Source organism: Bos indicus x Bos taurus, chromosome 21, assembly GCF_003369695.1.
Source record: "Bos indicus x Bos taurus breed Angus x Brahman F1 hybrid chromosome 21, Bos_hybrid_MaternalHap_v2.0, whole genome shotgun sequence".
Lineage (NCBI taxonomy): Eukaryota > Metazoa > Chordata > Mammalia > Artiodactyla > Bovidae > Bos > Bos indicus x Bos taurus.
Genome location: NC_040096.1, coordinates 34,467,557 through 34,607,118, shown reverse-complemented (window position 1 = coordinate 34,607,118; position 139,562 = coordinate 34,467,557). Strand labels below are relative to the sequence as shown.

The 139,562-nt window shown below is 50.8% G+C and overlaps 4 protein-coding genes and 3 long non-coding RNA genes across 17 annotated transcripts; 3 read left to right on the top strand and 4 right to left on the bottom strand.

Moving 5' to 3' along the window:
- Positions 1 to 363: 363 nt before the first annotated feature.
- LOXL1 (lysyl oxidase like 1) lies at positions 364 to 24,856 on the top strand. The gene is made up of 7 exons (XM_027521145.1): positions 364 to 1,881; positions 15,977 to 16,085; positions 19,186 to 19,323; positions 19,752 to 19,908; positions 20,504 to 20,599; positions 22,340 to 22,455; positions 24,515 to 24,856. Exons 1-7 carry the CDS (start codon positions 726 to 728, stop codon positions 24,519 to 24,521), a joined length of 1,779 nt encoding a protein of 592 aa, XP_027376946.1. The 5' UTR covers positions 364 to 725; the 3' UTR covers positions 24,522 to 24,856.
- A 14,511-nt stretch (positions 24,857 to 39,367) lies between these two features.
- Positions 39,368 to 40,652, bottom strand: LOC113879714. The gene is made up of 2 exons (XR_003507436.1): positions 40,319 to 40,652; positions 39,368 to 39,591 (listed from the first exon to the last, which is right to left on the bottom strand). It is a non-coding gene; the product is annotated as an uncharacterized LOC113879714 (long non-coding RNA).
- A 439-nt stretch (positions 40,653 to 41,091) lies between these two features.
- Positions 41,092 to 54,870, bottom strand: STOML1 (stomatin like 1). Of its 2 annotated transcripts, none has more exons than XM_027521184.1 (7): positions 54,646 to 54,870; positions 52,956 to 53,062; positions 51,555 to 51,704; positions 51,053 to 51,256; positions 47,906 to 48,101; positions 47,237 to 47,449; positions 41,092 to 46,715 (listed from the first exon to the last, which is right to left on the bottom strand). In XM_027521184.1, exons 1-7 carry the CDS (start codon positions 54,776 to 54,778, stop codon positions 46,522 to 46,524), a joined length of 1,197 nt encoding a protein of 398 aa, XP_027376985.1. In that variant the 5' UTR covers positions 54,779 to 54,870; the 3' UTR covers positions 41,092 to 46,521. The 2 variants fall into 2 exon arrangements, with proteins under 2 accessions (XP_027376985.1, XP_027376986.1); XM_027521185.1 differs by having other exon boundaries at positions 47,237 to 47,446.
- Positions 54,871 to 57,448: 2,578 nt separating this feature from the next.
- PML (promyelocytic leukemia) lies at positions 57,449 to 114,621 on the top strand. Of its 5 annotated transcripts, none has more exons than XM_027520797.1 (9): positions 57,449 to 57,710; positions 59,934 to 60,400; positions 90,529 to 91,109; positions 92,728 to 92,798; positions 97,804 to 97,923; positions 98,334 to 98,592; positions 100,195 to 100,247; positions 110,991 to 111,141; positions 112,124 to 114,621. In XM_027520797.1, exons 1-9 carry the CDS (start codon positions 57,576 to 57,578, stop codon positions 112,900 to 112,902), a joined length of 2,616 nt encoding a protein of 871 aa, XP_027376598.1. In that variant the 5' UTR covers positions 57,449 to 57,575; the 3' UTR covers positions 112,903 to 114,621. The 5 variants fall into 5 exon arrangements, with proteins under 5 accessions (XP_027376598.1, XP_027376602.1, XP_027376600.1 ...); XM_027520800.1 differs by having other exon boundaries at positions 57,463 to 57,710; positions 112,129 to 114,621; XM_027520799.1 differs by lacking the exons at positions 110,991 to 111,141; positions 112,124 to 114,621 and adding an exon at positions 101,011 to 101,995 and having other exon boundaries at positions 57,462 to 57,710.
- Positions 114,622 to 124,139: 9,518 nt separating this feature from the next.
- LOC113879678 lies at positions 124,140 to 126,536 on the bottom strand. 2 transcript variants are annotated; one of them, XR_003507421.1, is made up of 4 exons: positions 125,885 to 126,536; positions 125,705 to 125,786; positions 124,315 to 124,458; positions 124,140 to 124,232 (listed from the first exon to the last, which is right to left on the bottom strand). It is a non-coding gene; the product is annotated as an uncharacterized LOC113879678 (long non-coding RNA). The 2 variants fall into 2 exon arrangements; XR_003507420.1 differs by having other exon boundaries at positions 125,705 to 126,536.
- A 145-nt stretch (positions 126,537 to 126,681) lies between these two features.
- On the top strand, positions 126,682 to 134,996 carry ISLR2 (immunoglobulin superfamily containing leucine rich repeat 2). Of its 5 annotated transcripts, none has more exons than XM_027521329.1 (4): positions 126,682 to 126,797; positions 129,688 to 129,801; positions 130,252 to 130,481; positions 131,286 to 134,996. In XM_027521329.1, the coding sequence occupies exon 4, from the start codon at positions 131,294 to 131,296 to the stop codon at positions 133,544 to 133,546; it is 2,253 nt and encodes a 750-aa protein (XP_027377130.1). In that variant the 5' UTR covers positions 126,682 to 126,797; positions 129,688 to 129,801; positions 130,252 to 130,481; positions 131,286 to 131,293; the 3' UTR covers positions 133,547 to 134,996. The 5 variants fall into 5 exon arrangements, with proteins under 5 accessions (XP_027377130.1, XP_027377133.1, XP_027377132.1 ...); XM_027521330.1 differs by lacking the exon at positions 126,682 to 126,797 and adding an exon at positions 131,105 to 131,153 and having other exon boundaries at positions 129,713 to 129,801; XM_027521332.1 differs by lacking the exon at positions 130,252 to 130,481 and having other exon boundaries at positions 126,704 to 126,797.
- LOC113879677 lies at positions 126,797 to 129,738 on the bottom strand. The gene is made up of 3 exons (XR_003507419.1): positions 129,649 to 129,738; positions 127,589 to 128,071; positions 126,797 to 127,072 (listed from the first exon to the last, which is right to left on the bottom strand). It is a non-coding gene; the product is annotated as an uncharacterized LOC113879677 (long non-coding RNA).
- Positions 134,997 to 139,562: the final 4,566 nt, after the last annotated feature.

Sequence of the window (139,562 nt, the reverse complement as noted above, 5' to 3'; positions counted from 1 at the left end):
CTTTGGAGACTAGCAGCCCAGGTGTCCTGGGCAGAGGCTGGAGTGGACAAGAGTCAGGGGCTCATTAAAGCCTAGATAAGAAACCAGGATGCTGGGACCAAAGCAAAAAGAAACGGCCAGAGTGGTGCTGACACCTCTGCCCTGTTATGCCTGCCAGGACCCCACTCACCAGACCTGAGTCCCCAGAGGCCTCCTTCCTACTCCCTATTTCATTCCCTTGCTCAGAGGCAGGTCTGCGGCTTGGCTGGGAGCTCCAGGGACTGAGGGAGCGAGCGCAGCAGCTGTGGGACAGACCACATAGCTAAAACCCGGCGGGCCATAGGGCCCCGCGGAGGAGGCCCCAGCAGGCGGACCAGGCTGCCCGAAAAGCCTCCCGAAGCTCCCAGCCTGTTGCTTATTCATTCAGAGTGGGAAAGCGCCAGCCCAGCGCGGCCAGCCACAGCCGGGCTGGCCATGTAAGGCCCCCAGGCGGCCCTGCCTGCCCGGTGCCCTACAGAGAGCCTCGTGCAGCCCTGGGCACCGCCCCTGCCCTGCCCTGACCCCCTTGGCCTCGAAATGCTGTCATCGGAGGAGCCGTCCCGCTCGGGACAAGGCCAGGATGGACAAAGCTAGAGCTGGGGCGGGAAAGGAGCCGTCCTGTCCTCGAGGCCGTGGGAAGAGAAGCACGCACGGGGGGCCACTCCTGAGAGCCTCTCGGTCCACCAGGCCTCAGCAGAGGGGCCACCATGGCTCTGGCCCTAACTGGCTGGCAGCTGGTGTGGGGCGCCTGCGTCTGCGTCCTGGTGCACGGGCAGCAGGCGCCGCCAGGGCAGGGCTCGGACCCGGGCCGTTGGCGGCAGCTGATCCAGTGGGAGAACAACGGGCAGGTGTACAGCCTGCTCAACTCGGGCGCGGAGTACGTGCCGCCGGGGCCTCAGGGCTCCGAGGCTAATTCCCGGGTGCTGCTGGCGGGCGCGCCCCAGGCCCCTCCGCGGCGCAGCCAGGGGGGCCTCCGGCGTCGGCAGGCCCCGTCCCTGCCCCTGCCCGGGCGCGTCGGCTCGGACACCGTGCGCGGCCAGGCGCGGCACCCCTTCGGCTTCGGCCAGGTGCCCGACAACTGGCGCGAGGTGGCCGTCGGGGACAGCACGGGCATGGCCCGGGCCCGCACCTCCGTCTCCCAGCAACGGCACGGGGGCTCCGCCTCCTCGGTCTCGGCCTCTGCCTCTGCCTTCGCCAGCACCTACCGCCAGCCGTCCTCCTTCCCGCAGCAGCAGTTCCCCTACCCGCAGGCGCCCTTCGTCAGCCAGTACGAGACGTACGACCCCTCGACGCGGACCTACGACCAGGGCTACGTGTACTACCGCAGCGCGAGCGGCGGCCTGGGCGCGGCGGCCGTGGCCTCGGCTGGGGTCGTCTACCCCTTCCAGCCGCGGGCGCGCTACGAGGAGTACGGAGGTGGCGGCGGCGAGGAGCAGCCCGAGTACCCGCCGCAGGGCTTCTATCCGGCCGCCCCGGAGAGGCCATACGCGCCGCAGCCCGCCGACGGCCTGGACCGGCGCTACTCGCACAGCCTGTACCACGAGGGCACCGCGGGCCTCGAGCCGGCCTACCCCGACCCGGGCCCCGACGCTGCGCAGCCCAACGGCGGCGGGGGCGGCGGCACGTACGGCGGCGGCGGGGGCGACCCCCGCCTCGGCTGGTACCCACCCTATGGCAACATGCCGCCCGAGGCCTACAGCCCGCCGCGGGTCGTGGAGCCGCAGCCCCCCTTCCGCGTGCTGGAGCCTCCCTACCTGCCGGTGCGCAGCTCCGACGCGCCCCCGCCGGGCTCCGAGCGCAACGGCGCGCAGCAGGGCCGCCTGAGCGTGGGCAGCGTGTACCGGCCCAACCAGAACGGTCGAGGTGAGTCCGTCCAGGCGCCCGGGGCTTCGTCCATCCTTTACAGAATGCCTCCCCCGCCTGCTAAGTCAAGACCCCCACCCTGGCCCCCATCGGCAGCCCAAGTGCTTCCCAGGCCTTCGCCACCGTCCACACATCCCCATGGCGCCAGGATTTGGCCAGGCAGGCCAAGGCTCTGACCTGGGGGGTAGGGGACGGAGGGGCTGGATAGGCTTTGGAAAGAGACGCTTGGGTCATCTGAGGACACATAAAGGAGCCCCTCTCCCCGCCTCTCCCTTGTTCCCACTGGGGCACGTCCTCCCCTCTTGGAGGTGCCCCTCTGCCAGCCTCACAGGGTGAAACACGGAGCATCCGGGTTAGAAAGGCCTCGGGAACACCTCCGGAGGTGTGACAAGTTCCCGGTCACTGGGCATAGGTGGGCTTGGCGTGAACGAACAAGAGGTTAGAAGAGACGGTCTGGCCTGACAGGAGAGCAGATTGGACCTCCCGGGGTTCCTTCGCGGGACACTGCCAGGCCCGGACTAGAGAGGCACTGGCCTGGGCACCAGAAAACTTAGTAATCTACTTAAGTAATATTTCAGTGCATTTTTAGATCAAAAGTCATGCCAAAAAAAGATGAACAAAATATCAAATTTTGAAATAGAATCAGTAATGGTGCCATGCCAAACTGTATTCAAGCCAGGGAAAAACTGAAAATTAGCAATAGCAATCTGTCTTTATATGAAATTTTGATATTTTCTTCATCAGATTTCTTTTTTTTGCAGTACTGCTGATTTTTTTAAAATATTGCCTCAAATATTACTTCCCTTAGTTACTGAGATCTTAGATGCCCTCTTAAGTTTTGCACCCCAGGCTGGGATGCAAAAGTCCCTGGAGGCAGTTGTGGACAGGGATGGGGGGGAGGTTGAAGATATGACCTAGTCTCGGGAAAGCTGTCTGCACACTGGAAGAGGCGGCCTTCCTTCTTCAGATGAGCAGCTCCACACATGCTCTTCTAAGGCAGGCTACCTTGGCTAGGGCCCATGAGTGGTCTGGCCAGGGCTGAACGGCCATTGACCTAACCTCTGCCCTCCTAGAACTCCCTTTCCTGCTTCTGTCTCTGCAAGTCTGCAGTCAGCTCTGGTCAAGGTTTTCCATTCAAACTCCAATGTGTGTGCATTCCACGTCAGCCTTGCCTCTTTCAGGTTGCAATTAATATTCCTGATTCTTTACTTCTGCTTCTCTGCTCCACACCAGGGTGGCTGTGCCAGGCCCACCAGGTGAGGGCTAAGCCCTGAGGGGCTTAGGGACACAGATACTGCATCTCCAGCCTTTGTTCCTCTGCCTCTGTCCACATGGGGATGCATCCTTGTCTCCAGCCATACTGACCTTGGGTGAGAGGCTGCTGCTGGGTTGCAGGGGTGGGGACTCTTGTCTCTCTGTGGGCTGCTGGAGCCCAAGGCTAGGGGAGGGACGTGTCCCCAATGGTAGTACTCGCTCCCTCACATTCAGGGGCTTCCCGGGTGGTAGTAGTGGTAAAGAACCTGCCTGCCAATGCAGTAGACGTAAGAGATGCGGGTTCAGTCCTTGGGTCGGGAAGGTCCCCTGGAGGAGGGCATGGCAACCCACTCCAGTATTCTTGCCTGGAGAATCCCATGGACACAGAGCCTGGTGGGCTACAGTCCATAGCGTTGCAGAGTCAGACACGACTAAATCGACTTAGCTTCAGCTCTCCCTCACATTCAAAGCATAGCCTTCAACTTGGGATGCTGAATCCCACTTTGAGAACCTTCAGGTGCTCCAGACAGGAGCTAGAGGGAGGGCCCTTCTATGATGTGATGAAGGATTTCTCGGCCTCACCTGCATCTGATTCTCAGCAGGACTCGCAGCAGGCCTGCAGTGGTGTGTGGTACCACCCTGCATCAGCCCCTGCTAGAGCTCCGTGGAGGAGAGCACGTTTTATCTATAGGCTAAACTGTTGTGGTGAATTTTCTTCGAATGCAAGACCGCGGAGTGGGGCTCAGCCAGAAGCGCTCCACCTCTGGGCGGAGGAGAAAACCCAGGCCTCAAATAGCAGTACTGGCAGAGCCAGGCCTTGGACTCATCGTCTGTGCCCCGAGCCAGTGGCTTTTTCTAAGGCCCTTCTGTGGCTTGTTAGATCTTAAGGTTCAGAGGGAGACTGACCAGGGCAAGGCTGTGTCTGGAGTGGAGGTGCTTGGTGCTCAGGAGGGCCTCTGGCCATTGCCCCTGATCCCCAGTGTTCATTTGAGATTAAAGACAATTCTGCCCTGAAGGAGATGCCAAGCTGAATCCAGGCCCTGCCCTGAGGGAGGCATAGAGGAGGGGGCATCTCAGGGCTGTGATCAGGCAGGCATTGGGCGGGTGGGGAGAGGGTGGTGGTGTAGGGGAGCCAGAGGAGGGGCCTCCCCAGTCAGGGACTAGGAACCAGGGAGGACTTCTAGGAGGAGTAGGTACCCAAGTATTGCTGCAAGTTGTCAGCACCCTCCAGGTGCCCCTTCCCTAATCCTGGAGGGGATGGTGTGTGGGTGGGGGATACAGGCAAAATCCGGGCTCACAGAGAGGCCAGAGAGGGAGCAGTACCTTCTCCCCCATCATTTGTTCCCCTTCCCACCCTGCTAGGCTGGGACCATGGAAAATCCCGGCTCGGGGAAGGCCAAGCTTTGTGCTTGAGATCAGACCCCCAGGCCTGGTGTGGGAGTCCAGGGCGGATTCTCCGAGGCTGACCTCATTCCTCCTGGCCGCACACCCAGGGGTCTGAGGCTGGGCGCTGGCAGCCCGCGCGTGTACGGGCGTGGACATGTCCTCACAATACCAAACACATGTGCGCACCGCCCACGGCCTCCACGTTTGGGCGGTTTCCAAGCGCCTGTCCGGAGCCTGGTTTCTTCCTTGGGTGCCTGTACCCGCTTCCCTCCCACCCTGGAGGGGGGACCCAAGGGTTCCTGCAATACCATTGTCTCTGAAACATGTAGCTGGACGGAAGGCAAGGAAACAGGGGCCCAGGTCACATACCTGGCCTGACTGTCCCAGCAAATCCAGGCAGAGGCCTGGGGATGGGCTGCCTGCTTCCCAGGCCCTGCTGAGACCCCTGAGCTGTGCCCCTCCCTCTCCCACGGCCAGGCTGTCTCCTCCTAGCCTCCTTGTCCCTGTTCCTGCCTCCCCACAGCCTCAGCTCCTCTGATCTGCTGATATTTGTGCGGACTAAGATGACTCCAGGCCCTGGAAAACCATGCCTCTTCTCCCAGGGCTCCCCCTTACACCCCTGGCCTGTTTCACTGGTTCTGGCCACCCTGTGAAAATAAGGTGGAGCAGCTGCCCTGGGAGGATGGCCAGTTGGAGGGCATCCTCCCAGGGCACCTCTGATGGCTGTGCCAGCCCTGCCTGGCACGGTTCCTCCAGCTCTATCCTCACACAGCCAGTTGGAGCTGTGACTGCCCCCTCCCTGGTTTCTTCCAGTCCGTCCTACATGTGAGGTAGATACACCCTTGCATTGCTGACCACATTACTCTCCTGCTCAATGAGGTTCTGGGGCTCCCAAGGCCTTCAGGACAGAATCACAAATGCCTTAGCCTATCGCTCCAGAACCTGAGGCACCTCCTCCCGTCCCCTCCTTCTCCATCTCTCAGGCCTCCACAGCCCCCAGGGATGGTCTGGGCCTAGATATTTCTAGGGTCCGCTCCTCTCCATCCAGCCTCCTGCGCCCAACAGTCCAGATGGGACCCCTTAGTCCCTGAGAGCAGCCTAGGCTCCCTGCTGCCTGCCCTTCTCCCCACCAGGACCTGCCTGCCTGACTCAGGTCACGCACCCACCTCCACAAGGCTTGAAGGAGATGCAAGGGCAGACAGAGCAGGCCTCCACCCAGCAAGCATCCGGAGTCAGAGCCCCCCGGCAGGAATGATGATCACAACTCCAACCATTTGCAGAGGAGCACCTGCTGAGCTTAGTGGCCTCGATGTGCAATTTCATTCACCCCACAGCCTCCTAGAGAGGTGGGGATTACAGGCCAGTGGTGCAGATGAGAAAATTGAGACCCGGGAAGGTCTCACAGCTGGATGCGGCAGAGCCAAGACTTCACACTGAGCCTGTCATGTCTTCATGACTCTGAGAGGACCCCACCCTCAAGCCACCTGTGAGCCAGGCCCCAGTTCTCCCAGCCACGTCCAGGGGGAATAATTCTGCTAGCATATGTTGGACACTTTATATTTATACATCACCTCTCTTTATTCCCATAGCAACCCCACCAGCCAGATGCTGATAATCCATCCCATTTCATAGATAAGGTGGTGGGTTCACTTGCTGATTATCATATGACCTGTTAGTAGTGAAACCAGAATTTGGGTCTGTATGACTCCCCATCCTGGGTTCTTAACCCCCACGCATTATTTTTTTCCTAAATCTTCATGTATGGAGGCTTACCTCTCACATCCATTTGGTCATTTAGCAGATACTTGACTCCTACTGTGTTCTGGGCAGTGAGCACTGGTTGTGACAAAGTGAGATGAAACAGAATGTGCACAGATTTAGAAGCAAAGAACACCTTCCCAGTGTGGTGTTAGCATGAAGCCCTATCATTTCCACTCCAGACTCCAGAATATTTAACAAGCACATGGACAGCACCTGACACTGTTCTTGGAAATTTACAGTTAGAGTCGTTTAATCCTCCTAACAGGCTTCCCAGGTGGCACTAGTAGTAAAGAATCCACCTGCCAATGCAGGAGACGTAAGAGACGTGGGTTCGATCCCTGGGTCAGGAAGATCCCCTGGCGTAGGAAATGGCAACTCACTCCAGTGTTCTCACCTGGAGAATTCCATGGACAGAGGAGGCTGGCGGGCTACAGTCCACGGGGTTGCAAAGAGTAGGACACGACTAAGCACACATACCATCCTCATAACAACCTTTGTTGTTACTATTACTCCCATTTTGCAGATGAGGAAACTGAGGCCCTCGGAGGTTAAGCAACTTGCCCATGACTGCTTCAACTGGTGACTGGTGGAGGCAGAATCGCAGCTCAGCACTCCTTCTTCCTTCCCTGAAGTTGTCCCAAGTTGCTCCTTTAGAAAGAAATGGAGTCTCAGGCCTAGGAAGTTGGAGTAAAGGGTCAGACAGCTATGGAGACAGAGGGGCCTGGGTCCTCTCGCTGCTCCCCTGTTTGGCAATCGGAGGTCACTGGTGTCAGAACAAACAAGTTGTGTCGGGGACAGCCTCCTTGCAGGCAGACTTCCTGTCTCCTCTCATATCTGCCAGTTGAGGGCCACAACCTCTCCCCCTGCTCTCAAACTGGACTGTCCCTGCAGGAAGAGACAGCTCCTGTTTTAAATAATTATAATTGCAACTGATATTACTGAACCCTTAATGTGTATCAAGGACTTCCCTGGTGGCTAGGACAATAAAGAATCCTCCTGCAATGCAAGAGACCCAGGTTCGATCCCTGGGTGGGGAAGATCCCCTGGAAGAGGGCATGGCAACCCACTCCAGTATTCTTGCCTGGAGAATCCCATGCACAGAGGAGCCTGGCGGGCTACAGTCCATGGGGTCACAAAAAAGTCAGACACGAATGAAGCGACTGAGCACCCACAGTATGCCCCAGACACTATGCCAAGCATTTTATTTTTGTTTCTTCCTTTAGTCCTCCCGGCAAGCTTGTGAGGTATTATCACCCCCATTTTACAAAGGAGGCAGCTGAGGCTAGAGAAGTTCGGTAACTCATCCAGGGTCCCAGAATTCATCAGCAGCCAAGCTCAGATCCAGGCTGACTCCCCTCACCAAACCTCATCCTCCCCTTCTGCTCCTGCCCCTCAAGGAAGGGTATGTCTCCACCTTCATTGTTTCTCTCAGATCTAAACCCCATTAAGACACACAAAGTTGGATTTTTTTGCCTTGAGTTCACAGGCCCCACAGAGCTTGTTGGGGTGGTGGCCCAGCAGGGCGCTTCAGGCCCTATAAGTGCCAGTCTGCTGCCACACTTGGCTGGGGCAGGGGGGTTGGTGTTCTGGCCTTTGGCCCCCTCTCCTCCTCTCTTCCACTCTAGGTGCTCCCATCTCAATGCCCTCTCACCTCCGAAGGGGCATTTCACCTCCAAAGGGGCACTTCTCCCCAGTAGTCCCAGCCCAAGTCCACGCGACTCCTGTCCAAGCCAAGAACACATGGAAAACTCCCCAGGGCAGTGGCTGGAAAGGCAGGAGAGGAAGGGCGGGGGAGGAGCCGGTGGCCGGCCCCAGCAGCCCACACCTGCTTCCAATTCTGTGCCCGGCATTCCTGCGGAGCAGCAGCCCGCTCGGGAGGGAGGGAGGCCGGAAGGAGAGGCTGCTCCCATCCCTCCCCTTCCCCAACCTAACAGCCTCCTCCCCACAGGCGGCTGGAGCCAGAGGGCCTTGCTGTCTGGGTTCTGGAGTGCAGGGCCAGGCTGCACCTGGGTCCCTCTCCCCCTTACTGATGGGCACCCAGAAACCGGGCATCTCAGCATCACCTGAAAATGGAGCAAGGGCATCAGGACACCAGAGCAGGAAGGTGCCCAGAGGGGGAAGTCGAGGCCTGAGGAGCGTCAGCCACCCGAGTCTCAGGAGACAAGCCGCCCTTCCTCCCTGTCGTGGGCTGATGGGAACCATGGTTTTCCAGCCCCAAAGCTAATCCTTTCTGAAAAGAAAGGGCTTTTGGAGTCAGTCCTAGCCTCTACGTGATAACGAAGGCTGTGCTCCCGTAGGTAGTGCCAGCAGACCCTTTGTGGGATACCAGTGTTTGTCCTCAGGCTCGCTGAGGGCATGCAGGTGCCAGGCCCCGAGCTGGGGTACAGGGAACTCAGGGGCACCCTGAACCCATCCCTGTTCTCGCCGGGGCCTTAACCCCGGCAGGCAGGATGCCATGGTCCAGGTCCACTTCCTTCTCTTGCCAACTCGCCAGCTCTCAGAACACTCCGTGCACAGACCTGGGCCACAGCGGGGTGGCAGCAGACAGGTGGTGGAAGAGGGAAGAGGGAGGGGCACCGGGCGGTGGCAGAGGAGGGCTAACAAGGTAGGCCTTGGGACCTCAAGACTGTACCCCGATGAAGGGGGGGTGTGCGTGTGCCTGCACAGCAAGGAATTCCAGGGCAAGGGCACTATGGGATCAGAGATCAGTGGCAGAAAAGGTCAGTTGTGCTAGGAGCTGCCTCCTGCTCCTTGGGGTTAAGAAATCTGGAAGGCCAGGTTAAGGCCAGACCACAGAAGGCTGGCTGAGGAGAGCAGATACCATCTCGAGGAAATGCAGCCATTCCACAAATATTCATGGAGTGCCTTTCTCTGTGCTGGTCTAGCGCTGGGTATTCATGAGTTTAAGAAAAGAGACAAAGTCCCTGTCCTTGTAGATCTTGTATCTTCATGGGTGAACATGATAAGTAAATAATAGAAGGTGGTAAGTACTGTGGAGAAAGCAGAGAGAAATCAGGGAGCTCTGAAGTGTTGGGAGAGCTTGCAAAGGCGTCAGGGTGGGCTTCATGAAGGTGACTTTTGAGCAAAGAGTCAAGTAAGTGAGCCAAGCAGCTATCTGCCAGTAGAGCATTCCAGACAGAAGAGCCAGCCAGTGCAAAGGCCCTGAGGCAGGAATTCCCTGAGCTTTCAGGTGTGTTCCAGCGTGGTGGGAACAGCACAGCATGGGTGTGGGGGCCTTATAGGAGACAGGTAAGAGAGGTAACGGGGTCCAGACCATGGAGGTCCTGTAGGCTACTGTGAGGACTTTGACTCTCCACTCATGGGGGAGCCACTGCTGCTGCTGCTGCTAAGTCGCTTCAGTCGTGTCCGACTCTGTGCGACCCCATAGACCGAAGCCCACTAGGCTTCTCTGTCCCTGGGATTCTCCAGGCAAGAACACTGGAGTGGGTTGCCATTTCCCTCTTCAATGCATGAAAGTGAAAAGTGAAAGTGAAGTCGCTTAGTCGTGCCCGACTCTTAGCGACCCCATGGACCCTACCAGGCTTCTCCGTCCGTGGGATTTTCCAGGCAAGAGTACTGGAGTGGGGTGCCATTGCCTTCTCCGGGGGGAGCCACTACAGTGACATTTAAGCCGGGTCTCTTTCTGCTATGCTGGGAGTGGACTGTGTGGAGGCAGACAGCAGGAGTTTGAGAGGAGGCTGGTACAGAGATCGAAGCTGAGGTATCAGCAGCCGAGCCAGGGGGATAACAACGAGGTGGGGGGCAGTCAGTTTCAGCATATATTTTGGAGATAGAGCCAATGAGCTTTTCCTGATGAATTGGATGTGGGGTGTAAGAGAAAGAGAGGGGTCGGGCATGATAGAAAAGGGCTATGTCCTGTGCAGCTGAAAGGGTGAAGTCACCATAAGCTGAGATGGGCAGTTTTGTAAGAAAGATAAAAAGTTCAGGTCACTGAGAAGGGTCTGAGGGGCAGCAAGGGAACCTAGGAGACCACGGGATCTGTAGAGCCTTCTAGAGGTGGGGGCAGGGCACTAGGCAGGGCCTGCAAGAGGGGAACCGTGGGTGGGAGGGTGGGCATGCTCACACTGGGAAGAGTGTGAGTGATGGAGGGGTGTGAGGAGGCAGCAGGAGGCAGAGGTAGCTCACCTCCCTGGCGGCCTCCTCCAGCTCTGCCCCGGCTATTTCTGGGTGGTTTGCTCAATTGAACAAACACTTACCCTCCTCTGGGTCTGCAGCTGTCACCCAGAGTAGCGAGGCCATCGCTGCCCTTGGACTGCCTCTCCCCGTCTGGTGGGGGCAGCAGTCTGTAGGTGATGGGGAGCCACCAAAGGTTCTGGGCTAGGCTCAGTGACCATCCTAGCTCCTTTGCCTGGACTGTATTGCCCTTCACGGTGGGCCACAGTGGATCCTGCAGAACCTTGCCTGCCTTCTGGTCACCCAGGTGTGGCACCGACAGTTTAATGTCCTGATTATTAGACGATCATTTCCTAGGACCCAGAGCTGCCAGCTCCCGCCCCCGAGGCCCTCCCGGCCCATCCTTATTCCAGGCCATGCTCTCTGAGCTTCCTGCTCTCCCCACCGAGGGGCTGCTCTGGAGTCAGGCCACTCGGGCCAAAACATCCCTCTCTCTACATATTTCACAACCCACTGACCGGTTCCTGCCGGACATTGTTTATCCTCCAGCTCCAGGCTCGAGAGATTAGGGCTCTTTGGCATTCCATTTGCCTTCAGCTGCTTCGTGTGAGCAGGAGGCTGGGGAGAAGGATTTCAAAGGAGACGAGGTTTATGGAACTCACAGGAAAGAGGAAGCCAAGAGGAAAACAGGTGAGGTGTAGGCACGCGGAGGGAATGTAACCTCAGACCCTCCGCTCTGGGCGGCCGCCAGGAACCGCTGAGCAGGAGGGAACAGATTCCTTCTAAAGCAGGAAGGATTTAGGTCAGACGGTGGGAGAATTTCCTGGCAGCTAGAGTATTGTCTGCAGAGGTTGTGAGAGGTCCTGGGCTCTTGCCCAAAGCTGGGGAATGGCCTGAATAGCTCCTGAAAAATATTTTAATCTCCAAGTGTTTATGGAGCCATCAAACCTGCTCTCACGGGACGGTTACTCTAATCTCCCCGTCATCCACATGGGGAAACTGAGCCTAAAGAAGGGCCGGGACCTGGAACATGAGGCGCAGGGCGAGATGGCAGATATCGCCTGCTGGACTCTCTCCCACCAGAAGGCCCCAGCTGTGTCCTGCCAGGGAGCAGGAAGACAGTCCTCAGCCTTCCACAGGCTGGTGTGGGGGCCAGCCGGCAGCTCCAGGCCCAGCCCAGGTGAGGCGGGAGGACATCAGACCCCCAAGAGGCAGTGTGCAGGGGCCCTGGGTCCCACTGAGAGGAAGCCCCAGAGGCAGAGCAGGAATGCTGAGTGGTGGCGCTTGGCCCCCACTCTGTGTCCTCCCAGCCCTGGAGGGTTTAATGGGGCCCCCGAGGCTGAGGGACTTCCTCCAGACCAGAGGCTGCCTGCAGAGTGGCCTTGGGACTGGTTCACTCACACCCAGCCCCTCCCCAGCCGAGCAGCCTAGCTTCAGTCATCCCCAGGGCCCTTGCCCTCTGACTCAGTGTCCTCCCAACCCTAGTCCAAAGTGTGCAGCCTGACCCCGTGTGGCCAGCACACTGTCTCTGGGGAAGAGTGTTCACCGGGGGTCAGCCCCAGGCTCCCAGCCCTCAGTCCGTGTTAATGGAAGCAGTGAGGCATAGACAGGGGCCAGACCCACCCAGGGCCTCACAAAAGGCCTGTGACAGAAGGGTAAGAAGCCAGGCTCCTGCCTACCCCCTGGGCAAGGACGGCAGGCCGCTGAAGGTGACCAGGCCTCCCTGGGTAGCCTGAGCATGCCCATCGCCCAGCCTTTGAGGGGGCAACCCCATCCCCAGGAGACTGGCTAGATCGGGCATGGAGGGTATAAACTGTGGAATCGTACTCACAATGACAAGCAATGAACGACATATCTTAAAAGTTAATATTGACCGGAAGTCAAGAAATGGAATGAGACCCATAAGACAATATCATTCATATACCTCACGGATACATAGCCACTTCCAATTTTATACAGAGACACAGACGTTCAAAGACATGTCTAAGGGTCAGGGTAAGGATGAAAAGTTAAAAAAACGTAATTATGAGAATGGCCTTGCACAAACCAGTGATAATGGTTGCTCTGAAATGATAATTCATTTCTCTGCATTTATAAAAGTTCTCTGCGTTTATAAAAACAAGTGTCTCCAGAAAAACTTCCCACTACACTACTTTATAATGTCTCCAGTGTGAGGTCCACAAGCTGGCTGACTACATACATTCTGCATAAGACATCCCAGCCCCGGCCCCCCCACAAAATTACATCCCATGACTGATGGTTCTCCCTGCCTTCTGATGACCTGATGACCAGGATCTTCCTTTTAAAATGCACATTTCTTGGGATGGTAGGGAAGAGAGGTGAGCACAGGTCTTGTTGGAACTGAACTTTAACCAACATTGGCCACTCTGTCTGGAGGGCCTGGATGTGCCTCCACAAGCCAGAGGTAACAAACCGGCACCCCTACCCCTACATCCACAAGTGCCCACTCAAGCTTTCCCTCAGCCCCCTTCCAACACCACACAGCCCACCCACACACCCAGGCCCCTGTGGAGAGGCTGAAGCCCAAGCCTGCAGGCCTGGCTGCTGATGGAATGCCTCCTGGGAGAGCAGCAGAGAAGGAGGCATTGTTCTCCCTGGGAAAACATACCAGCTGAGGGAGGGGGCCTGCTGTTCCCAGAGACCTCAGTGGGGGATTTTAAGGGGGGTTGAGGGGACCCAGCCTAGACTCTGTCATTTCCAGTAGCTTACCCCATGGCAGTGAAGGTGGGGAGTCACAGGACCCCCGCGCTGGTCAGAGATGCAGAACAAAGAACATAAAATAATGATCAGGGTGATTCCATTTAAGTTCTAGAAAAGGCGTAACCAATCTAAAGTGATTAAAAAGCAGATCAGTGGTTACCTGGGGAGGAGGGAGGGAGGATTTACCGAGAAGGGCCAGGGAGGAGCTTTGAGGAATGATGGGAACAGACCACAGCAGGACTGTGGTGGCTCTAACACCCTGTGTCCATTTGTCAAAGCTTATCAAACTGTATGCCTAAAATCTGTGCATTTGACTGTGTAAATTGTAACTTTAAAAAAATCGTCTTTATACAAAGAAGAAATAACACGTAAGGTCCTAGAAGGAGAGGTTGGGACCTGGAAGCTCTTCCTGGGGCTTCCTTGACTTGCTGTGTGACTGTGGGCAAATTCATTGCCGTCTCTGAGCCTGCTTCCCTCCAGCACCACTGTGTGCCGTGGTTTCCTAAGGGAGACAGGCTGAGGAGCACGCTTGTGGATGAGTGGAACAGTAAAGTGTGAAGCCACAGATCAGTAAAGAAGCTTGCCTGACAGAGACTGAGAGCGTAACAGTCAGCCCTGAAGCATGCTGAGGGGGTGAGTGGGGCGTGAGCCCTGCCCTCAGGGAGTACAGACTGGAGGGGAGCAGACACAGGTGACTATGATGAAATCTAGTAGTGAGGCAGAAGTGTGAGCAGCTTGGAATGTCACTGCCAATCAGAGAAGCCTTCCTGGAGCAGGAGGCACCTGCCTGAACCTGAGGTTCCTCAACAGTAAGAGGAAAAGGGTCATCTTTGGCTCAGCCTAGGACCAGGAGCAAGCTTCAGTGTGTGGCCAGGATCAGAATCCAGTATGTGATCAGAGTCAAGGCGCAGTCAGAGGCCGGGAGCACACCCGCCCCGAGTACCCGCAGCCTCTTAGCTGGCTCTTTCAGCTTCTCTGGACTGAGAGGAAGGGTCGGGCCAGAAAGCTTTGTAGAGTCATCTGTACAGTGTTTATTGAAACCGAGCCTGGAGTGGGGGTGGCAGGCTGCCTCGTGCCAAATGTGGGTCTCATGCAGCTTCAGGCCCAGCTGACCCACCACCACATGTTGCTGAGGGAAAGGCTCTTTGATAATGGGAAGGGAGCCATTCCTGGCCATTCACCCCCTTCTCCCCCACCCACAAGCTTCTATGGACCAGAGAGTGAGAAACAGCTTGATTCGGAGGTGGCCCTTGCTTTCAGGGCCTGACGCTCCCTGGGGAAATGACTGCAAGCATTCCTAGGGGCTTGAGTAACGGGGCCGAGGCTGGCCAAGACAGCCCCCATCAGCCAGGAGCCACCTCATCCTCACCCACCCTTGTGCTCCGTGCTTCCTCTTCATTCCTAGCAGGTGAGATCACACTGGCTGCTCCCGCCTGAGGCCTGGGCCCCAGGCAGGCAGGGGTGAGGTCTGGGAGCCCCAGAGATGAATTTGTGAGGGGTGACAGGCAGGCAGAAACCTCTGGGAAAAGCTCAGAAGCCAGTGTCCCCCTCTTCTGACTCGTCTTCTGGACCTGCAAGCTGACAAGAGGATTTTGGCAGCAAGAAGAAGGGGCTAGAAGCCTGTCCGTATGACTCAAGCCCCCTCACTGTGCCTGCCCCCCAAAAAACAGAGGGCTTGAAAGAAGCTAAGAAGAGCTTACAGCTTCATTTTATCATTTATCTGCCAGAAGCCCGGCAGCATGAGAGAGGAGGGGACATGGAGACCCAAGCCCATTCCCCTTTAAGCTGGTGGCTGAGCTGGGATGGAACCCAGGGCTCTGGAGGCCCCCCAGCCACCTCCAACCCTACCCCTTCCACATACCCAACATCAAGATCTTTCCTTCTTTATTCCGGGTGGCTAGGGTCTGGACACCTGAGTTCAGCTTCTGCTTAGTCCTAATAACTTACTGGGATGAAGTTATGTACGGGATGGGGAGCAGAGTGGACAGACCCTTGGCTGCAGCCTGACCGGAGGAACAAGTGATCCAGGGACTGGACCAGGCTCCAGACTTCCCCTGGGCACTGGGCCCCAGGCCCTCCTCAGACTGGAGGCCAGAGGCTGCAGACGGGAAGGTGTGGTCCACTCTGGGGGCCAATGACAGGATGAAAGGAATCCTGAGCGAGGCGGGCTGGGCGCCCAAGCCGAGAATCCTGCCCTGTCAGCAGCCTGCTCCGGGGACGTGTTTTCTTGTGAGCCCCTCCCTTCCTGGCCACCCTCACTTTCGCCAACCGCCACTCACCTGGCTCTGCCCAGGAGCCTCTGGTACCCGCTGAGGGCTGGAAGCCTAGGGTTCGCTCTTGGCAGTTCACGAAGAATGCCAGCTGCAGGGGAGAGACGAGCAGAGAGTGTCTGGGGGCTGGTGCCCTGGGAAATAAGGATACCAATGGGAGTGTCTGAGTCAGGAAATTGCTTGGTTCATTCGATCCTGCCCACAGGCCCTTGTTCATGCTATGCCCCCTGCCGAGAGCACTCTTTTGTCTTCTCCAGTTCTCCAAATCCACCCCCCAAGTCTCCCAGGAGGCTCAGTGATCCCCACAGCATGGAGTTCCAGAGGTTAGCCCCTACTCCCTGACGTCCCTGACCCCACACCCGAGCCTAGAGAGAATGATTCATGTCACACACCTCGCTTACACACATACTGGGAGGCTTCCAAGAGGAAGTGACAGCCAGTGTAGAGAACTGAGAACGACCAAGGACATTTGGGGTTGGGGAGGTCTCTGAGCTGTAAATTTAACTCTGGTCCTCCTCAATGCCAAGCTATTGCTCCCTCCTCTCTCTCCTTCCCACTCCTCACTCCAGGTCTCCCTGACTTGGTCCCAGACCCCAACTACGTGCAAGCGTCCACTTACGTCCAGAGAGCCCACCTGTACTCCCTGCGCTGTGCTGCGGAGGAGAAGTGCCTGGCCAGGTAAGGAGATGACGTGTGGACAGTCACTGGGAGTCACCCAGAACCTGCCTGCAGGCTGCACCACCCTGGCCTTCTCATTGGTGAGCCTTGTCTGCCCCCAGGGTTTCAGGTGGGGAAGGGAATGGGGAGATCCAGCTTTTATGTATACATCACCCTGCAAGGAACTTAATGACATTTCATCTTCACACCCGCTAGTGATAAAGAACCTGCCTGCCAATGCAAGAGACATAAGAGATAAGGGTTCTATCCCTGGGTGGGGAAGATCCCCTGGAGAAGGAAATGGCAACTCACTCCAGTATTCTTGCCTGGAGAATCCCTTGGACAGAGGAGCCTGATGGGCTACAGTCCATGGGGTTGCAGAGTCAGACACGACTGAGCAATTTAGCACGCCACTTCACATCAGTAACTGAGGAGCAGTGAGAAGAACTGAAACCCTCAGATCTGAACTGCGTCATGAGAAGGTTCCAGGAAAGTCTTCTAGCTGCCGTCAGGACAGAGGGCAGGATTGTGGAGCCATCTCCACAGAGGACAGGTGGAGGCTGGCCAGAAGGGGCCAAGGGCACAGGCAGCAGTGAGGCCTCCATCGCGTGTTGCCCCCAAGAGCGGGGAAGGCCATCAGCACTGGAGCCCAGGAGGCCAGCACAGGGACTCTCCATTACACCTGGGTAATTCTGCCTCTCGCAGAGCTTGCTTCTCAGTTTGACGGCGAATGTTCTGGTCAAATATGTATGCGTTGAGGACATCTCCCCGCGCCAAAACAACTAGTTAAAGATTACATTGACTTACTTCTTTTGTTTACATCTCTCTATGTTGAAAGCACCTTAATTATTTGCTTTCTTAAAGCAGTTGAACTCTTGTTTCACTTTCGAGTATCTGGGAAGTGCTTGGGGATCTCACTGATCAGCATTTTCTCACTGATGGAAAATGTGAGAAATTTTCATTCTCTGCCTCTCATTCACTGCCATTCAGAGTAGCTGACCGCAGACCGTTATCTGTCTGTAGCAGGATGAGGGTGCTTGCAGTGAATGTCACTCAATTCACCACTTCCTTCATCGAGAAAGTCTTGCTTCAAAAAAAGAAGTATCAGCTGAACTAGTGTGATCAGTGATGTAGCTGATTTACATGTTGGTGGAAGTTCCTTATCTCCTTACAGACTGGCCACAGACAGTGTGAGAGCTGGCAGAGGTCCAGGGACCACATGTGAGTCCCCTCAGCGGGCCTGCCCACTCAGGTCTTGTACCTGGGAACAGAGCATCATAGTACTGCTCTTACTACAGTGGCTTCAGAGAATAGGAATTCAGTCTCCATGGCTGTCCGTTGAGGCTGAGTTTTGAAGAGTCTTGAGTCAAAAACCAAACTGTTACTCCATCTTCATGGAACATCCCGTGTGCTCACACCTGGGCCCCCAGGGGGGCTGGGGAGGAGGCGACCAGGGCTCTGTCCAAGGGCTCTTTTGATCTAGCTGGAGAACCTTGGTAGCCGCTCACCCAGATCCAAGCGACAGGGAGTGGAGGAGAGCTGGAAGGGGTGGTTGGCAGGCTGGAGCTGCGCGAGGCCAGAGGAGGGGGCGGTTGGCAGGGGCTGAGGCATCCGCGGAGGCTGGCTGTGGGATTCAGACCTAGAAAATGCAGCAGGACCAGCGCCCTGGAGCGGCAGGGCCTGCAGAGATGGCCGAAATCGCGGCCGCAGACCAGTGCCAGCCCACAGACGGCAGGCGGGCCTCAGACGAGGGAAGGGACTTGCGCCAAGCCTCACTGCGGGCTTGTGGCCAAGCTAGGCCTAGAACCCAGACCCTAATGGGTTCCCACGGTGTGCCGAGCCCAACAGAAGGGCAGGATTTAGCTGAACAGAGGGAAGGAGGATGTTCTGTTCCAGCGCAGACAGAGACAAATTCCAAGCCTCCCTCAGACAAGGCCAAGGGACTTACGTCCTGGCAGACAGAAGCCTGCAGCGCCTGGTGTCCAGACATCTTCTCACAGAGAGCTAATCCCCATGACTGGCCATCTCCTGCCTCTGGCCTCAGGGCCCAACCCTTAATGATTGCTAGGGAAGTGCCCCTGAGGCTGGCCAAGACAGCTGTCCGCAGTCAGCTGAAGGGGGGACGCCTGCAGTCAGCCCTTTTTCCTACCTACGGGGGGTGTGGACATGTCCCCTCACTGCCGCCCCCCCCAGCTTTCTCTCTTTTCCCTTCCCTCCTCACAAGGCCCATCTCAGTTGGCAACCGGGGGACAGCAAGTGAATTGTGAGCAGGCAGTTTGCAACCAGTGCTCCCTCAAACAGGTCAAGTAGCTGGCCCTGAAGCCACACAATCAGGGAGAGGTGGCCTACTCACACAGGCCCAGCTCGGGGTGTGTGTGGTATCAGGGTGTGTTGGAGGCAGTGCTGTTAGATCTCCCAGGCAGTTAATATCCCCGTAAGTGGGGCAATCCCAGCAGACTTCTTGGAGGAGGGGACCTGAGTTGGGGCTAAGAGGCTGGTTGGGTTCTGGGTCAAGTGAACAGAACAGACAAAAGTACAGTGAACGAGTTAAGTCTGTTTGGGAAACAGTATTTGAAGCTAGAACCCAGGGTGTAGGGGGAAGGGAGAAGTCAGAATCTTTTGGACAAGGCTGTTTTTAAAAAAGCCCTCCAAAGATTTTGATGTGCCCCCACGCTCAGTTGTGTCTTACTCTTTGCACCCCATAGACTGTAGCCCACCAGGCTCCTCTGTCCATGGGATTCTCCAGGCAAGAATACTGGAGTGGGTAGCCATTCCCTTCTCCAGGGCATCTTCCCAACCCAGGGATCAAACCCAGGTCTCCGGCATTACAGGCAGATTCTTTACCATCTGAGCCACCACACTCAGGGACTGTCCCCAACTGAGAGTCATAAGCAGGCATCAGGGATCCTCAGAGGGTCATTATCAGGCCCTGCTTTAGAGCATCCCCACCAGCAGCTTCCAGCCACATGGCAGAGGGGAGAGGGCGGCCAGCAGAGAGGAGCGGAGGCCTGAGCCTTGGCTGCAACGCAGGGGTCAGCTGTGAGAACCTTCAGGGACAAGACGGCCCGCGCGGGGTGTCTCTGGCTGGTACCTAAGCCCCGTCTCCCACCTGTCCCCACAGCACAGCCTACGCCCCTGAGGCCACCGACTACGACGTGCGCGTGCTGCTGCGTTTCCCCCAGCGTGTGAAGAACCAGGGCACAGCGGACTTCCTCCCGAACCGGCCACGGCATACCTGGGAGTGGCACAGCTGCCACCAGTGAGCAGCCGCCCTGCTTCTGGGCCCGGACCCTGAGCCCCACGAGCACTCTGGCAGGGGCGGTGCTGGGGGGGATGGGGGGCCCATGAGGTGTTTTCTGCCAAGAATCCATCACTGGGACAAGGACTTTTCAGCGGAGCCTTAGCAAAAGCTGGGCTGGAAGATGGGACATAGAAGGATCGTCCTGGATAGGAGATGGAAGCGTCTAGAATGCAGGGCATCGCCCAAGGGAGGAACCCAGGGAGGAGTGAGGGGTCCTGAGGAGGTGCCCTCCTGGGGTGCCTGGCTCGGTGGGGACACCAGAGATGCTGCCTGTGGGACACAGGGGCCCAGGCTGGTCAGGAGGCAGGGTCACCCAGGCCGTCTCGGGAGGGAGCGGGCTGGGCAGGGCCGACTAGGCCCTCTCTCCCGCTCCTCTCCCGCCCCAGGCACTACCACAGCATGGATGAGTTCAGCCACTACGACCTGCTGGACGCAGCCACGGGCAAGAAGGTGGCCGAGGGCCACAAGGCCAGCTTCTGCCTGGAGGACAGCACCTGCGACTTCGGCAACCTCAAGCGCTACGCCTGCACCTCGCACACCCAGGTCAGGTCAGGTCGGGCTGCAGAGGCGGGGCCGGGCTCCGGGGGCGGGGCAGAGCTGCCTGGAGACGGCAGGCTGGGTCACCCTGAAGACAGGCTGGTGCCGAGGCTCCTGGCCACTCGGCTCCTCCAGAGTGCGGGTCTTCTCGCCAGTCCTGAGGCCACCACAGGGCTCCTCGGGGCCTACCCTGCACCTCCATTTCCAGGGGTGTCCACTCATGGAAGGAAAAGGAACATTCCAAGGAGTCCGGATGGCTTAATGTTCCATTTGCCTAGCTGGGCCCCCAAATCCATCTTTATCGAGAGTGTCCATCTATCCTGCCTATCTCTCTCTGTCCATTCATCCATGCATCTCTCCCAGGCATTCCCCCACCTTCATTTCACCCCTCCTTCTGGCTATTACATCTCTCATTGCTCCGGTCCATCTGCCCAGTGAGCCTAGTACAAGGCAGAGCCATGCTGAGCAGCTACTCAGGGCAGGGAGGGCAGGGTCAGGACAAAGCACAGAGGAAGGAGGCCCCAGGCTGCTGAAGTGGGCATGGGGTGGCTCTCTGAGGAGTGCACAGCACCCCAACCTCTGCTCCTGTCCCCTCTCCTAGGGCCTGAGCCCAGGCTGCTATGACACATACAACGCAGACATCGATTGCCAGTGGATTGACATCACCGACGTACAGCCCGGGAACTACATCCTCAAGGTAGGGCCCCCTGGAGGCACTCCTCCAGCCTGATGTCCTCACCCCTGACATAAGCTGCACATTCTGGTGTACACCCTCTGGGTGTTAGATCTCACAGGCAGTCACGAGCACTCTAAATGGGGCAATCACGGTAGACTTCCTGCAGGAGGGGACCTGAGTTGGGTCTAGGAGGCTGGGTGGATTCTGGGTCAAGTGAACAGAATGAAAGAGTTAAGTCTGTGTGGGAAGCAGTATTTGAAGCTGGAACCCAGGGTGTAGGGGAAAGGGGAGGCCAGTATCTCCAGACTAAGGCTCCTCCTTCACACTCCTGTTGCTCTGCAACCAATGATGTCCCCTGAGGTCTGCACTTCGCATCTGAAGGTCTTAGTCTCAAGCAGACACAGCCTCTTCCCATAAAAAATGCCCAGGAAACTTCAGCCCAGGTGTGGTAATGCCGGAGGAGGGGGTGACTCTCCTCCCTAAGTGACAGAGGACTTGGAGAGCCTTCTGGGAGAGGACACTGCCTTTCCCTGAGACACAGACAGGACCCCCTGCAAAGCCAAGGGCTTTATCCCCTCTGGCCTGAACCCCTCCTCCACGTCCGATCATCCCAATGCCCCTTGGTTGGGGGCACAAGTAGAAAAGCACGTCAGGGACACAGAACCCAGCATGGTGCCTCCATGCAGGCTGGGCAGGTCATCACAGCCTCACCTGGGGAAGCCAAATCTTAGCCTCTTTCTTGCAGGTGCAAAGCCAGGGTGGGGCTCACGCTACTGGGCTCCTTGGGCTCTTCTCCACTCTGGAGTAAAATAAGAGCAGAGAAGGTGGGCCTGGAAAGCAGCTTTAACCTGCACAGAGATGGGCTGCTAGGCGGCTGCCTTCAGAACCCAGCAACCCAGAAGCTGTTGGTTGCAGCCCTGTCCCGAGCACCTCTCACTGGGCTTGGTGAGGCCTCTGCTCAGCCTCACCCAGGGGCCAGCATTGTTCAGGGTATCTTTTTTCTTCCCTCATTCATCCACTCAACAGACTCACACAAAAGCTCTTCTGAGTTCTAGGTTCCAACGATTCGTGACATGTAATGCCCAGTTCCTGCCTCTAAGAAATGTAACTTAAAGACAACATCACTGCATCTCTTCTTAAATGCTCTGCAGATAAGGCTGGGTGTGGCCTAACTCGATGAAGCCCTCCCCTGTCAGGCCAACATTTTAAAGACTTCCTCGTGTCCCAGCAGCTCCTCTTCAGCCAGGTTATGCTTGGCTCATCATCTCAGTTGAGTGTCAGGTGCCTTGGGCTCCAGGCCAGGAGATGCCACCTGGCATCAGGTAGGCCATCAGTGGATCATCTAGATGGGCACACGTGGTGAAAGGGTGCGGGCTTCGTAGTCAGGGAGACCAGGCCTGGGATCCCTGCCCAGCCCCTCACTCGCTGCTGGGTTCCCTGGGCGGTGGCTCTGGACGCCCTGTGCCGGGCCCCCTGTCCTGAGCTCTGACTGAGGAAGCCTCCTGTCTTCCAAGAAGGGTGATCTGATGGTGCTTTCTTTGACTGTGAGCTGTCTCTCCCTTCTCTGTCTGTGTCTCAGCCTCTTCTCCCGTCTCTGCATTGGTGCGTCTCTTGGTCTGGCGTGGTCTGTCTCCGTTGCCCTGTCTCCCTCTCTTCTGTCTCCTCTGTGTCTGCCTGTCTGCCTCTCCACCTTCCTTGGCGACCAGGTGAAGCACAGCCCCCTGATCAGACCCCTTTCCATCTGTTCCCTCCCTTCTTCAGGTGCATGTGAACCCAAAGTACATCGTTTTGGAGTCTGACTTCACCAACAATGTCGTGAGATGCAACATCCATTATACAGGTCGCTACGTTTCTACAACAAACTGCAAAATTGTCCAGTAAGTGTTCGGCCGCCCCACTCGAGGAGCAGGCAGGGCCACCTGAAACACGGAGGATACCTGCCCTGTGGGTCACCTTGATGGCCACACACGGCTGCAGCTGGACCAGCCCACAAGCTGGGCAGGAGGAGGCTCGTCTGTGCCCACCCCAAGCCCAGTGCTCAGGATGGGGGTGGCGCTCAGGCTGCAGGCGCTGATCTGGGGCGTGGCCCCCCATCTCTCAACTGGAGACTAGCAGGGGGCGTCGAGGAGGTGCAGGGCTCTGCAGGCCTTGCTCTGTGACTCCCTCACTCTGACCTCAGGCAGCTCACCTCACCTCTCTGATCTTTTCTCTTCAGCACTTCCCACGCAGGCTTGTGAGGCGGATTGAAAGGCCTGACAGATGTCTCTGCGTATTCCAGAACCCTTACACTGGTGCTCAGTGAATGGCAGCTATGTGAGCCTTAGGGTCCCTGTAAGGTGGATTGAATGAAGCAGTCCCAGATTAGAAGGGATTCTGGCTAGAGTCACTTCCAATCGGTCATCAGCCCCTGGGCCCCCTGGTGGAGGGAGCTGATGAACTCTGCACCCGGGCCTTTGGCACATGACTCCTCAGCTGCCCGGGCTGGCTGTCCTCAGCCTCTCTCCTGATTCCTCACGTGAAGTACTTTGCAGAGGGACTGCCTGCTTACAAACTCAATAAGAAATTCAGTTGCCTTCTGTGTGAATTTTAAATGCTTGATCAGGTCAAAGCAATTCCCTTCCATTTAAAAACTAAAGAAAAAAAGAGTAGTCTTCTAGAGCTGTAGTCCATCACCTAGGGGACAGCTGGCAGGGATTCTGAGGCCCAGAGAAGCACTTTTCCCCAAACATGCCTGCTTATTAATGGTTCACAGATATGAGAGGCTTAGCCTGTCACCAGCGTCAGGGCTTAGCGTGTGACCAGGATTGGGGCTCAGTGTGTGACCAGGATTAAGGCTCAGCATGTGACCAGGGTCAGGGCTTGGTATGTGGTGCTCCGTGTGTGTTTACAGATAGCCGCTTCACCCTTGGCTGCTACCACTAAGCTAACTGTTCACAGCCCCCCACCGCACTGTGAGAAAAGTAGCCTCTGGTTCAATTCAGAGATTCTGTTCCTCATTAGTGGAATTAGATCAGAATTATCCAGGTCACGGAGTGACCTGGGAACGACTGACTCCTGCTCCATCCCTAGCCCTTTGGCAGGCCTGGATTTCCAGCACCTTCTTGCTCCTCAGGGCTTGTCTCTTTCAGCCATTAAAATTCCAGGGATCACCTAAACAGTAGAGGTTTTCTGGGAAGCAGTTGAGGGAAGGAGTAGCAGGGGCGGGCGGGAGAGAGGCAGGAGCCATACAAGAGGAAAGAGGGCTGAGGGGGGAGCAAGGGAGGCAGGGAGCCCACACGCCCTCTTGTCGCTCCTGCTGCTGGGGAGGGAGCATCCAAACAGCCCCCTGTTTTCCGGAGGCACCCTGAGCTGGGCCCCTCAGCAGGGTGGACAGAGCAGCTGCCCACACCCTCTCCAGCTCCCCCGGGGCCCTGCGGGCACCGGGAATGCCGAGGCCCTTCCTTCCGAGCCCTTTACATAAGTGCTTGGAGAGGCTCAGGTCTCATTAGCGCGTCTCCGCAACCCTGACCGCAGGCAGGCGGCTGGGCCAGCGCACAGGAAGCTGGACGGAGCCTTCCCAGAAAGGCCACGGGACTGACGCCTGTGGGTTTCAATCATGTTTCTGAAGAGGAAAAAGGAGGCCTTTTTTTCTCCCCCCCAAAAGTACTGAGTTAGAAGAAGTAAGAAAGTATTTCCAGACAGTAGCTAATGGCCTAGAAAACAGTCTGGAGCTCAGGGCATGGGGCAGTGTGCTGCCATGACCATGCCCTGGGTGGGAGCCCATGAAACCCCTCTTCTTAGAGCTGGGGGTGCAAGGCCCCTTTCCCTGAGCCCCGATGACTGAGGGGAGTGGAGGGGAAGCGCTCAGCTGGGGAGGTGGTGGGGGCCTGGCTGACAGTCGAATGAGGTCTCCCTGCCCCTCAGCCTGCCACTGACCTGCTCTCTTTCTTTCCTTAGATCCTGATCCTGGGGAGGTGTATACAGCCGGCCCACCTCCCCACCTTCCAAAGCAGGCCCTGCTCCCCAGGCAGCCTCCCACCAGGACGAGCCCGGCCGGAGGGGCCCAGCCCCCACTCACAGGCAGGGGCAGCTGGACGCGCGGGAGCATCCTTCCCTGCCCGCCTCAGGGAGCGAACGGGGGCCGAAACCACAGGGACTCCGGATGCCAGGCCCCACTGTGTACTTAACTCTCCCCTACCACGTTATTTTGTTGGTTGTTGGTTTTTGTTTTTTATATTTTGGCCATACCACAGAGTAAGATTGCCCAGGCCTGGGCTGAATAAAACAAGGTTTTTCTACTCTGTGGTTTTCTGCATGTGGCCTGCCGGCCGGGATGACCAGAGCTAGGTTGGGCTCAGGGGACACGCTTGGGATCCATCCTTGGCAGCAGAATGTGGAAAGGGCAGCCACCACCTTGTCAGGACCACAGCTTGACCGAGAGGGCCTCGAGCCCCCGGTGGAAGCCCCATAGTGTCTCTCGGCACCAAGCCCTCTGCGTGGGGAGAGGCCCACGACACACTGGGGGAGGGGCCCCCGGCATCTCATCCTCCACCACCACCCACCCCCCCTTGCTCTCAAACAGTCACCCCCTCCACCAGCCACCTGCCCCCTTCTCGCATATTGAGCGCCTACTGAATGCCCAGCCTATGGTGGAACAGAGTGCACATTAGAGTCAGAGACAGTTCCTGCTCACAGGGGCTGGAGGGGGTGCACCCCCCAACATGAAAACATTCCCTACCTAGTGAGACAGCCTCTGGGGGCAGTGGTGGAGCCCAGGAAGGGAAGGGAGAAGAGCTTACTTGGCAGAGGCTGGTGGAGGCGGTGGCCCGTTCGCTCCTGTCCTGGCAGCAGTACCCTGAGCTTCTGGACCCCAGATCCGGGCCGGAAGGAGCAGAGGAAGGCACTTCCCCTGCTCGTCTCCTCCCACAAGCCCTTGGAACACCTTTGCACCCACACCTGCCAGCTCCCTTCCTTCCCAGGGCAGTGACAGTAATGACAAAGGGAAAGAAACTTGGCCCAAGAACCCGGGCTGGGAGTTTCAGGGCCAGTTCTCCTGCCCACCGGCTGTGTGACTTTGGGCAAGGCCTGCAACACCTCTGGGCCTCAGTTTCCCCGTCAGTAAAATGGGAATGCTCTCCTGCCTGGCCCACATGTGGCATGGAGAGCCCGTGAGCTACTCCTGCAGGTCAGCCGCAGGGTGTTAGGCCACGTCCAGGTCCTTGTGGTCTCTCCCACCTGCTGCACTCAGAGTCCTCCAAGGAGAAGGGGGTGCCCCCTTCTGGCTCTCACACTGGTCATGCCTCAGGACCCCCGGAGCAGGTAGGCGCTCCAACAGGGTGGAGAGGGCCGTCTTCCTGGAGCCATGCTGTGCTTCCAGAAGGCCCTGGCCCCAGCCCACTGGAGCCCTTGAGCCATTCACCAGCCCAGGCAGAGGACAAGTGGAACGTGGCTACAGCCCCTCTCGCCTTCCCTCACTAAGTCTTGCTAGGGTTCGACTCTTTCCCGACTCGGGGGGAGGGCTGTGGCCCTGCCGCTCTCCATCTGGAGCTGGATGGCAGGACTGAGAGGGGGTGCAGGCAGAAGCCTGCCTTCCAGGGGTCCCGTTCTGCCACAGCCTGTACCCCTGTGTGCCTCCAAGACTCTGTCCTGACTCCAGCCCCACCGCTCTCCTTCCTAGGTGCCCCCCAGGAGGGCAAGGAGAGTTCAGACAAGGTCACCAAATTCCAGACTGTCAGAAGGTCCCAAGAGGTAGAGTCAAGAGTCCCCAGTTGCCACGTCAGAAAGCTGAAGCCTAGAGGAGCCTGTCTGAGGCCACAGGCTTCAGCCGATGCTCAAGGGAGGCTCCTAGGGAGGCCCAGTGCTCCTGGGGAACGGGGACTGGGGGACTAGAGGGTGAGGATGAGCAAGACTGCGGCAGGAGGAGCAGAAGGGGAGGAGGCGCAAACCACCTTCAAGCCTGAACCAAAAAAAGGTTATTCCTTGGAAGCCGCCTTCCAAGAAAACAGTGTGGGGCTTGCTGGGTGGTAAGGGGCTGGGTGCCAAACAGGTTCCCTCTTGGTCCATGGCAATGCCTGTGTGCCAAGCCCCTCCTCTCTGCGTTGGGGGTCCCTTGGCATCTGCGCTGGCCGCACACCTGATGCCCGCCCCTGGGGCCAGCCTCCTGAGGAAGGTTCCTGCTTGCCTGCTGCTTCAGACTGAGTGAGGTTAACGACGCCTGCCCTTCCAGCTCGGGGCAGGGGCATCACTCCCCAGCTCCCACCAAGCATCTCCCCTTCATGGTCAAGATACCAAAGCCCCGTTGGCCACCCTCCAGACCTCTGAGCCCTGCTGGTCATGCCCAGGGATGGTCCCAACACAGCTACTCCTCACTGTGGCCAAGTTGGGTACACACCCAACTACAGCCTTTGTTGGGAAGCCCCACCTCCCCATAGACTCCTTGCTGCCCCCCAGACTGAGTCCTACAGGCAATGCCCGTGGGCAGGATGGGCACCAGTCAGCTAAGGAGAATGAAAGGCACTGCCCACATCCTAGAAACTTCACTGGGGAATCAAGGATTCAGGTCAAGAGAGCAGCCAGAACTCAGGACCCAAGGGCTCATCTGACACACATCACCCTGGAAATTGCAGCAGAACTTTCTAAGAATGAGAAAGTCCTAAAAAAGCTTCAGCAGAGAAACTCAAGGCATGGAAGACAGGGGAAGCAGGTATGGACTTTGGTTCCCATTTGCCCTAGCTAAGTGAAATCATTCTTTAAAAAAAAACAAATTAATGTAATCCACTTTGAGCCCCTGGTTACCAGGTGGGAAATTCAATGCTCTGAGCCATTTTACTCTCATCCTAGAAGCCTCAAAAGGCCCAGAACATCAGAGAGGGGCCTGTGGTCTTCAGTCCCCTCTAGTCATGGCATGCAGGCTTGATGAATGAACACTCGAGGGCAGGTATCTCTGCTTCCTGCAAAGCCTAGGCACAAGGACCCCACGCAGCATGTCCCTTGAGGTTCATACATCCTCAGGGCATCGCCAGTAGCAGGACATTGTCCTTGCTACTAACTCCTCCCTCCTTTCCTCTTCCCATTTGGGACAACCTTCCATCACCCCAGGACTTGCCTGGTAGCTCAGACAGTAAAGTGTCTGCCTACAATGCAGGAGACCCCGAGGTTCGATCCCTGGGTGGGGAAGATTTCCCTGGAGAAGGAAATGGCAACTGACTCCAGTAATCTTGCCTGGAAAATCCCATGGACCGAGGATCCTGGTAGGCTATAGTCCATGGGGTTGCGAATAGTCGGACACGACTGAGCGACTTCACTTTCTGTCTTTCCATCACCCCACGGTGTGCCTTGGCTCACAGAAGCCCCCACAGATCTGGACCTTGAGGTGGGGGAAGCACAAGGACCTTCGGGGGTGGAGAGAGAAAAGGGCCCGCAGGCGGAGACCACTAATGATGAGGGTGATGACGCTTAACTTCCTGAACTGTGAGCCACTGACAGCGGTGCCAGCCGAAGTGTGAGAGTACGAGTCGCTCTCGTACGAAGTACGAGAGTACGAGTGAGAGTACGAGAGTACGAGTGAGAGTACGAGAGTACGAGTGAGAGTACGAGAGTACGTGTCGAACTCTGCGGCCTCATGGACTGGAGCCCACAAGGCTCCTCTCTCCATGGAATTCTCCAGGCCAGAATACTGGAGTGGGTAGCCATTCCCTTCTCCAGCAGATCTTCCTGACCCAGGGATCAAATCCAGGTCTCCTGCATTGCAGGCAGATTCTTTACCATCTGAGCCACCAGGGAAGCCCTAGCCATGCGCCAGGCTCTCCCACAAATGCTATACAAAAGTTATGCTACTTAATCCTCACAATGACCCTATGAGGAAAGCACTGTTATTATTCCCATTTGGGAGATGGGGAAGCTGAGGCCTAGAGAATCATATGACTCACCCCAGTTCCCTCAGCTAGTAAATAGGACAGCCAAGATTCAATTGCAGGCAAATTTCTGGAGGCAGGGGTGTGGCTTCCATCAGATCCTCAAGGCATCTGAGACCAGACAGAAAACCATATGCCTGTGCTTTGAAGCAGAGCCAGGGCACCGTTCAAACCTTCATCGCCTTCCTCCACAGCTCTCTAGATTCATGACTCCTAGAAACAGCAGCTCAAAAAGTGGCTGGGCAAGAACAAGCATAATTCCTCTTAGAAGTAGTGGAATTCATGTCTAGATTGTTCTTTATGGGAAGGGGAAGGCATAGACAAAATAGACAACCCACCAACTGGTCTAGTCAAGAAAATAATACCAAATACGAGGTTAGAAAGGAAGTAATAACACAGCTATGAAGATGACTTTTGAAATTTAAGAGAATAGTACATGCATTTTTCATGCTTATTAATAAGTGTTTCACCATTAAAAACAATATTCTAGGAATATATTTGTAAATTGCCAAAATGGACTCAGTGAGTGAAAGACCTATAACTACAGAAGAAATTTTACAAATTTCTCTAAAAAAGATACAAGATGTAGAGAGTATTCTTATGAGTTCTTCCAAACTAGAAAAAACAGGTCATTTCTATTTCTCTAAACTTTTCCAGAGCGTATGGGGGAAATGATGGATGGGTTTTATGCATCCAAATGGATTTTATAAAGTTCATGTACTCCTGACACTCAAATCTGACAAAGACAAGTGTCCTCCCTACTGACCTTCATGATGATAACCACAGACAAGTTTTACTTCGGCAGTGTATACAAAACCCTGGATAAAAGGCCAGCAAATGAAATCCCGTTATAGTGTTGCCTAAAGAGGTTAGAGGCGCCCACAATTGTCCAACACCCAGTGTTTGGAATGCTTTCCTGGGCCCCAGACTTGTGGTGGGGCAAAACTGGGCCCGATATCTGGCTCCAGGCAGTTTGGACCCAACATTCCCTTTGTACAGTCCTAAGTGCTCCTCTCAGGAAGCAGAGAGAATAAAATGGAGCAGGTGTGCAAAGCTTGCAAAAATTTGGCTACAGTTTGAATAATTGCTGCTTGCTAGAACCTTGAAGTCAGCTGAAATACCACATTAAGTTGATAATTTGTCACTTCTTTTCCTTTTTGAGAAGTTCTCAAGTGTTTGTTTGTTTTTAAATAAGTTACTGTCTTCTTTTCTCCCTGCTGGGGTTGGCCACATCTGATTAAATAGTCAAGTCCTGGTTGGAATTCCTTCTTTTCTGTATCAACATGTATACCCCAAAAAAGCCTGGGGACAGTGCCTGTGGTGACCAGGGCAACAGAATCCTGGATTCAAGGTACTTGATCCAAGTGGCAGGATATCCACGGCAGACAAGAGAAGGGACACCTTGGCCTCTGTCTGGGGTTCCAGAAGGCTAGGAGCTTCTCAGCCAGCAAATAGGACTGTCACTGCCCTAGGAAGCCACTAGATGGCGCAGGACTCTATTTCCAGGATGTGATGTGCTAAGTTGCTTCAGTCATGTCCAACTCTGAGACCCCATGGACTGCAGCCTGCCAGGCTCCTCTGTTCATGGAATTCTCCAGGCAAGAATACTGGAGTGGGTAGCCATTCCCTTCTCCATGGGATCTTCCCGACCTAGGGATCAAATCTGGGTCTCCCACATTGCAGGCAGATTCTTTACCAGCTGAGCCATCAGGGAAGCCCCATTTCCAGGATATGTGACATCAAAGTCCATTTCTGACTCACAGCTATTACATCTTTCACTTTTAAAATATAATTCAGATATATTAAAGAATAATCAACCTACAGTAAAATTCACCCATTTTAGGCATACATTTTGATGAGTTTTGACAAGTATGTGTAGTTGTAGAAACCCCCCACCCCAATCAGGATGTAAAATATTTCCATGACCCTTAAGTTTTCTTATGCGTCTTTGCAGTCAATTTTCTACCTCCACCCACATCTCCCGGCAACTGTTACTCTGCTTTCTGTCCCTACAGTTTTGTCTTTCCCAGAATCTCATATGAATGGAGTGATTCAGTATGTGGCCTTTGGTATCTGTCTTCCTCCACTTGACATAATGCTTTTGAAACTCATCCATGTTGTATCAACAGCTTGTTCCTTTTTATTGCTGAGAAGTATTTCATTGTGTGGACCACAGTTTGTTTTTCCATTTATTTCAGAAATTATGTATTTGGGTTGTTTCTGGTTTGGGGCCATTACAAAAAACAAAAACAAAAAAACTGCTGTCAATATTCACATACAGGTCTTTGAGTGGGCATACTTTTTTTGGGGGGGGGGGGTGAATACCTAGGAATGAGGCTCTCAGTCATATAAGTGTATGTTTAACTGTACAAGAAACTGCCAAACTGTTTTCCAGAGTGGCTATTGCTCCACAAAGTAACTACTGCCAGCACTTCATACTGTGTGTGTGTGTCTGTTTTTAAACCATTCTAGGAAGTAAGTACTGTTATTTCATTGTGGTTTTAATTTTCATTTCCCAAATGACTAATAATGTTGAGCATCTGTTCACATACATATTTTCCATCGTATCTCATGTCTGATGAAGTTTCTGTTCAAATCCTTTGCCCATTTTTAATTGTCTGTCATTACAGAGTTGGAAGAATTATCTGTTCTGGATACAAATACTTTATCAGTTAAATGTTTTGCAAATATTTTTTCCCAATCTGTGGTTTGTATTTTTATTTTCTTACTAGTAATTTTGGAAGCACAGAAGTTTTTAATTTTGATGAAAGCAATATAATCAAGAGTTTTTTTCTTTTATGGATTGCACTATTTATTTTATCTAAGAAATCTCTACCTAAACAAAGTCATATTCTCCTCTATTTTCTAATATAAATACATAGTGCTATAACTTCCAAGTGCTGCTTTAAATTTTGATAAGTTGTGTTTTCACTTTCAATTAATTAAAATATTTCTAATTATTTTCATTTTATTCTTTGAATCAGTTATTTAAAAATGTATTCTTTAATTTCCATTTGGGGATTTTCCAGATATCTTTTGGTTATTGATTTATAGCTTAATTTTATTATGAAGAGAGAACATACTTGCATGAGTTTAATTATTTTTAATTTGTTGATTCTTGTTTTATGGCTTAGCATATGGTCTAACTTGGTACAGTTCCATATGCCTTTAAAAGAATATATATCCTGCTGTTGTTAGGTGGAGTCAACCCTATAAATGTCATTCAGATTAAACTGGTTAATAGTGTTATTCAAGTTATCCATATCCAAGTGGATTTTCTGTTTAGTCACTCGTTCTATCAAATATTAAGATTTGCCTATTTCTCCTTTCAAGTCTATCAGTTGTACTCGTATGTATCCTGATGGTCCATTCTACAGGTCATCACTTTGAGGCCCTTTTTATTCTTGATGAACTTGACCTCTTTTTCATTATGAATTGTCCCTCTATTCCTGGAAATATTCTGTTTCCTAATCTACTTTGTCTCATGTTAATAATGTTCAAACTACCACACAATTGCACTCATCTCACACACTAGCAAAGTAATGCTCAAAATTCTCCAAGCCAGGCTTCAACAGTATGTGAACCATAAACTTCCAGATGTTCAAGCTGGATTTGGACAAGGCAGAGGAACCAGAGATCAAATTGCCAACATCCACTGGATCATCGAAAAAGCGAGAGTTCCAGAAAAACATCTATTTCTGCTTTATTGACTATGCCAACACCTTTGACTGTGTGGATCACAGCAAACTGTGGAAAACTCTCCAAGAGATGGGAATACCAGACCACCTTACCTGCCTCTTGAGAAACCTATATGCAGGTCAAGAAGCAACAGTTAGACCTGGATGTGGAACAACAGACTGGTTCCAAATCAGGAAAGGAGTATGTCTGGCCTGTATATTGTCACCCTACTTATTTAACTTATATGCAGAGTACATCATGCAAAATGCCGGGCTGGATGAAGTACAAGCTGGAATCAAGATTGCGGGGAGAAATACCAGTAACCTCAGATATGCAGATGACACCACCCTTATGGCAGAAAGAGAATAAGAAGTAAGAGCCTCTTGATGAAAGTGAAAGAGGAGAGTGAAAAAGTTGGCTTAAAACTCAACATTCTGAAAACTAAGATCGTGGCATCTGGTCCCATCACTTCATGGCAAATAGATGGGGAAACAATGGAAACAGTGTCAGACTTTCCTTTTGGGGGCTCCGAAATTACTGCAGATGGTGAGTGCAGTCATGAAATTAAAAGATGCTTGCTCCTTGGAAGAAAAGCTATGACCAATCTAGACAGCATATTAAAAAGCAGAGACATTACTTCATCAACAAAGGTCTGTCTAGTCAAAGCTATGGTTTTTCCAGTAGTCATGTATGGATGTGAGAGTAGGACTACAGAGAAAGCTGAGTGCCAAAGAATTGATGCTTTTGTTGTGTAGGAGAAGACTCTTGAGAGTCCCTCAAATGGCAGGGAGATCCAACCAGTCAATCCTAAAGGAAATCAGTCCTCAATATTCATTGGAAGGACTGATGCTGAAGCTGAAACTCCAATACGTTGGCCACCTGATGCGAAGAACTGACTCGATGGAAAAGGCCCTAATGCTGAGAAAGATTGAAGGCAGGAGGAGAAGGAGACAACAGAGGGTGAGATGGTTGGATGGCATCACCGATGCGACGGACATGAGTTTGAGTAGGCTCCGGGAGTTGGTAATGGACAGGGAAGCCTGGCGTCCATGGGGTTGCAAAGAATCAGACACGACTGAGCGACTGAACTAAACTGAATATAGACACTTGAGCTTTGGATCAGAGCATGTCTTTTTTTTTTTTTTTTTTACTTTTACTTTTAACCTACCTAGGTCTTTATATTTAAAATGGAGTCCTTGTACTTCAGGTGTTCCACAGAATTTTCGTCCCACTGTTTGCTTTCAAAGGTCCCTGCCTGCCTCTTCCACGGAGTGGTTCCCTCTGCGTGCTCTTGCTCGCCCCCTAGTGGTACACTGCTGTTGCTGTTTCTCGGTCCTCCCGGGTCCAGCCTCACTCACTGAGCCTGTGTACCTGGGACCCACAGGGTGCCCCTTGGCAGTGTTCCTGACCCTCGCCTTCGTCTTGGGCAGGAGAATCTTTCCTGCACGCCCCACAGGGACGAGAGGGGGCGCTGACTTTTATCCTCCCAGAAGCAGTGGATCTTAGTTTCTGCCTCTCCTCCAGCAGTGTGCTGCGTCCCACCATCTCCCCCCCAACACCCCAGAGGCTTTTAAAATTATCTTTTATTGAAGGATAATTGCTTTACAGAATTTTGCTGTTTTCTGTCAAATCTCAACATGAATCAGCCATAGGTATTCATATATCTCCTCCCTTTTGAAGCTCCCTCCCATCTCCCTCCCCAAACCCAGAGGCTTTTAGAGAACTTCCTCTGGGAAGGTAAAGCCTGCCTTCCCGCAGCAGCCAGTCACTTGCACACGCGGGCCACCAGGGGGTTCTCTTCCCTCTCCCACTACTGCTCTGCTTCCAGTCGGGTTCTCTTCCCTCTCCCACTACTGCTCTGCTTCCAGTCTTCCTCCCGGGAAAGAGTTGAGCGTGGGGGTGGGGCAAACTCCCCCGCCCTCCAGCATGCTCTCCCCAAGGCAAAACCGTTTGCCTGTTTGGAATTCAGTTCTCTTGGTTGCCTATGATGATCTCAGTTCTCTCATGGGTTTAAAAAATTACAGTTTTGCAGATTCCTGGCTTCTTCTTGTCAGAATGGGAGTGACATTTTCTTGCAGCTTTCTTCATCCTAAGAAGAAGTGAAACCCCTCTTTCATTTTTACATGCAAATAATCCAAGGGGTTTCCGGACACTAAATGCCCTCTGACTCATTCCTAACCTTTTGTCAGGTACTTTTTGTGACTTGTGTCTCACAGGCTTTCTCATTTCCCCACAGCCGTGTTTGCTGTCACTTGAATGGCTGGCATTTACTGAGCCCCTACGATGTTTCAGTACCAAGTGCCTTGGCCCATTTCGAACCCTGATTCGTCTCCTTTACTCTCACACCCACGTCCAGTCTATCAGGAGATTCTTTGGCTCTATCTATAAAATATCAACTTCAGTTCAGTTCAGTTCAGTTGCCCAGTCGTGTCTGATTCTTTGCGACCCCATGGACTGCAGCACGCCAGGCCTCCCTGTCCATCACCAACTCCTGGAGTTTACCCAAACTCATGTCCATTGAGTCGGTGATGCCATCCAGCCATCTCATCCTCCGTCGTCCCCTTCTCTTCCTGCCCTCAATCTTTCCCAGCATCACGGTTTTTTCCATTGAGTCAGTTCTTCACATCAGGTGGCCCAAGTATTGGAGTTTCAGCTTCAACATCAGTCCTTCCAATGAATATTCAGGACTGATTTCCTTTAGGATTGACAGGTTGGATCTCCTTGCAGTCCAAGGGACTCTCAAGAGTCTTCTCCAACACAACAAAAGCATCATCAATTCTTTGGTGCTCAGCTTTCTTTATAGTCCAACTCTCACATCCATACATGACCACTGGAAAAACCATAGCTTTGACTAGACAGATCTACTTACTAGACAGAAGTAATGTCTCTGCTTTTTAATATGCTGTCTAGGTTGGTCATAGCTTTTCTTCCAGGGAGCAAGTGTCTTTTAATTTCATGACTGCACTCACCACCTGCAGCGATTTGGGAGCCCCCCAAAATAAGTCTGTCACTGTTTCCATTGTTTCCCCATCTATTTGCCATGAAGTGATAGGTGCCATGATCTTAGTTTTCAGAATGTTGAATATTAAGCCAAGTTTATCACTGTCCTCTTTCACTTTTATCAAGAGGCTCTTTAGTTCTTCTTTGCTTTCTGCCATAAGGGTGGTGTCATCTGCATATCTGAGGTTATTAATATTTCTCCTGGCAATCTTGATTCCAGCTTGTGCTTCATCCAGTAAGTGTCCAGGAGTCTCCGGTGGAGGCATGGGTGGGCAGTGGCCTGCTGCAGAGCTAGGGGCACTGAGTGTAGCAGTGCATGCAAGCGACCTTTTGAAGGAGGTCACCATTATCTTCATTACCTCCACCATAGTTTGGCCTCAGGTCAAATAACAGGAAAGGAACACAACCCAGCCCATCAACAGAAAACTGCTTAAAGTTTTACTGAACCCTGCCCATCAGAGCAAGACCCAATTTCCCCCTCAGTCAGTCAGTCTCTCCCATCAGGAAGCTTCCATAAGCCTCTTAACCCTTCTTCATCAGAGGGTAGACAGACTAAAAAATATCAACATACCAGTTAAAACTAAAAACAGACCTAACAAGGGCCCAGCCATTGCATTTATCCCAGAGAAACGAAGACTTACATTCACAGAAGAACTTGTATACAAAAGTTCATAGCAGCTTTACTTGTCATAGCCAAGCCTGCAAACTACTCAGATGTCCTTCAGAGGGGGAAGTGTGAAACCCACTGCGGTGCGTCCACACCACAATACAACACTCAGCAAGAAAGAGGGTGTTATACCACACCCTGTGGTATACTGTTGTACCACAGGACAACAGTCAGCAGGAAAGAGGGTCAACTGCGAACACATCAACACCTGGGGTGCATCTCTAGGGAGTTCAGCTGAGTGAAACAGCCAACCTCAAAAGGATACATACTGCAGGACTCCATTTATCTGGCAATCCTGAGGAACATAATCATGGAGATAAGACTACAGATTAGTGGCTGTCAGAGTGAGCAACAGGAAGGAGGGGTTTGACTATAAAGAGGTGATGCCAAGGACAGTACCATAGAGCATCTTGATTGCTGTGGTGGTTACTCATGTATAGCCTAGATGTGATTCAATTGTGTAGAGCTATACACACACACACACAAATAAGCACACATATAGCCAGTGAAATTTGAATAAATCTGATTGATTATCCCAATGTCAACTCCTTGGTTTTGATACAGTTTGGTGGTTATATGAGATGCTAGGGTGGCTCAGGGAGGCAGACATGGGACTTCTCTGTGCATTTCTTTGCAGCTGCCAATGAATCTATAATTTCAAAATAAAATAATAAAATACACGTAACTATAATCTAATTCCTTCTAATCGCCTGCTCTGCTATCAGCATGGTCCAAGCCACTATCATCTCTTGTCTGGATTATTACAATGGTCTCTTAATGGGTCTCCATACTTTTCCATACAGTTTATTCTCAACAGAGCAGCTTTTATACTGTTAGGCAGTTTTTGTCATTTGTGGAAATAAATGAAGACCAGCCAAATGGGGAAAAAAAAAGGTTATTTTTTCAGAGCTTGATATAGAGCAAGGGAGTCAGCCACCATCGCTTTGTCCTGGCAGAGACTCAAAGACAGGCAGAGGACTGGAAAGCTCTATAGTGAAAAATGGAAGGAAAGCTTCAGGTGTGTACTGATTAAGGCTACTGGCAGTCTCCAGCTTTCAAATTGTGCTGGAGCTGAAGAATTGATGCTTTCGAATTGCAGTGCTATGGAAGACTCTTGAGAGTCCCTTGGACTGTAAGGAGACCAAATAATTCAATCCCAAAAGAAATCAACCCTGAATATTCATAGGGAGGACTGGTGCTGACGCTGAAGCTCCAGTACTCTGGCCACCTGATGTGAAAAGCCAACTAACTGGAAAAGCCCCTGATGCTGGGAAAAAGATTGAAGGCAAAAGGAGAGCCACGGAGAATGAGATGGTTGGATGGCATCACCAACTCAATGGACATGAGTCTGAGCAAACTCCAGCAGATACTCAATGGACATGAATCTGAGCAAACTCCAGGAGACAGTGAAGGACAGGGGAGCCTGGTGTGCTGCAGTTCACAGCATCGCAAAGAGTGGGACGCAACTTAGCAACTACTCCGGCACCTAAGACATTGCTTGGTCTAATGTAAGGTGAGTGCCCAAAACAATTTTTTAGAATGAATATGGGATTATGTGTGTACGCAGGTATACTTAATGACATCTCTTGCTTATTGGGTGCTTGGAGTTTACTGGACATTGTGCTAAATGCTTTCATATATTGCTTTCATATATTTTTAATCTTCATAGCTCTCCAATAGGGTATTGGGTTGGCCAAAACGTTCATTTGGGTTTTTCCATGAGATCATATAGAAATACTTGAATGAACTTTTTCACCAAATCAATACTACCAGAGCCACTTACTGTTCAGGTAAGGTAATCCCAGGGGATATAGTGACCAGAGTCCCAGAACTTCTCAAGAACCTACATTAAATGTTTAAAACCTGAAAGTCTGGCTCTAAAATGCAAAAACTACAGAACAGCCCAAATTAATAAATGTTTTAATCAAATGTCTAAAAAATGTCATCAATTGTTAACTTTTATCATTAATTTGTGTCAACTTCTTTAATTATTAAATGTGTAGTATTCATAAGAATTTCATTCTATTTGTAAATAATTTGTAGATTTTTTTTTAACTCCACAAGTACTTCCAGAATGTAAATGAATGCCCACGGAGTGCGGAGAACCCCAAGGAGTGCTGAGAACATGCAGATAATTACACCGTGAGTGAATTACTCTTAGTCAAATAATTTCCAAGGCAAACTTACAAAAATCACTGTGTTATTTTATGGTAATATGTTATATTTGACAATTCTGTGCATTTCAATAATTGATTTGGGGGAGATACCTCATCCTAGAAAGGTCTTAAACTGCCCTTTGATATAATTGGCTCCATTTTGCAGATTTAGCTCCATGATCTGCAGTTTCCCTGTTCCTCTCTCTGGTCAATCTCCCCCAGTTCTCCTGGCCAAACCCTCCCATTATCTGGCCTCCCACATCCCTCCTGACCCCTCATCCCTGCTTCACCAACCCTGGGCCTGGGTGCACACAGGGGTGGGTATGTGAGTGTGTATGGGAGCAGTTGGGTAAGGTGGGCATCTCCCAGGCCTGCGCCCCAGGCTCTGGTTCTACTCTTCACTTTCTCTCCACAGCAGCAGCTCCTTTGCCCCCAAGATCCTTCCCAGCCTTTGAAAGCACTTCCAGGAGAAAACCAGCTATCCCCCAAACTGCCACAAGACGGTGCCACAAGCTCACGACTGGGCTTCTGCTAGCTCCTTCAAGGAGAAAAAACACAGAACAGGACAAAGTGTCCCAAGAGACAGCTGGGTGCCCCCACCGCAAGCATCTTCTGTTCCCCTCAGGTGTGACTCTGGCCCCTCCAGGGTGACCCTCAGGGCCCTGTTTTCGCCCCTGTGGCAGGTACCATGGTTTGGCTCCTACCTCCTTGCTGTCCGTCTCCCTGTTGCTTTGTCTCTCCTTGTTCATCTTCCAGCATCCCTCTCCATCTGTCTGTCTCTCCCTGTCTCCCTTGGTCTCTCCTTTCTTCCTAGCTTCACCTGTGCTCTGTCTGTCTTCATCTTTCTCAGCAAATCTAATGCTGCTTCATCTTACACAACAAGTCCATTAAAAAAAAATTAATGTGTGTTTATTTATTTGGCTGTGCTGGGTCTTAGCTGAAGCACGCTAACTCTTAGTTGTGGCATGCGGGATCTAGTTTCCTAACTAGGGATTGAACTCTCGCCCCCTGCATAGGGGGCTTGGAGTCTTAGCCACTGGACCACCAGGGAAGTCCTGCAACAAGTCCATTTTAAAAACCAGTTGCTGGTGCCTGTTATACGGTGGACACTGCCAATCTCTGGAAAGTCAGTGGAAGCACACTGGAGTCCCAGTCCAGGGGAAGAAGCTCCAGGCTGAGGACTGTGGTGGGCAAGTCCCTTTGATCCTCAGTCTCCTCCCTCTCCTTTTCTCCCCTCTTCACTCCTTTCCTCTCTCTCTCTCCAGCCTTTCTCCTGGCTGAGTGGCAGAGGATCTGGGGCAGCAGATGGGGAATATGCCCCCCTCTGCCCACCCCCACACAGTCCACACCCATCCCCACAGAGTGGAGCCAGGCTAAGTGGAGCAACACAAAGCCAGAATCTTAAGACCCTCTTTATTCCATGCCAATCCCACTGCCCCACAGTCCCCACTGATGGAAGAGGAAGTCATGGGCTGGAGCCATGAGACACAGGTTCTGGGCCCAGTCCTGCCACAAATCCCTCTGGGAAGTCCTTATGGGGACCTGCTGGTGCTCGGTCATCCCATCTGTGGACCAGTCATCTCTTGCTGTCCTGGTTGGGGGAGCTGGACTCCACTTGGCCTAGGATGGGAATCAAGAACCACTCACCAGGAGGAACCAGAAAATTTCTCCTCCCAGCTTCCACCCCTGCAATACACAAACCTCCCCAAGTCCCCACCACCTCATCACTCTCAATTTCATGATTTTTGGCTTGGAGGCCCCACCAAAGGGCTAACTCAGTGAGGCCTGTGTGAATGACACAGTGACCATGATTTACCACTGGCACTTCTCTTCCTTGCAAACTGTTCAGTTAATAAACACCCCGGAGCTGCCGCCTACCCCAGCCCGCCCCCATGCGCACAGGAGTGCCAGAATCCAGGTCCCAGCCTTACTTCTTCCTTTCTTTCTCCAGGGCGAGGTGTCAATCTTTGTCCAGAGCTAATCCCATCAGGGCTCAGGATCCCATTCCCTTCTCTTCCTCTACAGTCTCCCTCTGCCTCTCTCTCTACTGGATCTTTCCCCATAATATCCTCTCTCTTTCACCTTAAAAATACCCACCTCCACGCTAGCCAATGCAATTATAAAAGGGAAAGCACTTTAAAGCACTGATATGAGGTGAGTTGTCAACATCTGACTGTATATTGAAGATGAAGTACTTTGAAGTACTATGAATAAAAATACAGTTAGTAAGGTAAGAATTAAGTTAGTAAGGTACAGAGCCCCTACAGAGCAGTAAATTGCACAGTGACTGGATAATATAATGAAGGGAAAGCCCCCGTTTATAGTAGTATCAGAAAAGATATAGTACCTGGGAATAAACTTTAAAAAAATGTTCAAGACCGTATGAACACTGCAAAACTTCTGAAGAACACTAAGAGGAAAAAAAAAACACATAAAAACATGCCAGTTCATGGACAGGAAGACTCAGTACCATAAACACTGTAATTATTTAAGTTATTTCACACATTTAATACGGTCTCCATAAAGATATAAACAATTTTTTGACCACTCCACTGGCAGGCAGGATCTTAGTTCCCCAATCATAAATGGAACCCAAGTTCCCTGTGTTGGGAGCGAAGAGTCTTAACCACTGGACCACCAACAAAAGTCCCCTAAACAATTACTGCTGCTGCTGCTAAGTCGCTTCAGTCATGTCCGACTCTGTGCAACCCCATAGACGGCAGCCCATCAGGCTCCACCGTCCCTGGGATTCTCCAGGCAAGGCTAGGGTAATTCTAAAGCTTATTTTAAAACAGCAACAAGAATAGGCAGGAAGAATTTCTTTCTTTTTTTTTTTTTTTTTTTAATTTGGCTACGCTGGGTGGCGTCTAGGATCTTAGTTCTCAGACCAAGGAGTCAACCCACATCCTCGGCAGTGAAAGTGCTGAGTGGTTAAACACTGACTGCCAGGAAATTCCCAGGAAGACTGTCTTAAGAAGTATTAAAAAGAATTAATCTTATAGATATTCAACATTTTATGAAGCCTCAATAATTAAAACCACGTGGTCTTAGTGAACAGACAAATGGAACAGAACAGAAAACCCAGAGATAGATCCCAAGGCAAACAGAAATACACAGCACTGAAAAAAGTGTGGTTCTGTATATTTTATGCTCATTTAAATCCCAGGGGCTTTGTCAAACAATTACATGTAAAAAATAAAATAATGGAAGTACATGGAATTCCTTTATGATCTTAGAATGGAAGTTTTTCTTATGACTTAAAACCTAAAAGCCATAAAATAAAATATGTATTATTTCAAATACATCTGTCAAATTTCATGGGAAAATATCATAAGCAAAGTCAAACTACAAACAACAAATTGGGTTAAACATTTTTACAACTTATATCAAAAAGAACTAATCTCTCTAGTATAAAGAGTTCCAGATGTCAAAACAAAAATAGAAACAACCAACACTAAAAAAAATATACATGAAATAACATTTCACAGAAAAAGAAACACAAGAGCTCCTAAACATATTACAAAATTTCAACTTTACACAAAATAAGAGACATGAAAAATTTCAAGTTTTGAGGTAATTCAATGGGGAAAATATACCTTTTCAGCAAGAAGTGCTGGATACCCATATGGGGGGCGGGGGGGTGGGGGGGTGGGGAGGGGCACCGGGGGAAACATCTCAGCCTTTTATCTCATACCATATACAAAAAGTAACTCAAAGTGGATCAGGCCTAAAAGTACTAAAAAAAAAAAAAGTACTTCTAAAAGTTTATAGATTCAGCTAGTACTTTAAGGCACTGTGGCTAAAAGTACTAGAAAACACAGGGGGAAATCTTCAAGACCTTCAGCAAAGATGAGCAAAGACTTTCAGGAAAGGATACAAAACCTCTCACCATGAAAAAATTATAGGCATTTCCCTGGTGGTCCAGTGGTTAAGAATCCACCGTGTTATGCAGGTTTGATCCCGCACACGCTTTATGGAGCAACTAAGACCACGAGCAGCAGTTACTGAAGCTAGCCCACTCTGGAGCCTACACCCCACAACCACTGAGCCTGAGTGCCACGACTAAGGAGTCTGTGCCCTGCAAGGACCCCTCATGACAATGAGGACCCCATCCCTGTGTCCCAACTAAGAGCTGACACAAATACATATATAAATACTTAAAAAAGTATAGACTAACTTCATCAAAATTAAAATCTATTGCTTTAAAAAATAAATCATTAAGAAGTTAGAAAGCCGAGCTACAGTCTGGGAGAAAATATTTCAAATACCTGCTGAAAGACATGTATCCAGGATTTACTAAGAACTCTTAGAACTAGTATGAATATTATACCAATAAGATAAAGCCAGATTTTAAAGTGGGAAAAAAATTTGACAGATACTTCACAAAAAAAGACATATACCCAATGAGCACCCTAAAAGGGCTCAAAGTCATCAGGCAGACCCACTGGAAATGACTGACAACACCAAGTGTTGGCACAACCATCCTGGAATTGGTTTGGCAGTTTCTAGAGCCAGAAGTTTTACTCCTTAGTATTTACGCAAATGAAAACATATATCCATACAAAGACTCATACACAGATAGATGTCCAGAGAAGCTTTGATAATCAAAACTGAAAACTACTCAAATGTCCATCAACAGGTGAATATGCAAACTGTACCTCTATCCATACAACAGAGTATCACTAACAACAGAAAAAGAGCAAACCATGGGTACACATAATAACCCAGACGATTCAAAAGCTCTACAGAGAGAAGCTAGACACAGAAGGATATACATGGCATGTTTCACTTGTATGAAATTCTAGAAATGTGAAATTTAATCAGTAGTTATTAGAAAGCAGATGGATCAGTGGTGACTGGGCCTGGGGGTGGGGGTGGGGGTGGGGAGACTGAGATTGAATGGGAAGGGATACAGGGAACCACGTGAGTTGATGGAAACGTTCTATATCTTGATTCTGGTGGGTAGTGGTTACATGGTGTTCCATTTGTCAAAGTGCATTTAAAATGGGTGCATTTTATGCACCAACCAAAAGACACAGACTGGCTAGGTGGATGAAAACATATGTATGTATACCCCCCAAACTGTATGTAATTATTTTACATTCTTAGATTAATCATGTTTCCATATGGCTTGCAATATAATTATCATTTATCTGGCTACTTAGTGTGAAAAATGGTAAACATCTTTTACCAACAAAAAATGAATTCATTTTATCCTATTACCTGTTAAAAAGGTAAATTCTGTGCTTTTTATCTGGTACTGAAAAGAAACCCTGTGCTTTTGCTGGAATGGAAAATCCAAACCTTAAAAAGCAATAAACAATTGAACAACTTTTTAAAAAGTTGAACTTTTTTATTTACTTTTTCACTGAGATGAGCTTTTTCATTTACTGGACTGTCAAAAAATTCCAGAGTTTAATAACACATTGTGTTGGCGTGGCTGCGAGGAAAAACAGACTCTCACTTACTGATGATGGGAATGTAAATTAGAATAATCCCTAAAGAAGGCATTTGGGCAATATTAAACTATAAATGCTTTGACCTAGCAATTTCCTTTCTAGGACTTTATCCCACAGATGAACTTCAACCACAATAGCATATGTGAAAGGTGCATGATTGTTTGAAATAGCAAAACACAAAAAATAATCTGAATGTCTATCAATCCAAACCAGGTAAAATAAACTATGATACACCCATACAATTGAATCCTATGTAACTATTCATATAAAACTGAATGGGGAAAGTCTAGGTATGCAAATATGGAAAGATTCTCAAGCACAATGTTAAGTGAACAAATTAACATTGTATTTGCTATGCTGCCATTTCTGTAAAAAAAAAAAAAAAAATCCCAGAGAATAATATATGTGGATTTTCTTGTAAGTGTTATGTTTTTAAAACTCCAACTTCATTTTTTTTGGCTGTGTAGCACAGCATGTGGGATCTTAGTGCCCTGGCCAGGGGCTGAACCTGCACCCTCGGCAGTGGAAGCACAGAGTCTTAACCAGTGGGCCACCAGGGAAATCCCCAAAGCCTAGCTTCTGGAAGAAGAACTTGGAGACTAATACCAGAGGATATCTGTTTGAAACTACGTGGATGGAGTCAAGAGTATGAGGAACAATTTTCATAGCTTGCCTTTTTAAACTTTTCTCTTCAACATTAAATACTTATTTAAAAAATAATATCAGAATAATACATTATATATAGAAAAGCATCACGTAACTGTTTTAGTTATCATTCTTCTTCGGGTTACCTTGGGGAAACAAATACAGGAAGTGTCTAATGCAGTAGAGGGGCATAGCTGGCAGGCAGTATCAGTTACTACTACAAAATCCCTGCACACATCCCCGCCTCAGACTTTAGGTCCCAGTTCCCCAAATCGGAGGTGTCTGCTACCCTTCCTGTGGCCTCACAGGGACTCTCCCCTCTGCCAAGTGTCTCCCCCATTTCCTTTCTTCTCTCATCTCCATGTAAACTGTGAGTCTTGGGCATCAACTCCTCAGAAAGCTTTCTCTGATGGACACCCTTTCCTCCCCCGCCCCCTCACACCCTGGCCCCATTAGGTGCCCCTCGCTGCACCCCAACCCCCAGGGACTGCAGAGTCTGCTGGGTCCTCTGAAGCCCAGAGGCCTTGAGCCTGTGGGCTCCCTGTCCTGGAGCGCTGGCCTCGCCAAGGAATGAGTTCCCCTCGATGGGATGAGGGCATTAACAGCTGGCAGCAGATTCTGCTCTCCACCCACACAGACATCTATAAGTTTCAGTTTCCCCTGGTGATGCTGCTCCTCTGACACACACAAAGAAAATCTGAGTTTCGATTTCCCTTAAGCTCTCACGAGGAAGGCGCCTGGGGCTTCCCCTCTCATCCTGTGGGGTGCTGTGTGCAGCAGCAGCGGAAGAACAACGATGGATGGCTCAGGCACGAAGCTCGAGGTCCAGCAGGGAGGGCGGACACTCACACAAGAACAGTAACAGAAACAGTGGGGAACGGGCACGAAGACAGCCCCGAAGCAGTGGGGGAGCCCAGGCCCCCGGGGCTCATGGGCGGTGGGGATGGGAGGGAAGGCTTTTGAACGGGCGTCCCCAGCTGGGCGGCCTCCAGAGCGGTGGAGAGAGGGACAGGGAGGGGTCAGCAGCCTGGGCTCTGGCCCTTCAGGGAGGGGCCCTGGGGCTGAAACCTGAACCCAATGGCAGCTTGGTCTACTCCAGGAGGACCTACAAGAGGAGGGCCAAGGCGGGCACTGGCAGGAACCAAAGGGTAAACTGGATGGAGCCTGGTGCCAAGGCAGTTGGACAGGGCCCTGTCAGGGAAGGCTTGGTGCCAGAGGACAAGCCAGAGGCTGTTCCTCAAAGAGGAGGCTCGAATTTCTGTGGGTTTATTTTTCACAAGCCTCTCTAGGATGTGAGATTCATTCCTTAGAACTCAAGATGTCTAAGGCCCTCATTCTCTGGGGTCCCTGGGGTTTGAGCCGGACCAATGGGGAAACAGCGACCAGGCGTACAGCAGGAGGGGCAGGTGATGGCAGCTCCATCTCCCCTCGAGTGCGACAGGAGGCCCTGCCGTTCGCTGGATGAACAGTTTGCCCGACACCCACATCCTTCCTGCAAACCTCTCCCCAGACTATAAACAGGAACAGAGTGCCTGCTCCTGCCTGCTTTCAGGCCCTCGTCAGGAAGGGGAACTGTGGGTGATTCCAGAGCACTGTTGGGGCTCGGGTCACCCTTCAGGGCCTGGGTCCCAGGCTGGCAGCACGGACATCACCTCGGAGCCCTCTTCCCCACCCCCATGACCCCTATGTCTCTCCAGATACATTGTAAACAGCACATTTATTTGAGGTTTTCAAACCTCTGGTAAGAAGCACAGGAACAGCAGGGCTCTCTGTCATGCTGCCCTGGCCCCAGCCCATCGGGCATGCAAGACTGAGGCTGGGAGATGAGTCAAGACACCCTCAGGAGCAGGGCCAGGGAGACGCCGCCCTGCCCCCCTTCTCCCCCCACCCTCCCCCACCCCAGTCTGGGCCTGGACTGCAATCAGCAAGGCAGACCGAGCCCAATCTCAGATCCCTCCCAATGCAGGGACCTCTGCTTGGTCCCTTCTCTCTCCCTCCCCGAGCTGCTCTGATCCCCCTCTCTAACCCCCTCTTCTGGAACTTGGAGCCTGAGTCACATGCAGAGCTCCCTCAAACCAGGACCAAACCAGCTGCAGTTGGGTTGTTTCTGTCAGCCCCTCCTCTCCAGCCAGGTCGCCAGAGGAGCAGGGCAGGCCTGGCTCTCCTGTCACTGCCTGTGTACCCAGTTCAGGCAGGGCACTCGGCAGGGGACCAGGATAGCAAACACTTGCTGAGAGAACCGCTGTGGATGAGAAGGGCAGGGCTGCCTGACTCAGCCTCTCCTAGCTCCAGTGTCTCCCAGCCTCCACTCACTGTCTCCCACTGGGTCTGACACTCCTCAGGGCTTCAACAATCCAAGGTGCAGTGCCAGGGCCTCCGCCTCCAAGATGTCTCCCTGGCTTGGTGCCCGGCTCGGGGCCAGGCTACTGACAGGCAGCCAAACCTGCTACTTCAAGGCCTTGAGGACAGCCTCCAGCTTCATGGCCACGGCCAGGTCGCCCTTCACCTTCAACCGCCCACTCATGTAGGCCCCCAGGGGCCGCAGCTCCCTGCACAACAGGGACCGCAGGTCCTCCTCAGACAGCTCCACCACCACGTCGGGGATGACATCAGGCACTCCGTGTCCCACCCTCCCTTGCCCTGTGGGGAGAAAGAAAAGTGAGAATCAGTGGGGGGACAGCAATGCTACAGTGGGTAGAAGAGGTCAGCACGTCCCACTGGGAAGGGTGGGAAGAGTGGCTAAGAGCTCAGGTGCTAATACCCAGGGTTCAAGTCCTACTGACTGTGTGACCACTCAGAGCCTCAGTTTCCAAACTGGTGAGATGAGGATGCTAATAATCACTAAGTCACGGGTTTATGATGAGAAGTAGGTGACATGATGCGCAAAATGCACTCAGACAGAGCCTGGCACGAACAGGCCTGCAACGCGTGCAGGGCTCTTAGTCCAGGCAGCTGGGCCAGCTGGGCGGTCCTGCTCATGGGGATGGGACAGGGAGCCCAAGGCCTGGGCATCACTGCCTGCAGATGGCATCTGAGCTCCTGACAGCTGTGGGTTTGCCTAAACTGCTGGCAGGAGCAGGGCCTGGTCTGAAAAGGACCACAGGTGGTGGGGCTGCGAGCAGCCCCAGCGGGGAAGGAGAGGGCAGAGAGGGCAGCGGCACCTGCAGTGAGATCCAGGAAATAGATGCTCTGGGGGCCGCTGGGCAGGATGACGTTGAACTGGTAGCAGGCCCCGACCTGGCTGACCAGGGCCTCGGACAGGATGGGCTTCAGAGCCATCAGCAGCCCCTCGGCCACAGGCTGCTTGGGGCTGGGCCCGGCACCCCCGTGAGGGGCAGACGGCTCAACCTCGCTCACCATCTCCAAGGTATCTGCTGGTGGTGGAAACGGGATGGGGGAGGGAGGCAGAGAGAAGGAAGTCAGTGCGCTGCCAAGGTCAGGATGATGGTGGCCCCCGTGCCTTCACAGCGCTCTCTCTTATATCCCCTGCAGCCTGCGTTCAGTTTCCTCCTCTGCTAAGAGGCTGCCCTTGAGTTTCTAGCCATAACCCCAACCCCCTTCTCTAAATCACTCCAGCCTTGAGTCTTAAACTCTCTTCCGGATGCTGTTGCTTCCTCCCATGGAGGCTCCCAAAGGCCTCCGCATGCTCAAGACTCTTCTCATTACCTTAGTTCTGGTCAGCTCTAGAATCGGGGTGGCTGGAACAGCCGGGCAGGGTGTGCACTGCACAAGGCGCTTGGTTAAAGGAACAAGAGGCAAAGCTCAATCTGTGCTGGACACGAAGCTGAACGCCCGGCGGGGGGAACCACCCTTTCCCTGAGGCTCCTCACCTGGTCCAGGGCGCGGGGCACCTCCTGCCACTGAAGGCACACTGCCTCCCAGGAAGTGGAGGGACAGCTGCTGCAGGGTGCTGTCCAGGCTGGGCCCTGCTGGGCTGTCCTGGGGCGGCTGGAGCACGGCCTCCACTGCCAGCTCCACACGGTCCACCTCCAGCCCCCAGGCCCTGGTCACATCGTTGATCTCCAGCTGGAGGAAGTGTGGGGAAACATGGCACTCATTCCACAAAGGTCCCATCCAGAACACCTTCTTTAGGCAGGTTGGTAGTATGGCCACGGTGACTCATGAGGTACCAGGCCAGCCCTTGAGAAGTGCCCAGCCTGGACGGAGGCAGAGGGCAATTACAACGCAGCCATGGGAAGTTGTAGTGTGCACCAGGGGAGGGTGTGGGGCAGGGAGGAAGGGGTGATGCTAGGAGGAGGAGGAGGAGTTATCCAGGTGAAGGGGCATGAAGGAGGACCCTTCCAGACAACAGGAACAGCATGTGACGAAGACCAGAGAGGAGCACCTCGAACCTTTGGGGAACTGCGAGTAACCACAGCTCCACGCAACCGGACCCTCAAGTGCGGGCTGGGACACTGGAGACAGCCAAGGGGGCAGAGGTGGCTGCTCTCTCTCATTTGGACTTACTCGGAGGCACAAGGGGCCCCCGAGAGGAGTTTAGCAGCAAAGTGACAGAGCAGTCTTCCTAGCTGCAAAGATTCTCTTGGCTGCTATGTGGACGCTGGACTGGAGGGGTTGAGGATGGAGGGAGACCAGGTAGGGTGGTGTTTCAAACTGCAGGCAAAAGTTACACAGACGCAGTGTCAGGCAGAGGCGGCTTTGAGCCGAGACACATGGCGGAGGGGCACAGCTCTTAGACTCTAAGCTACAGAGGACACCAGAGAAAAGGCACCACTGGGCTTCTCGGCTGCCTGAGCGTGCAAAAAGAGGAAGGGTGGTGAGGAGCTGGGGGAGCCAGGTTTCTGATGAGGGTTCCTGCACAGATCATGAGTGTGGGCATTCACCCAGAAAGCACACACAGAGGAAGGCACAGATGTGGGGGTGGGAGGGAAGGAATGATGAGCATTCCTTTAGGGAAGGAATAAGGTATTTTTAAATACATTAAGCTTGAGGTGTCTATGGGACAGCCAACTACAACTGGGAAAGTAGGTCCAGGAAGCAGGACAGAATGGGACTGGATCAGAGTGTCGTGAATAATTAGTGTCCAGAAGTAGCAAACAGCCCCAGGGGGATCACAGAGGAAAAGAGACCACTGAGGGAAACCCGGAAACAGGAGGACAGGGAGTAACCAAGAGTGTGGAATAACGGAATTCAGAGGAAACAGGGGATCCAATCATAAGACAAGGACGCGCCCATCGAGTCCAAGGCCGCCTCCAGGTGACTTGAGGAAGGACTGAGAAGTGCTCCCGTGCTGGCAAGAGGGAGGTCACTGTGGGGTCGGCAGTGACGTCAGTCTTAGGAGCCTAGGGGAGCCTAGAGTAACAACAGGAAAGGAGGAAGGAAAGGGAAGAGAGGGGTGAAGAGCTAGAAGGGGTGTGGGACAAAGGGAGAGCATGCAGAAAGGCAAGAAGAGGATGAGCGGAGGGAGGGAGCCGAGTCCTGGGCCCCGAGCACTGGGCAGTGCAGAGGAACCAGATGCTTCCAGGAAGGCAGGAAAACAGCACAGAGGTAGATGAGCTTCAAGGGGTGACCACTGGAGGAAGCTGGAAGAGTTCTCACCCTAGAGCGTTTTCTCCGAGGATCAAGAGAAAGGCCTGCTGCAGAGGGCTGGGTAGGGGTGGGGCCGGCAGTAGGGGCCGGGAGGAGTAAAGCAGCAGGCACAAGTGGGTAAGCAGCTAAGAGGGCCCAGCAAGGGAGAGGTGGGAAGCGTGCAATCCTTCCAGGTGCAAAACAGGCAGATGGAAGAGTGAAAATGAGAGACGGATGTCTGAACCAGGCCTCACCGAAGGTGGTGGATTTCCTGAAATTTGATTTTATCCAGGTGCTGAATCCACTTTGCCAGGAGCTAAGTCAGTCTGGGTAATGGCCCTAAAGGACTCTAATGCCCTGGTATGGGACTCACACCCCCAAATGGCCTCTCTTGGCTTTGTTGTACCAAAGTAATGTGCAGCAAGGCCAAGAACAAAGGCCAAGAATAAAATCTGATTTGTGTAAGACCAAGCAGAGGACTGGAGGGCAGGGGCAGGTGATCTGGCTCTGGCCCAGCTCTGCCCTTGACCACGGCTCTTAGGGGCAAGTCAAATAACCTCTGAGCCTTGATTTCCTTCCTCCAAAACAAAAGAGTGATACTAGCCTTTGTGCAGCAAGATGCAAAGCTGAGATACACTGAGGCAGCCAAAATGCTATGCGTGTAAGAAGCATTGTTACTATCACAAATAGAATTTTCTTGGGAATTTCAGCCAGTTGATTTATTTCCTGAAGGGACTGGAACCTCCAGGAATGGCATTACCCACTCCCTTCCCTGCCCTCTAACCCTGGGGAAGGCAGAGCCTAGGGGAACGAGGAGAAACTTCACCCACGGTCCCCTGCCAGGACATGGGAGAAAGCCTGAGGTGAGCATGGGAGCAGGTGACTTGCCGTCACATGTGTATTTCAACCCCTCTTGTCACAGGAGGGATCTGAGGTGAATTCCAGTGTAACTGCTCACACTCAGACAAGAGGCAGCAAAAAGACCCAGAACAAAGAACACAAAACCACAAAAATGCACATGCTGCCTTGGGGAGCATGGAATTCCCCAGAAGGTGACTGGGCCAGGAAGGCCCCTGCTCCTGTCACCCACCTGCCTGCCCAGGAGGCCACTCAGAGCCCCTGAGGCCCAGCGTTGTCATGGCAATGCCTGCAGGGCAGTGAAGAGTGAAACCTCGGGTAGTCAGTGGCAAGACTCAAGGCCACTCCCCTGGCCCAGCCCCTTTACTTCTCAGGCCCGGTTTGCCCAAGATCGCTATGGTCTGTGCCCATCTTCCATTCCTCAGCTGACAGTCCCACCAAGACCACTGACTCTTCACAAGTTATTACACTCTTGGGACACAAGGTAAACCAAGGCCCAGAGTGATCTGGTGCTATGCTAAAGTGCCCCAGCAGGCAGAGCCCGGCCCGTGTGCCAGCCACGGAACTCTGCCTGGTGCAGAGCTGCCTACCAGGAGTTGGTCGCTGATCTTGAGCTTCTCCATCTGGATCTCTCGAAGGGGCCTCTTGAGCAGGGCCTTGGTCATGGCATTCTGGGCTGTCATGCGTGTGGCTGTGTTCAGGTCCTTCACCGTCATCACCGACAGTACTGGGTCCCAGATGCGGAACTGGACGTCGGCCCCCACGGACAGCACAGCCCCATCCTTAGAGGCCAACTGTTAGGAGAGGCCAGGAAAGAGGGGCAGGGGCTGCAGGGAGGCCAGGCCCACTGAGACCACCTAACCTGACCCACTTGCCTGGCCACTGGCTCCTCGAGAACAAAATGGTAACCCCAAGTGCAGGGGTTCGATATATACAGCAAGGATGTCCTCCCAGCCTCCCTCCTCCTTTTTCTGGTGTCTTCCCCACCCCTCAGCCCTGATGGCTACTCGCAGGCCAAGGTACTGACATCCACAACACACCCAGCACAAGCTCCCCACTCCCTCTATCCAGGGGAGCCGAGAAGCCCCTCACCTTGCAGGGAGGAACACTGAAGGCTCGTGTCCTCAGATCTACCCTCTGAAAAGAGTCGATGAAGGGCAGGAGCAGAACCATACCGGGTCCTTGAGGGGTGCGGATCCGGCCCAGTCGAAACACGATCATGCGCTCATAGGTGGGCACGATCTGCTCGTAATAGCAAGGGAAAGGGTCAAAAGCACTGAGCTGATGCTGACAATTATGTCTGCCCAGGTCTTTCCCCCACGTCTCTCCCCCAGGTTCAGGGTCAGGGATCCTTAGCTCTGTTTCCAGATGAAAAAAACCAAGCTCTGAGAGGTTAACTGACTTGCTTAAAAACCACAAAGCCCCCAAGTGAAACAGGCAAGATTTGAAAGCAGTTCTGAGTAACTCCAAAAGCCATGCTCTCAACTACGATACTGTACTGACTTGATTGTCTGTGAAACCTTTTACCTATGTGGTCTAAAGCTAAACATAACTCAAACCAGGAAACTGTCTGCCCTTGTCTTAGTCAAGGGATAGGCTGGGCTGCTCTAATAGTGACCCTGAGGGAAGGGCTTTGCCAGCTTCAGGTTCCTGGAGTCCTCAAGGAAGGAAATATACCCAAATTGAGAAATGAAGGCTGAGAGAGGCAGTGACTTGCCTAAGGCCACATGATATTTGTTTCAGTGGCAGCTTTAGGATTAGGATTTAGGGCCTTCTAAGGAAGGACTCCCTTGCAGACCACCCAAACCCTAAACTTTCCAGAGACAGTGACTGTTGTCTGGGGCTGCATGAGGGTCAGCTTCCACCTCCACTGCAGCTCTAAGGTGTGAGCATCTACTCTAGCTCATCCTTTCCCTTCTGCCCCATCCCTTGCTGAAAACAAGGCTGAAATTCCTTTTACTCATCACTTGCTGGGCCAGGTTGAGTGTTTTTCATTTCTAACTTAGCCTAACCCAAAAGGAAGAAGATATTTGTGTGTACCTTAACACCTGTGTTCAGAACCCTAAACTTGGGCATTTGGGAAGACTTGTTTCTGTCACTTACTGGCTCCCAGTAAAGTTGAGCCTCAGTTTCCTCATCTGAAAGCTGAGAATGAACAATTCTTGTCCAGCCCATTTCACAGTGTTAGTTGCTCAGTCATGTCCGACTCTTTGCGACCCCATGGACTGTAACCCACCAAGATCCTCTGTCTATGGAATTTTCTAGGCAAGAATACTGGAGTGGAGTGCCATTCCCTTCTCCAGGAGATCTTCCCAACCCAGGAAATGAACCCAGGACTCCTGCATTGCGGGCAGATTCTTCACCATCTGCGCCCATTTCACAGAGGTGTGATAATACTTAGAGGAAGCGGGCAGAGGATGGGAAATTCATGCACCAATGTTAAAGCTCTCAGTGTGGCCCAACCACTCTGGGGACTGACCCAGCCGGCCTTACCTTCAGGGCAAACCAACCAGAAATGGGGAAGGTGATCAGCAGCAGCAAGAACCCCAGGAAACTGATAAGGCCATGGCAGAAGCAGGAGGGCCAGCTCTGAGGTGCATCTGGGGACAAGAGAGCAGAGACAGTCAAGAAATGCCAACTGTGTCTGGCATGACAGCTGCCGGCTGAGTGAACTCAGTCAAGTGCACCTTTTTGCCCACCTTCCCTTTCAGTGGCTCCTTCCTTCTCAGAGCTAAGATGTTCTTTCCTAACTCACAGTGTTTCATTTCACTGGAGTGCCCTAAAGACCATCAAATACTTGCCTTGCCTAATACTAACTCCGTATCTGTGGGCAGGAGCTAGTTAAGGGCTGTTCCTTCCTCCCACATATCAGAATCAATTTGTTCCAAGTCCCAACCTCACAAAGCCCATTCTCTGCTAGGCAGCAGTCATTGGAACTGAGAAGTTAATCACAGGACAGCTCCGCTCTCCTCACTGGGCTGAGCAGGAGTCAATCCTTTTGTCTGATTTAAACCGCCTCCCACTTCTGGTAAACTCAGGAGGAACTCAGCATCTGTAAACAAATGCTAGGTTGAACTGAATGCTGCTGGCTTAACACCTCCTCCACTATTGGCTGGAAGTGTGCTTTCAGTTTGGAGGTAATGCGTTAACCAAAAGAGGTAAAGCGTCAATGGCTCTTAAACAGATGCCAGAGATGAGGGCTAAGATGTTCTTTCTTAGCTTACAATTTATTCTTCACCACACTTTAATGTTCTAATGACCGTCAAAATGCACGCTTCACTTGAAGCAGCTTCAGAAGAGAGGTGGGGGAGGGGGACTAGGAAGGAAAGACTTGGCTGAAGCACAGGTCCCTGCTCCTGGTGAATGAGAACCCCAGGATGGGGTTGAAAGCTGAGAAAATCCCAGGATCTTGGGGATCCTCTCCCAACCCTGAACTGGAAGCAGACAGAATCCTCTGCTCCACACTTCCAGGAACACCACACCCTTTGGGTTCTCTGAGCACCGGAATACTAAATCTCTTTTCCTGCTTCTTTCTGACCCATGTGGCCCCAGCAGGAAAAGAACTCTTGGATAGGGGCAGCTCTCATTACAGGGAGTCACAGAAGGGCCGAATCCTCTGGGGTTTGGTTGTCAGCCTGAGGCATGTGGGATCTGACCTCTGGGTCAAGGGAATTACTCAAGGCTTTGGAGAAAAACAGGGCCTGGGAAGACACGACAGGCATCTAAGGGCCTTCCTTTTTGGCCTGCGCATCTCCACCAGGAAACCGGCAGATACTCAAGTTTGAGAAATCTAGGTGTCCCCTGAGGTGAAGATTCTGCCACTTCTCGGCGACCAGGTGCTCTTGGCGTGCTGGTGACCTCCTATATCTTGACCTTAGTTTCTTTCTGGGCAAAATGGAAACCTGAAACCTTTGGGCTGATAAATGCCAATTAGAAATGAGGTGGGGCGAGGCTTCTTTGAAGATGAGAGAGCTCCAGTGCTGCCGCCCCGTAGCTCTAAGAAAGGCGGATGGGCGGTAGTGTCCCAGCGCCTGATCCAAGCCCTTCTCCACATCGTGGAAAACCCCTCTCGGTCCCTCCTCTTAGGCTGCGAGGACGCAAGACACGCTGACTCCCGAGAGGCAGAGAGTTCGGGGGTGCCTGCTGATCTCCCTCGGATCCGCTGCGCTGGGCGGCCACTCACCGGCCCCCGGCCCCACGCCGCCCGGCTCCGGGGACAAGCAGCCCTTCTGCGAGCCCAGGAAGCCGAAGCTTGATTGCTGGAAACGGTCAAAGTCCCCCAAAGGCAGCGCCCGATACCCAGACCTGCTAAGCATGGTTCCCAACAGAGGGCACGCCCCGCGCCCCAGGGAAGTGCGGGGCTTGACCAGCCAGCCGCTACACTGCCCCGCCCCCGCTGGCCGCCGCTTCCGGTTTCTGCCGGGGGAGGGGTGGAGGCGGCCCGAGTGCAAGAGGAGGCCGACTGAGCCCGGCTCGCACCGTTTGCATAGCGCCCCCTGCGCTGGGAGGACTGAACTGCGATCGCGGGGCTGGGAGGAAGGGTAGTCAAGTGTTCCTGGAGGCCCGCAGCGGTCCGCTCCTCCTACACCTTTTCCCACTAGGTCTTAGAAAAGGAGCAGGAAGAGAAGCTGAGCTTTGTAAGAGAGTTTTCAGGAGCTGAATCTTCTCCAGAAGCAAAGAAATGCTACCAGCCTTCTCAGCATAAACTAACAAACTCTGGACGGATTTGGGGAAGGTTGCCTTTAGGGTTTCTCCAAGGCATGATCAGCAAATTATCCCTGAAGCTCCATTACTTTGGTCACCTGATGCGAAGAGCCCACTCATTAGAAAAGATTCTGATGCTGGGAAAGATTGAAGGTAGTAGGAGAAGGGGACAACAGAGGATGAGATGGTTGGATGGCATCACCAACTCAATGGACATGAGTTGGAGCAAGCTCCAGGAGACTCTGGGAGATGGTGAAGGACAGGGAAGCCTAGCGTGCTGCAGTCCGTGGGGTTGCAAAGAGTCGGACATGACTGAGCGACTGAACAACAACAAAGCCCAGCAAGCAGGGCCTGGCACAGAGAGGATGTCAGTGCTTATCTGTTGAATGAAGGGGTAACCAGGTCATTGTGGGTCAACCTGGGGCAGAAGGGCCTGAGCTTCAGCACAAAAAGAAAGAAATTCTGTGTGCAGATCTCAGGGAACATGGCAGAGTAAAGAAGGGGATTGCATAGTGCTATCCCAGGGCAGCCCTCCAGAGCATCACAGACCCTCAGTCTTACAGATGCTGAAATAGCACACCCTACAATCCAGGTACCCAGAGGTAAATTGCTTCTCCCTGGCTTGAGAAAACCAAATGCAAAAGGTGAATTTACTCTGTATACCAACAAATATTAATTTCCTACAAGGCAGGCTGTGTTCCAAAGTGGGCAAAGAAATTAATAAAGCTTTTATTGTTCCACACATGCCAGTCCTGCCTCCAAAGGCCCCTCGGCCATTGTCCACTTCCAGGTCCCTTCTGCAAATGGCTGCTTACCATCTTTGGCTTTTCCTAGCTTCATAGCCTGGTTCTAAAGCCCTGGGGGCACTAACCAAGCAGCAAGGTGCATGCAGTAGGCTCTTGAGGTTTTTGCACTGTCCCTAGGAAGTTAGTTCTCCCCTATCCTCCCACCCCCACCCTGAACTATAAGTTCACCCCACCCCCAACTATTAAAGTTTTACAAGCGCAAGGTCCTGTCACCGCCCTTCTAATCTGTCCCAAGCTGGAACTGAACACAAAATGGGTCCGTGGAAGTCATCACAATGATTGGAATGCACTGAGGTTTGAAGACAGGAGCACTGGCCCAGTGATGCCACCTGGAGCTGTACCTTCTCCCCTCACCAGCTGAGAGCTGGGGCTTCTCCTTTGACCCATTGCTAACTTGCTGTTTCCTCACTTTTCTCATACCTGCCCACCAGCTCTCCCCATTCCCTACTGCCTCAGATCCACCAGCCCTTCCAGCTGTCACACTAGGCATCATCCTGATACCCTCATCTCCACTCAGAGTCCTCCCAGTGTCTGACTCAGGTCCCTCCTCTCATCCCACAGCCACTGTCCCAGACCACCTGGCTCTAGGTTGTCAGAGAGACTGTCCCAATATACACAATGGACATGGTTCCTTGTTTTCAAACCCTTCACCAACTCTCTGTTGTCCAAAGCCCTGGTCCATCTCCTTAGTATCATCTTGCCCAGCCCATCTTGGTCTGACATCATGCATGGGTCCCCTCTTGAATCTGAAAATAACCAAAACGGGTTGCTCTTTTCAAAACTAGTTTCGAAACACCTTCTGTTTCAAATCTCCATAGCTTTGCATATGCTGTTCTCTCGGCTTAAAGTGTCACCTACCCATCCCCAGCCTCTGAATCCCTGGCAAATTCCAACCATCACTTCAAATCCCAGCTGAGTGATCTCCTGTCCAGCCAGTCTCAACACTGTGAAAAACTCCCTTTGGGGGCCTGCTCCTCCATTAGATCTGGGGTGGTTGAGACAGTAAAGAATCTGCCTGCAGTGCAGGAGACCTGGGTTCCATCCCTGGGCAGGGAAGATCCCCTTTAGAAGGGAATGGCTACCCACGCCAGTATTCTTGCCTGGAGAATCCCATGGACAGAGGAGCCTAGAAGACGACAGTCCATGGGGTCCCAAAGAGTTGGACACAACTAGAAGACTAACGGCAGAAGACTAACACTTTCACTTTTTTTCCAAAGTAGGAGCCACGCGTGGCCCGGCTGTGTGGCTTTTGCTCCCAGCTGAGGGCTGGCACGAAGCTGTGCCAGTGTGAGCTGAATGAAAGATTCCAAGCCGAGGGCAGGGACGGCCTCCATCCTGCACAAACATCAGTTCTGCCACTGTCCTGCGTGTGACTGCTCTTTTCTCCCTCCTCACCGCTCTGGGCGTGTCTTCAGGACCCTGGGCCAGCCTCTCCGACCCTAGAACCGCCGGTAGCTAGTGTCTCACTTCCTCTGGGAGGCGGGCCCTGAGCTGGCACCTCCTCTTTAGGGCTGCCCCGGGAGCTCAGTGTTCTGGCGCCTGCCTCCGGTTCAGTTTCTCCGCTCTCGAAGAGCGAAACAGAATCGAAACTGCGCTGGATTCCATGCAGCAGGATCCGGAACCTGCTGGATCTCCGGGGCCCCAGCAGGACCCCGCACTGCCCCATTCCCCCAGCATGCCTCCCCCGGAGTCACTCTCCGAAGGCCACCAGTCCAGCCACAGCGACAGCCCCACAGAGGTACTACTGCGTTTGGGGAGATGGGGTTCGGGCTTTGTTAATTAGGTATGGTCGGTGGAATGGGGGGACTGGGGAACTTGACCAAGTACCTTGAAAAATGACGCAAAGAAGGGAGACCAGGTGCGAGGGTCCTGACCTTTTCGGCTGGGTTAGGGGTCGTGGAAAGTAGAAAAGGGGACGAGCATGAGTTTGAGGGGAGAGGTCTCTCTGGGTTGCGATTCTCCACGAGCTGCAGGGTGATCCTGAGAGTGAGTGGCACTGCGTAACAGACTCTTCCGTCCAAGCTGGTGACGTGCCTCTTATCCCCTACCTCAGATGAAGGACCACCTGTTAAGGAAAATGGAGGTAGTAGTCTTATCGAACCCTCCTGGCAACCCCGGACATGGCGCCAGGTGTGGAAAAGCCAGAACCCTTGTTCCCAGATCACAAAGTGGGAGAGAGGTGTTTTGGCTAAGGCTCAGGGTTCCTGTGGTTTCTCCTCTAGGAAGCTTCTTGGATCCTCTTCCTGGAGCACCGTGCTCCCTTAACCCCCATCCGGAGGGGTTTTTAGAGGTTTACTGGTCTTTTCCTGCACAAACTCCCCACCCCCAAAGGAAATGCTTAGATCACTTGCTCTGTTTTCTTCCAGGCCCTTTTTACTGTCCTTCATGAAAGCACAAATAATACCATATTGCATTAACTTTTATTAGTTGCGTTATAACACCTAGAAATAATATTTACAATACTAGTTAACATGTTTGAGTATTTCTCACGTGCCAGGTACTGTATTATGTTATGTATGTTTTATCTGTTTCTAGGTGTACAATTCAGTGGCATTAAATGCATTCCACAATGTTTGTAACCATCACCACAGTCTGTTTTCAGAATTTTTTCATTGAAACAAAATCTGTACCCTTTAAGCTCCGCATTCTCCTCTTCCCCCTGCTGCTGCTGCTAAGTCGCTTCAGTCGTGTCCGACTCTGTGTGACTCCATAGACGGCAGCCCACAAGGCTCCCCCATCCCTGGGATTCTCCAGACAAGAATACTAGAGTGGGTTGCCATTTCCTTCTCCAATGCATGAAAGAGAAAAGTGAAAGTGAAGTCGCTCAGTCGTGTCCTACTCCTAGCGGCCCCATGGACTGCAGCCTACCAGGCTCCTCCTTCCATGGGATTTTCCAGGCTAGAGTACTGGAGTGGGGTGCCGTTGCCTTCTCGCTCTTCCCCTTAGTTGCTGGTAACCTCTAATCTACTTTCTGTCTCTGAATTTGCCTAGTCTAGATATTTTATATAAGTGGAATGCTACAGTATTCGTCTCTGTGTTTGGCTGTTTTACTTAACATGATGTCTTCAAGGTATTTTCATGTTGTAGCATGTATCAGAATGTCCTTTTTAAGGCTAAATAACATTCCATTGTATGTATAAACTACATTTTGTTTATCCATTCATCTGTTGATGGACACTTGAGTTGTTTCCACCCTTCGGCTACTGTGAGTAATGCTGTGTACAGAATAATGGATGTACAAGCATCTGGATCCTTGTTTTCTGTTCTTTGGGGTGTATAGCTAGGTGTAGAATTGCTGGATCCTATGGTAGTTCTATGTTTAAGTTTCTGAGGAACCATCAAAGTGCAGTAAGCATTTTATGTGAGGTTATATGACACACATTTAATGAATCTCCTTTTTTAAAGTCCCTTGAAGGCAGGGGTTTGTCCTGGAATCAGGGGTCCCCAAGTTCCAGGCCACGGACTGGCACTTGTCCTGGCCTATTAGGAACTGGGCTCACAGTGGCAAGCAGCCAGCAAGAGAGCAAAACTTCATCTGTATTTACAGCCACTCTCATCACTTGCACTACCGAATTATCACAGTGGAAACGGAAATAAAGTGCACAATAAATGTAATGCATTTAAATCATCCCTACATCACCCCACCTGCAGAAAAACTGTCTTTCAAGAAACAGTAACCTGGTCCCCAAAGGGTTGGGAACTGCTGCTACACATCCGTGTATCTTGGGGCCTGGTACTGTGTCTTATGAGAAGCAAATGCTCAGTAAATCATGGGGTGAGCCTGGGAAGGCCTAAGTCAGTGGAGGATGGGCATACTGATAAGCCTGGGTTTTTGTGTCATCCAACGACAGCCTGGTATGAAACAGGAAGTGCCACTCTCAGCGTGCAGCCACAGGGTGGGTGTCCGGTTGGGTGGGGACTCCTGGGACTTCACGTCTCACCTCCCTCTCTGATTCCCCAGCAAGCCACGGAGGAAGAGTTCCAGTTCTTGCGCTGCCAGGGCTGCCGGGCAGAAGCTAAGTGCCCCAAGCTGCTGCCTTGTCTGCACACGCTGTGCTCAGGATGCCTGGAGGAGTCCAGCATGCAGTGCCCCGTCTGCCGGGCTCCCTGGCCCTCAGGTGCCGGCACCCAGGCCCTGGACAACGTCTTCTTCGAGAGCCTGCAGCGGCGGCTGTCGGTGTACCAGCAGATCGCACGCGAGCAGGCATTTTGCACCCGCTGCAAAGAGCCGGCCCACTACTGGTGCTTCGAGTGCGAGCAGCTCATCTGCACCAAGTGCTTCGAGGCGCACCAGTGGTTCCTCAAGCACGAGGCCCGGCCGCTGGCGGAGCTCCGCAGCCAGTCGGTGCGGGAGTTTCTGGACGGCACCCGCAAGTCCAACATCATCTTCTGCTCCAACCCCAACCACCGCAGCCCTATGCTGACCAGGTGAGCAGGCCGGCCGAGGGTGGGGTTGTGCATCTAAGAGCCAGGTAGAGGGTGCCGGGAGGAGAGATCCAGAGCCTCAGCTGGGGTGTGGGTCAAGGAGCTTCTGAGGTCTTGCAACTCACAATGTGGTCCACACACCAGCAGCATCAGTAGCGATGACCACAGTTTACACTCTCCCGTGCGAATGGATGGATAGTAATAGTTAATTTTCCCTCACGAGAAAATAATGCTGCAGAATCATCTTTTCACCCATATCCAGTCATTTCTTCAGGATAAATTTTTAAAAACACCGTGACTCGGTGAAGGGACATGAAAGTTTTACATTTCGATACATGTTACCAAACTGCCCTTTAAAAACTCTTAAAGAGGGGAATTTTCCATAAGCACTGCCACTCAGTCTCCCTGTAGCTAGATTGTAGAATGAGATGTGGGTAGTTAGTTCCTGGCTCAAAAGCACTCCCGAGCTTCCTGGGAGGATCTGTATGAAGAAAGTCAAGTCCCATTTTAATTATTTTTACCAAGCAGCACAGGAATTTAAATTCAGGTTTTTTTTAGACAGATAAAATACATTAATACAGTTCAAAAAATTGCTAACAAAATTTATAGAGAGAACAAAATCTCCATTCCATTTTGTCCCACATCTGCCTAATACCCATCCCTTCTCCCTTCCCAATCCAAGGTTAACCATTGTTACCAGCTTTAAAGAGCTTCCCTTGTGGCTCAGCTGGTAAAGAATCCGCCTGCAATGTGGGAAACCTGGGTCCCTGGATTGGGAAGATCCCCTGGAGAAGGGAAAGGCTACCCACTCTAATATTCTGGCTTAGAGAATTCCATGGACTGCATAGTCCATGGGGTCACAAAGAATCAGTCATGACTGAGCGACTTTCACTTTCACCAGCTTTAAAACTTTCCAGAGTTTATGAATATACACACAGATATAAGTATATAGTCTTATGGGACTTATTTTTCCCTTTTTTAGCAAAAAGATAGCATACCTGTGTGAACTTTTAACGCTCTCCTCTCACCCACCTACAATAGATGGCTGTATAAGATTCTTGGGGATCAGCTTACAAAGTGAAGGCATTCCTTGCCTATAAAGGGCACACTCAGACAGAGCTCCATTTCTGCTAAACTATAACTTGTTTGCTTCCTGCTAGGAGGTTTACCACCTGTACTACCAGATTCCACAAGGGCTGATATTATTGTTTGAGTTTGGATTTCTTTATTTATTATTGAGGTTGTCTAGTGGCTTTTCATGTGTTTATTAGTCATTAGCTTCTTCATTTGTGAATTGCTTACTGAGGTCCTTTGCTTGTTTATTTGTTTACTTTTAGGAATTACTCTTTAATTATAAGAGCTTGTTATAGTGCAGACATTTTTCCTGTGTTGACCTTTGTCATTCATTTAATATGAGGTGTTGTGTTCAAGTTTTTAGTTCTATATAGTCTAATCCATTAATCTCTTCCTTTATGGTATCTGGCTTTGGTCATCCTAGAAAAGATTTTGCCTATGCCAATATTGAAAATATTTACTTATACTCTATTTTAATAGTTTATTTTTATTGTTAAATCTTTAATTTAATCACAAATCTTTGTGTGTGATGTGAGATAGGAACACTCGCTTCGTATTTCTCTCCAGATAGAAAGCCACTTCTCTCAACAACTTTCATTGAATAATCCACTCCTTTTGTTTGATTTTTCCCATTTTTTAAAAATTGAAGCATAGTTGATGTACAATATTCTATAAGTTACAGGTGTACCGGATAGTGATTCACAATTTTAAAGGTTATACTTCACTTATAGTTATTATAAAACATTGGCTATATGCCCCATGTTGTACAATATATCCCTCTAGCTTATAAATAATCTGCTGTTGGCTTTGATCTGAAATGCCCTTTTAATCTTGTACTACGTGTCCGTGTAGTCATGAATATGTTTGTAAATCTCTGTTCTGCACCAACAGAGTGGAGAACCAACTCCTATGCTAATCCTTACTGCTCTAAGGAATTCAGTAGCTTTATATTTAGGAGAAGGCAATGGCAACCCACTCCAGTACTCTTGCCTGGAAAATCCCATGGACGGAGGAGCCTGGTAGGCTGCAGTCCATGGGGTCGCACGGAGTCGGACACGACTGAAGTGACTTAGCAGCTTTATATTTGGTAGGGTGAATTCCCACTCTTCAGAAATAATTTTGCTTTTACAATGTGTGCAGCTTCTTTTGCTCTTACACTTCAGGCAGCTTCAGAATTCACATATTCTTTGGGATTTTGATTGAGATGGAATTAAATCTTGGATGAATTGACCTCATCTCTGGTTACATCTTTTGGGTTTGAAAGAAAATTCCATGGACTGCATAGTTCATGGGGGTCACAAAGAGTCAGTCATGATTAAGTGACTTTCACTTTCACCAGCTTTAAAAGTTTCCAGAGTTTATGAATATATACACAGATATAAGTATATAATCTTATAGGACTTATTTTTTCCTTTTTTAGCAAAAAGATAGCATACCTGTGTGAACTTTTAACGCTTTCACAAATATCTTGAACTTTTAAATTATAGTTAAATTTACAATATGTAGTGAAGGTCCCTGGTGGCTCAGCAGTAAAGAATCTGCCTGCAGTGTAGGAGACTCAGGAGACATGGGTTAGATCCCTGGGTCAGGAAGATCTCCTGGAAATGGCAACCCACTCCATTATTCTTGTCTGGGAGATCCCATAGACGGAAAGAGTGTGGTAAGCTACAGTCTATGAGGTTTCAAAGAGTTGGTCACGACTGAACACGTACTGCCTATGAGACAATATGTAATAATATTATGAATGGAATCTTTTCCATTATAGTTTTTATCTGATTATCATTAACATTCACTAATATGTAAGCGTATATATCTATTGGAGAAGGAAATGGCAACCCACTCCAGTATTCTTGCCTGGAAAATCCCATGGACAGAGGAGCCTAGCCAGCTGCAGTCCATGGGGTCACCAAGAGTTGGACACAACTGAGCGGCTAACACACACACACACACACACACACACACACGCTATATCTAGCCATCCTATTGGGCTCTTTTATTCTTGTAAGTTTTTCCGTTGATTTTTTTTAGATTTTCTAGGTGAATAGTCATATCACCTAGAAATAATAAAAACTTTTTTCTTTCCAGTATTTATACATATTATTTATACATATTACCTTTTTGTAGCTTTGTTTCACTGAATTGGCCAGAACTGCCAGGGCAACTGTGAAGTGGTTAGAAAAGGCAACTTTGCTTTGTACCTATCTTTCATGAAAAAGTTTCTTATGTTTTCTTCTTTGGTATGTTGTTTATTGTTGATTTCCTTAGGTGACTTTTAAAAATCACATTAAGAAAGTTGCCTTGTGCTTCTAGTTTACTAAGAGTTTTGTTGCTGCTGTTGTCTTAACTCGGGGATGGGTGTTCTTTGGACTCTGAAGGTGTCCTTTCACTGTTTAGTATAATGAATGATATCACTAGGTTTCTTTATGTTGCACCATTATTTTAATTCCCAGGAGGAAAAACTCTATTTGGTCATGACATACTATTATATTAATTTCTACCTCGATTCCATTTAGTACTATTTTATCTAGACTATTATCTATATTTATAAATGTGATCAATTTTATGCATATGTATGATTTCCTTGTCAAGTTTTTATATCCATTTGATACTAATCTCTTTCAATGAGTTTGTAAGCTTTTTTGAACATGATATATATAAATTGCTTAGTATAGTGCCTGGCACGTATTAAATACTCAATAAATGTTAAAATACTATTCTTGTAATTTCTCTGTTGTAGAATAAAGGACATAAGCCATCCAAGCTTGTAGAAGTTTCTTGAAAAGCTATCTGAGACAAGTGCCTCTTTTGGAGAGTAGATTTTTTTCCCTTTTTGTGGAAGGTCACGAATCAGATTTTCTGGGATGTTTTCTGATTCATCTTGAGTTATCTTACAATTTAAATATCTCCTCTATACCTGTAATTGTGTCCCCTTTCTTATTTCTAATGTTGTATGAATGTTAAAGTGTTAGTCACATCCGACTCTTTGCAATCCTATGGACTGTAGCCCACCAGACTCCTCTGTCCAGGAGATTCTCTAGGCAAGAATACTGGAGTGGATTGCCATTCCCTTCTCCTGGGGATCTTCCTGACCCAGGGATCAAACCCAAGTCTCCTGCACTGCAGGCCGGAGCCACCAGGGAAGCCTCCTAATGTTGTATATTTGTGCTTATTTTAGTGATCTTTTCAAAGCACCAGCTTTTTTTTGGTCTTTTTATTGCTTGCTAATATTAATGTGTTCCTTTTTTCTAATTAATCATTGTATGTTTAGCCTCATTATTTTCTTTGTTGTACTCTTCTCCCATTATTCATCTAATTCGACGGAACATCTAATTCATTTACTTGCTGTCCTCATTGTTTACTGCATTCTTCTCTGAGTAAAACGTGGCCTGCCTTCCATACCTTTGACAAGTAGTGTAATCATAGTCAATCATTTCTCAAATATCTCTAATTTCAGTCTTTTCTCTTTTTAAACATTTTCTCTTTGATAGAAGAGTTTGGGGCAGAAGGTTGTCTAAAATTTTCAAGTGGCTTGTGCTGTTTGATTTAAACATTTGATGTTAATTTCTACAATATGGTCTACTAGTATTTAAGAGTTGTATCTATGACTGTGTTGAGGTTTTCTTTGGTGCCTACCATATTCCTTTCACTAGCATATTCCTCGGATTTTTTTTTTAACGTGTATTCTTTGTAGAGATGTATCTATATCTCCTCTTTCTACTCTTGTTTAAATTTTTAACAAACATATTAGAACATATGTGTGTATGTGTATCTCTCTCTCTCACCATCAAGAGTGCGTGTGTATGTGTTGTTCGTTGCTCAGTTGTGTCTGATTCTTTGCGACGTTATGGACTGTAGACCCCCAGACTCCTCTGTCATTGGAATTCTCCAGGCAAGAATACCAGGTTGACATTCCCTTCTCCAGGGGATCTTCCCAACCCAGGGGTCGAATCCAGGTCTCCTGCATTGCAGGCAGATTCTTTTCCTACTGAACCGTCAAGAGTAGATTCAGTTTAGTTCAGTTCAGTTGCTCAGTCATGTCCGACTCTTTGCGACCCCATGAACCTCAGCACGCCAGGCCTCCCTGTCCATCACCAACTCCCGGAGTCCACCCAAACCCATGTCCATCAAGTCGACCATGCTATCCAACCATCTCATCCTCTGTGGTCCCCTTCTCTTGCCTTCAATCTTTCCCAGCATCAGGGTCTTTTCCAATGAGTCAGCTCTTCCCATCAGGTGGCCAAAGTATTGGAGTTTGAGCTTCAACATCAGTCCTTCCAAAGAACACCCAGGACTGATCTTTCAGGATGGACTGGTTGGATCTCCTTGCAGTCCAAGGGACTCTCAAGAGTCTTCCCCAACACCACAGTTCAAAAGCATCAATTCTTCGGTGCTCAGCTTTCTTTATAGTCCAACTCTCACATCCATACATGACCACTGGAAAAACCATAGCCTTGACTAGACGAACCTTTGTTGGCAAAGTAATGTCTCTGCTTTTGAAAATGCTGTCTAGGTTGGTCATAACTTTCCTTCCAAGGAGTAAGCATCTTTTAATTTCATGGCCGCAATCACCATCTGCAGTGATTCTGAAGCCCCAAAAAATAAAGTCAGCCACTGTTTCCACTGTTTGCCCATCTATATGCCGTGAAGTGATGGGATCGGATGCCATGATCTTAGTGTTCTGAATATTGAGCTTTAAGCCAACTTTTTCACTCTCCTCTTTTACTTTCATCAAGAGGCTCTTTAGTTCTTCTTCACTTTCTGACATAAGGGTGGTGTCATCTGCATATCTGAGGCTATTGATATTTCTCCTGGCAGTCTTGATTCCAGCTTGTGCTTCCTCCAGCCCAGCCTTTCTCATGATGTACTCTGGAGAAGGCAATGGCACCCCACTCCAGTATTCTTGCCTGGAAAATCCCATGGATGGAAGAGCCTGGAGGGCTGCAGTCCACGGGGTCGCTGAGGGTCGGACACGACTGAGCGACTTCACTTTCACTTTTCACTTTCATGCATTGGAGAAGGAAATGGCAACCCACTCCAGTGTTCTTGCCTGGAGAATCCCAGGGATGGGGGAGCCTGGTGGGCTGCCGTCTATGGGGTCGCACAGAGTCGGACACGACTGAAGCGACTTAGCAGCAGCAGCAGCACTCTGCATATAAATTAAATAAGCAGGGTGACAATATACAGCCTTGACATACTCCTTTTACTATTTGGAACCAAACTGTCGTTCCATGTCCAGTTCTAACTGTTGCTTCCTGACCTGCATACAGGTTTCTCAAGAGGCAGGTCAGGTGGTCTGGTATTCCCATCTCTTGAAGAATTTTCCACAGTTTATTGTGATCCACACAGTCAAATTACAACTGTTCTTCCAGATAGGATAAAAGTTTTAGCATACTTTTTCTTCTCTCCTTCCATTCCCACATTCAGATGTAGTTGGATTAACATGAAATTTTATCTCTAGATTATTACCAAATTTTCTATGTCTTTTCTATTCTAAGCATCCTTTTTTGGCAGTTAATTATCACGTTATAACCCACTTGTTATTTATAATCTTAGATTCTAATTGGTGTTGGTGCCCACAATAATTTTTTTCTATAATATATCTTCCTCTTTCTTCAATTATTTAATGTTATTCATTTCCCAGTTGACTGGAATACTTCAAGTAAATTTTTTGGTTGATTTTTGGAGCTTACTTTCCAGAACCTTGAGTATCTTAACTTGAATGTTCTTTTGCTGTCACGTTTATGTATGTGTAATGTTTTTTGGTTGTGCCATGCAGCTTGTGGGATTTTAATTCCCTGACTAGGGATCAAACCCAGGCCTTAGGCAGTGAGACCATAGAGTCACATTTAAAGGAAAATTTAGCTCGTTGTAAAATTCTGAGGTCACAATCACAAATCTTTCATCTTGGAATATATAAACATTGCTTTGTAAATTTGTGGCCTTCTGTGTTGCAGGTGAGAAAGTCAATCATTGTCTATTTTTCCTCTCTGGGTAATCTGTTTTTGTTTGCTAAGGATTGCTAAAAAGATTTTTATTTTATTTTTCTTTGTTGCTGCATGCAGCCTTTCTCTAGTTGCAAAGAGAGGGGCTGCTCTCGGTGCGAGGGCGTCTCATTGCAGTGGTTTCTCCTTGTGCGGCACGGGCTCTAGGCATCCAGGCTTTAGTAGTTTTGCACATAGGCTTTGTTCCCCCGAGGCATGTGGAATCTTCCCAGACCAGGAATCTAACCTGTGTCCCCTGCGTTGGCAGGTGGATTCTTAACTACTTGACCACCAAGGAAGCCCCTGCTAATGACTTTTATGTAATTTTTCTTTATTCTTGAAAATGATTCTTCAAGCTATAGGTCTTTTGTTTTTTCAATCCTCTCTGACATTGTTGAACTGAAAATTCAAGTCTTCTTTCTTCAGCTCAAAGAAATTGTCTTCTACTTTTTTTAATGTATTGATCTCTATTCATTTGCTTATGTTTTTCTTTTTACAAGTATTTGTGTGTGGGGGGGCTTTTTTTTAATTAATTTTTTATTGGAGTATAGTTAATTTACAATGTGATATTAGTTTCTGCTGTATAACAGAATGACTCAATTATACATACACATATATCCACTCTGTTTTAAATTCTTTCCCCAAATAGGTCATTACAGAGTAGTGAGTAGAGTTCTCTGTTCTAACCTGGAGGTTCTTATTAGTTATCTATCTTATATGTAGTAGTGTATTTATGTCAATCCCAATCTCCCAATTTATCCCTCACCCATGTTCCCCCTGGTAACCGTAAGTTTGTTTTTTACATCTGTACCTCTATTTCTGTTTTGTAAATAAGTTCATTTGTATCATTTTTTTTAGAATCCACATATGAGTGATAACATATGCTATTTGTGTTTCTCTGTCTGACTTAACGTCACTCGGTATGGCACTCTGTATGCTCAGTCATGTCCAGTTGCGACCCCATGGCCTGTAGCCCACCAGGAATTCCATTAATTCCCTTACTTTGCCTTTTTTCTTCCAGATTCTTACAGGTACTTGAATTGATTTTCTAATCCACCAGCTTTTTTGTGTGTGTGTGTGACTTCTTTCTACTATTTACTACTTACGTTGAGTGGTTTTTTTTTGTTTAAGTTTTTCCCCTAGCAATCATGTTTTTTTTTTTTTTAATTGCCAAGTAAGGTCAGTGTTCTCAGGATGCTTTTTCTTGTCAGCCTGTTCTTATTTTCTCAATGTGTATTCTTAAATCTCCCTGACTAACAAGCTTAGAAGTGTTACAAGTTTTATGTTTCCTATATTACCCTTTTTTCAGTATGAGCCAGAAATCAGTTTGGTCCCCATTTTGGCTGCTAATTCTCTTTATAGATCCTGTGGTTCTGTGTTGTCTGCTCCCATGTAAATGTGAACATCTAGCTTGCACAGTTTTAGTAGCTGATGGGCAGCAGTTGTATGAAGCACAGTTTGCATCTCCCACACTGCAATAAGGACAGGACCTCTGCCAGAGCCCCAGGATGGTGGTAGCTTATGGAGTGCTTCACCTTTCATGTGGGGGTGGGCATGGATTTCTCCCCTGGTACAATGGGCAAGGAGGTCCTTCCAGAAAGAGGACAGGATTCTTTTCCCTTGAGCATGGTAAATGGCTTCAAAAAGCTGACCACGTTACTTAAAAATCATACATACACAGCCACAGTTCACATTGATTCACATTTTACCAGCGATTATTAGAAAAGCTCAACTTGTTTCTTCTGCAGAAAACCTCAGCGTCATATATAACCCACAACTTCCTTCAGCTTGCAAGTCAATAACAAACCTTTCCATCCTTTGAAGTTGAGCTCGCTTACGGTTCACACTAGGAGGCAGCATCAGAAATGGCTTCAAACTTTTAAATCCAGCCTGGGAGGATCCTCCCTGGGGCCCTCGGCATTTGGTCGCCATGCCTCTGGAGTCCATTGTTTCAGCCCACCTTCCTACTACATAGCAGGCCCTCTGCTAGGTGCTAGGGTATAAATATAAACAGATACGGCCCTCAACCTCTGAGGTCACAGTCTGGAGAAGGAACCAGATCTGCAGTTAACAATCAAGGCTGCAAAGGGCTTTGAGGAAGCCGGCTCACCTGGGTCAGTCTGTGCTCATAGTTGCCCTTAGGACAGCGTGGTAAGACACCGTCCCCTCCCTCATGTTTTCCCTTGCCAGAGGGCCAACGTCCCACGTGTGCTCAGTCAGTTATTTAGGGGCAGGAGGAAGAAGGAACACTGGGCAAGTGAGCTCAAGAAAGGCCGCCTGCCCAGCCTGGATTGGCTGCTGGTTGGGGACTGCAGCTTCCAAGGGGGTGTCATACTTAGGCTGATAGGTAAGGAAGCAGAAAGGGGAGGGAGCGTGTGCAAATGCAGAGGCTCCAGCATGTCTGCTGCCTTTTAGGAACTCCAGGTAAAAGCTCTGCAGGACGGCAGGGGCTAGAAGGGTGAGCTAGGCTCAAACATGGGGGAGAGGGCTTCCCTGGTGGCTCAGTGAATAAGAATCTGCCTGCCGATGCTGGAGACATGGGTTCGATCCCTCGTCTGGGAAGATCCCACGTACCTCAGAGCAGCCGAGCGTGTGCACTACAGCTTTTAAGCCTATGCTCCAGAGCTGGGGAATTCCATCTACTGAGCCCACGTGCCACAACTACTGAAGCCTGTGCACCCTGAGCCCGTGCTCCACAGCAGGAGAAGCCACCTCAATGAGAAGCCCTCGCGTCACAACTAGAGAGCAGCCCTGGCTCTCCATAACTAGAGAAAAGCTCATGCAGGAACAAAGACTCGGCACAGTCAAAAATAAATACAATTATTAAAAAAGAAAGAAAGGAAAAACACGGGGGCACTGGAAGAGTTATGACTCTTTGCTGTAGTTTCCAGGACAAAGAAGGTTCTCAGTTTGTCCCATTTCCCTGCAGTTGGCTCTTATACTAGGGAATATCCTGGAGAACACAGTGTGAGTGGATCTATGGGGGACTCTGTTGGAAACCCCCTAGAGGAGGTAAGGCAGAGAGTGGGAGAGTGCTTGGATCCTCTCTCTGCATTCTGCTGTTTGATTGAAGTGAGCAAGTTTAGGAGCAGGGAGACCAGGATTGGTTTGTTTTGTTTTGGCTACATGTTTATTTACATTTGGAGAATGAAAGTCCCTCAGTCGTGTCTGACTCTTTGCAACCCCATGGACTATAGTCCACCAGGCTCCTCTGTTCATGAGATTCTCCAGGCAAGAATACTGGACTGGGTTGCCGTTCCTCTTCCATAAAGAATTTGAGATTTACCAATTTATTGTTGGGTATATGACCCAACCTGAAACTGAAGCAAAGAATCTGGACCTGGGGGAAAAGGAGCCGCCTTAGGAGGCTGAGGCCATGGTGCAGGTGGGGCCTGCAGGAATGCAGAGATGGCAGCATGGGGAGAAGGCCAGGGTCTCACAGTGCCATGGACAGCCTGACCTGGAGGTCAAGGTGCCTGCCAGCCTTATCATCACGTGTGCTCAGGAGTGCCTTGCAACTGACGGTAATGTAGGTTTTGGACTGTCAGTGGAACTGAGACCCATGTTAGGGTGTCAGATCCCAAAGCTTGGCTGGATAGGGTAGGGGAATCAACCTAGGACCGTTAAAATTTGTAGGCAGGAAGAACTTTAGTTATAGTTGAGTGGGGAAAATGAAAGACCTATTAGCAGAGACATTGCCTACAAAGGTCTGTATAGTCGAAGCTATGGTTTTTCCAGTAGTCATGTACGGATGTGAAAGTTGGACCATAAAGAAGGCTGAGTGCCAAAGAATTGATGCTTTTGAACTGTGGTGTTGGAGAAGACTCTTGAGAGTCCCTTGGACAGCAAGGAGATCCAACCAGTCCATTCTAAAGGAAATCAGTCCTGAATATTCATTGGAAGGACTGATGCTGAAGCTCCAATACTTTGATCACCTGATACGAAAAGCTGACTCATTGGAAAAGGCCCTGATGCTGGGAAGGATTGAAGGCAGGAGCAGGGGATGACAGAGGCTGAGATGATTGGACGGCATCACCGACTCAATGGACATGAGTTTGAGTAAACTCCAGGAGACGGTGAAGGACAGGGAAGCCTGGTGTGCAGCAGTCCATGGAATCACAGAGAGTTGGACATGACAGAGTGACTGAACAAACAAAAAGTAATCAAGTTTGAGAAGTATGGTGAGATGATAAACTGGGAAAAGGGTTCCCAAGACCAGAAGTCGGGATTATTTGCAGCAGGTCCAGGGAGAGGCACCCTGGACAGCCCAGGGAAGGGTTCGGGGCAGAGGCAACATCATGCGGTGGCTGCAGAAAGCAGAGTGCGGGGGACAGGTATGAAGCCAGCCTTGAGTGGAGCTCTTTGACTCCTTGGTAACCGGAGCAGTGCTTTTCAAGTAGGAAATTGTGCCTTTTCCAGTATGGTCAGAGAATGGGATCTGCTGGTTGGATCTGCCCTCTTCTTTTTAAAATTGATTTTTGTTGGAGTATACTTGCTATACAGTGGTGTGTTAGTTTCTCCTGTACACAAAGTAAATCAGCTGTACATATACATGTTCAGTCAGTCAGTCATGTCCAGCACTTTGTGACTGCAGGGCTCCTCTGTGCATGGGATTTTTCAGGCAAAAATACTGAAGTGAGTTGCCTTTTCCTATGCATATACATATATCCCTCTTTTTTGGATTTCCTTCCCATTTAGGTTATCACATAGCTCTGAGTAGAGTTCCCTGTGCTGTACAACAGGTTATCATTAGTTATCTATTTTATACATAGTAGTGTATCAGAGAAGGCAGTGGCACCCCACTCCAGTACTCTTGCCTGGAAAATCCCATGGATGGAGGAGCCTGGTAGGCCGCAGTCCATGGGGGTCACTAAGAGTCGGACACAACTGAGCGACTTCACTTTCACTTTTCACTTTCATGCATTGGAGAAGGAAATGGCAACCCACTCCAGTGTTCTTGCTTGGAGAATCCCAGGGACGGGGGTGCCTGATGGGCTGCCGTCTATGGGGTCACACAGAGTTGGACACGACTGAAGCGACTTAGCAGCAGCAGCAGCAGCAGCAGTGTATATATTTGCCAATCGCAGTCTCCCAGTTCATTCCACCCTTTCTTCCCCCCTTGGTAACCATACTTCTCTTCTCTACATCTGTGTCTATTTCTGCTCTGCAAATAAGATTATCTATACTATTTTTCTAGATTCCACATATAAACGATGTTATATGATATTTGTTTATCTCTCTCTGACTTTCTTCTTTCTGTATGACAGTTTCTAGGTCCATCCACAGCTCTGCGAATGGCACAATTTCATTCCTTTTTCTGGCTGAGGAATATTCCATTGTGTATCTGTACCACATCTTCTTTATCCATTCCTCTGTCAGTAGACATTTAGGTTGCTTCCATGTCTTGGCTATTATAAATAGTGCTGCATTGAGCATTGGGATGCATGTAGCTTTTTGAATTATGGTTTTCCTGGGTATATGCCCAGGAGTGGGATTGCTGGGTCATAGGGTAGTCTGTTCCACACCCTCCTATAAGATTATTGAGAAAGAAGGAATTGTTGCACAAGGCCAGAACATGAATGGGAGCTCATTCCCAAGTAAGCGGTCTTATCTGAGCAAGGACCAGGCCAGGACACAGGATTTCCTGACTGCAGACTCTGTCTGCACAGAGCCTGTCCTGCTGCTCCCAGCCTCCACATGCAGGCAGTCTTCAACTAACAACCAGGCCCAGCTGCAAAAAAAGAATTCTGCAAGTTGCTTGTTTAGAGCTGAGATTGTATTTTCCCGTAGAATTAAATTATTCAAAGGAAGCTTGCTATTTAAGCAATGTTACGTTTAATTTTCCTTGACTTTGATGAAAAAACAGATATTGAAGTAAAACCAGACTTGTTGTTCAGTCGCTAAGTCGTGTCTGATTGCAGTGTGCCTGGCTCCTCTGTCCTCCACTGTCTCCCGAAGTTTGCTCAGATTCATGTCAGTGATATTATCTAACCATCTCATCCTCTGCTGCCCACTTCTCCTTTTGCCTTCAATCTTTCCCAGCCTCCAGAGTCTTTTCCAGTGAATTAGCTCTTTGCATCCAGAGGCCAAAGTTTTGGAGCTTCAACTTCAGCAACAGTCCTTCCAATGAGTATTTAGGGCTGATTTCCTTTAGGATGGACTGGTTTGATCTCCTTGCTGTCCAAGGGACTCTCCTGAGTCTTCTCCAACACCACAGTTCAAAAGCATCAGTTCTTCAGCATTCAGCCTTCTTTATGGTCCAGCTCTCACATCCATACATGACTACTGGAAAAGCCATAGTTTTGATTATTTGGACCTTTGTTGGTAAAGTAATGTCTCTGCTTTTTAATACACTGTCTAGGTTTGTCATAGCTTTTCTTCCAAGGAGCAAGCGTCTTAATTTCATGGCTGCAGTCACCATCTGCAGTGATTTTGGAGCCCAAGAAAATAAAGTTTCTCACTATTTCCCTTGTTTCCCCATCTATTTGCCATGAAGTGATGGGGCTGGATGCCAGGATCTTCATTTTTTCAACGTTGAATTTTAAGCCAGCTTTTTCACACTCCTCTTTCACCTTCATAAAGAGGCTCTTTAGTTCCTCTTTACTTTCTGCCATAAGGGTGATGTCATCTGTATGTCTGCGGTTATTGATATTTCTCCCAGCAACCTTGACTCCAGCTTGTGCTTCATTTAGCCCAGCATTTCACGTGATTACTCTGCATATAAGTTAAATAGGCAGGGTGGCGATATACAGCCTTACTGTATTCCTTTCCCGATTTTAAACCAGTCCATTGTTCCATGTCCAGTTCTAACTGTTGCTTCTTGACCTGCACACAGGTTTTGCTGGAGGCAGGTTAAGGTGGTCTGGTATTCCCATCTCTTTAAGGATTTTCCACAGTTTATTGTGATCCACACAGTCAAAGGCTTTAGCGTAGTCAGTGAAGCAAAAGTAGATGTTTTTCTGAAATTCTCTATTTTTTTCTATGATCCAGAAGATATTGGCAGTTCGATCTTTGGTTCCTTTGCCTTTTCTAAATCCAGCTTGAACGTCTGGAAGTTTTCAGTTCATGTACTATTGAAGCCTGGCTTGGAGAATTTAGCACATTACTTTGCTAACGTGTGAAATGAGTGCAGTTGTGTGATAGTTTGAACATTCTGTGACATTGCCCTTCTTTGGGATTGGAATGAAAACTTATTTTTTCCAGTCCTGTGGCCACTGCTGAGTTTTCCATATTTGCTGGCATATTGAGCGCAGCACTTTAACAGCATCATCTTTTAGGATTTGAAATAGCTCAACTAGAATTCCATCACCTCCACTAGCTTTGTTTGTAGTGATGCTTCCTAAGGCCTACTTGGCTTTGCACTCCAGAATGTCTGGCTCTAGGTGAGTGATTACACCATCGTGGTTATCTGGGTCATTAAAATCTTTTTAGTGTAGTTCTTCTGTGTATTCTTGCCACCTCTTCTTAATATCTTCTGCTTCTGTTAGGTCCATAGCATTTCTGTCCTGTATTGTGCCCATCTTTGCGTGAAATGTTCCCTCGGTATCTCTAATTTTCTTGAAAAGATCCCTAGTCTTTCCCATTCTATTGTTTTCATTGTTCATTTAGGAAGGCTTTCTTATCTCTCCTTGCTTTTCTTTGGAACTCTGCATTCAGATAGATATATCTTTCCTTTTGTCCTTTGCCTTTTATCTCTTCTTTTCTCAGCTATTTGAAAGACCTCCTCAGACAGTCATTTAGCCTTTTTTGCATTTCTTTTTCTTGGGGATGGTCTTGATCACTGCCTCCTGTACAATGCCACGAACTTCTGTCCATAGTTCTTCAGGCACTCTATCTTTTAGATCTAATCCCTTGAATCTATTTGTCACGTCCACTGTATAATCATAAGGGCTTTGATTTAGGTCGTGCCTTAGTGGCCTAATAGTTTTCCCTGCTTTCTTCAATTTAAGTCTGAATTTTGCAATATTGAGTTCATGACCTGAGCCACAGTCAGCTCCTAGTCTTGTTTTTCTGACTGTATAGAGCTTCTCCATCTTTGACTGCAAAGAATATAATCAGTCTGATTTCGGTGTTGACCATCTGATGATCTCCAGATGTCATTTCTTTAGAGCTTTATAGACTTTGCTGAATTATCGTTCAGCATCAAATGTTCACCAGGAGAGTCCTGAGGACATATTCATTTGCTTTTTCTGTCTTGATACCTAAAGATACTTTTCATTACTGAGATTTATTAATTTAACCAAGCTGTCTTAGTACTGGGCATTTTGTATCAAGTTATTCTAGAACCTGACTTGCTCCTTTAGTCTAGAAGTTCTATTTCAGTGAAAATTTCTTATGTTACCCCTCCTCCTCTTTCTTCCTCTTACTTACTTTCTTCTTGCTTTCTTACCTTTAGTATTACAGTTTTTAATTTATGATTTTATTGTTTTTCAGATTAATAATCTTAACAGTATTACTACAGTTTGGGGGAAATGTGTATGTTTAATGAGTATTGAATGAATAGCAAAGATCAGAACCATAGTAGGCCCTCAAAGCTACATAAAATCATTTTATTATCTTTTTTATAAAAGTAATTGTGTGGTACTTTTGTTGCTAAATTATGTCCGACTCTTTTCAACCCCATGGACTGTAATCTGCTAGGCTCCTCCGTCCATGGGATTTCCTAGGCAGGAATACTGGAGTTGGTTGTATATGTTTAATGAGTATTGAATGAATAACAAAGATCAGAACCATGGTAGACATCAAAACTACATAAAATCATTTTACACCCATTTTTCTAAAAGTACTTGAGAACGTCAAAGTTGTTTGTCACATAAGGAGTTACTACTTGTTTTCTACGTCCCCAGATTCTATTTACATTTAATGATTAACTTTATAGTCATTGAACTGCATAATAAATACCTGCTTTGGTATATTTTACAATTTGGATTTGTTCTGTCAAAGCTGGTAGAGTTGGAGAGGTGTTTTGAGATTGGTACAACTAAATAGAAGAGCTGCCTCTGTATCATATGTTCCTTAACGAACAGAGTATTAAGTTACATACATGCATGCATGCTCAGGTGTGTCTGAGTCTGCGACCCCACAGACTGTAGTCTGCCAGGTTCCTCTATCCATAGGCTTATCCTGGCTAGAATACTTGAGTGGGTTGCCATTTCCTACTACAGGGGATCTTCCAGACCCAGGGATTGAGCCTGAGTCTCCTGCAGCTCCTGCACTGGCAGGAGAATTCTTTACCCACTAGCGCCACCTGGGAAGCCCCCAGAAAGTGAAAGTGAAAGTCGCTCAGCCATATCCGACTCTTTGCGACCCCATGGACTCCATGGAATTCTCCAGGCCACAATACTGGAGTGGGTAGATTTTCCCTTCTCCAGGAGATCTTCCCAACCCAGGGATCAAGCCCAGGTCTCCTGCATTGCAGGCAAATTCTTTACCAGCTGAGCCACAAGTTATTGCTATCTGATCATCAAATATCATTTTTCTTATTCATGGCTTTAGTTAATTGATTGTTTCAGCCATCTCCATCTGTTTTGCCATTTTATTTATTGAAATTCAGTTCAGTTCGGTCGCTCAGTTGTGTCCGACTCTTTGCAACTCCGTGAACCACAGCACGCCAGGCCTCCCTGTCCATCACCAACTCCCGGAGTCCACCCAAACTCATGTGCATCAAGTAGGTGATGCCATCCAACCATCTCATCCTCTGTTGTCCCCTTTTCCTCCTACCCCCAATCCCTCCCAGCATCAGGGTCTTTTTCAATGAGTCAACTCTTTGCATGAGGTGGCCAAAGTATTGGAGTTTCAGCCTCAGCATCAGTCCTTCCAATGAACACCCAGGACTGGTCCTTTAGGATGGACTGGTTGGATCTCCTTGAAGTCCAAGGAACTCGAAAGAGTCTTCTCCAACACCACAGTTCAAAAGCATCAATTCTTTGGCGCTCAGCCTTCTTCACAGTCCAACTCTCACATCCATACATGACCACAGGAAAAACCATAGCCTTGACTAGATGGACCTTTGTTGGCAAAGTAATGTCTCTGCTTTTGAATATGCTATCTAGGTTGGTCATAACTTTCCTTCCAAGGAGTAAGCGTCTTTTAATTTCACGTCTGCAGTCACTATCTGCAATGATTCTGGAGCCCAAAAAATAAAGTCTGACACTGTTTCCACTGTTTCTCCATCTGTTTCCCATGAAGTGATGGACCAGATGCCATGATCTTCATTTTCTGAATGTTGAGCTTTAAGCCAAATTTTTCACTCTCCTCTTTCACCTTCATCAAGAGGCTTTTTAGTTCCCTTTTACTTTCTGCCATAAGGGTGGTGTCATCTGCATATCTGAGGTTATTGATATTTCTCCCAGCAATCTTGATTCCAGCTTGTGCTTCTTCCAGCCCAGTGCTTCTCATAATGTACTCTGCATATAAGTTAAATAAGCAAGGTGACAATATACAGCCTTGACATACTCCTTTTCCTATTTGGAACCAGTCTGTTGTTCCATGTCCAGTTCTAACTGTTGCTTCCTGACCTGCATATAGGTTTCTCAAGAGGCAGGTCAGGTGGTCTGGTATTCCCATCTCTTGAAGAATTTTCCACAGTTTATTGTGATCCACACAGTCAAAGGCTTTGGCATAGTCAATAAAGCAGAAATTAAAATAGCTTGATAATCACTATCTATGTGATAAACTTTGTCTTGTTGTCTTGCAAGATTTACTGACATGTAAATTTAAATCATGTTCATGTTGACTAGTATTCAATACTATATAATTGTAGCGTATTATTATACAACTCAATGAATTTGCACAAGTGATCTAACTTTGCTCAAAACTTGAATCTCCTTCATTAACATATAACTACACGTCACTTAAAATATTTCCTGCACTTGATAACTATTCTGGCAGTACTTCCAAGGGGCATCATTGCAATCACTTAAGCTAATGATGGTAATCACATATTACAAATACTGTGTGGAGGAAGGCTTGACTGGAGAGACCAAGGAGGCCTACTAAGGGACAGTCTTAAAGGCATCAAAGTCCTAATTGGGGCAAGAACAAAGGCAGTATTGTTGGGAATTGGTATGACAGATCTAGGAACTAGAATTCTGCCTTAATCATCTCTACACTCTAGCCCCATAGCTGCAACATAGTTGGTATTCAGTAATTATATTTAAGTAAAGGAAGATAGAATTTAGTAAGACTTAAGGATGAGTAATTGTTGAAGCAGTCTAGGAGGGGAGGAGTCTGGAATTCCCCTTGATCTTTGGCTCGAGTGGCCTTTGGATGGTAGTTCCCTTCACTGCCTTAAAGAGGGAAGGGAGGCAGGGACCCATGCAGCAGTGCTCCAGCTGAATGAGTGACATGGCCCAGCAGAACACTGACCACCTCATCTTGAAAGCAGAGACCTACACAGAAAAGAGTGGGGGAGGAAAAGTACAAATTTTCTCTTCCTTTTTTTGGTTGTGGGGCCAGTATAAGGAGACAGTGCGAAATAGACAAGCCTTCCTTCTCCCCTCTTTCCTAACTTCTCTTATCTTCCTAAGACCTCAGGTTTCCCCATCTCTGCCACCACCTCCTCAGCTAATGGCTAGTTAATGGATAATGCTTTCACTCTCTTTGAGCATCTCGGCATCTCCAACTATGCATCTCCTCTCCTGGCTTCAGAAATCTTATTTCCTCAACTGTGTCACCCTGGAGATAGCAGGAACCCAGTCCCATTAAGTGCATTCATACTGCTGTGCAAATGACTAACAGAGCCCTTTAATTCCCCTCTAGCTAATTATTTGAATTTCCAAAGGAGGCCGTTCCTTTCACTACTCCACAGAAGTGAAAGCTCCCAGTCACCTTGTTGAGATGGAGGTGTGACGTGGACGGTTTTTCTGTCACCGTTCACCAAGCCAGGCCCTGCCCTGGAATTTTGCTCTGGGGCCAGCTCTCCTCCACGGGTCCTGATTTCATAGGATTTTTGCTTCTTGCATTCTGAGGGTACAAGATTTAGGACAGCGTAAATGGCATGCTGCTGTGGTCCTCATGGGAGGTGAGCTTGGTTTAGGGTGGCATGTCCCTACTGGGAAGGGAGCAGTCCAGAGACCACACTCAGTGGTGATATTTCCTTACTGCCCGAGGTTGAGAGGCTCACCCACCAGCATCAGGGCTAGCCCCGCTCCCCACGCACACAACCCCGCTGTGTGCTTAATGCCCTGTCTTCTTTCACAACTCCAGAATGTCCAGTGTGTACTTGGCACTGTGCTGCTTGCTTTCCATACACCAGCCCCTCGTCTTTGTAACCATCTGTGAGACAGAACCTTCATCCCTATTGTATAGATAAGACTCAGAGAGAGAACGTAATTCACTCACAGTCTCATAGGCAGGAATCATGGGAGAGCTCCCGATGCCTCGTCCACTGTCAGATGGCCTCTGGCATGGACGTTTACACGCAGGCAGCTTAGGAATGGGAAGACTGAGAACCCAGGGAACTTATCGGAGCTTCTGTTAAAATATCAATATAATATCAATATCACTTAAGCTAATGATGGTAATCACATATTAGAAATACTATGTGGAGGAAGGGTTGACTGGAGAGACCAAGGAGGCCTACTAAGGGACAGTCTTAAAGGCATCAAAGTCCTAATTGGGGCAAGAACAAAGGCAGTATTGTTGGGAATTGGTATGACAGATCTAGGAACTAGAATTCTGCCTTAATCATCTCTACACTCTAGCCCCATAGCTGCAACATAGTTGGTATTCAGTAATTATATTTAAGTAAAGGAAGATAGAATTTAGTAAGACTTAAGGATGAGTAATTGTTGAAGCAGTCTAGGAGGGGAGGAGTCTGGAATTCCCCTTGATCTTTGGCTCCAGTGGCCTTTGGATAGTAGTTCCCTTCACTGCCATAAAGAAGGAAGGGAGGCAGGGACCCATGCAGCAGTGCTCCAGCTGAATGAGTGACATGGCCCAGCAGAACACTGACCAGCTCATCTTGAAAGCAGAGACCTATACAGAAAAGAGTGGGGGAGGAAAAGTACAAATTTTCTCTTCCTTTTTCTTGGTTGTGGGGCCAGTATAAGGAGACAGTGCAAAATAGACAAGCCTTCCTTCTCCCCTCTTTCCTAACTTCTCTTATCTTCCTAAGACCTCAGGTTTCCCCATCTCTGCCACCACCTCCTCAGCTAATGGCTAGTTAATGGATAATGCTTTCACTCTCTTTGAGCATCTCGGCATCTCCAACTATGCATCTCCTCTCCTGGCTTCAGAAATCTTATTTCCTCAACTGTGTCACCCTGGAGATAGCAGGAACCCAGTCCCATTAAGTGCATTCATACTGCTGTGCAAATGACTAACAGAGCCCTTTAATTCCCCTCTAGCTAATTATTTGAATTTCCAAAGGAGGCCGTTCTTTTCACTACTCCACAGAAGTGAAAGCTCCCAGTCACCTTGTTGAGATGGAGGTGTGACGTGGACGGTTTTTCTGTCACCGTTCACCAAGCCAGGCCCTGCCCTGGAATTTTGCTCTGGGGCCAGCTCTCCTCCACGGGTCCTGATTTCATAGGATTTTTGCTTCTTGCATTCTGAGGGTACAAGATTTAGGACAGCGTAAGTGGCATGCCACTGTGGTCCTCATGGGAGGTGAGCTTGGTTTAGGGTGGCATGTCCCTACTGGGAAGGGAGCAGTCCAGAGACCACACTCAGTGGTGATATTTCCTTACTGCCCGAGGTTGAGAGGCTCACCCACCAGCATCAGGGCTAGCCCCGCTCCCCACGCACACAACCCCGCTGTGTGCTTAATGCCCTGTCTTCTTTCACAACTCCAGAATGTCCAGTGTGTACTTGGCACTGTGCTGCTTGCTTTCCATACACCAGCCCCTCGTCTTTGTAACCATCTGTGAGACAGAACCTTCATCCCTATTGTATAGATAAGACTCAGAGAGAGAACGTAATTCACTCACAGTCTCATAGGCAGGAATCATGGGAGAGCTCCCGATGCCTCGTCCACTGTCAGATGGCCTCTGGCATGGACGTTTACACGCAGGCAGCTTAGGAATGGGAAGACTGAGAACCCAGGGAACTTATCGGAGCTTCTGTTAAAGTATCCATAGTGCAGTCAATTCACTGCACAGTCATAAAGGAATAAACCAAACAATGTGGCACAAAACAGAAGAGATAGAGCTTTGTTGTAATTCCCAGTTGGAATGTTCTCTGTTGGTTCCCCATTGCTTCCTATTTAAAGTCCAAACTCCTTTGTTTAGAATTGAGTATGGAAACGTTTGGAAAATCTCAGTGCATAAAAAGGGGGAGGGAGGAAGAGAAAGAGGTAACTACTATCAGTATAGAATTTTTCCTTTCCTTCCTACTGTCTCTATAATTATCTAAAACAGAATGAACATCCCTGAGTGTCACAAAGTGTAATTGCCTTAAAATAGGAGCTCGTGCATGTCTTTTCAAAAAATAGACCATTTTGAATTTTCAGGCAACTCCATCTGTTGACTGTATGATTTCTTCCATTTCTTCCTTGGTTATAAGGTCTTTACGATCATGAGAGTAAATAGCCAACTGTTATATCCCCATGGTGTTATTTTTCATATTTAACTCTGATTCATCAAAAATATATCTTGTTGTAGTGTATGAGGCAAAGCTCTAACTTGATTTATCCACCCCCTCTCATAACCAGTTTTCCTGATAAAAATGTTGAAAACCCCTTTAATGTCCATTAGTTTGGGATGCTCTTTTTCATTATGTAAAATGCTGTATTCTGACAGATGACAGGGTCTCTTTCAGGGCTTTCTGTTGTGCTGATCTTTCTCTTGGCTATTAGGGCAATACATTAATAGTGGTAGTTCTATAATGTTGTTGGTGGCACTGAAAATCCCCATCCTTACACGGATTTTTCAAAAAATTTCTAATCTATTTGATCTGTTTACTCCTTCATGTGAAATCTAGAATCAATTGGTTAAGTTTTAAAATCTCATTCTTGGGACTTCCCTCATTGTCCAGTGGTTAAGAATCTGCCTTCCAGTGCAGGGGATGCAGGTTCGATCGCTGTTCGGAAAACTAAGATTCCACATGCTGAGTGGCGACTAAACCCACGTGCCACAGCTAGAGAGCCCGTGCGCAGTACAGCCCATGCTCCGACACTGGAGAAGCCCCCGCTCTGCAACTAAAGAAAGCCCACACACCACAACGAAGACCCAGCGCAGCCAAAATAATAACAATTTAAAAATATTTTGTAATTGCTTTAAAATCTCATTCATAGCTTGCCAAAATTGCTTCAAACCTTTATATTAACTTCAGAAAAATTAATATAATAGTCTCGGTAGTTGGGACGTTGATATACTCTTTCATGTTTTTAGACTTTCTCTCTTAGTGGGTTTTTTGTCCTTTAGTCTATATAAGTTCTACATGTTTCTTGTTAGGATTATGTCTAGGTATTATTATTAATTTTTTTAGCATTTTAAAAATGGCCATTGTGAATGGGAACTGGAAAATATTTACCATATTCCCGGGGTCCAGCCCCAGTTGGATCCAGGGATTCCCTCAGGATGATGGCTTCGGCGATTTAAAGGGATAGCGTCAGTGGAGAGAATCAGAGGCCTAATTATAATTGGCTTACATGGGAAATCAATATACCCCCACGCTCCAATTACTTTGGCCTGAGGAAGGAGTAGAGACAAAAGGAAAGAAAAGGAGACAAGAAAGAACGACACGGAGAGACCAAGCTTCGGTGAGCAAGGCCCATAGCTTTATTTTTAGCAGGGACTTTTATACCTCAAGTTGTACATAGAAGATAATGGGGGATGCAAAGTCATGTAAGGTCAGCAGACCTTAATCATGATCGCAAATACAAAGGCTTTGGCTGATTTACATCATCTTCTGGTCAGGAGAACTGCTAACATTTTTATTCTGATAAGAATTAGTCAACCAGAAAAACTTACTTTCTCCAAAGGTGACTTTTCGTAGAGTTTAGTACCACTCCCCGAAAACACTAGACAGGGTTGCATTCCTATAGGGCAAGAGTGTCGTGGGGGTAATCAAGGGAAGAATTTATTAGCTTAGGGGTCCAAGGTTATTATTAACATTAAAGCTTCTACTTATATTTCTTATATATCAGCTATATTAATTACACTCCCAGGAACACAGTGGGCAAGAAATATGGAAACTTGGCAGCAGGCATTAACTCAACAAAGAAATCTTCTATCAGTTCTATTTTAACAATTTTCTAACTCCCCGAGAGGCTCTGCATTGTTAGAATAACTAAGTCTCCTTGTGTATACCCTGGAGACTTATAAACTAGAGCTCTAAGTTGCTTTTCTGACAGATAAGAGTGGTTGGGGATAGCCCCTTGTGACTGTCAGAGGAGTTGGTGAAAGTCATGAAGCAGTAAAACAGACAGGCTCAGGTTTTGGGGTAGATGTTCAGGCAGGCCCACAGGGGCACCCCTCGAGTTCTGGCTCGCCTTGCCCACCAGATCTCTCCCACATGACCTTGTCATGGGGTGGGGACTCCCGGGCTGGCTCCCGGCACCATATTTTCTTTCGTTTTCTTTGCTGGAATAGAATTCAGCTATTTTAATTCTGGCGTATTGATTTGGTGGTGTTTTAGTTCGTTCTTTTGAGTATTCCAGGAGTAAATGAGTGCCCTTTTGCTCTCCAGACCTACACCTCTTTGCATTAAGTCTGAATCCTTATCATGGAGCTCCTGTGGGCAGGTGCCCACCTCACCTCTGTCACCCCTAAAAATGCCAAGCACACAGGAGGTGAAGAACTAAGCCAAAGAAGTCATTCATGGTCTTGGGTGGCAGCCCCATGAGGGATCATTCTGATTCAGAGTCTGCACCTCAGTCTGAGCAGAAAGTTGGGCTTTGGGCCCCAGGGTGTCTGTTGTAAGGCCCCAAACAGAGAGAGACCTGAAGCTAATTGTCTCCTCCCATCCAGAGGGGAGTGGTGAGGGTATCACTCAGTGGTAGAGTATTTGACTGCAGAGGGGGAGTGATGGCTGGTTTCCCTTGGGAGACCGCATTTGGTGCAGAAGGGGCCAAAGAAGAGGACCCAGCAGAGACTGTGATCCACGCAGCAGGTCTTGCTCTCCCTCCAGAAAGGCCACTCTAGGGGTCCCCTTCCCAGCCTGGAGCACTCTTCTTTTTTTCTAAGTTTTTTTTTTTTAATGTGGGTATTTTTTAAAGTCTTCATTGAATTTGTTACAATATTGTTTCTGTTTTATGTTTTGGTTTTTTGGCCACGAGGCATGTGGGATCTTAGCTCCCAGACCAGGGATCAAACATATGCACCCCTGCATCGGAAGGTAAAGTCTTAACCACTGGACCACCAGGGAAATCCCTATGGAGCACCTTTTCTGAGAAAGGGACACTTACCACAGACTCACCCCCTCTCCCATGGACCCAAAGCTGAGAAAATGACAGCTGGTTCTAGTTCTCCCTTTATGTCTATAGCCTATCTAATCGTCCACATGGAGAAGGTGATGGCACCCCACTCCAGTACTCTTGCCTGGAAAATCCCATGGGCGGAGGAGCCCGGTAGGCTGCAGTCCATGGGGTCACGAAGAGTCCGACACAACTGAGCGACTTCACTTTCACTTTTTACTTTCATGCATTGGAGAAGGAAATGGCAACCCACTCCAGTGTTCTTGCCTGGAGAATCCCAGGGACGGGGGCGCCTGATGGGCTGCCGTCTATGGGGTCACACAGAGTCGGACACGACTGAAGCAACTTAGCAGCAGCAGCAGCATTGCCCACATCTAATAGAATTCCGTTCTTTAATTAAAAACATAGGTAATACATTGACACAGTTCAACCAGGAGAGCAAACTCAGAGGTGTACAGTGAAATGTCTTACTCCACCTCTGCCCTGCCCCATCCCATAACTAATAATTTGTAACCTTCCAAGGTTTCTTTATTCAAATGCAATCAAATATGAATATATTCTTATTTTTCTCCATTCATATACAAAGGGTAGCATTCTATATATACACTTCCACATCTTGATTTATTTAAAATATACATCATCATAATTGAATACAGTATATGCTGGTTACTGTTCTAACCTTATATACATGTAACACATCTAATCCTTCTACTACTCCTATTATTATCCTTATTTGCCAGGGAGATTTTTGCCTCTAATGAGCCTCCTCTGTTTTTTCCGGCTGTGTAGTACTCTGTTGCACAGGTGCATCTTAATTTATGTAACTCTTTAAGCAGTGATGGGCACTTAGGTTGTCTCTATTCTTTGCTATTATGGACTGTGTTACATTGTACAGATGTTACCTTTTATGCCTGGAGATAGAGCTGTAGAAAAGAAATCTAGAAGGGGGTGTTGCTGGGTCAAAGGATAAATACATTTGTAATTGTGATGAATATTGCCAAATTTCCCTCTCTAGAGTTACTCATTGTTTTCATAATCCTTGGCATTTCTCATTAATAGTGTCATTAGAGAACACTAATATTTCAGTCAATCATAATTATAGTCTTTGTTCAAAACATTCATGACGGACTTATTTGATCTTCTCCAGCACTCCCATATGAGGTGGGAATTACCCGAGGTCTCTGGACCTCGATAAGAAAACCGAGGTCCAGAGAGGTTACGTGACCTGCCAAGGAACGGCACAGAGCTGAGGTCAGATCCGCATCTGCCCAGCGTTTTTCTCTGCTCCCCCTACCACTTACCTCAGTCACTGGCCCTGCCTCACAGGCTAGATGAGTCTCTGTTACTTAGATCCAGTGTGCTGAGGCTGGAGGCGTTGAAGGCACATGACCCAGTAGTGACCCCCATTCCCTTTTCCGCACATTTTTCTGTTTCCAGAGAAGTTTTGCTAGTGTGAAATGAGTCTCCTCTGTTTGATCAAGAGGCTCAAGCCCTGGGACTTACCACCTTGGGTGACTTGGGAAGGTTGAGAGCTGGTGAAGCTGAGGACTCATACCTGGTACCTGGTGCCAAGACTTTGGAACTGGGTTGGCCAGCAGGCTCTCTGTTGGCATTTCTGGGACAAGTTGATCTCAATAATTGAGACCAAAGTGGCCCCAGCTAAAATCCATTCTCCTGGCCTTAGATGGGCTTACTTGTTATTCTCATTGCTGGTGAGAGTAAATTACAGCAGTATTTCTAGGGAAGTAACTAATATTTTTCCTGGTAATATTTTTTTAATCTATGATTAATGAACTTCTGGCTACGCTGGGTCGTCGTTGCTGCATTGCAGGCTTTCTCTAGTTGCGGTGAACCGGGGTTTCTCATTGCACTGGCTTCTCTTGTTGGCAGGGCACAGGCTCCAGGACACACGGGCTTCAGTAATTGTGGTGCCCAGGCTTAGTCACCTCCCTGCATGTGGGATCTTCCTGAACCAGGGGTCAAACCCATGTTCTCTGCCTTGGCAGGCAGATTCTTAACCACCAGATCACAGGGAGGTCCTCCTGGTGCTATTTGAAGAGTAATGTTTAATACAATGTTTCAGAATGTGGACTCTGAGCCAGGCTACTTGGGTTTTAGTTAGTTTCCTATTGTTGCTGTAACAATTTACCACAAATTTAGGAGCTTGAAGATGCTAAAGCTGAAACTCCAATATTTTGGCCACCTCATGTGAAGAGTTGACCCATTGGAAAAGACCTTAATGCTGGGAGGGATTGGGGGCAGGAGGAGAAGGGGACGACACAGGATCAGACGGCTGGATGCCATCACCGACTCGATGGACATGAGTTTGGGTGAACTCCGGGAGTTGGTGATAGACAGGGAGGCCTGGCGTGCTGCGATTCATGGGGTCGCAAAGAGTCGGACACGACTGAGCAACTGAACTGAACTGAACCATTACAGATAGATGGTTATTTACCTCTGGAGGTCAGAAGTCTGCAGTAGGTCTCATTGAGCTACAATCGAGATGCCTGTAGGACAGTGTTCCTTATGGAGGCTCTTGAGGAGAGTCCATTTTCTTGCCTTTTCCAGCTTCTAGAGGCTGCCTGCATTCTTTTCTTTTTTAAAAAAATATTGTTTATTTATTTATTTGACTGCTCCCAGCCTTAGTTGCAGCACATGGAATGTTTAGTTTTGGCATGTGGGATCTAGTTCCCTGACCAGGGATCAAAAGCAGAGTCTTAGCCACTAGACCTCCAGGGAAGTCCCTGCCTGCATTCTGTATTTCATGATCCCCTGCCACCTTCAAAGCCACCAGGGCAGTATCACTGTGACCTCCGCTTCCTCTCCCTCACTCTGCTGCCTCTCTCCTCTTTCCCCTATAAGGTCTCCTGTGATTACATTTGGAGAAGGCAATGGCACCCCACTCCAGTACTTTTACCTGGAAAATCCCATGGATGAAGGAGCCTGGAAGGCTGCAGTCCATGGGGTCCCTGAGGGTCGGACACGACTGAGCGACTTCACTTTCACTTTTTACTTTCATGCACTGGAGAAGGAAATGGCAACCCACTCCAGTGTTCTTGCCTGGAGAATCCCAGGGACAGGGGAGCCTGGTGGGCTGCTGTCTATGGGGTCGCACAGAGTCGGTGGGCTGCTGTCTATGGGATCACACAGAGTCAAACACGATTGAATCGACTTAGCAGCAGCAGCAGCAGCAGTGATTACATTGGGTCCACCCAGATAATCCAAGATAATCTTCCCATCTCAAGATCCTTAATGTAATCACACCTATCAAGTCCTTTTTGCCATGTGAAATGAAGTGAAAGTCACTCAGTCAAGTCCAACTCTTTGCGACCCCATGCCCTATACAGTCCATGGGATTCTGCAGGTTAGAATACTGGAGTGGGTAGCCTTTCCCTTCTCCGGGTGATCTTCCCAGCCCAGGGATCAAACCCAGGTCTCCCTCATTGCAGGTGGATTCTTTACCAACTGAGCCACAAGGGAAGCCCAAGAATACTGGAGTGGTTAGCCTATCCCTTCTCCAGGGGATCTTCCCAACCCAGAAATTGAACTGGGGTCTCCTGTGTTGCAGGCGGATTCTTTACCAACTGAGCTATCAGGGAAGCCCTCCTTGCCATGTGACATGTCATATTCAGGTTCCAGGAATCAGTACTTGAATGTACACCATTATTCTGCCTACTACAGAATTCTGCCTACTTCTGGACTCTATCACTTTCTAATTGTGTGACCTTGAACAAGTTATTGTACCTCATGCTTAGTTTCTCCATCCTTAAAATGGGAACAATGATAATTCCCACTCCATAACATTGTTATAAGGATTAAGTGAGCTGATATTTGTGAAAGGTTTATAAGTGTCTTAATACATAGTAAATGCTATGGAAGTGTCTGCTGGCTAAAATATATTCAATAAAAATATACACTCTCTTAGCAATTCTATTATTTTGTAATATATTTCATAGAAACAAAAGGATCCATGCATTAGGCTACATAAAGCATTGTCCATATTGGGGGGAAATGCACAAACAGGAAATCACCAGAATGCCCGTTAACACGGAGTTCTGCAACACCCTGGGCTGCTGACCCATCCTGGTCAGAAACCTAAGGAGGCTTCGTCTGCTGCTTCACATTGCTCTCATTACTGCCTGAACCACCCCTCGCCACCCCTCCTCCAACCCCTCCCCCTCCCCTGCACACACCCCGCCCACGCACCCTGTGGAAAAACTGTCTTCCACTAAAGTGGTCCAGTGCATTATTAATACAATGACTGAGTCAGTGTGGTCCATCTGGAATGTAATGGAGCTATTAAAGAATACATTAGTCCATCCTGAAGGAGATCAGTCCTGGGTGTTCATTGGTGGGACTGATGTTGAAGCTGAAACTCCAATACTTTGGCCACCTGATGCGAAGAGCTGACTCATTGGAAAAGACCCTGATGCTGGGAAAGATTGAGGGCAGGAGGAGAAGGGGACGAAGGAGGATGAGATGGTTGGATGGCATCACCGACTCAATGGACATGGGTTTGGGTGGACTCCGGGAGTTGGTGATGGACAGGGAGGCCTGGGGTGCTGCGGTTTATGGGGTTGCAAAGAGTCGGACACAACTGAGCGACTGAACTGAACTGAAGATAATGCTTGTAGACCTAGATGGGGAGTGTCCTGAACAAAAGTTAAATTAGAGAAGGAAGTTACAAAATAATCGTTTAGCATGATCTGATTTAAAAAAAAAAAAAAAATCAGCCTGCCCAAAATTGTTGTAGGTATGAGTCAGTTATTTAACCTCTGAACATCTTGATTTCTTCTATCTGTGAAGTGAGGATAATAATAGTTCTCTTAAGAAACTCTACGGAGGATTAAGTGGGATGAAATGTATCAAGTCCTTAGAATTCTGCTAGCAGTCTATGGGGTTGCACAGAGTCGGAAGACTGAAGCGACTTAGCAGCAGCAGCAGCAGCAGCAGAAGAGTGTGAATATTTATGTGAAGTGGTTTGAAGAGCCAGAGGTGTGAAGGATGCTCTCCTGGTTGCCTCCGAGGTGGAGAAAAGAAATTCAGAAGTGCTGGGTGCTTCTGATGATGATGAACTCTGCTTAAAAAAAAAAAAAATTTTTTTATTTAATTGGAGGATAATTACTTTACAATATTGTGATGATTTTTGCCATACATCGACATGAATCAGCCATGGGTATACATGTGTCGCCCCATCCTGAAACCCCCTCCCATCTCCCTCCCCACCCTATCCCTTTGGGTTGTCCCAGAGCACTAACTTTGGGTACCCTGCTTCACGCATCAAACTTGTACTGGTCATCTGTTTTACATATGGGAATGTACACATTTCGATGCTATTCTCTCAAATCATCCCACCCTCGCCTTCTCCCATAGAGTCCAAAAGTCTGTTCTTTACCTCTGTGCCCCTTTTGCTGCCCTGCATGTAGGATCTTTGTTACTGTCTTTCTAAATTACGTATATGTGTTAATATACAGTATTTCACAGATGGAGGCTAGCTATTGCTACTTTAGTAACTTTTTTATGTTCCAATAAGTTTTATTAGTAGTTTGGATACTACCACCATAACCAGAAACACTGAACTGAGAAAAGCACAGATGTAGAAACATACCAGGATTCAAAGTTTTGTAACTGTTTTGAAGAGGCATTTAATAAAGAACATTTAAAGAGAAAAAGAAAGCAGGAATGCCCTAAATCAGCCCAACCTTCTGTGTCCACAGCATCTACTGCCGAGGCTGCTCCAAGCCCTTGTGCTGCTCCTGCGCGCTCCTGGATAGGGGCCACAGCGAGCTCAAGTGTGACATCAGCATGGAGATCCAGCAGCGGCAGGATGAGCTGGACACCATGACCCAGGACCTGCAGGAGCAGGACCGCACCTTTGGGGCAGCGCAGGCGCAGATGCGCTCTGCCATCAGCCAGCTGGGCCGCGTACGCGCCGACACTGAGGAGTTCATCCGTGAGCGAGTGCGCGAGGTGGTAGCGCACGTGCTTGAGCAGGAGCGTGAGCTGCTGCAAGGCGTGGGTGCGCGGTACCAGCGCGACTATGAAGAGATAGCGGGCCAGCTGGGCCGGCTGGATGCCGTACTGCAGCGGATCCGTATGGGCAGCGTGCTGGTGCAGAGGATGAAACTCTACGCCTCAGATCAGGAGGTGCTGGACATGCATGACTTCCTGCGCAAGGCACTCCACCAGCTGCGCCAGGAGGAGCCCCAGAGCCTGCGAGCCACCGTGCACACAGACAGCTTCGACGAATTCAGGGTGCGCCTGCAGGACCTCGTCTCTTGCATCACCCGGGGTACAGGTAAGCCACCATCACCTCATGGCTGGCCTGTTTACCCTGGGAGGGCTTGGGCCTGCTACTGCCCCTGGGGAAAGGCAGGTGGAAAAGATCAGCCCCATGTGACATAAGAGGAAACTGGGGGTTTTATTAAGTCTCTTGGGTTTGATCACATCGTAGGTTACAGAGAGCAGGATAAGTCTGGGGGAGCGGAAGCCTGCAGCCACCCAGAAGGGTCACCTCTGACTAATTTACAAGACCCTAAGTATTAGTTGTGATCTTGTGACTCTTAAGGAAGTTGAAAGTGAAAGTCACTCGGTTGTGTCCAACTCTGTGATCCCATGAACTGTAGCCCACCAGGTTCCTCTGTCCATGGAATTCTCCAGGCAAGAGGGACTGGAATAGGTTGCCAGTTCCTTCTCCAGGGAATCTTCCCGACCCCGGGATTGAACCCTGGTATCCTGCATTGCAAGCAAATTCCTTACCGCTTGAGCCACTGGGGGAAGCCCCTCAAGGGACTTAAGAAACTATAAAGCTGAGAACCGTACCCTGTATCATTTTAGCCCAGAGGGGCCGACCACTACCACTACCACCACCACCGCTCCTGCCCCCCACCCCCATCCCCTGGTTGGGTGCTTACCCAAAACCAGGCTCAGTGGAGGGGATCTTTTGCCCCTCGGATGGCCTGCCATCTGGACTAGCTGCCTACCTTTGTGGGCCCTGCCTTGCCTGGGCACTGGGGAAGTGGGGAGACAGGACCAGTTTCTGACCTGGAGTTGTCCAGTCCAAATGGGAGACAAGGTTGGGGCACATCATGTGGCTGGAGAATGAGAGTGCTTGGCTCTGTAGCCCAAATCCAGGAGTTACAGCAGCTTTCTAGACGCTGGAGGCAGCACAGAGGCTTCCAAGAGACACAGGGGCTGCACAGGAGGGCCTCCGAGGTGGGGAGGCTGAAATGGCTCTTTGACAAAATCTCCGGCTCTGGTGTGAGGATGCCCTTTCACTGAGAAAGGGGAGGGAAGCCTCAGAATCTGAAGGTTCTTGGGCAGATGGCAGTGATGGAGACCTGCCCACTCCTGTCCTCGGAGCTAGTGGATGTGGATTCATCAAAATGCAGTCCTAGCGTGGACATGCGCCTTCTCTGCCTAGGCGGTAACTATTACCGCATGTACAGGAAACAACCTCCATAGAGTTTAAACAGCTTGCCTCGGTGGTGGCAGAGAAAGGAGTTATTTTATCTTCCAGCATGAGAGATTTAGATTTAATAAAAATGGGCCACAGGTCAGAAGAGTGTCATGGAGCTCTCACTGTGCAGAGAAATCGGTGAGCAGTAACACTGTTAGGATTGTCCGTGCCTTGCCTTGGTGACAGCCCCAAGTTGGAGAGAGCTGTGCTTGGGGTCTGGAGCCAAAGGCAAGCACTCTCCCATGCCACCCCTCTCTTCCTTCTAGGTGAGTTCATGCCCACTGCAATCAGGGAGCTTTCTTTGCAACTACAGCCACTCCATGGAGCTGCCAGAGGCCCTGGAAAAGGGGTCTCCAGGAAAAGCAACAGGAATGTTTTCTTTGTCACTGTCCTAAGACAGGATGCGTCTCACCAGGGATGTCCCTGACCTGCCCATGACCTTCTCTGTGTTCTCCAGATGCAGCTTTATCCAGGAGAGCCAGCCCAGAAGCTGCCAGCACTCCCAGAGACACCTGTGGCACTGACCCGGTGAGATGGACTTGAGGTTTGAAGGGGAGGTGGTCCATCCTGCAGGCCGGGTGGGTTGGGAGTTCCCCTCTATTGGGAAGGAAACTGAGTCTTGCTGTCCCCGTGTCTGCAGGCGACAGAGGAGAGGGAGCAACTGAGAGAATGACAGCAGGGCCTGGACTGGAGCCTTCAGTGGGAGGGGGCAGAGGAAGGGCTGGCTGGCTCTGGGCTTCTAAGTGCCATCGTAGGTCTTGATGTCATAGTAAGTCTCCAGGAGGTGTTAGGCCCAGCGATGGACAGGAGATAAAGCAGTGGTCCCTGGCAGGCAGGCCCTTTATAGACATGGCAGATGACCCTCCCCTCTGTGCGCCCCACTCCAGATATGTGGCCCTTTCCCCACATAGGGTTCTGGAGAGGAATGGAGAATGAGGCCAGGAGTCAGGCAGTGATCACAGCAGCCTGGGCTCCATCGATGTGATTTCAGGGCCATCACAGTCTTGAGAGCCATAGTATTCAGGGTTGGAAAGCGCCTGCACTCCCTCTCATGTGGTCATTCCCTCTGCAGCACCGCTGATCTGTGACTGTCCAGCCACCATGCACATACCTTCAGGGACAGGAAGTTTGCTCATTCTTGAGGCTTGAGCCACTCCCATCTCTGCAGTGCTCTTAGAACATATCCCTGGGTGCAAATGCAGTGGCATCCTGTTAACCTGTCGTCTTGGCTACTTGCATGCATTTCTCCTCTCTCCCAGGATAAGCTTTTTCAGTTCCTCCCTGGATCGGGCACCTGGTCTGCTCCCCATCCTGGTCATCCAGGTGTGTGTGCCTGTCAAGGAGCTGGGCCCAGGATTGACTGGTCCTCCATGGAAAGCAGGTCTTCTGGTGAGGGCAGCCAGCCTTTCTAGCTTTTCCATGGCGTGGCCCGTAGGAGACAGAAATTGCTGTAGGTTGAGGCAATCAGAAGAGGCTTCCTGTAGGAGGCAGAACTTAGGATCTGAGAGCTTTAGAGTTAGAAGAAATCTTGGAGTCTGATCTGCTCTTGTATAGAGGATGAAGCTAAGACCCCAAGAGAGGGTGTGACTTAACCCAAGGCCACACAGCATGCTAATGCTAACGGCAGGACATCGAGCCAGTTCCCAACTGTCTTGGGTACTGCATTCCCATATACACACATATAGAATTTTAAAAGGACATTTAATTCTGGATATTTAGGACAAGTAATACAATCGCATGGTCAGAAATTGTAATAAAAACATAGAAAGTGATAATGTCTTCCTCCCACCTTGTCCCCCATCTGACCAGTGTTTACACCCATATTGTTGTTTAGTCACTGAATTGTGTCCGACTCTTGCAACCCCATAAACTGTAGCCTGCCAGGCTCCTCTGTCCATGAGATTTCCCAGGCAAGAATACTAGAGTGGATTGTCTACCTTCTCCAGGGAATCTTCCCAACCCAGGGATCAAGCCTGCATCTCCTGCATTGAGAAGCTGATTCTTTACCACTGAGCCACCAGTGAAGGCCTACCTATATACGTTTATTTATTTCTTATATATCCTTCCAGAATTTCTTTATGTAGTTACAAGCAAATATGACTATATATTTGCTTTTTTTTTTGGACAAAGGTAGCACAGTGCCGCATATATACTATGCCTAGGGCACAGTACTATTGGGAATTCTTATCTCATCAGTAGGCAGGGAGCTTCCTGATGCCTTTTTACATCTGCATAGTGGTCCATGCTAAAATAGGTGTAGCGTGATTTATTTAGCCAGTTCCTTGGCTTTTAGGTTATTTTGATATGATAGACAATGCTAGAATGAAAAAAGGTCTTCAAAGAAGTTATGAATGGTGGTGAAAAGTGCCCCAGGGCCACAGACTGCTCTGGCTTCCAGGTGCCAGTCGTTAGTTAATGAACAGCAAGACAGCTTATGTTGTCTTGTGTGAAGAAGGTCTGGGCATTTTTCTGGGTCTCATCTTGTGCCCTCTCACCGCCAGTTACTAAGCAGGTTGAACTTGGAGCATCAGAAGAATGCTCTGTGCAGACTCTCTTGCTTTCACTTTGGTAATAGGCTTGGGGTGGGGATGGATGGAGCTGGGGAATGGAAGTGGGTCATACACCATGAGTGCAAAGGACAGGTGCGGCTGCTTGAGGGGGGCAGGCATGGTCCAGCTGTGCCAGGAGAGAAGCACCGCTTCGACCCACATTCCTGCCTTAGGAATTTATTTTAATCCCCACCCCATGCCTAGGTGGAGAGAATGATAAATACCAACTGGTGTAATTAACTAGGAGCGCTTGGGTAGGACGGCACCTCGGACATTGTCCTTCCTCTCTCTCCCTTGGTTCTTTTTGTAATGATGTCACAATACTTTAATGGAAAAAATAAATTGTTTTAAAACTGTAAAATAACTATGAATCAGTCATGATGATTTTTTTTTTTCTTTAATGAGCTCTCATGTGTGTCTCTGCTTCATTAACATGGGTAGGGGGTGTCAGGAAGATGGGGCAGAGGCTGAGAGGACCCCAGCCCTGCCTTTGGGGAGTTCACAGCCCACGTGGAAAGAGGTTCTCTTACATGTCAGCAGTTTTCAGAGACACACACAGACAGGCAGACGAAGACCTTTCGAACTCTTTTCATTTTTAAAAAAAGTTTATTTATTTTCTGGCTGCACTGGGTCTTCATTGCTCACTCGAGCTTTTTCTAGTTGCAGCAAGTAGGGGCTCCTCTCTGGTTGCGGCGTACATGCTTCTCAATGTAGGGGCTTCTCGTTGCAGAGCACAGGCTCTTAGAACGCAAGCTTAGTGGTTGTGGCACACAAACTTAGCTGCCCCTCAGCCTATGGAATCTTTCTGGACCAGAGATTGAACCCAGGTCCCCTGCATTAGAAGGCAGATTCTTAACCACTGGACCACCAGTAAAGTCCCCATTCTTTTATTTTTAATGGTGATCAAATACATATAACATATATTTGCCTGGAAGTGGAATTGCTGAATCATATAGTAATTCTGTTTTTAATTTTTGAGGAATCACCATAAAATTTTCCATAGTGGCTGCACAGTCCACAGCGGTTCCAGTTTCTCCACATTCTCATTCACACTTTTTTTTTAAGTAGTGGCCATCTTAATGACTGTGGAGTGGTTTAAACTTTTTGACCAGCACCCACTGTAAAAGATATATTTTACATCTAATCTACTGGTGTATACACATGCACATACCTATAGCTAAAACAGAAGCTTTATGCAATAAATTACACTTATAAATGTGGAATGTATAAGATTTTTCTGTTCTGTAGTGTTCTATGTAATACAAAAAATGCTAGTCATGACTTTGCTGCATTTCAAAAGCACTGGATTCGGACTTCCCTGTTGGCGCAGAGGATAAGAATCTGCCTACCGGTGCAGGGGACGTGGGTTCAATCCCTGGTCCAGGAAGATTCCACATGCCGCAGAGCAACTCAGCCCACACGCCGCAACTACTGCGCCCATGCGCCTAGAGCCTGTGCTCTAAGAAAGAGAAGCCCTCACACCGCAACTGGAGAGTAACCCCCTCTTGCCACAACTAGAGAAAGCCCGCACAAAGCAACAAAGATCCAATGCAGCCAAAAATAAACAAATTTTTTAAAAATTAAAAATAACACTAGTTTCGAGCCCCTGGTCCAGGCCCTTATTAGGTATATGACCTTAGGAAATCACTTCGCCTCTCTGTGCCTTGGTTTCCTTCTCTGTGGATGGGCAATAATCATAGTACCACCTCCTTTTTTTTAAACTAATTTCATTGTAAAATTCTCTATTTTAAAGTGTACCATGCAGTGACATTCAGTGCACTCACAGTCTGGTGTAACTGTCCCAGACTATAGTTCCTGTACTTTCATTTCCCCAAAAGGAAAGCCTGTATACACGGAGCAGTCACTCCTCACTTTACCTCCCCCAACCCTCGGCAACCTGCAGTCTGCTGTCTCTGCAGTTGGCACTTCTGGATATTTCGGATAAATGGAATCATACAATATGCATTCTTCTGTGGCTAGCTGTCCACTTAGCATGATGTGTTTAACGTTCATCCACCTTGTGTGGTCAGAACTTCATTCCTTTCTATGGCTGAATAGCATTCTCCTGAATGGCTACCCTATGTTTTATCTCTATCAGCTGACGTTTGGGCTGCTTCCACCCTTGGGCTATTGTGAACAGGTGATGGGGCAGGGGGCAATGTCAGCTCAGTGGAAGGGTCCCCTCCCTATGATGAATTTGCAGCTAGAGAGGAGCTACTACCTACCATTATAGGGACCACCACCACCACTTTGTCCCTAGGGTTGTCTGTGCTGGTCTCTGCTTAGTCACTCAGTCATGTCTGACTCTGCAGTGCCGTGGACCGTAGCCTGCCAGGCTCCTCTGTCCATGAGGATTCTCCAGGCAAGAATACTGGAGTGGGTTGCTATGCCCTCTTCCAGGGGATCATCTCAACCCAGGGATTGAACCCAGGTCTCCCATATTACAGGTGGATTCTTTACTGTCTGAGCCACCAGGGAAGCCCTGGAGTTGTCTAGACTGGGTCTAAGTAGACGTCAAGCAAGCCTTGAGGTGTTGGGCAGTGTGATCCCTAAGGTCATCTTCTGGCACCATTAGGATGCACAGGCATTTACGTAGTCCCTGGGATGCCAGCACCTTAAGGTTGCCAGAAGGTGAAGTCATGGAGGCTGCAGGGAAGACTTCTGGTCCCCAGTGGGCTCTGGGTATTGGACCAGGAGCCAGCTCTTATGTCTAGGTGAGGCCTTGGAGACTGAGCTGACCCCACACCAGGGGACCTGGCTGGTCATACTGCCTGGTCATTTTTGTTTTTTATATTTATTCATTTGGCTGCACTGGGCCTTAGTTGAGGCAATGTGCTCTTTAGTTTCAGCATGTGAGATCTAGCTCCCCAACCAGGATCAGACCTGAGCCCCCTGCATTGGGAGTGCAGGGACTTACCCACCTGACCACCAGGGAAGTCCCCTGCCTGGTCATTTCTGACTACTTTTGTTTCCCAACTTTGCAGCCAGAGGAGGTGCCGAGGGACCAGATGCAAGCCTCGGGATTGGCCGTGGTACAGCCGGTGCCAGGGGCACACCCTGTGCCAGTGTACGCCTTCTCCATCCAAGACCCCTCCCTCAGAGAAGTAAGATATTCCCCAGCCCTCGCCTCCCCTTCCCAGGGCCCAGATCCCACTAGGTGGTAAGAGGTGGAATGGAAGTGAGAACCCAGACCTCAATAGGCACTTACTCTGTGCTCTCCCAGCTCTTGGTTGCCGTGTTAGGAAGCCTCCCTCCAAGCAGGAGCCCCTCCCATGGCAGTCAGAAGCCAGCAGAGATCGGTGGTCAGTGGTCACCAGCAGGGCCAGTGTGCCTGCTGACCTGGGAGGGCCTCTGTGTAGAGAGGTGTGATCTTCATGGCAGGTAGCAAAGGGGACAGCAGGAGCCAAGGGCATGGGGCGGGGAACAGATTCCTACCACTCAGGTCTGGGTCTCTGCCCACTGCCCCAGTCCCCTGGAGGCTCCTGACCCTGCCCTGTGACACCCCACTGCACAGGAGGGCAGCAACACGACCACACCGCAGAAGAGGAAGGCCTGCCAGACCGAGTGCCCCCGGAAGGCCGTCAAGATGGAGTCTGAGGAGGGGGAAGAGTCTAGGTTGGCTTGGAGCTCCCCTGAGCAGCCCAGGCCCAGCACCTCCAGAGCAGTCTCGCCACCCCACCTGGATGGGCCCCCCAGCCCCAAGAGCCCCATCATAAGAGATGAGCTCTCCCTGCCCGAGAGCAACCATCAAACCGGCGACCCTGCAGAGACAGGTAGGGAGTGGGGATGGGCAGGATGGGCTGAGGCCTGCATGCTGTCTTCCAGGGGCTGGGTGGGACCCCTCCTCTGCATCCTGACGCCCTTCCCAGGAAGCCCAAGGCAAGCAGCATACCCTGTGTGTCTTGCCCTCTGCTGCTGCTGCTGCTGCTAAGTCACTTCAGTCGTGTCCGACTCTGTGCGACCTCATAGATGGCAGCCCGCCAGGCTCCCCTGTCCCTGGGATTCTCCAGGCAAGAACACTGGAGTGGGTTGCCATTGCCTTCTCCAATGCATGAAAGTGAAAAGTGAAAGTGAAGTCACTCAGTCGTGTCTGACTTTTCGGGACCCCATGGACTGCAGCCCACCAGGCTCCTCCGCCCATGGGATTTTCCAGGCAAGAGTACTGGAGTGGGGTGCCATTGCCTTCTCCATCTTGCCCTCAGCTGCCACCAAATGGGGAAGGGCAAGCCCAGGGTTTGTCTGGGGGCGGGGCGGGGAGGGGTGGCACGAGAGTGGATGGTTTAGCCCATGCTTTGCTGGGATGCCCATGTAGGGAGCATGATGGCCTGGGGAACACATTTCCTTAGCTCCTTCCCCTGACACACCCTTTTTGAACCCAGTACCATGCCTCTGCACAGGATGGGTCTCCCCAAACAATGTTTGTTGGTGGGTGTCTAGCACATGCTCAGAGAAGACTTGGGTAAAGTCCATACCCATCGGTTCCCAAATTTTTTTACAAAGGCCATCCACCTAAAGTATCTCGCTTGTTCAAGGTATCTTTTATGGCCACTGCCAGACAGGGAGTCCTTTCATGTAAGTGGAGGTCAACACACAGAATCCTGGAATGTTCAAGACAGTTCTTCCTGGAGCTGTTTTACCCAGTGTCCAGCTTTGTTTTCATTCTAGGTCCTACACTGACCCCTGACCCTGGCCATACACTCAGCCCCAATGGAGAATCCTTGCTCACAAATGCTATTGGTAATCAGAAGGTTTTGTAAACCTAAAGTATCTTTTAACTGAAACATCTCGGCTCACAGAGCTGAGAATCGGAACAACCAGTGTGCTGCTTTAGGATGGCCAAAGGTTCCAAACCAGGTGGTATTTGTCACACCCCCTCCACGGGTAGTCAGTTCTGAATCATTCCAGGGCCAGCAGCTGAATTAAGTCTTCACAGACAAGGCATAGCAGGCAGTGATGGAAAGCCACCTTGAGTAACCCCTCCATACAGGCAGATCCTGGCTTCCCAGGTGGCCCAGTGGTAAAGAACCCGCCTGCCAACACAGGTAGATGTCAGAGAGGCGGGTTCGATCCCTGCATTGGGGGTCCCCTGAAAGAAGGCACGGCAACCCACTCCAGGATTCTTGCCTGGAGAATTCCACTGGCAGAGAGGCCTGGCGGGCTACAGTCCACAGGGTTGCAAAGAGTCGAACATAAATGAGCGACTAAAGAGGCAGATCCATGCTGGCACGCACGCTGAATGTTGACAGCCCCCTTTCAGGGCACATGTCACCCACCCAGCCCACTGGCCTGCAAGGATTCCCACAGGAGCGCACCCTGGGCTCCGTCCATGAGCAGCCCTGGCAGGACCTAACCCCATTTCCCCTGCTCCGTTTCAGAGGAGCGCGTCGTGGTGATCAGCAGCTCGGAAGACTCAGATGCTGAGAACCCGGTGAGTGGCTCAGAAGTCCGGCCCAGGACACTGCCTCCGCCCATTCCAGGTCCCCGGGGGCACAGCCCCAGCAGATGACTCTCAGACTCACCTCGCACCCAGGGGATTTATCAGCGAGGCAGGGAGTCCTGAGCTGTCTGGAGGTTAGTCTCCAATTGCCAGCTGTGGCCTGGATCGCCCCGGCCCTCCCATCGTACCAGGGTAGGAGCCGTCAGTAATCACATGTATTCTTTCTGAAGACCTGGACAGGGCTTCCCTTCAGAGCCCTGTGTCTTTTCTGGACTAGCCAATGCCTGTGTCTGCAGCTTCCTTATGAATTTTCTGCCCTCCTAAGTCTCAGTGAGGAGGGCGGACCCACACCAGCTCCCCGGTTAACGGCAGCAATGCAGGGCCACGTGGGGGTGTGAGGGCGCAGGGCAGCACCACGCAGGGCCCAGACTAGCACATTGTGACTCCATGTAAACAAGAACTTTCTTTAAAGCCATCCCACAGTGGGACAAGTGGCTGCATGGGTTGTGACCCTCCTGTCCCTGGAGGTTTGTTCATAGCGGTTCATAGAGGCCGGGCTGTCACCTGCCCAGGGGTGAAAAGGATCGGAATTAGAGTGGAAGGCTGGACTGGGTGGCCCCTGAGGCCCCTGCCAGCCCTCAGTCTGAGGTTCTGTGTTGGAAAGCGTGCGGAGCCCACTGAGACCGCTGTCCTGCCTCCTTCCTCGTCCGTCCACCCCCCGCTGAGAGCTCGCCGAGCGTCCCACTCCCTCCAGGCCTCTCGTCTGTCCCACGGCACATGCCGCCCCCCGGCTTGGCCTCCCCACCATCCTGCCGAGCAAGCTGCCATCCCCGACGCTGAGAGTCCCAGCCAGCCTGCCGGTCACCAGGAGCAAGCCGCCGTCCACCGTGGGATCAGCTTCCTGTCACGCGGGGCACAAAGAGCCCTGCGCCCTCGAAGCACCTTTCACCTGCCGCTCAAAACGTATGGTGCCCACACGTGCACTTGGCCTCCCTCCATGGGTCAAGCCACCACCCTGGCCACCACTGGGCCTCCCAGCCAACCTGCCAATCCCCAGGAGGATCCCACCCACCCCCAAAGAGCAGGCAGCCAACCCCGCCTGGTGCAACTGGCTGCACGACCCCTTGACCCCTTCCCTTCTGTGTCCCAGTGGCTCAACATCTTTCCCCTTCCTCATTCCCCTGGGATCTCCCAGCGTAACACCTTTTACAGGAGAATAATGGGGGGAGGCAGAGCATCCCAGATTCCTGGACCAGTGATCTCCCTTGGGGATTCTGGCAGGGCCCCCATGGAAAATCCCCCAGCCCAGGTCCCCCCGGAGGCCTCTCCAAGTGCTTTCCTACCACCCCACCCTCTGGAGAGGCCACCCACTGGCACAGACACCCCGCAGACAAGCCTCTGAGAGTCCCAAGTGCCTCCCTTCTCTGCAGCCCTGGAGACTGGCAGGTTGGCATCCCGAAAGTCTTGTCACAGAATGAAGCAGGGAATGAATGGCTCCGTGGACCTCTGAACAAAGAGGCTTAAGGCCTCCCCAGTCAGGATATTCTCATTCCTCACATCCTCAAGTCTCTGCCCAAGATGAAGCTTCTTGCACCCTTTGCAACTCCCACTGCCCCATTCTCCCACCCCAAGCCTTCCCACTGGGCCTCTGCCAGGATGTAAGCCCATGAGGGCAGGGACTGTGTGGCTCCCAGGCCCTGGCAGGTGCGGCTGCTCAATAAACACTTATTGAACGATTACCCTCGCAAACCCTTCTTCCATGACCATCAGATTCCCTGCTGGGCCTAGCTCCTCCTGGCTGGTGGTCTTTGTCTCCTCTGCACGGACACTTGGTTCACCTTTGGGGCTGCTGTGACCCTCTTTCCTCCATACCCTGTGTAAGCATCAGAGGTGGGAGGTGGGGTCCAGGCCTTCTGTGCCTCCTGGACTGTTTTGGTTCTGCTATCTGGCAGCGTCCTCCATGCCCCGGAGGCTCGGGCTCTCCGGATGAACCCACTTTCCCCAGCTCATCTTAGACATCCTTCTGCTCCCCACTGTATAGGAAGACTGCCTCCTAGGTCTCCTCTCCCCACCCGGGTCCCGCTTTCTTCCTGGATAACTTCAACATGCGCCACCCTGGCCTCTCCTCTCCTTGACCTTTCAGGGATCTTTGCCCCATTCCCCTGTAGCTGCCACCCCACCCCCCTTGCCTCCTGCCCCCAGACCACTCCATCACTGAGAACCTTCCCTCTCTAGACTGGCCCAGACTGACCATAGCTTCCTTTTCCTTGAGCTCTCCGTCAGTTACTTCCAGGACTTGGGCTGTTTGCCTCCCAGTTCCTTCTGCCATTACCTCCCGCCCACCAGCCAGCAAGATCCACCATTTCAGCCAGTCTTCCACCAGGATCTTGGTGCCCTGTCTCCCCACCACCCGCTTCTGGTAGCCTGCCCTCCAAAGACAGCCCTGGAAGGATGCACTCGTTTCCCCTGCTCTGCACTGCCACCTGGAGGCCAACTTCTGTTGGAGAAAAGTCGAGGGGAGGAAAGCTATAAATGATTTGTCTCCTGGGCTCCTTAGCCTCCTGCCTGGGCATGCCCCGCCCCCTGCCCTCCATGGCACCTCGCTGCACCCCTGCTTCCCTAGCTCTGGTCCGTCTTCCCCACCCTCGCTCTTGGCCGGTGGCTGAACCTTCTGCCCTAGGAGGACCACAGGACAGGTGGCGTAGCAGCAGCCCACATCTTGCTCTCTGATGACCGATTGACCCGACCCCATCACATCCCTCCCCATCCCTTCTGTTAGGACTAGAGGACCCCCCTCTAGGACTCACTCCTCCTCTCCCTGGCCATGCCCTCCTGCCCCCTTGGGAACCTCCTTCCATCTCCCCATCCTCATTTGCATCTTCAAACACTTCCTGTGGGCTGTAACTAAGCACCCTGGAGAAGTCCCATCTTTGCATGCACCCCCCACACACAAACCATTTACCCTTCAACCTTCACCCCCTCAGTGCTCCTTCCTTGCCCCAGTCCCCTGCCTTTCCCCACCATGCCCGTGAGCCCTGCCACCATCTCCAGGGTAACCTCCGTGCCTCTGAGTCCAGTGGTCACCTTCAGTCCTAATGCCCCAACACTCTGCTTCCCTTGGGTTCAGGAGGTTTCCTCCTGCAGCTCTGCTAGTCCTCCTCACTCCCCCTTCAGGTCTCTTTGTTTTTTTAAATGTTGTTCTTCCAGCTTAGCTTCTGGGATCTCATCTCCTAGAATCTGTACACTGTCCCCATGATCTCAACCATGCGCACAGCCGCATAGCAGCCGCCCAGTGTCTCCACTCAGATGCCCCACAGAAACCTCAAACTTACCTTGCCTCTTGTCCTTTCTGTAAATTGCACACATCTGCCTAGTTGCAGAAGGTGGGACCCCAGAGCTGCCCAGGACTCCCCCTACCCTTTTCACTATTCCTCAGAGCCAATCACTTTGTGAATCTCACCATGTTCTAAATTCCTCAGAAAGCTGGTTACTTCTTTCTATCCCATAATCTTGATAACATTAAAACAAGGCTAACCCTGGATGGAAGTAGAAGCCTGGGAAAGAAAGAGCAAGAGAAGGATTCGAATGCTGTTAATCTGGCCAGACTTCGTGAGAGTCAGGTGGAAGTCCTGAAACCAGCAATATTTTGGTGGCGTGGGGGCGGGGGTGGGGTCAGACTAGCACTTAGCTGTCAGGCAAGAAGCCACTAGGTGCTATCTGAGGTTGATCAACTCAGGAAGGAGAAGTGCATTTCAGGTTACAAAGAATTAAATGATTAGAAACAGCTGCTCGTGTTTGGAGACCAGGTCTGGAGGCAAGGGAACCAGAGGCTCACTACTTTTGTGTGGGCGTTCTTCAGACATGTTTTTAAAATTAACCATTACGGGAGTCTGAAACTTATTGGGGAAAAAATTTTTTTACAAAGCAAACAAATTAGATCCTCCTAAGTAGGTGTGTCTCTCACCCACCTGCCATGCCCGCTTCCAGACCCCTGGTGCTCCCAGAGTTCCTTAGCAGAAGGGGGCAGGGTGATGTCTGCAGGATGCTCCCGGCTCCCATGTCCTCCCCTCCCTGTGGCCTTTATCCGTCCTGCCGCTGTGTGAGAGCTTCGGAATGCCTGCTTAGTCGCTTTAGTTGTATCCATCTCTTTGTGACCCCATGGACTGTAGTTCACCAGGCTTTTCTGTCCATGGGATTCTCCAGGCAAGAATACTGGAGTGGGTTGCTGTTTCTTTCTCCAAGGGCTCTTCCCCACCCAGGGGTTGAACTCACGTCTCTTACGTCGCCTGTGGAATAGTGGCCTGCTAAGATACTGTGTTTTCCAAGTGTACCAGGGCATGCAAGCCCCCAGCTTGGGCTGCAGCTGTGTCAGTGGCTGGAATCCAGACATGTCAGGGCTCTGGCACTGATCTGGTGTGGTGGGCAGGGCTGGGGAGAGGCTGCTCGAGCAGCTCGGGTGTTGTGTCAGAGACCTCGCCCCTGCTGGGAGAGGCAGTGGGGCTGTACTCTTGGGGTGGAGAGGGAGTCCCAGGTCTGATGCTGGAGACCTGGGGTGAGGACTGTGTTTAAAAATGAGGTGGGTCAGCCACACCTCTACTGCGGGCCCTGTGTCAACAGAGCCAAAGGAGAAAAAGGTAGATGTCTTCACCCACTCTTGGAACAGAAGATGCCCCAGTTCCTGGTAGCAACAGGACAAGGTGGAAGCAGGAGGTGGCCTTGCCGAGGGGGCAGCCCCCAGAAGAAGTGCATGGTGACCGGCAGTGGAAGGAAGGCCCGGGGGAGCAACTGACCCAGGGGAGGGACCATGATGCTGGTGAGTGTGCACATCAGAAAAAGACACAGGTGCTTGGCTGAGAAGATGGGAGCCGTGGCCCCTGGAGCCTGCAGAGGGGCCAGAGCAGGAGACAGAGGGCCGTAGGGACCACAGGCTGGCTAATGGGATCATCTGGGTTAACAGATAACATGTGCGGTATCTCTGGGGCCTTCAGGCTTTGCAAGAGCTAGGGTTTTCTGGCTGCAAAATACAGGCATGCGTGTGTCTGGCCAATCTGATCCCAATTGTAAGCTCAAGTGCTGAGAAAGTTCCTCAGGAGCCAAGGACCTCTCAGTTCAGTTCAGTTCAGTCACTCAGTCGTGTCCAACTCTTTGCGACCCCATGAATTGCAGCATGCCAGGCCTCACTGTCCATCACAAACTCCCGGAGTTCATTCAGACTCATGTCCATCGAGTCAGTGATGCCATCCAGCCATCTCATCCTCTGTCGTCCCCTTCTCCTCCTGCCCCCAATCCCTCCCAGCATCAGAGTCTTTTCCAATGAGTCAACTCTTCGCATGAGGTGGCCAAAGTACTGGAGTTTCAGCTTCAGCATCATTCCCTCCAAAGAAATCCCAGGGCAGTTCTCCTTCAGAATGGACTGGTTGGATCTCCTTGCAGTCCAAGGGACTCTCAAGAGTCTTCTCCAACACCACAGTTCAAAAGCATCAATTCTTCGGCGCTCAGCCTTCTTCGCAGTCCAACTCTCACATCCATACATGACCACAGGAAAAACCATAGCCTTGACTAGACTGACCTTTGTTGGCAAAGTAATGTCTCTGCTTTTGAATATGCTATCTAGGTTGGTCATAACTTTCCTTCCAAGGAGTAAGTGTCTTTTAATTTCATGGCTGCAGTCACCATCTGCAGTGATTCTGGAGCCCAAAAAAATAAAGTCTGACACTGTTTCCACTGTTTCCACATCTATTTCCCATGAAGTGATGGGACTGGATGCCATGATCTTCGTTTTCTGAATGTTGAGCTTTAAGCCAACTTTTTCACTCTCCTCTTTCACTTTCATCAAGAGGCTTTTTAGTTCCCCTTCACTTTCTGCCATAGGGTGGTGTCATCTGCATATCTGAGGTTATTGATATTTCTCCCGCCAACCTTGATTCCAGCTTGTGTTTCTTCCAGTCCAGCGTTTCTCATAATGTACTCTGCATATAAGTTAAATAAGCAGGGTGACAATATACAACCTTGACGTACTCCTTTTCCTATTTGGAACCAGTCTGTTGTTCCATGTCCAGTTCTAACTGTTGCTTCCTGACCTGCATACAGGTTTCTCAAGAGGCAGGTCAGGTGGTCTGGTATGCCCATCTCTTTCAGAATTTTCCACAGTTTATTGTGATCCACACAGTCAAAGGCTTTGGCATAGTCAATAAAACAGAAATAGATGTTTTTCTGGAACTCTCTTGCTTTTTCCATGATCCAGCGGATGTTGGCAATTTGATCTCTGGTTCCTCTGCCTTTTCTAAAACCAGCTTGAACATCAGGAAGTTCACGGTTCACGTATTGCTGAAGCCCGGCTTGAAGAATTTTGAGCATTACTTTACTAGCATGTGAGATGAGTGCAATTGTGCAGTAGTTTGAGCATTCTTTGGCATTGCCTTTCTTTGGGATTGGAATGAAAACTGACCTTTTCCAGTCCTGTGGCCACTGCTGAGTTTTCCAAATTTGCTGGCATATTGAATGCAGCACTTTCACAGCATCATCTTTCAGGATTTGAAATAGCTCAACTGGAATTCCATCACCTCCACTAGCTTTGTTCGTAGTGATGCTTTCTAAGGCCCACCTGACTTCACATTCCAGGATGTTTGGCTCTAGGTGAGTGATCACACCATTGTGATTATCTGGGTCGTGAAGATCTTTTTTGTATAGTTCTTCTGTGTATTCCTGCCACCTCTTCTTAATATCTTCTGCTTCTGTTAGGTCCATACCATTTCTGTCCTTTATCGAGCCCATCTTTGCATGAAATGTTCCCTTGGTATCTCTAATTTTCTTGAAGAGATCTCTAGGCTTTCCCATTCTGTTGTTTTCCTCTATTTCTTTGCATTGATCGCTGAGGAAGGCCTTCTTATCTCTTCTTGCTATTCTTTGGAACTCTGCATTCAGATGCTTATATCTTTCCTTTTCTCCTTTGCTTTTCGCTTCTCTTCTTTTCACAGCTATTTGTAAGGCCTCTAAATTAGCATTAATGTCAATACTAGATACTTCAGGTGAGAATGTTGAATAGCAAAGAGCTTGGCTTCTGTCTGCTTTGCTGATGCCCAAACGTGGAATGAACCCGTAATTAGGACAGTTGTTCCCCATCCTGGCTGTGCACTGCTATCACTTGGGGGTCTTACCAAGGACAGATTCCTGAGTCCCACCCCCAGGGAGTCTAACTATATTGGTCTGGGGCTCAGCCTGGACATAAAGATTTTTTTAAACTGCTTATGCACAATCAAGGTGGTTGTGTTGTTCAGTCACTAAGTCGTGTCTAACTTTGCGACCCCATGGACTGCAGCACACCAGGCTTCCCCGTCCTTCGCTGTCTCCCAGGGCTTGCTCAAACCATGTCCATTGAGTTGTTGATGCCATTCGACCATCTCCTCCTCTGTCGCCCCCTTCTCCTCTTGAGGGATTCGATTGCATATCTGTGTCAAAGAAATGCTGCTCATTTGTGTACGTATCAGCCTTGAACAGAGGTGACGTATACATGCTGGCATATGATCCAGGTTGGGAAGGGGAGATGCTGGGTCTTTCCAGATAAACCTCCTAGAGGTTTTTTGAAAGGTGATAAGCTAGCAGCTTCCTAGGAGCACCTCAGTATGGCCATTCCACCTGCTGTGCTAAGTTGAGATGTGGTTAATCTGCTAAGTTGACTGTGATGAAGATGAGTGAAATGGAGTTCGTGAACCTGATTGCACATGTATCCTGATTGTCTGTGTATCCTGAGAAATATCCCAGATCCCACATGGCTCAGTTTTGCAGTCAAAGAAACACAGTCCATTAACCAATTATCTAGTATATAGTCATCTTTCAAAGACTATTACAGAGAATACAACTCATAACTCACGGCAACACTCCTTAAATCCTTCATCCCTTCACACTCACCACCGTCATCTCCTACTCACGGGTCCCTCAAAGCCTTTTCTCACTTTCCACTTTCCAGTCTTCACATGAGGGCTCTGATCTCCTCCACCCTCTGGTTCTTTCTGCTGCCATTCCTTTCCCTTCCAAGCAAATCTCAAGCTTTTTCCAACAAAAGGCCCTCTCCTGGATTCTTGGGTTCAGGTCTCTGCTACTCTCCCCCTCTATGCTCCATGCTCCTACACCCCCTTAATCCTGATTGTGGAATGAGGTTGAGGAGTGGCAGTGGGGGGCGTGGAAGGACAGAAAGATATCCAGCATCAGAGCTGGATATCAGCTGGATAATCAGCTGTGCTGATTCTGTTAACCCTGGGTCTTTAGGAAAGTCTTTTTTAAATGTCAGTACTTCCCAGCTGTACTGCTGGGATTTAAGGCAGGGATGGGGAACTGCTTGCAGTGCTAGCTGGAGTTCAGTGGAAGGCATTCCTGTGAGACCAGCCCAGTGGAGTAGCCATACTTTATGGTCGTCCCCAAGGGCAAGAGAAATCTGGGTGGAAGAGGAGTCTGGGCTGGAAGATTCAGCCTTCCCTCCCTTGACAACTCAATGGAAAGGGGTGTTCTTTTATTAAGGTGGCCAGCAGGGTCTTCAGTAAGTTCAGGACAAAGGATATTTCCACGACTATAAAAGAGAGAATGACCCCAGGGCCACGAGAAGCTCTTAAAAAGTGAGGGTCTCGTGGCTATCATAAGTGACCCTGGAATAAAGATGGGGAAGTTAGCTCAAAGATGCTGCTCTCCAGGGAGATCAAGTCTTGGAAAGGACTATCTGAAGAGAAGGCGCTGGCTTTCCAGCCTGAAGAGACAGTCCCGGAAGACAGACGGAAGCACTCAGGGCCACTGTGAGGGCTTTGGCAGTTTGGAGCAAAGAGAAGAAGGAAGAGGGGAAGGCCAAGTCGGTGGGTGGCAGAGAAGACTGGGCCAAGGGGACGGCACTTCACCTGAAGCGCAGGGGAGGCCGCAGCAAGGGGAGTCCAGCTGTTTCCACCAGCCCGAGTGTGAGAGCACCCCTGCCTGTGATCGGAACAGGCACTGGAAGCTTGGAGACAGGAAACAACTAGATCTCCCACGGGGGAAGAAGGTAGTGTCTCCTGTCTGCTCTAGCAACTTCAAAGAAGACTCCCGGAGAAGGCTCCCTCCAGGGAGGCATGGGAGCCCTGACAGCATGACAGAGACTCAGCAGGACATGCCAAACCAGCCTTGGATGCGTGGCCAACTCGAGGATACTGATCCATAAGGCCTACATTTTGTCAAAGTAGGGCCTCAGATATAGAGTCCCAGAAAACTCACAGGCTGCTTTAAGCCAAACCAGCTCTATATGGACTCAGTGAGTGTCTGTTTTTATCAGCGCCTAGGAGGAAGTTGGAGAGGGCTATGAAATGCACATAAAGCAGAAATCAGCCACTCGCAGGAAAATCCCAGCACATTTTAGTTGTGGTTAGCAAAGACTTTGCACTTGGCTGAAGTTTCAGTAAAACAGAGGTTTGACCTGGAGAGTGGAAGGGCCGAAGACAGTAGGCTAGTTCTGCCCCAGGCCAGGGACGACAGCCAGACGTCAGAGTTCAGAGAGGCCTCAGGCGAGGCCAACTCCGTCAGCCACCAGGGCAGTCTGTCAGAGGGCAAGGTTGGGGCCCGCTCTGGACTCTGTCCCAGCAGTGCCCTCAGCAGGCCGTGTGACAGTGGCCACGTCCCTTCCTCCTGGTGTCTGGTTAATATCCATAGGTGACACAGGAAGTTCTGAGCGGGCCCCCAAGCTTTGCCAGGTGTGCAGATGATAAGCAATTACCTATATTATGAAAGGCTCTACCTCCCTCGTTCGCCCCAGCCCCGGGGGTCTAAACGCTTACAGCTAGAGCCCCTCCCACCCCCAGGGCCCTTCAACAGCGTTCACACCTTGGTGGAGAACAGAGCCTCAGGTGCCCAGCCTGGCGGAGCCCCAGCCTGCTTGCCTAAGCAGCTGTCTTCTGGACGCCAAATGGCAGAGGGCTCCCGGGTCTGAGCCGCCGCCTCTCCACTACTCTCACAGCCAGGCGCCTTGTGCCCCCTAGGGGTGGCGTCCCAGGGGCCGGGCGGCCCTCCCCTCTCCTTTGCGCAGGGTGCCGGGCCCTCAGCTCACCTGGGGGACAAGAAAAGCCAGGCGTCCTGCCCCTTCCAGAGAAACACCTGAGGTTCGAGATGGGACTCCTTCCCCCAGCGCCCCCCAGTTCATGATGTTTGTTCTGAGTCAGCTCAATGAGTTGAAGCGAGGAGCAGACACATTGGGCCCTGCCCACCTCAGCCCCGACACCTTCCCTGAGCCTCCCCCCGAGCCCTGCTCACCCATGTGCACACTCAGCCACACAGTATCACACTTGCACACACACCTGTGTCAACGCAGGCCCACAAACCCACACCCCCCATACACACACACACACACACACACACACACACACACACAATATTTGCATTCATTCCCACACTTTTTTCACACTCACTCACACTTGCCCCCATGATCCCATCCTACTCACGCACTAAGACACGTGCCCTGATTCACACGCATGACCCTCACACGTGTGCATGCACGTTCACATCTGTTCAGGCACTCGCTTGGAAGTGCCCCCTCTTTCCCAGTAACAGGCCCTCCCTGAGGCACACACAGACCCCCCGACATACTCACGCACTCTCATCGCCCCCCGCCCCACGCTCACACACACACCAGCACACACGCCTGTTGACAAGGAACCGGCTCACATGGCTGCTGCCCGCTCTCGGCCCCCATAGCCCCCTGACCTGTTGGTTTCTTCTGTGTTGCAGGACTCCCGAGAGCTGGCCGACAACAGCAGCGAGTCCAGTGACCTCCAGCTGGAGGGCCCCAGCTCCCTCGGAGTCCTGGACGACAGCCCCTCCAATTCCCTGGTGGAAGACAAGCCCCTTGTTTTCTTTGACCTCAAGATTGACAATGAAAGTGGGTTCTCCGGTGGCCACCCCCCAACCCTTTCTTGCTCAGTCCCTAAGTCCCCAGGATAAGTGCAGGCAGAGCCATCTGTGAGCCCGGGAGAGCCCTGAGCTGTGGCCAGAGCACCGCACTTCCCGGGGACTCTCGGGTGTTTGAACTTGGTTCTCTGAATAAGGACGTCTGCTTTGACCAGGGCCTGAGGCATGAGGCAAGCACCTCCATGAGTCCCTCCCTGACTGGTGCTTCCATTAGGGAGCCTTGGGAACACACTTCTAAATAGAAACGCAACGTTAAAGTCGCCGAGGTGACACCAGCAATCCAAACACAGCCTTAGGCTGAGTACAGAGCCCATTCTTTCCATGGTTGCTGCAAGGTCACAGAGAAATGTGACCCCTTCTCCTTCAATTCCGCGGTGCTTACCCTGGCCCTGCAGGAAGCTGGGTCCCATCCAGCTGCCTGGGCTCAGCATGAGGCCAGCCCAGGGAGACACAAGCAGCGAGTATTTCACAGGACAGGGAAGCCGTTTGCAGACCTCACTGGAAGATTCGGGGCCATGCTCTGAATGGAGTGGATTGGGCAGGTGTGCTGTCTGAGCCAGCACTCTGATGCTGAGGGCTTTAGCTACATGGCTGATGGGGTTGGCGGCCAGGGGAAAGGGAGTGAGGGGCTAGGCTGAAGCAGTGAGGGGTCCCTAGTGTAGGTGGGTGGAGGCTGGCAGAAGACAGGAGGGACCCGAAGTGAAAGGGTTTGGGGAACTCCGGAACGTGGCAGGGCAGGGGGGAGCAGGACTCCCAGCAGGGGAGGAAGGGGGCCTGGAGGGCAGCCCCCCTCCCCTTCTGACCCCCATCCCTATCAGAGCCAGGGTCAGAGCTGCGTTTGAGGCTGATGCTTGATTCCTGCCATCAGGCCCCAAGGTGGGGTCTCTGGATGGTGGGGTTGGTGCCCCTAGCCTTGCCCTTGAGGCCTCACGCTGCCGTTCTCTCCTGCCCAGCCCAGAAGATTAGCCAGCTGGCAGCCGTGAACCAGGAAAGCCAGTTCCGCGCGCTCATCCAGCCCGAGGTGCTCAACGTGTACTCCAAGGCTGTCTCCCTGGAGGTGGGACTGCAGCACTTCCTGCATTTCCTAGCGAGCATGCGCCAGCCCATCCTGGCCTGCTATAAGCTGTGGGGGCCCAGTCTCCCCAGCTTCTTCCAGGCTCTGGAGGAGATGAACATGCTGGGGAAGTTCCAGAAGTCCATCTCGGGCTTCCTAGCCACCCTGCCCCTCATCCGGGAGTGCGTGCCGGGGGCCAGCAGCTTCAAACTCAAGAGCCTGGCCAAGACCTACCTGGCGAGAAACATGAGCGAACGCAGCGCCCTGGCGGCCGTGCTGACCATGCGCGACCTGTGCCGCCTGCTCGAGGTGTCCCCCAGCCCCCAGCTGGCCCTGCACGTCCACCCCTTCAGCAGCCTGCAGTGCTTCTCATCCCTGCAGCCCCTGGTGCGGGCAGCCATCCTGCCCCGGGCCGAGGCCCGCTTGCTGGCCCTCCACAAGGTCACCTTCATAGAGCTGCTGACCGCACACCACCATGACCCGCAGGGCGGCCTGAGGAAGTACAACCGATTCCTGAGCCTCCAGAGCCCCACGTCGTCCCAGCCTGCGTTCGACCTGCATTCTCTAGGCACCTACTTCGAAGGCCTGCTGGGGGCGCCGGCCTCGGCAGGGGCAGGAGGCGTCGCTGCCCCTCCGGCTGGCCACAGCTTGGCAGAAAGGGCTACGCAGCAGACCTGAGGGGAGGGGCTGACTAGCTCAGACTCTCTGGGGACAGAGAGAGATGGGGTCCCTGAGCCAGCCCCTGCCCACCACAGCATTCCCAGGTCCTGGTCCCCAGTTATCTCCCTTGTCATTTGGTCCTTCTCCGGGACCAAATTCCACCTCTCTAAAAATTCCACAGAGAAGGTTCCAAGGCCAAGCAACCACCCGACGGAGGCCACCAGATCCCTGGGTGGCCCTGAGAGCACCATGAGTTAGCTCGAAGACCCCCTGGGCCTCCCACTCCAGGAGCCAGAACCAGGGGCAGGGCGGGGTCCCTGGTGAAGAAGGCCTGGTCGCTAGGCTCTCGAAGCAGCCCCCATATTGCCCCAGCCAACCTCAGAGGGGCCCTTACTGCTCCTTCCTGAGCCCTGGCATGGCCCCAGGGGACCTGCTGACAGCACCCACAGACACTGCCTACACCACCAGGGGCCCCACGGGTACCAAAGTGCCTTTCAAACCAAACCTTCCCTGAAGGGTTTGGGTTCTTCCAGCCTTTGCCTGCCTGGAGGCCAGCCCAGTTCATGTCCCCTCTGGGGCACTTTCACCCTCAAAGGGCCTCCTCTCAGCAGAGATGGGGCCTGCCACTCCCTGCCGCTCCCTGCTTCCAGACATGACCTTCCAAGCCTGCTTCCCTCCTGCTGGCCACACTGGGCCCTTCTCTCTCTCTCTGCCATGCCACCACCTGCCCCAAGCCCTCCCAAGGGGTGACCTCCAACCCAGCACTGCTCTCAGTGGAGTCCAGGGACCTGCAGCATGGGAATCTCTGGGGTGGGGCCCAGCAGACTGCTTTAGCAGGTTCTCCAGATGATTCTGAGGCCCGCCAAGTTTCAGCGCCTTTGCTCTGATAGACTGCCCTCCCAGGAGAAGCAGTGTGGAGCAGCAGAGGAAGTCCTGGCTCTGGTTGTGTGCGCCGAGTGGGACCCAGGAAAGGGCCCCTTCCTGAGCCCCCACGTCCCCACCTATAAAATGGGCTGGTTATCCTGCATGGTCCCAGAGCTCTCATCTAGCCCCGCCATTCTGGGGTTTTAGGAATGAGCAGCAGGCTTCTGGGGCAGTGGTGAAGGAGGTTTTCGTTCTTGAGCCCTTGGCCCCAACCCTAAGCTAACTAAGGCCCCCAAACTTGAGCGGAACACAGGCAGGTGGTCTCATCTGACTAGCGGAACCACTGCCCCTTCCCCTCAGCCCCTCTGCCATCCCTCTTCCTTGACGCCCTGATCCTGGGGATACCCCCATGGCCTCAGCTTTCACATGGGTGAAGGCTGTGTGCCCACATCCCCACCCCCACCCACTGGGGACCCTGAAGACCCACAGAGGGATCACATAGGAACTTGTTGCCATGTGAGAGTGCTGGCTCTAATAGTGAACTCTGATGCATTTAAAATCAGATTCCGACTTAAAAGTAGGCACTGGCTCTGAAGCTCGGTAAAACTAGCGGCTGGGTGAGGGGAGGAGGGGGCTGGAGCCTCAGTCTGCCTGTGATGACCATCTTGGCTGCAGCAGGGAAGGAATTGGGCCCCTCCTCACCGTATCTTCCCCCCAGCCCCACCCCAAGACTGAACCTGCTGATTTCCAGCTCCAAGCCAGCCCCACAAGGCTTTCTTCCTTCAGATGGAGTTGATCACATTTGTTATAGCAAAGGACTGTTCAGCCCTCTCGCCACTGTCAAAGCCTTTAATAAAGATGTGAATCTTCAAAGCCTGGTGTGCCAATCACAGACTGCCCAACCCACCCCAGAGTCCTGAGCAGTCTCTTGCCTGGTGAAGGGGAAGCTAGCTGGCATAGCTCTTCTTTGTGAGGGCGTCTTTCAGGACTCAACAGAGCTGAGAACCCCTCATTGCTCAGTGATGAGTGTCTCAAGGACATAAGCCCCTGTTCTAAGTGGAGATACCAGGGTGGACCTATCTGGGATCATCTCCAAGGGCGGGTAACCACATGGAGGGAAAGAAGCACCAGTTTCAAGAATCACCCCCTAGAGGTAGTCAGGGACCAGAGAGACCAGGGACTTTACATCTGCCTCCTGCTGGGTAACTTTGTACCCTGGCCATCTCAGGTGGAGTTCTCATTAGTGCCTGCGGGGGTTCCCTTGGCAAAGGCGCTGTAGGAATTAGTGCCCCCCGGCCTGGGTGAGGACCCAGGTAATGTGATTTGATCAGTACCCCCATCCTTAGCCTCACCTACCTGTCTCACTTAGCCATGTCCGACTTCTTGTGGCCCCATAGACTAACCCGCCAGGTTCCTCTGACCATAGAATTTTCCAGGCAAGAATACTGGAGTGGGTTGCCATTTCTTTTTCCAGGCAATCTTCCCGGCCTAGAGACCGAACCCGTGTCTCTTGCATTTCCTGCATTGGCAGGCAGGTTCTTTACCACTAGTGCTACCTGGGAAGTCCAAGTCTCTAATGGCAAATCCAGATACTTCCCCTGTGCTTTGAATCTCTGAATCGATCTCAGGTTTACCTATGTCAATGAACCACAAGCTTGCTGGGCTGGAAGCCAGGGCAGAGTTTCAGTCCTCACTCAGTAGCCCCTGACTCTGGTCTGCTGCATCAAGCTCACTGATGTTCAGGCTCCCAGTCTGTAACATGGTATAAGATGGGTCATTTTTTACTTCATAGGATCCTGTGTGAACCAGTAAGGAGACGTTTGTGAAAATAGCCTTTTAATGTATGAAGAATTGCACAAATGTAAGATCTTAGCAACAAACAAGATGACAGTGTTATTGCTTTATAAACAATAGAAAAATAAACAGATACTGGATCTTAGTAAACAAAGGACTTGGGCTTGCCTTCAGGGGGATGAAGAACAAGCTCTGGGATGGAGCCGAGAACTAAGGAGTGGGGTTGGGGTGGGGTGTGCTGGTCCTGGGTCCCAGGAAGGAGAGCCAGGGAGTCTACCCTGGAGTGGTCGAGCAGTGGGTGGCTTTGCGCCCCCTAAACACCCAGATGGGAGGTTTCAACCACACAGACCTGGAGCTGAAAACAGCCTTCCCGTGACAACCAGCTCGGCCCTGCCCAACCCTCCCCAACTCTAGGGCCCCCTTCTGAGGCCCAGGAGCTCACTGACACCCCCAGGAAGGTGATCTGCAAGTCCATTTTCATCTCAACCTCGCCCTGCCTTTTACCTGCACAATTTCACCGCCGGGTGCTGCTGTTCCCCTGAGCTGCACCCTCCTCTCATCCAGCCCTGGCCGGCCCTGCCCTTAACATCTACCCTAGACTCATTCCAATCCCTCAGTCCCGTCCCTGACAATCCTCCGTAATTCAGAGTTGACCCTTCACCCCGCACCTGCCCGAGGCCCAGCCCCCGCCCTGTACCCACCTCCTCCGACCTCAGGCGGGTCTCCACCTTGCACCCCAAGTGCCCCAGCCCCTGCACCTGCAGCAGGGGGTCCTTTCTCACTTCTCTTCACGCCTCACAACGAAGGAAAACTACACCGCTAGTGACATCAAACGTCCAGTCGGAGAGAGTCCCTCCTTGTGGCTCCAGCCCAGGCGGAAGGGGAGTCGAGCCGGAGAGGCTCCCAAACTGGCCAGCAGAGGGCGCTGCAGCCCCACTGAGACCCGTGCTGAGGCTGCTGCTCCTTGAGGATGGGGAGCGGCGTGGTGTGGGCTCAGGCTCGTGATGGCAGCATCTTTTCCAAAGCGCCACGCGTACCGCCGGTGGCGTGGCAGGTATCTTTAAGTAGATGGTGCATGGAGAAGCATTTTTAACGTGTTGACAACTTTGTATTTATTTTAACATCTATCAGAAAATATATAACCAGCCTATCAATGCCCTGATTTCTGGAATCTGGCTGCTCAGAATGATGCTAAAAGAGAATTCTTTAAAGGTCTGATTTAAGGACAACTATGAAGTGACTTGGAGAAGGCAATGGCACCCCACTCCAGTACTCTTGCCTGGAAGATCCCGTGGACGGAGGAGCCTGGTAGGCTGCAGTCCATGGGGTCGCTAAGAGTCGGACACAACTGAGCGTCTTCACTTTCACTTTTCACTTGCATGCATTGAAGAAGGAAATGGCAACCCACTCCAGTGTTCTTGCCTGGAGAATCCCAGGGACGGGGGAGCCTGATGGGCTGCCGTCTATGGGGTCGCAGAGAGTCGGACACGACTGAAGTGACTTCAGCCGCAGCAGCAGCATGAAGTAACTACAAGCTCAGAAGGATCACAGGAACAGCAAAACTTACGGCAGTGGAAGTGGAAGACTTAATCTGGGGAAATACTGGGTTTGCTGTTGCTCTGTTGCTAAGTCATATCCGTGTTCGGTGGCTAAGCGTAGCCATCCTCTTCTAGAAGCATCCAGCAGGGATTCCACCTGAGCTTACTGAACCCTGGGGAGGACACAATGACCATCCAGGTGAGAGTGCCTGGGACAATCAGGTGAATAAAGCTCCCAACTAACATGACTGAAAGGTCACTGGACACTCGTTTCTCACTCAGCAGAGCAGCCTTATCGTCTCCCCAGACACCCTGTGCGGTTTACATTATCGTCCTCATTCTATTCTGGACCTGGGATGGGGGCTGAGGAAGGAAGGTTGAGTACCTTGCTCCAGGTCATTGAACTTGAATGCGGCAGAGTTGGGATTTGCCCCACAGGGAGGCTGTGTCTACACTGGAGCCTTGTATAGCCCACACTGCCAGGTATCTTGCCATGCATTTGGGTGGGGTTTCCACCCTCTCCTTCCGGTGGCCTCCTGGGCTGTTTGATCTCACACGATGCAAAATGCAGGGCCCAGAAAACTCACACCAAAACCTTCTGGCCCCAGGGTCCCAGAATTTGAACTTATCCTAGTTCTATTTTTTTCTTTAAAGACCCTGCTTCTCCAATTTCTTTCTCCATTATTGCCTGACACCCCCCACCACCAAGGAGCCTTTTTAGACAATGTTTTTTCCTAGTTGAGACTCTCTCCCATGAAATTTTAATACTTGATTCCTTAGGGTTTTCTATATACAAAATTATGTCATCTGCAAATAGAGATCATTTTACTTCTTCCTTATACAGGTGTCCTATATATCTGTGTATGTTCTGTGGTCCTTTGGAAGGTCAGAAACCATTGGAATATCTAAAGTCTTAGTGCCCTCTCTACCCTGAACCAATTTTCATCCTCTCTGGGGCAATATGGCCCCTGTTGAGAGTGCATAATTTAGGGTAAGGCCCTATCTCTGATTATAATGCAAGTCAAGAAGTCATGATTGGTGTCAGCCCCTCCATGTGGCTTGGTTCACAGTGGGGTTGAGGTGAGTCTAGGCTACAGGGAGATGGGAGGGAATGTGGGCAGAGGTCTCTGAGGACACGTTTCCCTGGGGTGGCCTTAGTCCTGGACTCAGGCCCAGATCCAGGCTGAGCCTGGGGCTAGGAGGGATGGGGCAGCACCATTATTGATTATTATTTATTATTTATTTTTGTCTTGGAATCCAGGTGTCAGCTCCAAAGCTTTTGGACCTGAATAAAGCAGAGATAGATCTAGAATTTCAGCTGACTCCCCCTCTCAAAAAACAAAACCCAAAGTTTGAAAATCTCTACCCACTCCTACAGAATGCATTTGCTGCCAACAGAGGGGGAAAATTCCTTCATTCTTGGCTCAAGGAACTTCCTTAAACTCAGCCCAGAAGAATTCTTTAAAGACCAGCTGCCTGGACTATGCTGAAGTCAATTGATAAATATTATAAATATCCCAAAGTTGATAGCTAAGCAGATTACAAAAGCTAGCTAGCAAACCACAGAAAATTTCCACAAAGCTATCCAGCCAAACAATTGTGACCGGAAATATTCCAAAATCCAGTGTCGCATGTCTGATTGTCTAAAACTGCGTTCTTTGTGCAGACAAAATGCAGAGGGCCTGGGGGTAGGGTTTATCTGAGGGCTTTCTTTCTGGAGTTCTCCTGGAGTTCTCCAGCCATGAAGCTCTGGCCGACACCACAGCAGACTGATTGTAGAGTAAAGCAGACCAACCAAGGAGAAGGCAGGGGGTGGGTGGCCCTGGGCCCACGGTGACAGTGCCCTTGTCAAGTCTGCTTGGGGGCGTCGCGGGGGAGAAGATGAGTAGTAGTTAGGACGTGGGCTTTGGAGGGACCTGGTTCAAACCCTAGCTCTGCTGAATGACCTTGAACAAACAACTTAGCCTCTGAGGTCTCAGATGCAAATTGGAGGTGATAATACATACTTATAAAATTGTGAAGATCAGATGAAATACATACAGCATTAACTTTGTGAATTGAAAAGTGAAAGTGTTAGTCACTCAGTCATGTCCAACTCTTTGCAATCCCATGGACTGTAGCCCACCCGGCTCCTCTGTCCATGGGATTCTCCAGGCAAGAATACTGGAGTGGGTTGCCATTTCTTTCTCCAAGGGATGTTCAGATGCGGCAATGCTCAGTAAAAAATAACTATACATCCAGTGCCACAGAGAAGGCACTGGGTTGACTCCCAGAAAGCGATTGGTCTATAATACTCCTCTCCCGTGCCCTCCCCTCCCCCTCCCCCTTCCCCTACCTCTCTCCCCTTCCTCTCTTCTGGTTCCAGTTTATTAGGATTTGGGCAACTCTGTCCCCAGCTCCGTCGACTAGTACCTCTGTCCGCATCTCTTCAAGCCTCCTCCGCCATCTCCTCTACCCCGATGGGGTCACCCTGCAGGCTGCAGGCTGGATGGATTTACTACAGCTTCCCCCCCGCCCAGACACAGCTATCTGCAGGAAGGTCACTTTCTTGCAGTACCAACAAAGATGTGGGTTGGACAGAGGAGGTCCTGGGAGAAGCTAATAAATACATCAAGTTCCCAGCTGGGTCTGGAGATAAGGGCTCCGGAGACAGGCTGTGGCATCGCTGTATGGGTTCACGCTTCTCAGCCTGTCCACGCTGGTTTTCCTGGCAGCAGGAAACCCTATTTGGGGAACTTCAGAGATGACATTGCAGAGAACTGCGGGGTGGGGGCGTTGAGGGCAGGGACGGGGCTGTCCCTCCTGGGGATGAATTTGGTAGGGACAGGCCTGACAAAAAAGAATATGATGGATCCTAGCTACTGTTCCAGCTGGGGCCGGTGGGTGGGGAGGGATGGTTAGCCCCAAGGCTCAGGAAGGGAAACTGAATCCAAGAACGGAGAGAAGCTTTTCCAAAAGGCTTAGAGGAAATTGGTGGAAAAGCAGGTACAGCTCCCCATCCCTGATCTCCTGTTCTGGATCCCCTTACGCTGACCACCACCAAGGGGTGGCCATTAGAACTGGACTTGCCCAGCTACAGATTGGAGGCCCCTCTGCATCAGGCCAAGACCCACTGAGGAGAGCTCTCCTTTCTCTAAACCTCTGGCCCAGCTGGCTGCCGGGATGAAGGCTGTAATCAGGGCTGTTCCAATCCAGGGCACCTCAGTCTGGCTCAGACATGGGCACGGCTCAGCTGCTGATGACCACGGGGCCCAGAGGAGAATGACAGGGTACTAATACAAGAAACCTGAAGTCGGAGCACCTGTCCCACTCCAGAAACACCTGCCCTCTGCTGTCGGAGAGGCCACACCTACCAAGAGTCTCGAGGGCTTCCTAACCAGCAAGGTCAGTGATGGCCACTGAGCTCAGCCTGCCCTTGACCAGACTGCCCTGGGAGAGCATCTCAGAGAAGCTGCCTGCCGGGGGCATCTCGCAGCCCTGCCTGCTCTGTGACCTCCGTCTTGGCCTGTCTTCTCTCCTGTAAAGTGGAGAGGTAGGGGGAGAGGAGCTCCAGGGCCTGAGCTCTGATGCTCTGTAAATCCAGACAGCTCCTTATCTGTCCTTCATCTCAGGCAGGTGCAGGCTTCAGAGAGTCCTTCTGACTTTGGCCCAGGTGACCTGTTGGAGCCTGTCCAAGGGATACTTGCCTTCCAGAAGCTGGTTCATACACACAGGAGATTTGATCATGCTGGGAGGTACAGGGGCCCATAAGCTCTCTTAGGGCAGAGACAGTGTCTGCCTGGTTCACAGCTTGCCCAGGCCAAGCAGGGCACCCGGTAACAGGGTGGGGGGCTCTGCATAGTCGCTCAGTTGTGCCTGACTCTTTGTGACACCCCCCACCCCACACCACCCCATGGACTGTAGCCCACCAGGCATCTCTGTCCAAAGGGATTCTCCAGACAAGAATACTGAAGTGGGTTGAAGAATACTGGAGTGGGTTGCCATGCCCTTCTCCAGGGGATCTTCCCAACCCAGGGACTGAACCCAGGTCTCCAGCATTGCAGGCAGATTCTTTACCAGCTGAGCTACCAGGGATGGGGAGACTCAATTAATATTTGTGGAATGAATGATGCTTGCCATCCCTCTGCTTCTGTGTGCTTTTATTTGGTGAGGGGCGTGGTGTTGGGTCTCGCAGCAGGTGGAGGTGGGATCTTGGTTGTGGTGCAGGCTTCTTTCCAGAGCCCACAGGTTCAGTAGTTGTGGTGCATGGGCTTAGTTGCTCCTTGGCACATGGAATCTTAGTTTCCAGACCAGGAATTGAACCTGCGTCCCTTGCATTGGAAGGCAGATTCTTAACCACTGGACCACCAAGAGAGTCCCTGCTTCTGTGTGCTTTACTTCTGACAGCTCACACCTGCAACTTTCTTCCAAGGCCTGCCCTTCAGCTGCTGAAACTGATTGCCTACAGGCACAGAGAGGGAAATGCCTGGAAGCTTCCAACCCCAGGGGCAGCCCCTTAAGACTACCTGTGTCTGTGGAAGCCAAGCTCCCCTCCCTACATCAGGGCAAACTCTGAGGTGTGATTATGCCTAGAGCTTCCTGGGATCGGGCTAAGCCTGCCTGAAATCACACCCTGGCTTGGCTTCCTCCCCTTCCTCTCCTGCCTCCCTTCTCCCTTGCTGGTTTCTGCTGAGGCATTTCCTTAATGGATCACTGGGGTGCAAATCCCTGCCTCCGTTCTGCTCTCTGGGAAACCATATTCAGAAACAAATGAAAAGCCTGATTGCCACAGGAGACTAAAGATTCCCAGGAGGAAATTCAATTTAGTCCATGCCGCCACATGACCCCCATGGGCTTTGATGGGGACAGCGGATGCAGAGACCCCGGGTGACCCTCCAGGAGCTTTGAGTCTGAGGGATGGAAGTGGCGGAGGTTCCCTGGGCCTTGCTTGCCCTTGTGGGCTCTGGCAGAGACCACACTGGGTTGGGGGGCAGAGAGTCTCTGACAGCATATTTATTGTGATCTGCTCTCCAAGTCCTCTGATAATGCCAAGCAAGAGAGAGCTGAGGGCCCCGGAACAGAGATGAGTGGCCTCAGCTGTTGGAAGAGTTGGAATCCCTTCTGCATCCCTACCCCCAACCCCACCCCACCAGCCAGGGAGTCCCTGGCAACCTTGGCCTTTCTTTCTAAGCCTACCTGCCATGTTCTTGAAATATTCATTGATTGGATTTAATCTCTAATTACATCACGCCCTCTGCCCCCAGACTCCTACTATGTGAAGGACCTTCAGGAAGTGTTTTGTAGCAGGAATCCCCCTGCCCACAGAGTTGTGGACAGCACTCTGGGGAAGGGTGAGCTCTTGGGCGCAGGGATGCTGATGGCCTCAAGAGATGAGGTGGGCTGCAGTGTGATGGGAGGGGAACAAGAAACCTGTCTGGGGGCATGAGGAGGAGGGCAAGAGGTGGTCCCCAGACTTGATGAAGAGCCCCTCCTGCAGGAAGCCCTGGCAGATGCCCCCTAGAGGCCTCAATTCAACCTGCAAGCTTGCTTCTCAAGCTGCAGCACCCCAGACAGCTCTTCTAGCCCGTTCGTCTACCTTCCCAATGGTAGAGACTTAGAATGAGAGAGGGCGAGGAGTTGCTTGAGATCACACAGCAAATCTGTGAAGCTGACACCTTTGTGCCACCTCCGCGTTCTTCACAAGACCAGTAGACTTCTTCCTCCTGTTTTCCACCTCGACAGTAAAATGCCTCTCTCCCCTGCCTTGGGACCCAGTGACATGTTCAGGATGTGAAGTCATGTAGGAACAGTCTTTGAATTCAGAAACATCTCCTGTTCATAAATACCCAACTAACGACTGAAACTTCCACGGCTCCCAAAATAGCTTTGGATCCAGCGCTGGCATTTCCAAGAACAGATTTTTATCCTTTCAAGAATTCTATGAAAGCAGAGAATCCTCTAGTCTGTATGCCTGCTCAAGAGAGCTCCCTGATCCTGGTCACACGTTGAGCCTTGACCATGGTCACAATCTGTGGACATAATCTGGTCTTATTTCCAGATAAAAGGTATCTACTACGGTTCATTATAATTATGTCAACCTCAATTCATTTTAACACAATGTTAGATTACTCTGATCATGCAATTCCCCAACTTCTATTGAAAGGAGATTTCTTGCTTGTAGTGAATCTTGGGACTGACTCCTCAACATCTATTTCAGGACTAGATGATTACTCTAAGCCAATCAATCCTATCCCCTCTGCCAGTGACTGGCTCAAAGATGGAGAGTCCTAAGTCAATATGTGTCCAAAAGACCTAATGAGAGGCAATAGTTCCAGTCTCTCTCTTCTGGGGTGTGCTACTGATAAGCATGTTACCTGAGCTGCTGCCAAAGCCCTCCAATGACGCTGAGGGACATGACGCTCAAGTTGAAGCCCTGTTGAGAATGGGAGAAGAGACAGAAGAACCCAAGCCTGCCAATGTCATTGAGCTACTGAATCAGCCCGCCCTGAAGCCAGACCTGCTTCCTGCTTGTAAGATGATGCACTTAATAGTTTAACACACTTTAAGATGGGCATTCTGTTATCTGCAGATGGAAGCATCATAAATGATTCCCTGGCCTCCCTGCCCCTGCTTCCCCCTGCCATGGAGAGGCTGGCTGCCCAGGACTCCAGCTCTAGGGGTTCCAGTCATGCCTGGACTGGGTAGAATAGCTAAGCGTGTTGCCCAGGCAGGCGTGTTGTATCTTCCAGGTGGGACTTTCCCATCTTTGGTGAGACAAGCACAGACTCAGATAATTACATGAGATGCCACTGGAAAAGCTGTCGTTAATTTTGATGGCAATAAAGCGCCTTGCCAGCAAGTTAAGCTAATTTCATGAAAGCGCTGGGAGGAAGGTCATGGACTGGATTCCAGCTTATTAATAATGTCGAGCTTCATTTGAACCATTCAGGAAATTCCTCCCAGTTGCCTCCAGCAAACTGCCACAGGTTGCTACTTTCCTCTGAAATCAACAGTCTTCCCATATGCAAATGTGGATTTTTCTGTTTTTCCCTAGAAAATAATTAAAGTCACAGAGCCCAATAAATACTTAAACAGATTGTGGTTTTAATTAAAAACCTTTCTCCAAGCCTGCAGCTGCAGGTCTCTCTTCCCAAACAGGCACACTGGTGACAGCTGCAAATATGAGAACCTGGGTTTAAGCATCTGAGACTAGAAAGACTTTACAAATAATGATAATAGCAATTCTGATTTTTACCTGTGCCATGGTGTGTGGGAGGTACAGGAGGAATGAAGAGAGATTTTAGGGGGAGGGCCAAGGCCTTTCTTCCTACTGGAGAGGCAGTACACAAACATATAGGAGCATGCTCAGTGGAACATCTCATCATACCTGTACCCAGTGCTGTAAGATAATAATGATAGTTAATTCTAGCTATTGTTGGGAGGCAGGGAATAGCTCATTTCTGAGTACTACCTAAGTGCCAGTGTTTTGCATGCATTGACTCACTTAATCCTCACAGCAACCCAATAAAACAGTTATTCTTATTTATACCCTCCACTCCACTGCCCCCACTCCACACAGAGAGGTTAAGTAACTTGGCCAAGGTCACACAGTGCATACACGGTGAAGTCAGATGCTAGCACCTTCCCTCCTAACCACTATGTAGAGTGTGTATGAGGAGAAGGAGAGATGGAAGTTGGGATTGAAGTGTGTTAGTCTCTCAGTCGTGTCCAACTCTTTGTTGAACCCCAAGGACTGTAGCCCACCAGGCTTCTCTGTCCATGGAACTCTCCAGGCAAGAATACTGGAGTGGGTTGCCATGCATTCTCTAGGGGATCTTCCTGACCCAGGGATTAAACCCAGGTCTCCTGCATTGCCAGCAGATTCTTTATCATCTGAGCCAAGGTTGAGGACAGGCTGGGGGTGGTGGTGGTGGTGTGGTTTTATAAACAAGGACTACAGAAGCTGAAAGGTGGGAAGCTGTGGGTTTAAGAGATTTTGGCTGGAGGGCAGGTGGGAAGGGTCTCCTGAATAGGTTGCTATGCTGAAGATACTTGATGCCCTTCTGGGTTCTGGCTTTCTTACTCTCAGAGACCCTTGTTCTTTCATTAAATCACCTGCCTGTCACATTAAATACAAGGGCATGATTTCCAAGTCATTGTCTGCTAATTCCATCATCTCTGTGATTTCTATTTCTGTTGACTAATTTTTTTCTTAGTTATGGGTCCTATATCCACCTTCTTTACAAGTACAGTAAGTTTTGGTTGGACATGGCCCATTATGGATGTTTGGATTTTTGTTCTTTTCCTTTAAAAAGCATTGAGCTTTTCTTTAGGAAGGCAGTAAATAAATACAAGGGCGTGTACAACTCTGCGTGCAGTTGCAAAGGAATGGTCTGCACAATGTTATATGTCCTAAACATTTCATCAAACGTCTACTACTTCCAACTCTGCAGTTTTCTATTTCCTTCTTAGAGCCTGAAAGAGATTTTGTTTTTCAGATACAGGCATTTTATAGGTCTGGCAAAATCAGAAGACCTAAGGTCGGCCTTCTAGCCGTGTGTGTGTGTGTGTGTGTGTGTGTGTGTGTGTGTGTGTTAGTCGTTCAGTCGTGTCCGACTCATTGCGACCCACAGGCTGTAGCCTACCAGGCTCCTCCATCCTTGGGATTTTTCCAGGCAAGGGTACTGGAGTGGGTTGCCATTCTCTTCTCCGGTCCAAGCCTGGGTACTGGACTCAAAGAGAAAGCACTTAGCCCGCACAGGGAAGGTAGGGGAGGAGTACAGGGTGGCTTCCTCCCAGGAGAAAGAAACTTCTTCGTTGCTCACCGAGTATCCAGAAGGTGCCAACTGTGCCCTCGGCGTGGGAAACACAGCGGGGTGCAAAGCGAGGACTGTGCCTGTGTTGTGCGGGGGTGAAGAGGCTGCAGATTCCTGGGACGTCCGCTGAGTGGTGGGCATGGGGACGAAAGCTTTGTTGCTTGGGTTAGCATGTCCCACTTCGGAATGTCGCACCGCGGGATGAAGAACCGGGAGCCGCGCAGGCTTCGGTCCTGGCCCCGGTTCGAGCCTCAGAACCTCCCGGCCCAAGGTACCCCAGCCGCTGCCCTGCGCCTCTGAGCCCGACAGGCGGTTTCCAGCAGGGGGAGCGCGCGAACCAGCCCTGGGCCCTAGCTTTGAATAGAATCCGGGTAGCTTAGTGCCGGGATCCAGGGGGTCTCAACTCTCCCTACCCTCGGAACCGTGAGGGTCGGCAAGGTCGCAGTTAAAAGTCCACAAAAAGCTGCCCAGAGCTCGAGTTATCCTCTCTGGGTGAATCTAGGGTCGGCACCACAGCCTGGTCCAAAAACCTTAGCCTAGATTCTGCAGATTTCAAACCTGGGCCTCCACGCTGGCGTCTTGGAAACTTGTACCCCGTCTCTCCCCTATTTCCACGCACCTAATTAGGTGTCTGTTTCTTTAACCATAAAAGACGTAGGCGGAGGTGGGGGTGGTATCTTCGCTCCCGGTTCCCCAACCCTTCAGTAACTGTACCATCATCCACATTACAAACATTAGAGAGGCTGGCTCTTGCGCGCCTGGCGGCGCCGGTGGAAATACGCGCAGCCTTCTCCAAGAGGAGCTCGGAGCCTGATCCTGGAGTCGTAGCTCCCAACCGAGACCTCGGCGGACTCTGCCCGGGGCGACTCGGGCTCCAGCCCTGCCTTGGCGGGCACTGAACTCTTCAGGGTTCAAGGCGGGGGTAAGGGTTGTCTTTTTTCCCCAAGGCAGGCTCGGGGAACAAAAGCGCTTGCAGGAGAGTGGGTGGGAGCTGCGGGGGTCCGCGGGAATTGACGCCCTCTCCTGGGTGGCTACTGCGCCCTTAGCCCCTCTCCAGGCTCCTGGAGCCCTGTCTCCCTGCCAAATTCACCTGACTTCTGCATCCCCGGGAAAAGAGCAAGGAAGGGGGTCTTTCTTGGCTCTCGGGCCCCAGAGGTTCCCAGGTTGGGCGAGTCCCCGCGGTCGAGGGAAGTTCTTCTGCGGAGAGAGAGGTCATTTTTCCTTCCATTCCCCAGCCTCTGTCTTCCAGTCCCTCAACCCTTCCGAGCTACCCTAACCCTGCCTCCCCTTAGGCTTCCTAGCCCAAGGCAAAAAGAACCAAAACAGGGGGAGGGAGTGAAAACCGGTCCACAAGTCACCTGCCTCCAAGCCAGAGTCTAGGTCACTGCCTTTAAGCCAGACACCCCTCCCCCTGCCAAAGAAAGTCTCCAGGACCCCCCATCCAGGACTCTATTCTCCAACCTGGCTGCAGGGCCCCCATCTCCCCAGATCCCTCTTATTCGACCAAGGCTCCTGGAATTGCCCTTCAAGATTCCCAAGTCGCTCAGACTGTACATCCAGGAAACCCCCCTTGCTGAGCAGACAAAGAAGCTGTGCCAGGCCCGCGGCCGGCGCCATGGGGACCTACTGGTGCCGCCCCTACCTCGTGGTCAAGAGCCTCTTACCCCTCCTCCCTCCTCGAAGCCACCTTCTCCCTCTGGGTGCCCCCATCACCTTCCCCGGAGGTGTCTGTAGGGATTACAGACACAGGCAAGTGAAGTGAAGTTCAGGGTTCTGAATTCTGGGTTGATGAGATGCGCTGGTCCCATCAGGGCTGCCTGTAGCGACCGCAGGAATAGGCGAGAGGAAAGGATGCGGAGTATGCATGGAGCAGTCTGTTCATATTTAATTTACAAAGCCTCCTCGGAACCCCTCGTGGGGTGGTCTCTTTAGATGCAGCCCTCCTCACCCGTCGCTCTCCCCCACCTACTCAGCTCATTAAAATGCTCAAATTCAAGTAAGAAGATTGATCTCAGAGGCCCCAAACCGACCCACCTCCAGAGACCGCCTTGGCCGGAGTGAGGGCTGGGGGGCCAAGAGCCCCCAGAGTGCTCAGTGTCTACGGAAAAACCGAGGAACGGGGCTCTGCATGTTCACCGCCTGCACCCTCCTTTCCGATTCTGGTCAGCAACTCTGTCTCCAGGGCTGTCATAGACACTGTGGGGGAACAGAAGTCGAGTTCTATACAAATGCATGGACATCCCTGAGCCTCCACTTTCTTGTCGCTAGAAGAATTGTCGGAGTTTCGCCAGAGACTGGAAGAGCAAATATTCGAGTCTGCTGAGGCCGACTGTTGTGTGAGGGTGTGAGACAGTAGGGCGGTATCGGGGCTGCGGAGGCTGTCAGGGATAGTGGGGGGGGCGGTGGTGGCTGATGGTGTGTTTGCTGGTTAGACCGTGAAGACGTTGGTGGGGGCGGAGGAGGGAGAGAGATGCTCAAGCCTTACATCCCCAACCCACAGTGCTCAAAAGGAGCAGACGTTTTGTAACCATGCCTCTCCATCCCGCCGTCTGCTGCAGCCTCGGAGCCCCAAGCTAGCAAGACCAGAGGGCGAGGCGCTGGGGTGCGCCTGGGTGGGCTTCCTGGGAGCGCAGGATGGTACCCAAGCGCCCTGCCCTACTCTGCGATACGCACGGTCCCATACGCTGGGCGGTGGGCTTCAAGCACTGGGTTAGCCACAAAAGACAAGACGTACGCAGTCCAGCTGAGGAGGCTGGGCTGGGGCGGTGGTGGGCTGGGGAGGGGAGCGTCGCTTCTCCGCGCGCCCAGCAGGGCGGTGCGTTCTAGTCTCCGGGTTGGGCTGTTGGGGGTGGGGAGGGGGCGGGGAAGACCGGGGCTTGTAGCTGCCCGGATCCAGGCAAAAATAGCAGGGAGGGTGAGGCGCTCTGCTAACACTATCAATTATGCATCGTGTTGAACGTGGCTTCGGGGAGGAGGCGGCTAGCAGCGAGGGTGCGGGAAGGAAGGGTCCGCGCGAGCCGGGCGGCGCGCAGCTCAGCCAGTCCCGGGCGAGGTCTGTCGGCACCACCGCCTGCCTTTGCAGAAAGAGTTTTAAGGCAAAGACACGCCTCCCCCACTTCAGGCGTGCGCCTTTCCTTCCCCCAATTCCTCAAAGATGGTTTGTCTCACGTGTTGCGGGGCGTAAAAGAGGCTCGCATTCAATTAGCAGCAAAGCTAACGGGCCCTGGCGGGACCCGGGCGTGAGGGTGAGTGCGCATGAATGTGTGTGCGTGCAGGAGGAGGAGAATGGTGAGTGTCCCGGGTGTGAACACTCACCGGCGAGTGAAAATGTGCGTGAACGAAGCGAGAGCTCAACACATTGGCGCGATTATTACATGATGATGGGTGATTCTAATATTGAAGAGCAACTGTGTGGACGGTGTGAGGGTCTGTGTCTGTGCCAACATGTTTGAACAGGGGGAGGGGGCTGTATAATTAAGAATAGTGCTCATGTCTGCAGATGTGTAGATGAAGGGGAAACGTGGGTTTTGGGAGTGCGGTGAACTAGAAAGAGCCAAGTCGAGGGCGGTGGGCGTGGGGGCGCCTCTTTGTGACCAGGGGACGAATCTCTACGGCTTTAACAAATGTAGATGATGCGGGAGGTGGGAGAGGCTGCGCAAAGCCCCGCAGCCCGGGAGGACTCTTCAATCTGCAGCCGGTGAGAGGTGCGGGGAGACAGATGCGAAAGAGAAAACTGAAGTGGGACCTCAGGGCCAGGGGAATCCGCAACTTACCTGTCCCTTTCTCTGCCTCTCTACCATCTTCCCCCACAGTCGCAGCAACAGATGTGGGAAGCGCCCTTGGGCTGTCGTCCTGGCTCCGCGACATCCAGTCTGGAGAGGGGGTTGCAACCCGAGGGCAGCGCACGGAGAGTTGGAGAGCAGCCGGTAAGCCTCGGAGACCACTGCACAACCCTGACCCAGGAAGGTGTAGAGTCCGTCCAGGGTGCCAGACCCTGCTGGCTCTTGCAAGCAGGAGACGGGGAGCAGAGGGGAGGGGCTTTCCCTCGGGAACAAGAGGAAGTGGGGGATGCCGGTTCTAAAGACCGGAGTGTGGGAGGGGCTCTGGCAACCTGTCAGGAGCCCTAAGTGGAAGCCGGGATTCTGTTTGTAGGTGCGTTTGTTGTGACTGGGGATAAGAATCTTTTTTGGGGGGAGGCGGGGGCGTTGTCAGGCATCTGGGCTGCAGAAGAGAGGCCAAATTTTGAACCTTCTACTTGATTAGCTAGTGACAGCCGCCTTGACCCCACTGGCTAGGGACACCCCCTCACCCCATGGGAGGTCCCGAGGGGGAAGTAAGAATCTTTAGTGACATCCCTCCATTGCTCTTGGTCCCAGCTTGGAGAAGGAAGGTTGACTGAGCAGCCCTGATGGTTTTCCCCTCCCTGGAGTTGCAGCCCCCGGGGAAGGCAGCTTTGATTGCAGCCCGAGAGGGGCCTGGCGAGTCTGCTTCCCCGTTCCCGTCCCAGTCTTCTTGCCACCTGCAGCAAGTTCACACCTTTTGCTGAGCCGCTGGGATTTCAGTCTCAGAGGGCTGTCTACAGACGCAAGTGCCCGCCTGTGTCCCGGTATGTGGGTCCGCGCATGTGAGGATTTGTGCCCTGATGTCTGTCAGTTCCAACAATGAACAGGAAAGTGCCTTGCCCGGTGCTGGAGAACGCTGTACAAATGCTGTGTTCAGTTCAGAGAACAATGAGGTCTCCAGAGGATATGGTGCCTGTGTCTGGGTGTCTTTGTGTTTGTCTGTCTATTAAATGTGTTGGGACCCCCTAAACAGAAGTCCCGGTTTGATGGCAGGCGCCTGGGCTTGTGTTGTATTGTCCGGTGTCTGTATGGGCGTGTGTGGGCGATTTCTGTGCAGTGCGACAAAGAGTTCAGGGGAGGACAGACAGTCATGGACAAAAATAGCCTATGTATCCCTTTCACTGAGTTAAACCTAGGGTTAGAAACAGAGTCAGGGATCAATGCAAAGCTCAGGGCAGACCGGGTATAGGCCCAGCCTGTGGAGGGTCTAGCTGTGGAGGCTGACGGGATAGGTAGAGAGAAAAGAGCGAGGTAGGAGGCTGCTAGAAAAGGAAGTCCTGAGAGGGAGCACGCATTGAATCCCGAGACTTATTGAGCTCCAACTCGTGCCTAAGAGAGACTCTGGGCCCAGAGCAGAAAGTTACCAGAGCCCTGCGATCTGCCCTAGACAGGTTTACAGGAGGCAGAGCTTGGCAGGGGAGGGAAGCTGGAGCTCGGTGAGTCACATTCTCCCCCTCCCTCTCCCCGTCCTACGCCTACCCCCTCCCTCTCCCATGCCTATCCTACCCCCACCCCACGCCTACCATCCCCTCACCCCGCCCCCCCCCCACCCCCGTTTCCACCTGCAGGATCAGCGATGGTGCCCTTGAGGGCCCTGTGTCTGGCTTGGGCGCTGCTAGGAGCGGCCACAGCGTGCCCAGAGCCGTGCGCCTGCGTGGACAAGTACGCGCACCAGTTCGCCGACTGCGCCTACAAAGAGCTGCGCGAGGTTCCAGAAGGACTGCCGGCCAACGTGACCACGCTCAGTCTGTCGGCGAACAAGATCACCGTATTGCGGCGCGGGGCTTTCGCCGACGTCACGCAGGTCACCTCGCTGTGGTTGGCGCACAATGAGGTGCGCACGGTGGAACCCGGCTCGCTGGCCGTGCTGAGCCAGCTCAAGAACCTCGACCTGAGCCACAACCTCATATCCAGCTTCCCATGGAGCGACCTGCGTAATCTGAGCGCGCTACAGCTGCTCAAGATGAACCACAACCGCCTGGGCTCGTTGCCCCGGGACGCACTCGGTGCGCTGCCTGATCTGCGCTCTCTGCGCATCAACAACAACCGGCTTCGCACACTGGCTCCCGGCACCTTCGACGCGCTAAGCGCGCTGTCGCATCTGCAACTCTACCACAACCCCTTCCACTGCAGTTGCAGTCTTGTGTGGCTGCAGGCCTGGGCCGCGAGCACCCGGGTCTCCTTGCCCGAGCCCGACTCCATCGCGTGCGCCTCGCCTCCTGAGCTGCAGGGCGTGCCGGTGCATCGCCTGCCAGCCCTGTCCTGTGTACCGCCCAGTGTGCATCTGAGTATGGAGCCGCCGCCCGAAGCGCCAGGCAGCCCCCTGCCCTCTGGCCTGACGCTCATGGTACACTGCGTCGCCGAAGGACACCCCACGCCCCGCCTGCAATGGCAACTTCAGATCCCGGGTGGCACCGTAGTGCTAGCCCCGCAAGTCCTGAGCGGGGAGGACGGCGGGGACGGGGCGGAAGACGGGGAGGGGGAAGGAGATGGGGACGGGCCAACGCAGACAGAGGCCCCAACCCTGACTCCAGCACATGCCTGGCCGGCTCCCCCAGCCACCCAGCGCTTCCTGGCCCTCACCAATGGCTCCCTGTTGGTGCCCTTCCTGAGTGCCAAGGAGGCAGGCGTCTACACCTGCCGTGCCCACAACGAGCTGGGCGCCAACTCCACGTCGGTTCGTGTGGCAGTGGCAGCTGCCGGCCCCCCAAAGCACGCTCCTGGCGCAGGGGGAGACCCTGATGGGCAGGCTCCAACCTCTGAGCGTAAGTCCACAGCTAAAACCCGGGGCAACAGCGTCTTAACGTCCAAGCCCGAAGGCAAAATCAAAGGCCAAGGCGTGGGCCGGGTTAGCGTCCTCGGGGATTCAGAGATGGGGCCGGAGCAGGAGGAGGCGGAGGAGGAGGCAGGTGAGGGTGAAGAAGCGGAAAATCAGGTCCCCGCCGACCCAATGGAGGAGCAGCGCTGTGGCCAAGGAGACCTCTCGCGGTACGTGTCCAACCACGCCTTCAACCAGAGCGCCGAGCTCAAGCCTCACGTTTTTGAGCTGGGCGTCATCGCGCTGGACGTGGCGGAGCGGGAGGCGCGGGTGCAGCTGACGCCCTTGGCGGCTCGCTGGGGCCCGGGGCCCGGGGGCGCTTCGGGAGGAGGGCGACCCGGGCGGCGGCCACTGCGCCTGCTTTATCTGTGCCCGGCGGGGGGCGGCGCAGCAGTGCAGTGGTCGCGTGTAGAGGAGGGCGTCAACGCCTACTGGTTCCGTGGCCTGCGGCCCGGCACCAACTACTCCGTGTGCCTGGCGCTAGCAGGCGAGGCCTGCCACGTGCAAGTGGTGTTCGCCACCAAGAAAGAGCTGCCCTCGCTGCTGGTGATCGTGGCGGTGAGCGTGTTCCTTCTGGTGCTGGCCACCGTGCCCCTGCTGGGCGCCGCCTGCTGCCATCTGCTGGCCAAACACCCGGGCAAGCCCTACCGCCTAATCCTGAGGCCGCAGGCCCCCGACCCCATGGAGAAGCGCATCGCCGCCGACTTCGACCCGCGCGCCTCCTACCTCGAGTCCGAGAAAAGCTACCCCGCAGGTGGCGAGGCGGGCGGGGAGGAGCCAGAAGAGGCCCCCGGGGAGGGCCTTGACGAAGATGCGGAGCAGGGGGACCCCAGTGGGGACCTGCAGAGAGAGGAGAGCCTGGCGGCTTGCTCGCTGGTGGAATCCCAGTCCAAGGCCAACCAAGAGGAGTTCGAGGCGGGCTCCGAGTACAGTGACCGGTTGCCCTTGGGTGCCGAAGCGGTCGACATCGCCCAGGAGATTAATGGCAACTACAGGCAGACGGTGGGCTGAACCCCCAGCCTACCAGGCGGCCCATCACCGTCCCCGACCTCGGGTATCTGGGAGCAGAGGCGTAGGGCTGTTAGGATTTATGCCCCAACCCCACCTTCACTTCCTCCACCTCCTTACCCTGACTACTGGGAGCGTCCAGTGGGGAGTGGGACGATTCCACCAGTCCCACCCACGACGGTCGTTGTCCCTGTGGGCTGAATTCCCCTCCATGCAAGCACAGTTCCCCCCCCCCCCCCCCCCCCCGCTCCTCCCGCCCTGTGTGAGACACCATCCGCTGACCGTGAGGCGAACTCCAAGCCTCTCCATTCCCATTCCAATTATCTGCGCAATCCCGCCCCGGAGCCCACTTCACTGTGGGCCCGGAAGCCGAAGGAAATAGAAGAAGACGTTGGAAATATCTGATGGTCATGCTGTGGCTCGCGGTCAGCCCGGGACCCCCAGCAGACGTCCCTGGCGTGGAGCGCTATGGCGTCCCGCCTCAACCCCCTACTCTGCCCTTTCCGGGGCTGCGCATCCCAGAAACCAGGATTCGGCGGCAATCCCGTTTCTAGTTTCAAAGCCCCCTCCTGCCTGGAAACCAAACGCTTCTGTACTTTCATCGTTTCTTCACTTCGGACCGGCTGGAGCCGAGCCGGGTGCCTGGGGCGCATTTCAGCGCCGCACTTTGATTTTCGTATTTTCGTTGTGTTCCAAGACAGCGACTCTCCGGGTCTGGTGCTAACACTCCCTTCTTTGCCTCTGGTGAAAAATGTGTGTGTGTGTGTCTTGGGGTGGGGGGAATCCGTCTTCTTTCGCCCTCTCCCCTAACTTAAAGTGCCGGAGAACCACGCACCCCTTTCCCGCTGAGGGTGCGGCCTTGGTCCCGGGCCAATTTCGTTGTGGGGGACTTGGGGTTTCCGGAGACTCGACAGCTCCGCTTCCGCTGCTGCTCGCGGCCTGGACCTCAGCTAGAGAAGGGCCGGGGAGCCCAGGAAGCCTGCTCTGGCCTCCTGGATCAGGTCTCCCGTGAGGGGCTAGTGCTCCAGTTCACACAAAGCCTGCGTGTGACTGCGGCGGGGTCCTGATGGAGAAAAGCCACGGATGCTCGCGCCTCCCCCGCCCCGCCCCTCCTTCTTCGAGAATAGTGTTTGCCCGGCTGTAGCCCTAGACGAGCGTGCTCCGTAGGAGAAAAGTCTGTGTCCCGTAAAAGTGTATCAAGTATAGTGTTGGGAGTCGGGCGGGAGGGAGGGCGGGGTGGGCGCGGCAACTGGGGCGGTGGTCTTTTTTTCGTTCTTCTTGCAGAAAAGCCTAGGGGTTGGGGTGGGGGGTTAGGGGCATCGGGGACCAGACCTGTCGGTGAAGCGCAGCACAAGTGAGGCCTCGGGGCGGAATAGCCCCCTGGAGCCCGCGCCCTTTTCTAAAGGCGTCTGTATGATGTAAACAGTCAATAAAACAATCGATTTGGACTGGGCTTGGTGACTCTTTGTCGGGGGTGGGGAGGGGAACAGAGGGAGGGGATGCAAGAGGAAGCCGCAGAAGGAAGGAACCCCTGGGATCCTCCCTTTGGGGTCCTTTGTGTGATTTTTTTGCTTGACTGCTTTGTGATTTTTGCCAGGTGTTTACATCCTGGTGCCTGCTCTGTGCGCCACCAACTCAGGGATGGAGCCGGGAGACCAAGTGGGATGGGGGAGGCTGCAAGTGAGTGAGGAAGGTTAGCAGGGAGGGAGGGGTGGTTTTCTGCAGACTGAACTCTTGGGGAGCTCCAGAGTGTGTGTGTAAGTGTGAGAGCATGCACAATCCTCCCTGGTTTGACCCTATCACCATGATGGGCTGTGGCTTTGTGTGTGAGGACTGCCTAGTTTCTGTGTCTCAGCACCAGCTTGGGTTCTCTGAGGAGGTAGAGGGGCAAGACTTATGCACAAAAGTTGGCACAAGTCATGTAAAGGACAGAGCGGGCAAATGATGGAGAGCAGCAAAGGGGGAAAACTGCAAAAACAAGCTGGCACCTTTACCCCAGGAGCCGGTGTGTGTGTGTGTGTGTGTGTGTGTGTGTGTGTGTGTTGGTGGTGGCAGTGATGATGCTCAGTGAAGTGATGCATGGACACTTGGTAGGGCATGTGATGTTGGTGTGGGCTGAGGTACGTACCCTCAGGATTGGAAGCAGACTGATTTTAGTCCTAGAAACTGGGCTTCTTGGGTGGGAAACAGGAGAGAAGAGGGATGAAAAGTGACACTCCTGTCCAGCTTACAGTGCTGGGACTGGGCTGGTGTGTTTCAGCTGAATCGCGGGGTAGGAAGTGGGGTGGAAGAGGAAAGGAATAGAAAAGAGTGGGGCAGGTGAAGAGTCCATCCCTACGCTCCCTACTTCTCGCTTCCAGTCTATCTCATCCCTCACCGTCTCTATGAGTATCAGGTCTTCCTAACTGGATCAGCCCTGTCTGGAGACCAGGCCCATGTCCTGACATCCAGCATCCTGTCCCAGCTGGGACGCTTCCCGGGGCCAGAGCCCAGTTTCCCTTCCCAGGCCAGCAAAGCTGTCTCTGAGAAAGATTCCCCTCTGAGGGTCACAGCCCCAAGCCCCGCCACCGTAGTCCACACCACTGTCAGGGACGTAACTCAGAAGTATAATCTTTTAGGAGGAGGGCTGATTTGTTCTACCTGCAAATGCTGCTTTTGAGCAGGGGGCAGGGACTGGCCTGATGTCTATGATTGGTTCATGAATCCAACCACACAGTTGCATTTGGACACAGGCCCGGCTGCTGAGTGCTTGTGGATGTCAATCCCACACAATCCTCTCATTGTGGGAGGGCAGGCTCGGAGGACGAAGGGCTCCTTCTTGTCCTCTCTGTTCTAAGGATTGAGAACCCTCCTGGAGAACTCCTAAGATCCTGCGTGCCCCTAAGAGATTGTGCAGAGTTGCTGAGAGTTCTGCCCTTCTTTGTCCCAGGCCAAGCTTCCTAATGAACACACACTGCTCAGGTGGGCCTCATGCCCCCTGGGTGGGGCCAGGCCCAAAGGCTTGGCCCACAGGACAGGAATGGGTGGGTGCTGAAGGGTGCTGTGACACTCTGTGCACCACCCATTGAGACACCAGCCTCTCAGGAACTCTGCACTTTCTATCTGAATATTTGGCCCATGCATAGAACGGTCCCCAGCCTTCGGCCTTCCTTCCTGTCTCTTTTTATATTTTATTCTTTCACTTTCTCCCCCTCTCTCCTCTGTTTTTTTTTTTTTTCTTTCCTGCCTCTCCCCTTTTTCTTCCACAAGGAATGTCATAAAATCCCAGGATGGGAAGGGACCCTGAAGACTTACTAATTCAACTACCCCCTGAGATGCGATTCTTTTCCACACTGTCTATCAGGTAGTTGTGCCACCTCAGTCTACCTGGGCACTCACTGTTCACTCCCTCTCACTGAAGAACCGGTGTTGAGCAGTTTAAAATGTCTGTCCTCCGCCCTTCCAGCCCCCAGGCCTGACACTGCTTTGCCACGTGCTCTGTGAGAACTACAGAGGTGCGGAGGTGAGAGCCCTGCCTCCATCCCTCGCTTCAGGGCTCCAAAGCTTCTCATGCAAAGCACATTTGTGAGCCTCTACTGTATGCTTTGGGTGCTGTGCTAGCTAGCTAGCTCCAGTGCATTTTGTCATAAAGCTTGTTTGGGTGGGAGTGGTGTGTAATGGGTTGAAGAGACAGAGAGAGAGAATCTAAGTGTGTATGAGGGGACCTGGAAAATGGTCAGAGAATGCAGGATGACAGCGGTAGCCTTGGAACTCAGAGCAATTTATCAGGAGCAGTAATTCTTTGAGCTACAGAAACCAGATGCCCAGGATGTGGCCTTGAATCAGATCGGAAAACTGTCTGCAGAAAGGTGATTTGAAAGGAGTGGCCCCCTCCCACCGCCCAGCATCTCCTAAAGATCAGCTGGAATGAGAACCGTCTAGAAGATCCTTAGAGAAAGTCCACTAATACAAAAGGACAAAAGGAGGCAGGGCTTCTTTGAGGAAGCAGCAGCTGGTGCAGGGTCCTCTGCGTCCTGATCTCCTGTCTGGAAAGCAACCCCCACCACCCCCATGACACCTGAATAACATCCACAGCTAAAGCTAACATCTCTGAAGATTACCTGAGTCGGTAAATGTTTGAATTGCTATTCCCTGGGGGTGATGCTAACCTTGGATTTCCTTCTGGGGTATCAGGGTGATGCATTTTGGTACATAAAGGAAAGGGGATGGATGGCATCTTGCCATGGCTGCCTTGCCCCAGATTTTTTTTTTTTTTAAACATAAGTTCTCTAAACTCTACTTTGTTTTTTGAGGATTTTTCTGAAGGAGTACTTTTTTTCTTCTTCTTCTTTTTTTTTTTTTTTTTTTAATTTAACTGTCAGGTCTTAGTCATGGCAAGGGGCTTAGTTGCTCCAGGGCACATGGGATCTTCGTTCCTGCCCAGGAATCAAACCCATACCCCCTACATTGCAGGGCACTTCACAGGGAAAGAGGGACCTTCTGTCTGCACAAAAGAAGGCATCATCTATAAAGAAAGAACCCTGACGGCAAGAGCATGAGCAAAAGAAACTGGGGGACCTCGTCCTTCTAGGGATTATATGTGTTCTCTGCTGAAAAGACAAGCCCAGATACTAGGATATAAGAAAGACCCCAGGTAGAGGCCATAAATTGCCAAGTTTAACCTAACAAATACCTTTACCTTGTAAATCTCCAACATAATGACAAGAGCAATTCTGGAAAATTGAAGATGGAGCAACCAAAGCCACTTCAGTTGTAATGTGTCAATTAATTGATTGTATTTGCAACACACCCACCCACGCATATGTGCTCAATGACAAGCTTTTGCCTTAGGACTCAATAGAGAATAACATTATATTGAAAATGAAAGATATCTGCTGTGACTGGCATACAAAAGAGATTGAATTATAAAATGTCTTACAATATTAGCATTTATTTCAAAATATGGCCAGTGTTCCTAATGAGACTTGATATGGATTAAAAAAAGAAAAAAGCCATCCAAAGACCCCATGATGGGTAGACTTGTTGGTTTAAATTAGTTGGAAAGATTTTGTATCATCTGTTGGTTGAATAAGCAATTTAGGTAATTTGAAGATGGTATGATATTTTAAATTGTGCTAATTGCATATGCTTTGTCTGGACACGTGAGTGTAAGTTCAATAATTAAGTTCAAGTCCACATGGAATAAGGAGAATGAAAGTGTTTATATTTTTATCAACTGTTTGCTGCTTAAACATTTCCCCTTGTGTATTAGGAGTTAATTTGGTTTTGGCAAATTAGACGCATTTTCTCTTAGCAACACTCTAGCAAACTGGTCTTTAAATTGAGTCTAAAAGCCATTCAAGGCATCCAACCAATTGTGAGAAAAACTGCCACAATCATAGAGATCAGAGAGAAACTTCATAAGAATTGATCAGTGTGGAAATGGAGAAAAGAATGGGAATGGAGAATTAATTACCAATGCTTTGTAATAAAAGTGGACTATCATGTATTAAAACTGGCTGAAAACACTATTGGTCATCAAACGTTAATAAAAATATTAATAATAGTAATACTAGCTAAGATTCATTGAACTACCATATTTAAGGCACATGCTATAGAACTTGTAAGCATTATTTTATTAATCCTTACCATAATCCTGTGAGATGATATTATTCCATTTATAGACAGAGACTAAAGCACAGAGAGGGTTAGTCATTTGCTGAAGGTCACATAGCTGTTACTTGCAGAGTTGAGTGAGATTTGTTCTTTGGTTATCTGACTCCAACATCGGAACTCTAAGACGCCAAGCCAAACCTCCTCCCAATACCTATATAAATCAGTTTAAGCAAAGGGTAGTGTATTTTACACAGTGTTGCCAAATTTGCTTCTAATTATGGAATTTGTCTAGAAAAAGGATTTCTCTTGCTGTCTCTCTTATTTCTCAAACTAGCATCACCCCACCCCCGCCCCCGCCACAATTATAAAAGGTAGGCATGATTTAATACATATGGTTATAGCCACATTGGGACAAATCTTTGAC

Excerpts from the sequence above, each read along its gene's own strand:
- LOXL1 (XM_027521145.1), top strand. The coding sequence starts at position 726 with ATGGCTCTGGCCCTAACTGGCTGGCAGCTGGTGTGGGGCGCCTGCGTC. Across the intron at positions 1,882-15,976 it reads GCCCAACCAGAACGGTCGAG|GTCTCCCTGACTTGGTCCCA; the intron begins GTGAGTCCGTCC and ends TCCTCACTCCAG. Across the intron at positions 19,909-20,503 it reads CCTGCACCTCGCACACCCAG|GGCCTGAGCCCAGGCTGCTA; the intron begins GTCAGGTCAGGT and ends CCCCTCTCCTAG.
- STOML1 (XM_027521184.1), bottom strand. The coding sequence starts at position 54,778 with ATGCTTAGCAGGTCTGGGTATCGGGCGCTGCCTTTGGGGGACTTTGAC. Across the intron at positions 51,257-51,554 it reads TCAGTGTTCCTCCCTGCAAG|TTGGCCTCTAAGGATGGGGC; the intron begins GTGAGGGGCTTC and ends CTCTCCTAACAG. Across the intron at positions 48,102-51,052 it reads AGATCAGCGACCAACTCCTG|CTGGAGATCAACGATGTGAC; the intron begins GTAGGCAGCTCT and ends CACTTCCTCCAG.
- PML (XM_027520797.1), top strand. The coding sequence starts at position 57,576 with ATGCAGCAGGATCCGGAACCTGCTGGATCTCCGGGGCCCCAGCAGGAC. Across the intron at positions 91,110-92,727 it reads TTGCATCACCCGGGGTACAG|ATGCAGCTTTATCCAGGAGA; the intron begins GTAAGCCACCAT and ends TGTGTTCTCCAG. Across the intron at positions 100,248-110,990 it reads ACTCAGATGCTGAGAACCCG|GACTCCCGAGAGCTGGCCGA; the intron begins GTGAGTGGCTCA and ends TCTGTGTTGCAG.
- ISLR2 (XM_027521328.1), top strand. The coding sequence starts at position 129,250 with ATGATGATGGGTGATTCTAATATTGAAGAGCAACTGTGTGGACGGTGT. Across the intron at positions 129,302-129,687 it reads ACTGTGTGGACGGTGTGAGG|TCGCAGCAACAGATGTGGGA; the intron begins GTCTGTGTCTGT and ends CTTCCCCCACAG. Across the intron at positions 129,802-131,285 it reads GGAGAGTTGGAGAGCAGCCG|GATCAGCGATGGTGCCCTTG; the intron begins GTAAGCCTCGGA and ends TTCCACCTGCAG.